Raw genomic sequence first — 135,794 nt, forward strand, 5'->3', positions numbered from 1 at the left:
TAGACTGCTATTATATTAAACCTTCATCTACTAAATTCAACAAATGTTTACCAAGCTTCTACTATGTGCAAGGCACAATAAGTGGCAAGATTCTATGAAGAATAAGGAGGAGCTATACACAATCTGAGGAAGTGAACATTAAGAAATGCAGATAAGGTGACCTCTGCGGCCACAGAGGACGAGAGCAGCCCCGTCTGGGCACGAGAGAAATTCCAAGGGATTTGGGAGTTCTGTGCCAGGAAGAGGACTGAGATCAAATATACATTCCTTATTGGGAACATCTGCCGGGGAGACTGAACTCTGATCTCGTCACAGAGTTATGGCCGTGGCAACCAAAGGAAGCTCCATCAAACCTGCCTCAGCATTCAATGCTGCCGAAGACGCCCAGAGCCTGCGGAAGGCCATGAAAGGGCTGGGCACTGATGAAGATGCCATTATCAGAGTCCTTGCCTACCGCAACACTGCCCAGCGCCAGGAAATCAGGACGGCCTACAAGACCACCATTGGCAGGGTAGGCCTACAAGACCATCTAACCCTAACCCTAACCTCTCCTGCTCCGCGGCTGACTTGCAGGCACTTGGCAGGCAACAAAGAAGCGATCTAGATTCCTGAAATGGTATTGCATTTTCAAAGACGGATCCTTTGTCTTGTTTAAAGATATTCTTGGAAAAAAAAAAAAAAACCAAAAAATAAACAAACAAAAAAAACACTTCACCACGTTTTTCCCACTATACTTATCCGCAAGTGATTTCGGAGAGCTCTATGAGTCACAGACCTCAAGGCCAAGCTTGTCCCCTTCCCACCCAAGTTCTCACAGGGCCTTGGTTGTCAGATGGACTCAACTATCACCCTTTGAGCATCAGGCAAGGCTGACCTTCCGGAGCTGCTTCCCTGGTCTTGATGGCTTCTTTTAGGCCACTATGGACAAAGACTTTCCAAAGTTACTAAAATGTTTAAATTCAGTTTGTATTAAATAGGCCATCCTAGGATTTAAGGTCTGTTTGGACTCTTCCACATGCATCTGCTTGTAGCATACACATTCACTCTTTTGATGCTCCTCAATGGAGGGGTGCCCCCTCAAATTCTAGAGTGGGGCTTTATGTGTTCGCATGTATGTTTGTATTCTAATAGTGATGCATTCAGATGTTGTTCACTTGCTGTGTTTTCCGCTTTCAGTTTGAATCCCACACTCTCAGGAACCATGTCTTTTATTACTATTTTCAATGACTCATTTACCAGAATCATTCCACTCAATCTTTCCACATCATTGCAAAACCACCTATGTGGTTATCAAGAACCTTTTTATTGAGGAAGTGTTATCAATGAGTGTCTCGAGATGGCAGAATACAGAAGTTCTATGTTAAGTATTTCTATCCGTGAGATACTTTTATAAACAGGTAAACTGAGGCTACTTCTCAAAGACAGTATTAAAGTGCTGGGTGGGGCCGGGCTGGCTCAGCTGTTCCCCAGAGCATCTGTGTGCAAACCTTGACTGGGCACCCCAGTAGGGAATGGGATTCCTGTGGTCAGAATTGCTCTATCTTCTGGACATTTTAAACTCTTCTCCATTCCCAAAGAAATTCAATGAACACAAATAGGCATGAACGTACCTGTGCTGTGTGAACTAGAGACCTAAATGGCATTGCTGTATGCATTCAGGATTGATAACCAGCTTCACAACTAAGCTCATCGGATGGTAGTTGGTTAAGATGCCCAACATTATAGAATGAGCACTATTTGTTCATTCATCCATCCATTCATTCAACATGTATGGCTATAACATAAAAATATGCATAGTAGATTGAAATGAAGTGTTGTGGAATCAGGTTCATGAGAAGCAGAGATCTGGGTTTGCATAGCAGCTCAGCTACTTATTGATCCATTAAGTCAATTGATCTTAAGAAGGTTCTTAAACTCTCTGACCTGTTCTAGGAGGAAATGTGAATAAATGTCTTTAGAATTTGGTCCTTTGTCCAAATAATTATATTTTAGGAACTGAGTCTTAAGAAATAATCATGAGTTATCACAAAGATACAACTAAATGCCTTGTGTGTATAACGGTAGAAAAATAGAAACAAATGACTGGTTAAAGAAGTTATATTGCACCTATATTTATATTTAGAAATCTCTGCAACTGTTATAAATATTGACTTGGAGATGTATTCAGGATATATTGTTAAGTTAGCGAATACGTTTAAGTCAGTGTCTACAAACATTTTGACCTCAAGACGCCTTTACACTCTTAAATTATTGAGGACTTTTTTGTTTTTATGAATTATATCTATGGATATTGAACATTTTAGAAAGTAAAACTGAGGACATTTAAAAGTATGTATTTGTTAACTTAGTAAAATTAACAATAAATGTATCACATGTTACTACAAATAAAAAAAAAGAAATGCAGATAGGATAAATATAACATGAGGCAGATTATAGTATAACCTTCAGAAATGATACAAAGTGCTGTAAAAATATCCAAGTAAAACAAAGTTTTTATCTTTCGAGAAACTCATTAGAACATTTGCTCTTTCATTTCCTATACCAACTTGCTAATATCTATCATTGTGTATTTTGGTGACCCTAAAATATACAATGATAGGTACTTTTAGAAAAGTACATGGAAATGATGGATTTCTTTTTTAAAAATGGAGATAATATATATATATACATTAAAATTTAAACAAATTCACAAGAACTATAACATTATAAATTTGACATAAATTTTAGAGAAGAAAAAAATCACCAAATGTCATCATAGCACAATTATTTTCATTTGTGTATTTTTCTTATTTTTTCCTACATATATGATTGTTAGATATCTGGACATATCAAAGACATGCAATTCTGGTACTTTAATATATGGCAAAGAGAATAGCTTATTCAGGGTGTGGGCATTAGAGCTTTGCAAAGTTCATTCAAACCATGGCTTGTGGGATAGACACGGTTCCTACTTCACCTACATAAGGCCAAGTTTTCTAAGCCGGAAAATTAGAAATAACAACAACAACGCAACAACAGCAAAGTAAGTCTATTACACAGTGTAGTCAAGAGGATTAAGTGAAACAATCTGTGGAAAGTGTTCAGCACAGCAGCTGCCACAAAACAAGGGCTCAAGAAATAGTAGCTCTTAAAAACCATTATCTTCCTCATATTACCTTCTGTCTCACTCAGTTTGTTTTCTCTCCTCCTAAAACACTGGATATTCTCATGATACTGACTTGGAATACCAGGAAACAGGCAGATAAACTCCAAAGGCACGAATATCAGCAGAGCACGTGGCCATCTTCCAAAAGTTAAGCACGAGCATTAAGGGACGCAGGCTCTCAAATCTGACAGCCCTGTCCTGATTCTGCTGCTGCTGCCGGAGCCAAGGTCATTGATGTGGGACAGTAACAGTAACTGCTTCCCTCCACCCAGGGGCATAAGGAGACGCAGGCACAGAGGCTTCTGTCTTCCCCCACTGGAGAAGGTGGTCTGCAATCACCAGGCAACGCAGGGAAACACTGTGCCGGCAGACAGCACCAGCGGGGAAGCCACAGCAATGCCAGAAGGAAGCAGGAGAGCCAGGGCTCTGAAAGCTAAACTGTCATTGGCACTAATGCCCACAACATAGGCCAGAATCTACTCACTAAACCTAAACAGAGTGACAACATGCTAGAATAAATGTACATAGCATCTAGACTCTCCTAGCATAATAATTAAAACATCCAGGATACAATAAAAAAAAAATCACCTGTCATGCCCCAAGCCAGGAAAACAATAATCTGAATGAGAAAACATACTCAACCAATGACAATACTTAGATTAACCAGGTGTTGGAATTATCTGATAAGAATTTTAAAGCAGTTATTGTAAAAGTGCTTCAAGAATAAAGTCTAAATTATCCTGAAACCAATAAAAGATTAGAAAATCTCAGCAAAAACAAACAAACAAAAAAATAGAAGTTATAAAAGAGAACCAAGCAGAAATGAAAGAACCAGAAAATACAATCATTGAAATAAAAAACTCCCTGGATGGTCTCAGTAATAGAGTGGAGATAGATGAGAGAGAATAGATTAAGTGAATTTGAAGACAGATCAATAAAATTTACTCAGTTTGAACAAGAGAGGAAGAAAAATAGGCCGGGGAAAATGGACAGAGCCCTGAGAATCTGTGGGAGAGTAACAATAAAATAATCTAACATTTGTGTTACTGGAGTCTCAGAAGGAGAGGAGGAAGAGTATGAGACTGAAAAAGTGTTCTAAGAAATAATGGTTGAAAATGCCCCAAATTTGATAATAGGTATGACATATCTATACTTAACTTCATACAGTTATGGTTAATATAACACTTCACATAAAAATGGAGAAAACTTGCAATCATATAGGTCCTTCAGTCTCTATATCCTCTCTGCTATAGTTGCCACATGTATCTACATGCATTATAAATTTCACAAAACAAGATTATAAATTTTTGCTTTAAACAGTCCCATATATGTTAAAGAAACTAAGAAGAAAAACTATTTTCTACTTATTCAGATATTTCCCATTTCAAATTTTCTGTAGTGCTTCGGAAAGATTTGAATTTCCACATGGTATCATTTCCTTTTAGCATTCACTTCTATGAGCATAGTTATAATAATAGCTGCTTTAAAAGCCTTTGTTTGCTAATTCCAACATCTGGGTCATCTTCCAGTGTGCAGCTAAACGAATTTCCCCACAGGCTAATTGATAAAAATAAAGAGTTAAGTTTCTATAGCATACTTTGAGTCACAAAAACATTACCACAAATCTAAAGAAAGACCCCAAACACTTCTAATATTAATTAAAATAAACGTGAGCTATATTCATTTAAGAAGGATTAATAAAAATATTTACCCAATTTTTGTTGAACTCCTGACAGTGGTTGTGGCTTAAGTCTAGGCACAAATGCTTGCAAAGAATTGTCATGAATGCCTCCTCCCACCATGCAAAGACCACACACTAGCAAGTAGGGCAGTAGCTGAGCATTTCATACTGCATTGTTAACTGTGCATTTGTACAATTACCTCCCACTTTCAAATTTTTTACTTTACGATAATTTGAACTAATTCATTTTCCACCCCAGCCCAGTGCCAGGGTGGCCGGAGCCCGTCCCGGCAGCTCAGGGCCCAGGGGGCCCCACCCTGGCCAGTGGCCGTCCCTTGGCAGGGCACCCACACCCGCTCACATCACACCTGTTCACACGGGACCGTGCACGCGCAGGTGCACCTGCTGGCGCCGCTCTGGGCCGGGGGAGGAACCTGCGCAGACCTGGGGAGGGGGAGGAACCCGCGCAGAGAACGTGCAGCTTCCACACACACAGGGGTCCCAGCTGGAAAGCGATTTTTTTTCCCCAACGTTATAAAACCATGTTGAATGAAAGGACATTATTCCAGGACCTGGTGTATTCTTCTAGAAAGCATGGGTATTTTTGTCTCAGCCGCCAATTAGTTTGGTTAGATTTGAACTGCACACTTTCTTTGCTGGCAGAATCAATCTTGGTTCATTCTTTGATCTTCAGCTGTTGTGTGTTCCCATGGTCCCAGGCATACATGGCCCAGGTGCCAACGACAAAGACGGAGCTAGCTTACACACAGAACTCGGCCTCCCCACCCTGCCCCAAAGTCCTTTCTGATATTTCCCCCTGGCGTCCCTGTCACTCTTCCCGCGAGAAAGGCTTTCGGTTTTCTACTGAAGTCCTGGCCAGCCTGCTTGATACTGATCTCGTTCTGCTCTCAGGATAAAAGCTGTCAAAAAAAAAAAAAAAAAAAAAAAAAAAAAGGGAAATCACCTTCAGCTGGTTCCTTCCTCTAAATTTTACGCCCTTCAAGAATCTACTTTGGTTCACTCTCTAGTATTGTTTTTTATTTTGTCCAGAATTAGAGTCATCCGTGGAAAGGTTGGGTTGAGACAGTTTTACAGGCCACAGTGAAAGCATGAACACCCTTGAGATTTTGATGAGACATTTTGTTAAAACTCAAAAACTAAATCTGGAAGTTTTTAAACACATTCATCCTTTCCAAATAAAAACCTGTTTTTGTTCTTGTTTGAACCAGAATCCATCTGGTTCTTTGGTGCTTCACAGTAAAATTTTCTTCATGTATATCCTGCACATTTCTTATTACATAAGGATCTAAATTTATCATATTAAAACCTATTGTGGCCGGGCACGGTGGCTCACGCCTGTAATCCTAGCACTCTGGGAGGCCGAGGCAGGCGGATTGCTCAAGGTCAGGAGTTCGAAACCAGCCTGAGCAAGAGCGAGACCCCGTCTCTACTATAAATAGAAAGAATTTAATTGGCCAACTAATATATATAGAAAAAATTAGCCAGGCATGGTGGTGCATGCCTGTAGTCCCAGCTACTCAGGAGGCTGAGGCAGGGGGATCGCTTCAGGAGTTTGAGGTTGCTGTGAGCTAGGCTGACGCCCGGGAACTCACTTTAACCTGGACAACAAAGCAAGACTCTGTCTCAAACAAACAAACAAACCTATTGTGCTTCATTTGCCTATATTTCCTTTTAATTAATTTGAACGTTTTTGGAGACTGAATTTTATGGAAGTCCTTTATGTAATGGGCTTTTTTTCCCCTCCTTGTTGCAAAATTAAAGTGCCCGTCTTAATGCTCAGCCTATGTACTTCACATTGGGTCAGCTAAGCTTGTCAACTGTCCAGTCCAGTTCCCACTCTGTTCTGTAGAGTCACTGCCTGTCTCTGATCTTAGGTTGGTTCTGTCTTTTTAGCTTAGAGTTAAAGCACTTGTAAGACTATGAAACATGCTCTGTTCTTGATAATTTCATACTCTGTTCAAATTTAATGTTAGTTGAACAGAAAAATGCATATATTCTTCTTCATAAAGGTGATCTCATTTTAAAAATTTTATTTAAGAAAATAAGAAATACTTTTAATCGTATTTATTATAAATAGTGGTAGCACCTGAGAAAAGCATTCACAAAGTATCTTATCATTTTATTGTGCTGCATAAGCCTAAAACAAAATCACTGCTTCCCCAAAGTTATAAGAGACCTAGAGCATACTAAAAATACTTTATTGTTATTACCAAACGCATGAAATGTACATTATACATGGAATATGCGGTACATCTTATGAAACACACAAAGCATTCATCAAGGTAAAAGGAAACACATAGCCACAGGATGGAAAGATGGCACACATTTTTTTAAAAAATGGAACATTCTCAAATATTATAGTAACTTTTCAACTTATCATAGATATTCTCCAACCTTTCTATTAAACAAAAGGAAACTAAACATTACGCACAGTTTGAAGAGATCAAATGCCAGATATTCTACAGAAGGAGAAAATATTAGCATCCTGGTATAATTTTTATTCCTGGCCCATTTTCTGCCCACTGGAAAAAACTGCACTGTTTTTCCTTCCCAAGAGGACACACAAAGAAATTCTTCCCATTATTAGGTCCAATCTTCAACACTGTTCTCATGATGGAGCGTTTGCCATGGCTGCAAAATGGGAAGGACAAATCCGCCCACTGTGGTGAGGAAGAAGACAAGACGGAAGTTACAGTGATGTACAGCCTGAGCCTGGGCCCATTTTATTAGTGCCATATTGCCTTCGCTGCTGTTACCATTAATTTGACATTATAAAACAGACCTAAGTCATTAGCTGCTGCCCTTAAAAAAGCTTATATCCTATAAGAGGCATCTAACAAATTTGTTTGAATTACATAGAAAATTGCCATTATTTTGAGCTTCCCTTTATCTACAGGTTTCCTTTACATTATTAAGAATAATTGAAAACTACCAGAATCTTGCTGTAATCACCAGTGTCCCTGCTATAAGTCTGTTTTAGTTAAAACTATAAGATCAAGTATTTGTCATGATTCTAAGACTAAACTTCTTTAGTCTCTTAGGAAAAGAAAGAACCCAATAGGGACTTACTTGGACTAAATTAGCCAGATTACATTATATCATTCTTATTAATTTTGGCCTCACAAGAGGTATGATTTAAGCTATTACATTTTTAGCATCATTATGAATATTGCTAGTAATATTTTCTCCGTTACATCTATAAAAGCTTCTTAAGGAGGAAATCTGTGAATTTACTAGGATATAGTCACATTGTGTTCAGAGACTGAGATCTAACATCACTGTCCTATTTTCCCTTGGAAATTCCTTAGCAAGATATCACATTGAACACAGGCTATTTTGTCTCACAATAAGCCCAACCAGAAAATGTTTGCTCCCGCACTGAAAACGGCAATATTTTCTTTTTTCACTTTCATTCCTGATAAGGCATAACTTGGAATCATATGTGTCTTAAAATATTAGAGTCACCACACTCCGCATGGTGAGGTGCACACACTGAGGAATGCAGAAAGTGAGACTAAAAGGGTCCCAGGTTCGTGTCTCCCACTTCAGATTCACCTTCAGGGACACACCCAGAAACTGGGAGGGCATGAGGGGCCCCCTATAGCCAGAATGTCATTGAGCCATCACTTTCTGGTCAAGCTTGTGTACTAGGATTTGTTACTGTTACTATAAATCTCAGGCATGTAATTGTTCTTCTTGTATACAGTAGGTGCATAAACCAGAGGTTTTGATGTACCACTGAAGTTTGGAAGAACAAATTCTTATCTTGGATCATTCGCCACATAAGTACTACTACTACTACTTACTAGTCACTCAATATCTTCTATTTTGTTATAAGCCAAGGCCAACACTTCTAGACTTGCGGTGACAAATATAACAACATGAAATACACTATTATAATCTAATAGCTATCATTTCATTAAATTTTTTTTTTTTTTTTTTGCTGAACATCTTTGAATTTCAAGTTATTCAACATTCAAGCTTTGGACTGAATACCAACATGACTATTTAAGTTGTTAAGGTAAGACTAGAAAAACACTGCTATTTGTTACATTTTAATAACCAAAGTATTCGATTACATTGTAGTAAGCTAGATAAATCTTACTCGTACTTCAAAAAATCCACACTGTGCTTCCCTAGGTAGAGGACAAGCATAAAACTGCCTGCCCTTGTTTTCACCATCCTTCCTCACGACGCGGAAAGTGCAGAGGCGGTTGTGTTTACTGCAGCGAGGACTGCCAGTATTGAAGGCACAGGGACCATCTGCCATATTAATTTGAAGCTCGCTGTAATGACAGGTCACAAAATAACTACAGCATAAGAGTGCTAAAGGGATCATTCACACCACCTCGCCCCCTCGTGTTAGAATTCCACTCACACGAAGAGATTATATCAAAAAGTGGACCATGGTCAACTTTAGGTAATTACACAAACTACTGTGTTTTTAATTCTTTGTTTTCCTGGGTAATTCTAATTTACTTCCAAAGCTATCTATGTACGCAAAACAAATAATTTAAATTTCTAAAGAATAAAAACAACCACACTGTACACCCAGTACATCAGATTTCTTAGTTTTCATCTGTAATATTAAGTTCTTGTTTTATCCAATATTACAGTGTGGCTAATTTTATTTCCTCTAAAATATTCTCAAGTCCAGCTGCCTCCCATCCCCCAAGGTAACTAGATCACAATCTTCTCTAATTATTTTCTCATCGGTAGCAAACTCTCAGCAATGGCTCTGACAAGGCCATAGAGATCACTCTTCCTACTGTCCACTTTAAAGACAATTTTCTATGCTTTTCTTTGATCAAGGCTACTATAATAGTTGCAATCATATTCCAGCAAGAAACAGGCTGCCTGGCAGGGCAGAAATGTGAATTCTGCAAAGCTAGTGGGGAAGCTTTATTCTCCCCCACAATTAGGATTGATAGTATTTGGAGGTTACCCCCATACATCGGGCAAAGGCTAGAAGCTGGCCTTACACTGTAGCTGTATAAGCAGAATTTTCTCTTTGAAAAGGAGCTTCATTATTATTTTTAATTTTCTATATTGTGAATATTTTATGCCTTTATGGGAGTTTAGTCTTTTAATACACCAGTTGAAGAGAAAAAGTGTTCACATTAATTAAAACCAGAAGTTCTTCCCTTTAATATGCCTAACTTTTAACTTTTTGATAAGAGTTTATTCTTTCTCATATTTTGCATAAATTTCTGAAGAAACAATATCACTCTTAAATAATTTTTAAAAATACTTAAAAATCAGAGGCATTTTCCCTCTTTTGTTTCCTAAATTATATTTTTCACATATTTGTTTCTATAATGATGCTTTAAGGCATCATATCTAATTGAAATATTCAGAGAAAGTGATGTTATTTGTGATGAAATTGGTTTAAACTCATTTCTACCACAGATGCTTAAATATATATTGCTTTAAAAATGTTTGCTGGGATGGACTCCAACACTCTGAGGGCAGTTTTTGAAGCTGTTCTTATAGCAGCCATTTGCAAAATGAAAGCAGCTGTAGGCATTGCTAAAGAAATCATTATAATTAAATATTTCACCACAACGATTTTGCTGGCACCTTTTTCAGGGAGGGGGGTAGTAGGTTACATTTTAGAATCATGGGTAATACCATTCAGAAATTGGAAAGCTAAGAGGCAACAGCCTTTTCTTTTCCACAGCACTCCATTCCACCAACCCCCTCCAAAAGAGGTGATATTAAAACTTTATCTTCAAAAGAATTTAAAGGAGAAATAAGGATTATTACTAGAAACAAATGGAATGATGCCTTCTTACTAAAGAATATGTACACATAAAAACAGTTTTATACATTATTTTAAAGGTGGCTGTCTTAGATAACAATTCTTTTCTAACCTACTTGCCCCCACCTAGGAAGCTCCAGGGTTCTAGGAAGAGGTTTAGATTCTCTTACTCTTAAAGCTTTACTGGGGAGGAGGACAAAGGTGAAAGGTGGGATTAAGGTGGAATGAAAAGGCCCAGTATGTTCCCTCTGGTTCATTTCATTGTTTCTTCTTTGGTGGAAGGTTAAAAAAAAAATAAAAATAGCCATATGCTATCTTATTCTTGGTATCTTATTCTCTTATGCTATCTTATTCTCAGAGTGTGGTCCATTGAGCAGAGCACTAGTATCACTTGCACTTAGAAATACAGAATTATCTGCCCCTACTCCAGAGTGTCCACAGAATCAGAATCTGCAAGTTAACGAGATTCCTGGGTGATTCATATGCACATTAAGTTGTGAAGCATTGAGCTGATGTAACCAAGATTCTGATGCCACCTGTGATCATATCAGCTCTAAATAGGCACAGCTCATCTTGATTTATGATAGAAAACATTACCCAGATTAATTAAATGTCCTAATTAATTGAGGACATCTTGGTCCCTTTTGTTTCAATCATTACTTTAAAAATTTCTAAAATGTAGCACAGCATTTTCGTAGGTGAATTTAGCACACAGAATAGTTTAATTTGATGATTAAAACCATCATTTTGAATATTAATACTGTTATAAATGGTCTATTAAAATAATAGATCAGGGCTTAGCAAATCTTTCCAGTTAACTCATAATGCATATTTTAGGTTTGCAAGTCTTATGGTCCAAGTTTGTAGCATAAAAAGCAGCCATAGAAAATATCTAAACAAATAGAAATAAAACTTTGTTTACACAAACAGGGCTGGATTTGGCCCTGCCATAGTTTGCTGATGTAGATGTCTTTAGAATCAAGAACAGGGCTTGAGGCATAACAGGTTCTCAATAAATACTTATTAATTAATAAATAAACCAAATTGTATAGTGATCAGATAAAAACTATCATCAAGAAGGAAGATAATATCAAGGCCTGTAATTTCAAAGTGAACATTATTTTTTCAATGATCAGTTTATCATAGTTTAACTTATTTTACAGATAGAGTGATTCATTATAAAAATACTACCTGAAATTTTTGTGAATTAACTGCATGCAGATTTTGTCACACAGGACTATTTCCAGGAACAAACAAACAGAAGTTAAATGACTTATCCTGGATGGTCCCAGGTAGTTCTGAAATTTTTAGGGATTGAAAATTCCAAAAAGTGACCCAGAAACAAGTACAAAGTGTCAATGCCAGCACTGGTGATTCAAGATAGACCTTCAGCACCCCTGATGGCAGCAGACATTAGAAAATATTAACGATTTTGTGAGCATCATTTCACTCTTCTATGTGAGCCTTTGCATCAACTCAGGAAATATTTCAACTGAAAACACACGCATTCTTTGAAAATGCATCACTTCGTTTTGCTCTGTGTTTACAATAATTGGATCAAAGACTGCAACTGTTTCTAGTCGTTATTCTTAACTGCTTAAAAATTGGTTCAATCATCTAATTTATAATCCAGTAGCTGGATGGAATTCACATATATTTAAAGACCAATCCAAAAATATGCCTCATCAACACTGCATGTATTATGTGGTAATGAGATCAGTAATTAAGAGAACAAAAGTCAAATTAATTGCCATATAATTATTAAAGAAAAAATAAACTGGCTATAAATTATGAGTGGACCACCTGCTTTAATAGTATTATGTTGTGAGCTTCTGCTAAGCATCTTGTCCACAAGATGAACACTATCGCTGCCAGACAAGGAGAAAAATGAAATAAATGACAGTAATTTGCAATTTATTCCTTGTAAAGTAGCTGGGTGCAGAAGGGCTGCTGAGTGAATTTATTTCATCACTTGACATTTATTCTGCTAGTTGATCCTGATTGATTGTGGAGTCTCAGTCCTGGTGTTCTTATATTCAATACATACACAGGCTGCAGCATCTCTAAGATGCTGTGCACAGTGATTAATCATATGATCCCATTACTAATGGCTTATGAAGAAATCATTTAAATTTAAGGTTACATTAATGTTTTTTTAAATCTCTAATTCATTAGTTAAATTGTCTGAGATTTTCTATAAAGCAGTAAGGGGATAAAAATATGCCAAGATATTTCATCTGGGTACAACGAATGCCACAAAGTGACACAATGATCACTTCTGTTCTTTCTACTTAAGCCACAGAACAGAAAGGCTGTTCAAAATTGACTTGCTCCCATACAATAGAATCGTAACTCAAACACTCTTAATTAAGTCCTTCATAAACTTCATCATGAGATGTGAATTAGGATTAAAGTGAAAAGGTGGTATGTTTATCCAAATAGTAAAAAGTTTGGCATTTATAATGTAATTCAAACATGAGTACATGGACAAAAGTAAAACTAGTTCTCATAAATGATTATAAATACAACATTAAAAAAAATCAGTCAAGGATTAACTAATGGTAAATTTAGAGTCAGAATAGGAAACTTGGAATAAATACATGTACTAAGTAAAAACGATCTCAGAATTGTTACAAAACAAGCTTTAAGGACTGGCAGAGGTTGGTCTACCAACCAGTGTGTTCACCAGATGGTTCCTCATCCCACTGCCCAGAGGAGGAATCTCCCCATCGGTAAAGGCAGAGTTAATTAGAGGACGAGCTAGCAATCAGAATTCCACCTGAGATTACTTTAGATCCCACCCAGAGAACAGTTATTTCTCTGCATCCACATCTGTGGGTTCAACCAACCTTGGATCTAAATTATTCTGGGGAAAAAAAAAATAACAATAGAAAATAATATAAATAAAAAGTACAGTATAACAACTACTGACATAGCATTTGTGTTGTATGAGGTAATATAAGTAATCTAGAGATGATTTGAAGTACACAGGAGGGTGTGTACAGGCTATATGCAAATACTACAGCATTTTACATTAGGGACTAGAGCATCTGCAGATTTGGTTAGTTCCATGACCCCCAGGAGCCAAGTTCCCACAGACACGAAGGGACAACTGTAACTTTCTCGGCTTGTCTCCTACTGGCAAGAAAAGACATACATGGTAAGAAGACCCTTTGTTCACATGTCAAAAATTCTTCACTTCATTTAAAAGCGCTAGATGTAAGGCATCTGCTTTATGAAGGGTGAAAAAAAGCAGCTCAGAAAAAGAAAATTTTGGAGAAATGCCACTCTGATAGAGGCAACAACATCAGCTTGTGATAGTTAGAAAGCCCAGTTAAAGGGAGGAGGAGGGGCAGATAAAGGGGAAAAGGAGGGTCAACAGAAATTGTTTCAGGAGCTGTCAATAATCATTAAGGAAAAGGGAAGATGACATTGTGTATTAAAATTTCTTCATCACAGGTGACAGCAACTGAGGGGCTTCTGGACATGTAGCTTATAGCTCCATAAAACTTACCTGCTCTGGCAGTATTCATTAATTGGAATTACAGCTTCTGAATTTCAGATACAAAAGCAGCAAGCATGCTCTTCAGGACTTTTTGGTTGAAATAAACCATCCCGTGTGGCTGTTTGAGATGCTGCCATGTTCTTTAGCAGAAAGGTCACTAAAAGGCATCTCGGATCACTCTCTTTAGAACACAGGATATTTACTACACTTTTATAAATGATAGTTTTCCTCCTAGAACTATCTTTCATTGGAAAGAAATATAAAAAAAAAATGCTAAAAGTGGTTACTGATAACCGCTATGAGTTTTTTAAGTATTTTGCTTTATATTTTCCAAATACTTTATATTTGAGCATGTATATTTTTGCCATCAGGAAAAAAAAAAAAACTTTTTATAGTTATAGGAAATTCTGTTTTTCATTTCCTTCCCTTCTGTAACATTATAAGCTAGAGAAGGTAAAAGAGGCAAATTATCATTACAGTCTTTCAGTGTTTGATTTACACTACCAAAATCAATTCAACTTCCTTAGATGATATTTCTTCCTTCTTGAAACTCAATGCAAACACCTTAAAGACCAATGTTAGAGGCATCATACCTTTTAGAAAATCCAGGGTTGCAACTTTTGAGATCTGGTGATGAGTAGTGGGTTGTTTTCAATTTTTTATGTGCTGGACTGAATAATTTAGACTCAGAGCAGACTGTAGGTGATGTGTTTACTTTGCTAGATAGTTGAGTTATATAGTTTGTTCTCTCCTTGGAGGGGTGCTGTGTATCACTAAAACAAACATGAGGAGGAGGAGGGTTTGGAAACTCCCCATCTAATATCTGGTTTTGGCTTTTTTTTCTTTCCAAAGTACTGGATTTATTGCTAAAATCAGTTAAGACAAGGGTTGTAGTTCCAAATGCAGTTTTCCTGTTGATCTTCACTTCTGTGTCTGGTTTTCCAAAGCTATTACAAGGGTACTTCACTAAGTTGTTAAAAGCAATAGGATTTTCTTCATTCTTGAGCATTGAATCTGCAAGGAGACATAAGTCATTCTGTAATATTCCTATAAATGGACTATTTGAAACATCTTTTTATTTGATTAAAAAATTTAGTTCACTTTATTATAGTGAACCAATATATATACAACTAATAATATTAAGTCAGCTTGAGCAAGTCAGAATTAGTCATCTTTTGTTAGGAAATGAAATATTTAAAATGCAAAATTTCAACAACTTATAGGGAGCCAAGATTTGTATTTGCTTTGTATTATGTTTAAGCATTTAAAGGTCATTCAGCTATCAGTTTTGCTAATATTAGGCAAAATATTAAAGCAGTGGTAATTAAGAGATGATATCCCATAAAGCATTAGGGCAGCAGTTAGAGGCCTATTTCTAGACTACCAGGAATGTGTCTGTGAACGACAAGATAAAGTGAAAGCCTTATATAAAATAAGTAAAGATAAATTACAAGGAAAGACTTACCATTTATTAAACACAATGTCTCAACAAAGTATCCTAGGATTTTGGAATCTGTACTATAAAATGTCCTATATTGTTGTTAAGATACATGTCTTGGCCGGGCATGGTGGCTCACACCGGTAATCCCAGCACTCTGGGCGGCCGAGGAGGTTGGATCACTCAAGGTCAGGAGTTTGAGACCAGCTTGAGCAAGAGCAAGACCCCATCTCTACTAAAAATAGAAACAAATTCATTGGCCAAAATAAAAATCTATAGAAAAAATTAGCTGGGCATGGTGGCGCATGCCTGTGGTCCCAGCTACTTGGGAGGCTGAGGCAGGAGGATTGCTTGAGCCCAGGAGTTTGAGGTTGCTGTGAGCTAAGCTGATGCCATGGCATTCTAGCCCGGGCAACAGAGTGAGACTCTGTCTCAAAAAAAAAAAAAAAAAAAAAAAAAAAAGATATACGTCTTTCATACTCAATATTAACCACGAAATAGTTAATGAGATGTGTAGAGGCATTTCAGAATGCTGAAATAAGCATGGTTTTCCATGTGCTCCGTGGGATAGAACTAGGAGGTGTAGTCCCTTCTGCTAGCAGCAAAGCTGTGCAAGGGGTGATGCCTGCCTTTCTGGCCCAGAGAAAAAAAACACAACATGACAGTGAGCACAATGTAGGGGTCCATAAGTCAACTATGAACTTTCTCTTCTCTAATTGAAGAAAGAAATAATGCTCCGAGAACACAATAGAAGCTGCAGCAATGAGATGGTTCTTAATCACAGGTTTCCTCTGAGGTTTTACATTCTCTAAACGCATGAAATCGTGACTATACAGAGTTATTTTGAAGGATTTCAGTGAAATCAGTACAATTGTCTGGGTAAAGATTTTAATAACAAGGGGTAGGAAGGATAAAGAAGAGAAAAAATTCAGCATTTTTCTATTCCACCTGCAAAGATATTCTTACAGAAATCCTTCCTTTCAATTTATGACACACTTGGACTGAATAACAAACTCGAAAGTTGCTGAAATCTGCATAAAACAAAGCTTTATTGAATAATTCATTAGAAACAGTAGAGAACAGATGTGATCATCTCTGTTTTTTGAGATACAAAGGCACATACTGTTTTAGCACAAGCATGTTTTCCCTCCTCGTTAAAAAAAAAAATTCAATAGAGAATATTAGCATGGTTTACCTGCAAAAGCTAGCAATTCCTTTAAACCTTTCAGAAAGAAAGCACTTAACTTAGTTATGGAATATCAAGATGGTACAAGATATATACCTTTGTATAATTAACCTTCTTAGAAATGTAACAAACTCAAATTCAAAATTCAGTCTTACCAACAGGCCTTGCAGTCAAGCAGGCATCGCATGACTTAGAAGACGGCTTATTTATTAGTGTACAGACCCCACAGGTCCACTGTTCTTCAGATTTCCGAGCCACAGTGTCCATAAGATGATCCACCCTGCTAGATGTCCAACTGATTATAGTATTTCTAGTTGGTAGCTTGCTATAAAATAATTTTAAAAAATCAGTCCTTAGCACTCTTATTGCCTTGTTCTGAAGCAACTTAGGTTGGAAACTATTACAGAACCATTAATACTCCAATGCTACCTGTTCATTACTGCTTAGAAGTTATAACTGTATCTTAAAATGTTTTTACTTGGACCCTACTGGTTGCTGTTAAAGTGAGATATAACAAAAGTTTTTATGTAGAGTCAAAGAATTGTGTTTTTTAAACTAAAAATATTTGACATAAAACTAGGAAGTATTTCTCAAATAATATTTTAAGTATTAAAAAAGCAAAACTAAAATGTCTTTATTCAACCGAATCAGGGGAAAAAATAGAGGAAGTTTACATTTACTTAATGTGCCTTTTAAAAAGGAAACTCTAGAAATTCTGGAATTTCTCTATAGTATCTACTAAGCACTATATCAGTTCATTGATCTACATTGATGAACAAAGATATTTATTCTTGTGTTATTTCCTTTCATGTAAAACTATTTCACGATAGATATGTAATTAATAGATTAGTAAGCAAACAATAAAACCAACCCTGATTTTTGGCCACAAATGTAAATCATTCCACCTGAAATTCTTTGTTGACCATTTACTGTCACACAGAGTGACTTGATAAAGCTCTGATACATACAGTCCTCCTCTCTAACGCTCAGCTGTATGTCTGTAGAGCACATCACGTGGTTAAACAATTGTGGCAGTATTGTGGATTCCTTTCATGATTCCAAACATTAATACTGAGAAAAGCACTTCCAGGTAAAGGCTATGTATCTTATGTTTCAGAACATGAGTTTTTTGACTTTCAAAGATAACCTTGTCTTCTGTAACATTGTGTCCCCTACCTAAAATTATACTAGTTTTTAAAGTCAGGCATATCCAGTAAAATAATAAATAAATAGCATAAGAAAATCTGAAAATAAGATACACCTCATTATGATTGTTTTATCTTTACTTACCTTGACTTTCAATGTCACTCAGTATTTCTTATTCCTATGGAATATCAGACCTTCTACAGAATTTATTTATTTGACCTAATCCCTGTCCTCTATTAAGTTATTTTGAAAGGCAGCATAATGCATTTATTCATAATTAAGCACAATTTAAATGACCTTCCAATTTCACTACTTTCATCTTCTTTTGTCCTACAGATTTCACTAATCATAAGGGGATGTCTATTGTTACACACGGGAGTTTGGAAGCATTCTTTCCTGACTGATCCATTTTCTCAATCACCCACTAATAAATTCTTTCCAATCTCCACCTGGATGTATATAACAGAAATCTCAAACTTAACATGTTGAGATAGGCTGAATTATGGCCTCCCAAAGATATCAGGCCATAATCCCAGGAACCTATAAATGTTACTTTATAAACAAAGAAGGCCTTTGCAGATGTAATTAGGATCTTGACATAGATTATCCTGGATTATCCAAGTAGTCCTTGACCCCAATCACAAGTGTCCTTAAAAAGAGAGGCAGAGGGAGATTTGACAACATGCAGACGGTGATGTCATCACAGAGACAGAGGCCGGAGTGAGGCAGCCACTCACAGGAATGGTGGCAGCCACCAGAGCTGGAAGAAGAAAGGAGGGGTTCTCCCCTAGAGCCTGCAGAGCGAGCACAGCCCTGTCCACACCTTAACTTTGGCCAATGAAACTGACTGTGAATTTCAGGCATCCATAACTTGAGCAAATAAACTTCTGTTGCTTTAAGCTCCCAAGTTTGAGGTAATGTGTCCCAGCAGTCACAGGAAACTGCAGAGGCATGCAGCTAAGGAAGCTTAACCTTCCAGGGCTTGGCGCATTCTCCTCTGCAGACCGGGGTGGGGAGCATGCAGAACGGAAACCGGAACTCTGGCCTCATTCTGGAGGGTCCGAGTACTGCCGGTGGTGGGCGGCCTGGGGTTCTGGACAAGGCCCGTGTGCTGCCAGCACAACCTCATATCTGCTCTGTGCCCGGAAACAGTGTGCCCTGGTGACGTCAAGGTGGACACTGTCTCTAACCTCGATAGCAAGGATCTGAACAAGAGAGACCTCACCATTCCTTGCTCAAGGACCATTATGACCAGGCTGCGCCACCCTAACCCTACCCAGGGGCAACCTGGTAGAGGTGGGGCACCTGAGGAGACCTCAGAGCTGGGCTTCTCAAAGGGCCTCAGGCCAGCAGCCTCAGCATCACGTGGGAACTTGGCAACATGCAGATTCTTAGCCCCCCCCTCCCTCCTACTGAATCAGAAACTCTGGGGCTGCAGCCACGCTGTGTTTTAACAAGACCTTCAGGAAATTCTGGTGCGAAGTTTGAGAACCACTCTCCTAAGGGCTTCCTCACAGACAAGAAATAATGCTTAGGCAAAATATTATAGGAGTAGTTAGAAATGTCTCACTATCGACAGCCAACTGTGAAGCTGAAAGACAATTTTCTAATATATCAATAAGAAAAGATGTGATCATATTGTTGGTGGTCATAGGAAAAGGCAATCAAGGAGTGTACAGCCCAAACAGGGGAGGACACAATGACACAGCTGTGTCAGGAAGTGAACTAATATCATCTTATTTTTCTGTGTTTATACTGTTTAAAAAATTATAATGTGTTGTGGTTTCTCACTCTAAATATTCATATTAGTAACCTAACTTTGTATTCATAATTTTTTATTCTTTTTCATAAAGAAGGCCCTCTGAACTGTGTAAGTTTCAGACCCTACCTCCACTTCCAAAAATATTCTAAATTTGACTTTTTTTTTTTTTTACTATCCCCATTCCCTTCTCCGTCACCATCATTTGCCACCTGAATTGCTGCTGAGAGGCCCTGATGCTGCTGCCTCACTCTGGTTCCACGACAGTCGCTTTTCCGGACAGCAGCCCGAATGACCCTCATGCAACACAAGCTGGTTCATGCCACCCGTGTGCTCAAAACCTCCCAGCAGCTTCCCTGCTCACTCAAAGCCAATACTCCCCCATGGCTGCCAGAGTGATCTTTTAAAATATAAATCAGTTATTTCACACCTGTTCAAAACCCTCCAGAGACTTCCCATTATACTCAGAACAGAATGGAAACTTCTTTCACAACCAAGCAGGCTCTGCATGCTCCTTGGTCCTTGTCCAAGCAGAGTGTCACCCTCTGTCCCTCATTCCTTCCACTCTGGTCAGTCCCACGTGCCTTCTTCACTCTTCCTTGACCAAGTCAGGGGCTTCATGTTTTCTGGGCTACCTTCTTTGGAAACTTTCCCCCAGCCCAGATTGTTACAAGTCAAGGGACTTACTGGCCCACGCTATCAAAGATGAGCCCTCCCTGTCACTATCCCTACTGTGGCTGGTGCTCTTGAGAGCACCAAGCACTACTGATCACTGTCTGATATCTTACACATATATGTACAGATAGGTTTTTCTAAAAAAACAAAACAAAACAAAGCAAAAAAACACACAAAAAAGAACTCCTTCCACTGGAATATATTATTCTGTAAGTGTTCCATAAACATGGGTCTAATGAACAAACTTTGCCCCCTACATATCTATTATATCTATTAAAACTGCCTTCTTGAAAATCACCTCTATTTCCCAGATGTCAAATACAATGGCATGCCTCTCCAGCCCGCCCTCTCTAACTCAGTTGAATTGAACTGTCTCCATCACTTCCCATCTTCACTCCTACAGCATCACTGATTTCATGGGCACCTTTTCTTTTGATCACCAAAGTTAAAGCAACAGCAAGACTCTCTACTGGACCTTCCTCCCTTTCCTCTGTGCCTTCTCTCAGCAAGTGCAAATGCTACTGTATTCAACCGTCATTTTGGATCACTCCAAGGTGGGGGATTGGGAGGAGGAGTGGAGCACAGGGTCTCTAAGGAGTCTGCACTTCTCAATGGAGACAAGTTACTAGCATGTGAAGCAACTGGTTTTTCTTTGTCCAGACAAAACGATAATTTTTTAAAATACCAATAAAAATGTTAGTAAGACTAAAAAAAAAAAGTTATGCAAATAAAGCAGCATTTAAAGAAAGTTTGAATAAAAACAAATTCCAAGCTGCTGCTTAACTTCTATTTCATTTGAGTCACTGACTATCTCATTCGGCCTACTTTGAATCCTATTCTCAGACCACCAATACTTCCTGAAAGACCTCTGCAATGTAGTTCTGCTCAAACCAGAAAGAATTTATTATCAGGAAGCTTGAGGTATTGAGGAGGCAGCTTAGACTTGCCTTTGCTCTTCCTATTCCATCTTCAGAGAGCCTAGGCAAGGTCACCTTCATGGGTTCCAGTTTCCAAGGGTCTGGTTCCTAGAGCTTTTGCATTAATTCTTTTGAGTTATCCCGATATTCTGTCTACATGACCTATAAATTCCCATTTTAGTTTATGATAATTTGAGTTTCTTTTATTGGAGTTTTAATCATTCCTTTCAAATTATGTTTTAAACATGGCAACTATATTGAGAGTAAATGATATGTTAAAAAAGAATAAAATAAAAAAAAATTAAAAAATAAACATGGCAACTATGCAATCAAACCCTCTTCCCAGAACAAGATTTTCCTACTGAGACTGACCCATCACAGGTTTTGTCATGTCTCCCAAGTGCCCTCTATTTGCTCCATGCCCTCAAAAATCTCTTCAGGCTCACACCTACTCTGAGGATTGGTTTGCAAAGAGCACTTAATTCTCACCGACTGGCAACCAATTGTCAGCACATTTCCAAACTATATAGTTTTTAGAGACCTGAGAATGTGTCTCCTTAAAGAACAAAAACATCCAAATACACAAGGTGTTTCCCCTATTCAATTTCCCATGTGCTGTTTCCTCTTCCAGGAAATCTGTGTCCTACTTCTTGTCTTTGATGAATTCCTATTTCCTTCTGCACTAAGCTAAAATGTCACCTCTTTCTGAAAGATTTCCTTGTCCTTCCTGGGCAAATGTGTTTCCTCCTCTATAATTCTATTGCCATTATTATAAACACATTCCTTTATAGCACTTCTATGTGTCTTAATTATCTATTGACTCATTTACTACCTACATTAGACCTTGTGCACTTTGAGGGGCTATATTCTATTTTGCCATATTCCTAGTACCTGGCATACAGTAGACCCTAATAAAGAAACTAAACAATAAATTTTAAAAAGTTAATTTATGAAAAGACTAATAAAAAAAGAAGTATGTCAAGTAGTTTCCCCTAAAGGAAACAATATTCACATACAAAAATGATGCTAGCTAGTATATAATTAAGAGCCAATAATAAATGCCATAGGCATTTAAGGTGGGGTGCGATTAATGAAAACTGGAAAATTTGGGGAAGACTTCATGAAGGAGTTAAGTAAGTTTTAGTGACTGAAGGAACATGGGGATTTAGCTCATTGCTATTGAGCTTTTCAGACTTCTTTAGCTTGAAATGACTTTAAAATGAGAAAACTTAGTAAACAAAAAAGTATTCAAATACTCATCAGAAAATAAATGGAATATATTAATCATAGACAAATCTAAGAGTAGAGCAAATAGTACTGGTTTCCAGCTTTTTTATTATGTAAACATTTATTTTGCACTGTATAATTGGTTTTCCAAATAAAGACTTAAACTGAATACCTATATATAAAACAGAATTAGGTTAGGAGGGAGGAGGGATTACAAAGCCCAGAACATTTTCAGTGTAATATAGTTTGAAATATGCTTAGATAATTAATTGTATGTATTGCATATATTAATATATCCACTTATAATATATATCTATATAAGGATAATTGGATATATGTGTCCCCCAAAACTCATGTTGAAATATGATCCCCAATGTTGGGGCCTAAAGGAACGTGTTTGGGTCATGGATTTGGATACCTCACGAATAGCCTGGTGCCTTCCTTGAGCAATGAGTTCTCACTCTATTATTAATACTTCCCATGAGAACTATTAAAAAGAGCCTTGCACCTCTCTTCTCTCTCTCACCATGTGACATGCCAGCTTCCTCCTTGCCTTCCACCATGAATGGATGCTTCCGGAAGCCCTCATCAGAACTAGATGTTGACACCATGCTTCTCGTAGACCCTGGAACCCTGAGCCAAATAAATCTCTTTTCTTTATAAATTACCCAGCCTCGGCCAGGCGTAGTGGCTCATGCCTGTAATCCCAGCACTCTGGGAGGCTGAGGTAGGAGGATGGCTTGAGGCCAGAAATTCAAGACCAGCATGGACAACATAATGAGACTCCATCTCTACAAAAAATTAAAAAAACAGCCGAGAGTGGAAGTACACCTGTAGTCCTAGCTACTCAGGAGGCAAGGCAGGAGGATCCGTTGATCCTAGGAGTTCAAGGTTACAGTAAGTTATGATCATGCCAGTGTACTCCTGCCTATGCATAAGAGCAAGACCCTATCTCTAAACAATTTTAAAAACAAGTAAATAAATCACCCAGCCTCAGGTATTCCTTTATAACAAGGCAAAAGACAGCATAGCATGGCCTCACCTAACTCATAGGTGACCCCAAGTCTCTTTGGGTAACCCTTGGGCTTTTAAAACCTAGTTTTGTAATTAACAATTACTAATACGATAAACAATACATTTATTTGATGATTATGTAACATAAGAAATGTTTTAAAATCTTAAAAGGCATCAATTCAAAGAAAATAAATACAGAACATTAACAATTTATTTAATAGAAAAATATACACTGAAGTTCTGTCAAATACTGTGTTAAATGCATTTGGTCAAATAAATGTACATTTATACTACAAAAATTGTTCTTGTTCATGAAAAATAAGAAAATCTTAAACCTATAAAATACATACAACTAATTATCTAAACATATTTCAGATCTCTATGATAGCACAATGGAGTAAAGAAGCTAAGAGGAAGGAGATATGGAGTGGTTTAGAGAGTAGTAGTTGAGAATAAGAAGTGATGCAGACAATGAAACACAGGGGCAGAAGGAATAAAAAGCAGCTCCAGATACGTTTATGAAGACATAAGCCAGGATCTCCAGTGCACGACAGCTCCGTCCTGCAGCCCCAGCTCTGCACAGACACCACAGCCCCTGCCTCCTCCCAGGGCTCCTGCACAGCCCAGTAGTGTCCTGCTTCTCTTCCCATTTCCAATCCTATCATTTTGTTTCCTTTGCTTACCTCTTTTCCTGCTACTCTAGTTATAGGTTTCCCTGAAGCTCAGACTTGGTTCATTTCTTTATTTTTTCTCAGTGAACTAAGAAGGTCTGAATGCTTCAACTAGCAACTGTGCTGAGAACCCTCCAGCTACCATCTCCCACTCTGGCCCCTGAGACATCTCTTCCTGGATATTCCACCGTTACTTCACTTATCTAACACTCAGTGTATCTTCACTATTCTGTCCCAACTTTCCCAGATCCATAATGGGAAAATGTCTATTATTTGGCTTAGAAGCTTTTTTTGCATTATCCTACATATCAATTCTGCCACAGTTCTTGTTGCTTTATTAAACATTTCAATTTACTTCTCCAGTGTCTTGACCCCAGGCCTAGGTAACCATGTCTTGCCCATTACTCTGCACCAGCTTCTTCACACGTGTTTTCAGTTCTTCATTTTCTATCCTAACTATGCTGGGATCAATTAGGAGTCCTAAAGATCTTAACCATTCCCAGAACTACTACTGATTCCTACTATTTGATCTCACCCTGCCCGTAAAACTAGCTTTGACTATTCAACAACTTGGAGCCTTCACTGGGTGTGGCCAGTATTTTCCTCATCCTTCCAACATGCCATGCTTATTAATCATTCAAACTTTGTGGCCATGCTCTTTTTTATCTAATTAAATAATGTTTGCTTTACCATTTACTTAACCAAAATTCTAATTTTTTAAAGTAAATTTCAAATGACACTTTACAAAGTCTTCCCAAGCTTCTTGCATATATAAACCTCTAATATCCCTAAACTCTTACAGCATTTCATGTGCTTCCTATTTGTACTGGTAATTTTGTCTTATAATCACATGTATTGCTATGCCACTACATTATACTGTTAATTTTTCTACCTGCTTTTCCCAAAGGACCTACAGCCTTTTAGCAGGGTAACTACTATATGTTGAGAAAAAGAACATAATCATATTTTTTGAGACTTGCTAGACATTGGATCTGAATTGACAGTAATTCCAGGAGATCCAAAACATCACTGGGGTCCATGAGTCAGGTCAAGTGATCAATGGAGTTTTAACTCAAGTTCATCTTATAGTGGGTCCCCAAACCTATGCTGTGGTCATTTCCCCAGTTCCAGAATGTATAATTAGAAGAGACAGAATCAGCAGATGGCACAATCACATCACATATGGGCTTATTAAGTAGCCTGTTGTTTTACCGACAAGACATAAATTCTGTAAGGAGATTTTGGTCATGTTTCATAACATTATTTCTAAATAAAGCAAAGACTTTTGGATAGCTGCATTTTTTTCCAATTATGGATATCTCCTGGTACTCACTTTACAAACTAGATTAAAGCTAAAGGCTAGATATTATCATCTGAGCTGGAGATTTTTCTACTGGAGAATGCAGAAGTGGTTCATAAATCATCTTTGGCTCTTCTGGATCTTTGATGGTGTTACTTAATACTATTTCCTTCCAAGGGTTCAAATACTTTTGAGTTATGTTCTCTTATGAATAACCTGACAGTTATTCAGTTATATTCTCTGATTATTAGCCTTTTAATAAGATAATTGGGGCAAATGGTATCTTGTTAAATCGGATATCTTACCAAATGTCAACATGTCGAGGATTTTCTTTTTGACAGTGAGGACAGAAATATGTCATTCTGTTATTTTCCCCGAAGCGACACACAGTTATTTTGCAGTGGCACTGACCACAGTTAGGACGCTTGTAAACCTTGTAGTGTTTAGAGATAGCAGATCCTGCTTTACGGCACTACAATAAATAAATAAATAAATAAATAGATTAAAATGCTATCTACAAAACAGTGTTGCTAAAGAGCCAAATAAAAATTCTTCAAAGTCATTTCTGAAAACAATCTGTTAAAAATTTACATATGTTTGAACATATGCCCATATAATCTTTTCTTTCATCTGAGAAAAAGGTAGTGACAAGACTCAGTAATATTTGTCAAATAAGATCTGTGTGAAATAATCGTCATTATTTTATAACTTATTAGTATTCAAAACTGTACTTTTTGCATAGCTTTGCCCTCTTATCTAAGTGAGATATAAAAAAGTTCTATATTTAAAATTGTCTTTTATGCTTTTAAGCTTTTTCTTTAATTAAATGTAATTGTGTGGTTATAAGAGATTAGCTTTAAATCTGATTATTTTTAGAACACTGAAGCTGCTCACTCAGTTTTACCAGCCAAAAAACTTATTTCTAGGGGACAACATTTAGCAAGAGCATCTGTGTCGACCTAAAGAAGGACAATTTTTCTTTTTTAACTTTAGAGATTCATGAAAAAAGAAAATAAACATTCAAATACCACCCTCGCAGAGAACATGTCCCATTTTGGTATGAGTTCTATTTTCAAAAGATATTTTGACATTTTTCTGTCAGTTTTATTCTATTCACATTTAATGCTTCTACAAAGAGAATATTTTGGGTGTCCATGAGCAGTGTAAAAATATAAAAGCCCAGAAATATGGCTCACTATGTAAGAGCTGAAAATTACACAAACAATTTATATTAATTTAAGCAAAGTACTGCAATACCCAGTTTATTCTGGGCAGAAAATGGGCAGTTTTCTATAGTCACCTTTCTCCGAAGAAGCAAACATATACGATTTAAAAATAGCTATAGTTACTCAAGGCAAATCTATAAAACAAGAGGTTCATTAATACTTTAGGCCAATTAATGAAAAATGCTATAATACCTGCCTTTCTGAACATAGTAAAAATAAGAATTTTGAATATAGAAAATGGACTTAGAGGAAAAACCTGAAATATTTATGGTACTTTGTTTAAAAAATAAAATATGTTTATTGAACTCCATACATGCATGTAGTGTGTGTGACTTTTAAAATTTACAAGCTAGTAAGTACTTACTTCATTCTTAAAACTGTCTTTGTGGTAGACAGAAAACTACTATTAATCCATTTTACAGACAAAGAAACTAAACTTAAATAAAGTTATCTAAATAATCTAAACCACACAAATAGTAAGTGGCAAAGCCTGATTGAACTAAGGTCTATTTATTCTAAACTATTACTATAAGTCTATCTCTCTAGACTTCCCATAATTTATAGAAGCAAAAATAGAAAAAGAGTGTGTAAAATTCTAACACTGCTGCTCCCCAACTTAGTATAAAGATAATTTAATATAATTATAGTTAGACAAGTTTGAACTGACCTAGGACCTAGAATTTCAAGATGTTAATTACACCCATAAAATGTCACTCTCCGTTATTGTACCTCTATACTCTCACCACTAGATGGCTATATACAGCTTTAACATGTTTTGGTGCAATTAAAAGGGAAACCATTGACATTTTACAAAGTTGAAAAATTTTGCTCTTACCCTGTAAAAGAGAATGCTGAAATCACGTATCATTTTCACAAGGTGATGGGTCTGTTCATCTGTTAACTGACAAACCTTAAAATGAAAAAACAACTCAGCTTAGTTTCATAATTTGTTCATTAATGTAAAAAAAAATACCACTTGCCAATTCTGTTAAAGATAACTGCAAATTGAATTAAAATACAGTTGACCCTTGAACAACATGGGTTTGAACTGTGAGGGTCCACTTAGACGTAGGTTTTCTTCCATCTCTGTTACCCTTGAGAGAGCAGGACCAGCCCCTCCTCTTCCTCAGCCTACTCAATGTGAAGATGATGAGGATGAAGACCTTTATGATGATCCACTTCCACTTGATGAATAGTAAATATACTTTTTCTTCCTTGTGATTTTCTTTTCGCTAGCTTATCTTATTGTAAGAATGCAGTATATGGCACCCATAAAAAATGTGTTAATCGACTGTATGTTATCAGTAAGGCTTTTAGTCAACAGTAGGCTATTAATAAATTTTTGGAGCATCAAAAGTTATATGTAGATTTCTAACTGTGCAGAGGTCAGTGCCCCAGCCTCCGAGTTGTTCAAGGGTCAGCTGTACATGCATAGCTTCTAGAACTCTATTCCTCATATATATTTTTTAGTCGCTAGTACTAGTGATAAAAATACCATTCCCATTTATACATTTTAATTGTAAATTCAAGGTCATATTGAACATTTAGTCTGTATCAGACATCTTCAAAGTCACAAAATTGCCTCCTATCAGACACCTTGAAAAGTCTTGCTGGATTTGAAAAAAAATTTAAAAGAAAAACATAAAACAGAATGAAAGAAGAGAGAGAGAAAAACACGCTCAGGAATAGATGACCATCAAGATCAGTATCAACTTTAAAGGTATATGAATTTATGTACAAGCATTAATATCAAAGTACTTATTAATACATGGAAGAACTCAGAAACAGACGTCACTGAAGAATTTCTTTGTGACAAAGTCTAGCATACATCTCAGTGTTACCCTTGCAGAATTATTATTTGTCACATGTGCTCTCAATGGTAATTCCAGAAGAAATCCTGTCTGATGTCTTACCCTTGATGTACGTGTATGAATATGTATATGTACAGTTGACTCTTGAACAACGTGGGTTTGAACTGCTTGGGTCCACTTGTACGTGGATTTTTTTTCAATCAAACAAGGACTGGAGATACAATATTCACAGGATGTGAAACTGCATACATAGAGGGCCAATTTTTTGTATAGGGGGTTCAAAAACAGACACCTTGTGCTTTTCAGAGATTACATTCTAACAGGAGGGGACAGATTTTAAACAGTAAGTAATAATAAGTGAGTATTATGTCTAAAAGTGATCAATGGTATGGAGGAAATAAAAAGCGAAGCAGGTTAAGGAAGACTGGGGATGGGCAGCGTGGAGCGGCAGGAGAAGATGCACACTGCAGTTTTAAGCAGGGTGATCGGAGTTGGACGTGCTGAGAAGTTGACGCGAAGCAAAGACAGGAGGAAGGACATCTGAAGCCTCAGGAGAATGCGTTACTACAAGGCAGACTTAAGAGCTCCACACTAGTCCCTTCACTGGACTAAAAAATAGACACAAAATTAAAAAAAATACTTATAACCTACTTTAACAGCTGGGTGGAGACCACTGTCAAAGAGAGCTTCATTTTTGATGATGTTCCCTACCCCGGGCAACACTCTCTGATCCATTAACACATCACATAGCATCCGACCTCTCTGCTTTTTAACTTCACTTTCTGCTCTTGAGAAACTAAATTTAGGTGAACATATATCTAATTCTTCCATCATTCTTATTCTCTGTTGGCTCTCCATTGAGTTTCTATAGAAAGAAATATAAAACACATTAATCATAAGTCTGGTTACAATTTCACCAAGTGTCACTTAAAATGAACTTTGGTATAAATATAAACACTTTGTCGTAATCAGGGTATGAGTTACATAGGCAAACAATGAAGATCTTAACACATTACATTATTTGAAGGCTCCTTTAAAATGAGTTTTCATTCATTCACTCATTTATTAGTACATGTGACATCCCCAAACAAGCTCTGCAGTTTTGCGGCTGAAGTACTTTCATTTTATTTTTTTACCTTAGTTCTACTGATGAGTCAAAGAAACAAATCAAATCTTTGGTAAGCTGTATTTCAAGAACAGGAGAAACTCCATTTCTATTTTCATACCCAAGTGGATTAATCATGACGGAGCCTTTCATTCCAAAATGAATCCTGAAACAAAATCAAACCCTTTTTTGAGTGGCAGAAACTATATCATGCGTTGAATATTTCCCTGTTACTTCACTTTTTTTGGATTATAAGCAAACAAATATTAATCAGGATAGGCACTATTAATGGGCAAAATTGGTAGCTAATATGATTATATATTTTTCTGTTATGGCTTTGTATTCTTACAAAGCTAGATGATATGACAGTCAGTTTTTTAACTCACAAATAACTTCTCAGGGAAATAATAAGACCTTGACAATAAAGCCCAAGAAAATATACCCCTGCCTCTTCTTTTCTTGTCAGATGAAGTATCTTTTATTCACATAACAGTCTAGCATCTCTTGGCATTTTCTCAGATTCAAAGGTTTGGGATGAGATAAGGCTAAATTTAAATTGCCTATAGTTTGTGTTTTTATAAATTCTACAAAGCCACTAATTCCTTATCAAATTCCTTATTTCTAGCCACAATGGATTGCAAATTTTTGCCTATGGCACAATAATATCTACAGTTTAAGATACTCTTTTCTTCACTCCTGCAGGAACAATTTTTTGCAAAATCTCGTGTATCCAAAAAAGAAGTAAAAGAAAAAGAGGGAGAGAGAGAATAAGTCAAAATAGTATTTTCTTCAATTCTTTCCGTTTTCTTTTACCTTTATGTGTATTGGGAAGAGGAGATTTATAAATATTTACAGTTAACTTTAAAGCCACAATACAGTGATGAAAAATTCATAACCTTTCAGATTTTATAGGATTGATTAGCATGTCCAGTCAAAGAAAAAAAAAAGGTTCTGTGAGACCAGTGATGAAGATCAAAAATGATTCTCAAGATGAAATACTGTGTTCTGTCTTTCAAATCCTTCTCCTTATAACTGTATTGAGTTAATAAATATGGCTCTTTTGGCAGCAAATGTTACTCTTCTGTGCTTCTAATTCCAAAGCACCATGTTATAGTATTGTACAAGGGTAACCAGTGTAACATTAAAAATGTGGGTTTTAAACTCTGTGTGCCCTACTATCAATCATAAATGCATTTTACATGCCCCATAGTTCTTGACAGGAAAAATGTGTGCCTGTAAGTACTCCATAATTTAGCTTATGGAGGTTCAACCCCAGTGAAAGGTGTACAACTGTCATGCCTAGAAGCCATTGTATCTAAAATCTTTTCAGCTGCATGGCTCATAAAGTGGATTCTAAATCACTTTCTATAATGAAACCACATTCACATCAAAAATCCCAAAGGTTAAGACCCGATTCAAATGCTGGAGTAGCCTCAATAAGAATCCTAAATCAAACAAGTATATACCTTTGTCTTATAAATTTATTCAATTTAGAGAAAAATGTGCATAAAAATAACTAGCTATTTTATTTTTATTAAATAGCTAAATATTATAATTTAGCTCCAATAAACCAAGAAATTTTGAGTATTTGTTAGGTACCTTTTATCTTAAATTACCAAAAATATATCATGAAAATTTTGGAGGCACAGTAAACATCTATTGTTATAACAATTGACATACTGATTTTTTTATAGAGCAAGACATAGGCCCATATTTACATTCAGGAAAGAGATTTCGAGTGTTTCACTTGCTTTTCAAGATTCCTTATAACTAGTTTAGAAAAATTTTATTAGATCCTTATTTCTATCTTGATCCTCCTTAAGGTCCTTCTAACTCCAATCCAGAAAGTTACCTGAGACCATTCACTATGCATAATGTAAGTCTGCCTGTCAACCATAGCTGCCTGGTCCCAGGGTGGGCATTAGGTCCAGCCTGGACTAGTCTCTGTTCCTTCCTCAGATCCCATGCCTTTGGTATGGCTGATTTAGGAATGGACTCCTGTCCCAAGCTGGATTCATCAGTATCAAAGCTGGATTCCTTAGTTCCCCTGATGAATATAAGGATTTAGGACACAGAGAGATCAGTTTTTAGTTAGTATTAAGAAATCAAATGCGGAAGCTGTCTACAGAAATGCTTCCCAACGTAGGTACCGGAGAAGCCAAGGGAGGCCTGTCTGCAGTCTAAAGTTCTAATATAGAGATTATGCCCAAACTAAAAATTGAATTAACAGTATGAAAATTCCTCTAGTTAGAAACAGCTTCCTAAAACAAATTAATAAATAAGCTCTGATCTTATCTTAAATATCAGCCACACTTTTCCTGGCTATCCTCAAAATTTAAAGATGTTGCTCTGTTGTATTCTGTCTTGTATAATTTCTGATGAGAAGTTTACTACATTTTTAAACTTTCCTTTGTATATAATGTTTCTTTTTCTGTGGTTGCTCCCAGCATTTTCTCTACATCTTTGGTTTTTAGCACATTTGCTAGGCATGTGTGAGGTATATTTGTTTTAATTTAAGGTTCTTTAAGTTTCCTGGATCATGCTTTGTTTAGAAAATTCTTAGTCACTTAACTCCAAAATGTCTCCTGTCCTGTTCTTTTTTTTTTCTTCTAGGATTCCAGTTACAGATACGTTAGAACATTTGATCTTGTTTCACAGCTTTATTAATACTGTACAATTCTTGGCCATGACTTCTTTAAAAATGTCTTCTGTTTGCCTTTGCTTTGTTGGTATTACAAAAAAAGTCTTTTGTTTTATTCCTCTCTCTTCTCTTCCTAGGACTCTAGATACTTCAGGTAATATTGTACCAAAACCAAATCTACACAAACTCTTCTAGAAAATCAGAAGGAAAAAATTCCCAACTCATGTGAAGGCCAGCATTACCCTGATACCAAAATTAGAAAAAGACACTAATAGGAAAATAAAACTCTCTCTCTCTAAATCCAGTATCTCTCATTAAGACAAATGTAAAAATCCTAAATATTAGCAAAGCATATTCAGCATCAGATAGAAAGGATAATACATCATGACAAAGTGAAGCATATCGTAGGAATGCAAAGCTCATTCAAAATTTGAAACTCAATCTGTATAATTCACCATATAAACAAATTAAATAAAGAAGCAATATATGACGATCTCAATTGATGTAGAAAAATACTTGAAAAAATTTAATATTCATTCATGATATATATTCTCAACAAATTAGGAATAAAAGAGAACCTTTTCAATTTAATAAAGGACATCTACCAAAAAAGTAACATGGAGAATAAGACAGAGCTATCTGCCCTCACTACTTCTAATCAATATCATACTGGTGTTCTTAGCCAGTGCAATAAGGCAGGAAAGAGAAATAAAAGGCATACAAATTTGAAAAGAAGGAATAAAACTGCTTCATTTTGCAGATAACATGATTGTCTACACAGAAAAGTAATACAGAAGTGAAAAAAAAAAGCTACTAGAACTAATAATTGAGTTTAACAAGGTTGTAGGATACCAGGTCAGTACACACACAAGAATTATATTCTAATATACTAGCAATGAACAATTAGAAATTCAAAAAAAGAAAGAATACCTTTTATAATAGCACAAAAATCCACTTAGTTAAAATATAAAATATGTCTGATTCTGAAAATTAAAAAATAATGATAAATAAATAAAAGACAACCTAAATATAGATATATACTGTGTTCATGGAGTGGAAGACAATATTGTTAACATCTGAACTATCACCTAGTTGATCTATAGATTCAACATAAGGCCAATCAAAACCCCAGAAAGTATTTTGTAGAAATCAACAAGCTGAGTCTAAAATGTGGAAAGGCAAAAGAACTAAAACAGGAAAAACAATAAAAAAAAATAAAGTCAGAGTAGTCATACTGCCTATTTTAAACTTACTTTAAAGCTACTTTAATCAAGACAATGTATTATTGATGAAAAGATAGACACATAGATCAAAGAACATGTAGAATTCAGAAATAGACCATACATATAATTTCCAACAAAGTTGCAAGGAAATTCAATGGAGAAAGAATAATTGCTTTAACAATGGTGCTGGAACAATTGGATATACACACGTAAAAAAAAGTGACCTTCAACTCTAGCCTTGCACTACGTACAAAAATTAAGTCAAAACGGATCATAATCTTAAACGTAAGAGCTAAGACAATAACACTTCCAGAAGAAAACAAAGAAGAAAATCATAATGAATTTGCACTAAGCAAACATTTCTTCAACCAGTCACAAAAAGTATGAACCATACAAGAAAAAATTGATAAATTAGAATTCATCAAAATTGAAAGTTTTTGATTGGATAAGCCACAGATTGGCAGAAAATACTTGTAAAACATGTATTGGATAAAGGGTTTTCATCTAGAATATAAAAAGAATAGTTGTGACTCAATAATATGAAAACATCCAATACAAAGGAAAAAGAAATTAATATATATACTCTACCCTATAAAATATACAAATGACAATTAACCAAGTCTGGTTGATAGGAAACATAAGTTAAAAATGAAGACTACATTTCTATCTCATGTTCACAGACCTGCATTCTCACAAAAAGATCACATTCTTTGACAGACTCATCCATACCCCAAAGCAACACAGGTTGAGAATGCATTTTTTGAACTTAATGTTACATTGTGAAAGGGGACACAGTTGATTTTAGGTCTCTGAGTGCAGAATCTAACACAGATCTGCCATTGATCTTGAATTGTTAAGTCTGATAGTTGTTAAGGCTGCAAGAAATTTAAAAGAAGGAAGTCACTGCATTTTTCCCTGGCCATATACTGAGATAAGTACTCTCCAGGAATGGTGCAAGTTCACGCAGTTTGAAGAAACCATTGCCCTTGTTTAGAACTTCATAGAATACTTATTGACAGCCCTATACTGAGAAATGACTCCCCCCTTAACAGTCTGAAGGAGAACACTTGATAAAAACCTCCCTCTCATCCCACATAAATAAATCTGCACCTAATACCAAAGATTCAATAACATACCAATGTTTTTAACTATTGTGCGTAGATTCCATTGTGTACTACTCTGTCCAGAGCTATGAGTTTTCAATCACATCAATCTACTATAGCAATAATGTAACCTGCAATATATCATTACTGCATGAACCAGTGGGCATATGCTGATGTTATCAATTCCAGACTAAGAAAAACCATGAAGTGACAATGTTGTCCAAGGACAGCAGCTGCTGACAATAAAGAGAGAACACCTCAAAGGAAAAGCAATTACATAAACCCTGAAGTACTCTAAACACGTGGTAGACGAGATGCAATAAATAACAATCATATAGTCATATCATCTCTTTGTGACCATTATTCACCTTCAGTTGGAAACATGGGGGCCAGAAACAGTTCTTTCTTTTAAGAAGGTGACAACTGTTCAATATCTTAAAGAAACACTAAAAAAGATTCAAGGAAGCAGTACCAATCTATACAGTTTGCAAAAGTGCAGGCTAAACTCAGAAAAGACAGACTGAGATTCAATAGACATATTAACTGATTTCCTTGCAAAAATAAAATATGTGATCATGCATGGAATTACATAAATTTTGACATCTTTATCATTAAGTCAACCAAGGTAGCAGATTGCTTGTCTTTCTTTGCCAATATATTAGCTACAAATTTCCATAGGAATTGTGAAATTCTGTAAGTTTTGAAATTCTGTAAGTTTCCAAATCTATTCAAGGCTTCAGAGAAAGAAGACAGAAAAATATTTTGAAAATCTACTGACACATTTAAATCAAATGAGGGCCTGTCACAAACACAAAGTAACTGATGTCACTGAATACAATAAACATTTAGTGAAAACAAGAGGGGAGACTAGCTGTGCAGGGAGTTTGGGGAATAGCAAAACAAAGATGTGTTGCTCTAATACATCTTGGGAAGCCCTGCTAGCCTATCAATTTTTTAAAGAGAAATAAATTGACTACCTCCAAGTAACCATGACATCACAATTTATTCTTCTGCTTGCTGCTTGCCATGATAGAATTGCAACCTCTTATATTAGAGCGCTCTTAAAAATAAAGTACTTCTACATGATTGGATGTGACAACTGGCAAACTCCAAGAAATGCCGCCTACACATCTCGAAACGCAGAGAGATAAGATGTACGAGTTTATCTTACCGGAAAGCTTTTTGCCCAAAGTACATAAAGAGCTCCTTCCCCAAAGTTTCCACGCCACTGTAAACATATCCATCAAACAATTTCAAGAAATTCTGGTTGGCATCTTTATTCAGTGCAGCGGCCTAGTAAAAAACATATACATACATGTAAATACAAGCATACAAATAGAAACTCTACACAAAATTATAATTTAATTCTTAAATGTATTTATATAACTTCATACTCAGGTGCACACCAATGAGAAGAATCGTCTCCAAGTCAAGTAATCAGCTGTTTATATACATTTGTCAAATTATTATGCAGTCATTTAAGAAGAGATGGCCCCCAAAAATTAAGTGAAAAGGTAATTGCCAATCAAAATGAGTTTCTCCCAGGACCATATAACTCTGTGCATATGAAAAGAACACACGGGAACACAACATGAATGTTTTAAAACTAGAAAGTGAACTAGATTCTTCCATTTCCAGAAGTATAACCAAGTTCCCTGAAAGAGTATTCAGATAAAAACAGCTAAAAATGATAGACATAATATGAAACCAAAATATATATATATTTAAATTTCTATACAATTAGGGAATACAAATATTTTTTGTTACATGGATGACTTATACAGTGGTGAAACCAGGGCTTTTAGTGTACCCATTGCTTGAATAGCGTGCATTGTACCTGACAGGTAATTTTTAATTCCCCAACCCCCTCCCACTGAAAACAAAACATTTTTAACTGCATTGATGAACTTTTAAGGAAGTAAATATCAATAATAACAAGAGGTCAAAAATGAAGTAAAAGTGGGAGAAAACCCTGTGAGGTAGGTAGGAAGAGCCCTGAAGCCAGCTTTTACCCTGAGGGTACTTACTGAACCTGAGGAATGACAACTTCAGTTTTCGTGACTTTGTGGGGATGTCAGGGATCAGAGATAAAGCTGGGGTCCCCTCAGTAGGGGAATCCAATTCAAGACCTGTCCTGCTCCAGGTATGTTAAGAATAAAAGAAAAATAAACTCATATTCCCTTTCCCCCATCAGCCTTGTAAAACCAAACAACAACTTACAAGGATTACAATATGTGCACTGAATACTATAAGAAAATCAAGGATCTTACAAACATGAATAAACATAAAATATAGGTTCTTCTGTGGATGAAGGAAAGGAATGACATTTGGTTTATATACCAGTAATGTTCTTTTTCTTAAAATGGGCATTATGTATACTGATGCTTCTGGTATTATTCATTATTTTTTACTCTTTAGGTATATTTTATAAATATTATTTAATTTGCACTAAAAATTTAAAACTTAGAAATACATAACAATTATATAAGATAAAATAGGTACATATAATTATATCTACACATTAACTGTTAAGCGAAGGTAATATCCTTATTTGCCTCTAACTTCTTTTTCCTCTGTCTCAAATGGGCCTAAGGATCCTCAGAAGATTCTGGATGAAATCTTGGTGGGTGTGTAGGAAATGGCAGGAGATAATTATAAAATAGCTTTAGGGCTGGTCTCGGTGGCTCACGCCTGTAATCCTAGCACTCTGGGAGGCCGAGGCGGGCGGATTGCTTGAGGTCAGGAATTCGAAACCACCCTGAGCAAGAGCGAGACCCCGTCTCTACTATAAATAGAAAGAAATTAATTGGCCAACTAATATATAGAGAAAAAATTAGCCGGGCATGGTGGTGCATGCCTGTAGTCCCAGCTACTCAGGAGGCTGAGGCAGCAGGATTGCTTGAGCCTAGGAGTGTGAGGTTGCTGTGAGCTAGGCTGATGTCATGGCACTCACTCTAGCCTGGGCAACAAAGTGAGACTCTGTCTCAAAAAAAAAAAAAAATAGCTTTAGATACAGGGCCTAGAAGCAAGTCACAACTTTTCCTCAATTTAAGGTGAAAGGATACTGTGGAAACTTTGGATTGAAAACTTTTGCTTTACAGACACGTGTCATTCTAAATGCTTATGATGGCGTGTCCACTCTGTTCTTTATTTTACTACATTGGTCCTTGTTAAAAGGCACAATTGTAGTACTTGGCTCAAAGAGATAATAGGGAGATAATAAAAGAAAAAAAAAAAGATTGAGACCAGACACTATTCTTTTACTAAACCTATTTGAGATTGAAATAGCTATAGCCAATGGCAGAATTTTCCAACGGCTTAAAGTTCAGGGAACTGGCTTTGCATCCCTCCTCTGCATAAGTACTGGAGAACCAATTACAGGCTGAGAATGATAAATAAATACACAAGAGTAATTAAAAATGATAGCAATCACTTCCAGTTCTGTAAAATCACAAAAGGACCTGTGGGAGATTCTGGTGTCAGGAGCTATAGGTACACATCCTCAGAACTTCAGCCTTTGATTTGTTTTCTTGGATGAACTCTAGTACCTATCAATTCTTATCATGCACTGGGGCAAGGCTAGCTTGAATACTCAGTAAGGGAAAAACATACTTACAAATCCGCCTTGTTTGTATAGGTAAATCTGTTAAGAGCCCTGAATTGGAAAGCACCAAGAGTCTTGATGCTTTTCTGCCTAACATGGGACTTTTTAGCCACTTATATACACTTCAGACCAAGTATAGATTACAACAGTAGGTTTTAAGGTAGGTTTCCATGACAACCAATCCATATGTGAAAAGTTCTTATAAACTAGCCAGGATACTTTTAATATGAGATGACATAGAAAGCAGATATGGATCTATTATGAGTAATCTTTGCCTCAATATAGATTAGGTTTTACATTTTTAGGATCTCAAATTTTTGTGTATTTTTTTTTTAGAACTAAGTCAATGCTTTTATTTTTTATTATTGATACAGAATATTTTACATATTTATGAGGTACATGTATTTATTATATGCATAGAACGTGTAATGATCAAGTCAGGATATTTGGGTTATCAATCACCTGAAGTATTTATCATTTCTATATGTTGGTAATATTTCAAGTCTTCTCTTCTAGCTACTTTGAAATGTATAATACATTGTCCCCTTACTATGCTATCAGATATTGGGGTTTATTCCTTCTATCTAACTGTATGTTTGTACCCCAAAACCAACCACTCATTATTCCCCCCTTGCCACCCACACTCCCTTCCCAGCCTCTGTTATCTGTCATTCTAGTCTCTATCTTCATGGGATCAACTTTTTTTGCTCCCACATGAGTAAGAACATGTGGTATCTGTCTTTCTGGGCCTGGCTTATTTTACTTAACAGAATGACCTCCAGTTCCATCCATGTTGCTGCAAACAACATTATTTCATTCTTTTTTATGGCCAAATAGTATTCCATAGTGCATATATACCACATGTGCTCAGCCATGCATCCGTCAGTGGACACAGGTTGATTCAGTATTTTTGCTATTGTGAACAGCGCTGCCATAAACATGAGTGCGGGCATCCCTTTGATATACAACTTTTTTTTCCTTTGGATAAATAAATATCCAGTTGTGAGACTGCTGGATCATATCGTATTAATAGTTCTATTTTTAATTTTTTGAGAAATCTCTATACTGTTTTCCATAGTAGTTGTACTAATTTACATTCCCAACAATTTAAGGGTTGCCTTTTCTCTGTATCCTCACTAGCATGTTATTTTTTGTCTTTTTGGTAATAGCCATTCTACCTGGGGTAAGATATCTCATTGTGGTTTTGCTTTGCATTTCTTTGATGATTAGTGATGTCGAGCATTTTTTAAAATGTATTTCTGTTGTCTATTGGTATGTCTTCTTTTGAGAAATGTCTTTATGCCTTTGGCCCACTTTTTTTTTTTTTTTTAATTTTTTAGAAACAGAGTCTTTCTCTGTTGCCCAGGCTGGAGTGCAGTGGTACAATCATAGCTCACTGTAACCTCAAATTCCTAGGTTTAAGTGATCCTGCTGCCTCAGCCTCACAGTTAGCTGCCTAGGCTGATGTCTTAAAGTGTTTTCCCTATGTTTTCTTCTAGTAGTTTTATAGTTGCAGGTCTTACATTTAAGTCTTTAATCCATCTTGCATTGATTTTCATATATGGTGAGAGGGCTCCAGTTTCATTCTTCTGCATATACAGATCCAATTTTCCAAGCACCATTTATTGGAGAGGGTGTCCTTTCCACAGTATATGTTCTTGGTACCTTAACTGAAAATCATTTGGGTATAAATATGTGGATTTATTTCTGGACACTCTATTCTATTTCATTGGTCAATATATCTGTTTTTATATCACTACCATGCTGTTTGGTTGATATAGCCTCCCAATATATTCTGAAGTCAGGTAACATGATTGCTTACAGCTTTGTTCTTTTTGCTCAGGATTGCTTTCGCTATTTGAGATCTTTTTAGTTCCATACAAATTTTAGGACTGTTTTTTTCCTAATTCTGTGAAAAATGACAGCAGTAATTTGATAGCAATTGCATTGAATCTGTAGATTGACTTGTGCAGTACAGTCCTTTTAACAATACTAATTCTTCTGATCTATGAGTATGGGATGTCTTTCCATTTGTTTGTGTCCTCCTCAATTACTTTCATCAGTGTTTTATAGTTTTCCTTGAAGAAATATTTCACTTCCTTGGTTAAATTTATTCCTAGGTAATTTATTTTATTTGTAGCTATTGTAAACAGTATTGCCTTCTTGCTCCCTTTCTCAGCTAGTTCATTATTTGTGTGTAGCAAGACTACTAATTTTTTTATGTTCATTTTATATTCTGAAACTTTACTAATTTATCACATCTAAAAGTTTTTTGGTGCAATCTAGAAGTAAGACCTAGGTTTTTCTAGATGTAAGATCATATTATCAGGAAAAGAGGAAAAATTTGACTTCCTCTTTTTCAATTTAGATGCCTTTTATTTCTTTCTTTTGCCTGACTGCTCTGGCTAGGACTTCCACTACTATGTTGATTAAGAGTGGAGAAATCTTGTTCCAGATTTTAGAGAAAAGGCTTTCAGCTTTTCCCCATTCACTATGATGTCAGCTGTGGGTTTGTCAGATATGGCCTTTATGATTTTGAGTTATGTTCTTTCTATTCCTAGTTTGCTGAGAGTTTTTATCAGGAAGCAATGCTGAATTTTATTAAATGCTTTTTCTGCATTGACATGATCATATGATTTTTGTCCTTCATTCTGTTGATATGATGTATTAACATACTGTTTATTGATTTACACATGTTGAACCATTTGAACCATCCTTGCACTTGATAATGGTATCTTATCTTTTTGATGTGCTGTTGGATTCAGTGTGCTAGTGTTCTGTTGAGGATATTTGTGTCTATGTTCACCAGAGATAGTGGCCTGTAGTATTCTTTCTTTTCTTATGTCCATTTCTAGTTTTGGTATCAGGGTAATGCTGGTCTTGTAGAATGAGAAAGAAAGTGTTCTCAACTCTTCAACATTCTGAAATAGTTTCAGGAGGATTAGTTTTAGTTCATTTTCATACATTTGCTAGAATTCAGCTATGAATCCATCCGGTCTTTGGCTTTTCTTTGTTGGGAGACTTTTTAATACTGATTCAATCTCACTACTTGTTATTGGTCTGCCACAATATTATGCAGAACTTACACTGGTAGATTTGGTTCTATGTATAGCTTACAGAGAGCTCAGCTGAAACATCCCCTATAACCAAAGCTAGGGGGTGGGTTTAAAATAAAAAAGTTTTTATCTCCAGGATTAATTCCTCAAGGCATGTAAGGCTGCCCTAGAGCAGGTATTTGTATCTGCAAGTCTATTGTGAACTATTAGAAGTTTTAGAAAGATCTTACCACAGAAAATTTGCCCTTTAGCAAAAAGAAGGTTTCTTTGGATGGCCCTTTAAAACTTTATGGTTACTGGGCCACTTATTAACAAGACAAAGTAGATTCCATTCCCTTGTAAATAAATTCTGTTGTGGATAGGAGGAGTCCCAAAATATAAAGGCCAATATACTCAAAATGCATGAGACCATATCTTCAGACAGCTGTCAATAAAATATGAAATATGTTGTCCTAGCTGATAGCCTCCAAGAGAACCTCAACCCAAATCCTTAAAGGTGTAATGCATGTCTTACTTGCTCTACTGATGTTTACCCTGGTCTCCGTAATTAAAACAACATACATTATGGTACCAAAAAAGAAAACTGAAACAATAGGAAATTAAAGGATCTACAAATGCTGAAAAAACATGTTGATGGCCTGATGAATGTAAATATTATAACAAAGATATTGGCAGAAGAGCAAGTGGAGAAATAATCACATGTAGATAAATAAATATTCACTTGTGGGAAGACATTGACCTGAAACTACCAAATGAGTGTAGCAGAAACTCTTCCAGCTATAGATGCTGTATGACCTTGGCTTGGATATGTTTAAGAACTACTTTTTTAATACCCAGTAAGATGTTTGGGAATTAAAATGAGATGTTAGTATAACCTCTTCCTTGCTCTCTTGTATGGTCTGTAATTCTCCCTGGTACTTGAGTTTTCTCACTTGGACAGAATAATCTTGAGGCTTTCTACCTGCCAAACTTAGTACAGTGTTTCCCAAACTATGGTCATAGTACTTACTACACTGATTTATTATCTGTCTCTGGCTTGTATTTCTCCCCTGTATATAAACTCCTTGGGGAAGGTAACTCATATTTAGCAATATCCTCGGGGGCTTTACATAATACCTGGGGTTCAGTAAATATTTGTGGAATTAAACAGAACTCTCCTTTCTTCCTTCCTGAGTGTGGCTTTAAGTATATAGTTTCACTGCCTCCCTACCCATCATCCCCATCCTGCCTTACCTTTCCCACAATTTTTCAGCGAACACTTCTACTCTACCATCTGTTTCCTCTCCTTTTAAAATTTATTACCCCCCCCTTGTCTCTTATTTTCTAATTATCTATAATGGAGTGAGATTTAAATATAGGAGGACCAAATTCTCATGATTACCAAATGTATGTAGAAGTAAAATACTATATTTATCAGAATTTCCCATAAAGTAAAAAGAAGTATAAGGGAAAGTTTAGGAAAGGATTGATGTATGTTTAGCAACCAGTACTAGAGTGTCTGGTTTTCATTTCACAATCTACTTGGCATTTAAATGCTTGCTTTAAAAAGATCTATTCCAATACAGTAGCCCCCCTTATTCTGTGGTTTTGCTTTTTTCAGGTTAAGTAACCCACAGGACAGTGTAAGTTATTTTGGGAGGGAAGGGGAGAGAGACTAACCACATTCACATAACTTTTATTACAGCATAATGTTAAAACTGCTGTTAATCTCTTGCTGTGCCCAATTTATAAATTAAACTATCATGGGTATGCATGCATAGGAAAAAACATAATATAGATAAGGTTTGGTATGGATAGCATTGTTTCTGGCATGCACTGGGGGTACTGGAATGTACCCCCTAAGGATAAGGGGGAGACTACTGTACTTCATTTTGGTTTTGAGGGAAATTACAAGATGTTTTTATTCAGTTGTCTATCATGCAGGTGCTTCACCTAAGTCAGCTGATTATTTCTTAAATAATCAGCTTCATAATATACTTGGAACAAAATAAAATTATCAACTTATGATTGGCCATCACAAGCACCTGCATATATTTTTCACTGTTCTTTTAAAATTCCATCTCAAGGGAAAATTCTGGTAAACCAGTAATGGTTTGTTGCACTTATTTTGAGAGCTACTATGTACAAACTAGGCACGGCTTTTGCAATAAACCTAAGATTTATAAGATATTCACTTGTCCTACTATAGAATGTAGGGTTATCACTTCTTTCTACAAGCTTTTGCTGCCCAAATTCAAAAATTAATTTCCACAAGCCTATTATCTTTGCTATAACCATACACAATAGTCTAATATATACTTGACTTTCTCACGTTGCCCCTTATAATCCTGTTACTGTGTTATTTGAACATTTCATCCTTTTTATTTTTCTGAAATAGAGATGAAAATCTCCTTTGCCACAATTTTAAGTATGATTGAGAAGGGTTCACCTTCCCATTTTCAAGTGGCTTAATAATATGAAATCTTCAAAACAACATATATTTTCAGAGACAGCACATGATTTATTGTGCTGATTACCATTTATCCTGACTATCCATGGGTGAACGAGGAGGATAAACTTTTCAGAGCAGAATAACACTTTTCTATAGATAAATGTTTCCTCACAGAGAAGAAAATACCGTATTTACTTTCATAGTCTCTCCTTCATTTTCTCCACATGCTTTTTCCCCCTAATACAACAACCCTTTTCTTAATCAGAGATCATTTATCTACCAGTCCCAATCATCAAAGAACTTAATTTTAAAATGGTTCCTAAGCACCAAAATAGAAGTGTTTGGGTCCATACATCCAAACATACTCTACAATTTTGTAAGAGCAGAACCTTTAAGCACTTAACCAGACACTAAATACTTTGTACCTTATTTGAAGGCAACAAATGACTACAAACCCTTCATAAAAATAGGGTGTTCCTCAGATAAATGGATCTGGTGAGAAAGCTCTGATCCAGGTAAAAAACAATTATCAGGATATTTAGTTTGCTAGACACTAAGCAATAGTTTTATATGTCCTTCAATTTAATTCTGACCAAATAAACTAAGATGTGAGAACAGGCATCTTGGGATGGGGAAGTAACAAAGGAATGAGAATTCAAAATCAAGATCAGATGTTCTTTTCTCTATAGCACACTGAATAATCTTGGATAAAAAGCTACAACGACCATGGAGAATCACCTCCTTTAGTTTCCTCATCTGTAGAATGCTACCTGTTCTCTGTTACAGCTTGTTTCATGATTTTGTATAATGTTAGATGTTGATAATAATGATCCTGAGTCATTAAAGAGAAATCATTATCTATATCCATTTAAGAAAGTAGGGAAGCATATAATGCATGTTCTATAAATTATTTAGAAAACTCCTTTGGATACTTAAAGGAATGAGCTTCATTTAGCTGGAAAAAGAATCTCTGTGGATTAGCTCATTCCTTTAAATAATGGCAATAAAACGAGCTATGATTTTTTTTCTAATCTTAAGAAGATAGGAAGAAAATTTTTATTATGAGGTTTCATTATTTTCATGTAGTAGGAATTTCCACATAACCTGTACAACAAAATACACACATACTCATAATGAAAGATTCTAAATGGAACTTATTTCTAAATCCTTAATCATTTTGCACTACTCAAAACTACTTTCTCTTCTCCAGCCATTCAACTTTATTAAAAGTCTACTCTGCTCGTGACACTGTGAAGTATATACAAAAATGAGTAAGAGTAGATAGCATACTCATACATGTATCAAATCTTAAGAAGTGATGACAATAATCAGATCATGTTTCAAATAAAATGAATGCTTATAAACTGTTTCATATCCTGTTTTGTGAAAGGAGATTGAAAACACATGCAGATTACATATGATTTCACTAAAATATTATATCCACCCAACAATTAAAATTGGAGGATTGACTCTTTGAAGCCCATTTTCCAGACATGTTCATTTACATTCCAATATTGTTTCTTACCATAAGATTCCACAGTCTCCAGCAGAGTTTTATGCAATTTGCTTACACAGTTGCATAATTTTATGCTGACAAGACAGTGGATCAAAACTCAGAGAAATAATATAGTGCATAAGTGACTAGCAGACACTGTGATCTTCTATAGCTAAGCTTTGTTTTTCAAAATGAGGATTAGTTGTCACAGGGAAACATACATTAAAGTGTGTTCTCCATGAACTTTACACTGGAACAAAGAGGAATGCTATATGATAAAGTAACTGGTTCATTATGGCAGTAGCTACTGAGGTAGGGTTTTTGGTTTGTTTTTTGCTACAATGATTATCTGAAGTTTAAATCTTTTATTTTAAATGCCCAACTAATTTTCCTTTAGCTCTCATTTGTAATTTTTTTTCATGTCTACCACATGGTAAAGAATATAGTATGCAGTTATTAAATTATTTTTAAATGGTGCCTTATGAAAACTAATCATCTCAAGCCAGTCGTAGAAACATTGAAATAACTTTAACTCTCTGGCATAAATGCCTAGGAAACATGGGATCATCTGCTACAGTAATGCTAAAGGTTTGTGATAACCTACCATGTTTTAATGAAATTTACTATGGATCCAACATCTCTCTAACATGCAAAAGATCATTCATGTTTACAAAAGGTTACTTTTATTTTCTTTTCTAGATCAAAGAAAATGAAGACAGAGCAAGTTATTTAGAAGTTTATCAACAGCCACAGAAAGATTATTCATTCCATAATGATTTTCAAATCCAATGTCCAGAGAACCAGATTCCTGATCCTAATCACAAAGACCTATTCCAATTTTAATATCTCTATAAAGGTATCAAACACAATAGCTTTAGATGCTGGAGTTTGTTTTTTGCATATGTGGAGTACAACTTATTGGGTACTGCTGCCAAGTTATGTTAATAATTGCCCAATCTTTAATGAGGCATTTATATTATCAGGCTGCACTCTTTTGCGCAACCTGAATATGGGAATGGAAGCTGTTAGAAGAGAATTAACAGAGTAGGTAAAAGAATTGACTACATTGAACAAAACTAAAAATGGTAGCAGACACAGCCAAAACCCTGAGATTGAACTTCTCTAGTTAATAAATAACCTCCACTACATGCTGAGTATTGTAGTGTTCCTACCATTGTATCAGCCACTACCCTGTTGAATCTTCTATTACACAGAGGAGCTATACTAAGCATGACTAAGAAGGCAGGCTCTGGAGTCTTAAAAGAAGAGAGCACACACACTGGTTCAGACCCTTACTAGTCATGTGATCGTAGGCAACTGATGTAAACTCACTCAGCCTCACATCCCTTGTCTGTAGAATAAGGTAAATCATTTATCACGGGGTTATTCTTTCTCATAGCTGAATGAGATGTAAAGGCACTTCATGCCTTGCCACCAGAGATAAGCATAGCAAACTTAAAAGGAAATGTTTATGCTATTTTGCCCAAATACTAATGAGATGATATAATTTATTTAAAACATTAGGTTGGATTTTCATAGCACGAGTCTTATCTCATTCATCTTTGTATCCCCAAGGAGCTAGCATAAAACCTAACACAAAATACATTATTGTTGAATACTACAAGTTACAATATCCATAAATATATTCATATCATATCCATTGCCACGCCCTAGTGCCTTTACTTCTGACACAATGATTCTTTTCCCTTGTCTTCAGCTCATCCACCAGAACTTGAGTCCAAATTCCTTACCTGGATTACTGTTGATGTCCCCTAACTCAGGGAGCAGTGTCTACTCTGGCTTTCCTTTTCAAGTAGAGGGATCTTTGCAAAGTGTAAATGAATGTTATCACACCCCAAAGACTCCTAGAATAAATAAAAAGTCCCTAATCTGGTTCACAAAGCTCTCCATGGTCTGCCTCATACACCCCAATCCAGATGTAATTCAAACCATCTCCCTTCAATCTCATTCTCCCTTTTCCAGCTGTATAGGTTTTCTTTATGCTATTATAATATTTAAAGAATGTCTGTATGATCTTCCCAACTAAAGTATCAGCTCCACAAGGGTGTTTGTTTTCACTCCCCAGGTGCCTTGAATATTCAAAATTTTGTTGAATGATTTTCATAAACATTAATATTCTTATGAAACTATCTAAAATATCACAGGGTATCAATGTGGTACCCTAAAATGATGTTGAGAAACACTATAATTAAAAAAAATAGGTACAGAGTACATACTGGCATAGCAAGTCAAAATAAGTAAAATTAAATGGCAATTGGAAGGAGATACAAAACTTACTCTTTTTTTTTTTTTTTTTTTGAGACAGAGTCTCGCTTTGTTGCCCAGGCTAGAGTGAGTGCCGTGGTGTCAGCCTAGCTCACAGCAACCTCAAACTCCTGGGCTCAAGCAATCCTTCTGCCAGAGCCTCCCGGGTAGCTGGGACTACAGGCATGCGCCACCATGCCCGGCTAATTTTTTTTATATATATATATCAGTTGGCCAATTAATTTCTTTCTATTTATAGTAGAGACGGGGTCTCGCTCAGGCTGGTTTTGAACTCCTGACCTTGAGCAATCCGCCCGCCTCGGCCTCCCAAGAGCTAGGATTACAGGCGTGAGCCACAGCGCCCGGCCTAAAACTTACTCTTTTTCCAAGTTTGAAATGTGCTTTCTCAGACTTAGAACTTTAATTCTTTCACATTGTAAGCATATGCTAATTTCATAGCAGGCAACTTTTTCTTCCAGGACTAAGGGCTAGAAGGAAGCTTTGCAGGAGAAATCGAAATACAGCCCAATATTGCATATATCCATGAAATACAATCCTCCACACATCTACAGGGCTTTTAAAGCATGATAGCTTAATCAGAATATTTTTAGCACAAGGTCTTACCAAAGCACTATCACACCACCTGCAATGAATGCGTGAGTGGCAAGAAGCTGTGCTACAACTTACGTTAAAAAGAAATAAATTCACTTAAGGGAACCAGAACTGGGTTCCACTGCCCCTTCATTATTAATAGATGGCAATATTAAGTTGAGTGGGAAGTTAGTGCTAAATTTTCTATGTGCAATTTTAGAATTATATATTGGTTGTGATATATTTACCACTTACAGAACATTAGGCAAGCAAGGTCCTAGAATTTTATGCTAAAAGCTTATCATCTTAAAAATGGGCAGGAAAAAACATATCAGAGGTTGCAGAGATTTGATGACGTCGACAGTGGAAAATGCAGCTCGTAGACATAAGAAATCACCTTTTGCTAAGTTATGAAGCAAGGTGACACGGAACAAAACACCTTCAGTGGATTCTCCCCTGGGCGTCTCGCTCAGGCGGTTACCAGCCCAGCGCGCCCGCAGTCCCGTCCCACGCATGCGCTCTAGGGAGCTTCTCCCTCCCAGAAAGTGAAGGTAAACTTTGGGAAAGGCGGGGCCCCAGGGGACCTGGACCAGAGCAAAGAGATGACACTCTGGACCTTGGAAACCTGATGGGGTCTTTATTCCACGTCCCCCCTGCTGGCACCATGGCCAGTTACAGGTAGCTCACCTGGGAAGAGGCCGCAGCGTGCGGCAGCGCGCGGCCCTCCAGGCTCGGCAGAGCGCTTCCCCGCACGCCGGTCACCGCCTGGCCCGGGAGCACCCGCGCCCGAATTTTCTCTCCATTCAGAGTACAACCCGGCCCTTCCACCATCTCCTCGGCCGGCACCGTGGCCCAGTCGCGGCAGGGCCTGCCGAGGACAGGTGCTGCAACTTAACCTCCGCGCGCGCACCGACGCCGCGGAGACCAACTTCAAATCTCGCGCGCGTCCCGCCCCGCCCGGCCCCGCCCACCTCGGGGGTGGGGCGGCCCCTGCGGCGCATGCGCTGTGGCTCTCCCCCGCCCCCGGTCCCTGGGGCTTGGTGTGGGATTGTTGACAAACCTGTGATCGTTGGGTAAGTGGAGCCCAGCAAAGTAGGCTGTTGTACTCAAAGAAATTACCATGTAGTTAGAGTTAGTGGCATTACAAAATGTAATAAAAGGAAGACAGATCTCTTGGTATGTATAAAGAAGGATATAGCTACTAGGGGAATGCATTGACGCAACAGGTCACTCAGAAGAGATGTAGTCTAGGACATGCTCAGAGAAGAGATGGGAGCTGAGGGTCTTTTCAGAAGCGGAGACCCTAGGCAAGTAGAAAGGGCAATTAAGGGAAGTCTAAGCAGGGAAGATATTTGATGTGTTGTATTTGAGACACAGTGATTAAAGCAGAGTGTCAGGCAGGGAAGTAATAGTAGATAACACTGGAAAAATTCCTGGGAACTATATTGTGGAGAACGTAGAATAAAAGAAAAATAGAATTCATTTTCCTGGGATAATAAATAGGCAGCTAATGAAACTTACGAGCAGGTATAGGGATCCCAAACCCACAAATTAACAAAACCTATGTTCTGAATCTGAAATCTAGAACTCCATTCAGGCCATAAACAGGAGCCCAGCCTGGAGTTTGGACCCCTTATTTGCTTATTCTCCATTAAGGAATAATGGATGGATCTCACAATTGCTGTGAGGTGAGTCGAGTTTCATGCACGATGCTGAGTTCATAACCCTTTGAAAAATCTAAAGTACCAAGTTTCTCTGTTTTCTCTAATAATAATCCCAGATACTTAGTGCTTCCAGGCACCTGGCAAACTGCAAATATTGACTCTCAATCCTCATAGTCACCCTTTGAGGTTGGAACTGTTATTGTTATCCTCACTTTACACATGAAAAAACGGAAGCACTTAGAGGTTCAGTTACTTGCTCAAGGTTACAGATTTGGGATTCAAGGAGGCAAGCCTTAGTTTTAGCTAAATGTTTTCAGCAACATCAATTATGTTACGCTGGCTCTGAACCAAATATTTTTAGCAACAACTTGAGAAAAGAAAACCTTTCAGTCAGCCTTATGTGGGAATTAAAGACAATCTAAAAGTCTTCCTTTAGCATAATATGTTTTGACATATTTTGGGTAATGAAACTTTGTTTATACCCTTCTTACAAAGTCTGTGGGCAGATTTTTAGCTGGAATGATAAAAATATAGCATGGGGGAAATTTCTTTAATTTTGGTGTTTTACATAAATTACCTGAATATAGTTAACAAGTACTGAGATAGCATCCATCTTCTCTCAACACCTTCTTAATTTGAGCTTTGAATCGAGGAAATCATCATTAGTGAGCATTATATGCAGGTGTTTTTGGTAGTATTTACTAAAGTGTCTCCAGTTTCTAAACATTAAGAGAAACTTTTACATTAGACTACCAGAAGAAGAATAAAATGCACAGCAACAGAATCCATTTTGACACTTTTATTGTTTGAAGCATATAAACAAATGTTGAGACTTTGCAAATCAGTTGGTTTTGTTACATTGTGAAGGCTGGAAATGCCTAGGTGACAGTTTTCTGCCTGCAAAGTCAAAATCTAAATTGCAAAATCAACCATGCCCTCTTGATACAGGAAACTTCTCTGACATGCCTAGCCTTTTCATGGTGTTGTGAAATCCATGATTGTGGTGTTTATTTTAATTCTAGCTTTGTTTTGCCAGATTCTCTTGGAAGGGATTTCTTTCTAATTTATTTTTCAACTTTAAACACATTAAGTAAAAGTAGCTTCTGAGCGTGAACCTTAATTTTGAAAAAAGAAAAATTTACCTGATTATTAAATACTCACAAAAGAACCAAAATAATCCTGTTCTGAAAAATTCTCTCCATGAAAGAAGGTAAGATAATTCATTTCTTTTCTATTTTGAAAAACAAAAGCTAATGATCTCCTGTGACTATCTTGGAACAACATTCTTCATCAATCTCAGCCACTGGAGAGTTTATTCAAGTTGAGGCATGAAATCCACCATTTACTCCAGCATTCAAAAGACAGTTATTGGACAATATGTTCCAGGAAGGGTGCTGAACCCATAAATACAGATGATGGTAGGAGATCTAAACAGCTCACAGACTAGTTCAAGGAAAAGAGGAATAAATACCAGGTCTCTAATAGAGGTAACTCTCAAAATGTTCAGAGCATACCTAGGAAGGGCCTCAGCTTCCCAGATGTCTAAGCTAGATTTTTAAGAGGAGTAAGTAAGAGTTCATCAGATGATGAATAGATGGGGCTTTCTAGGTGGATGGAGGAAAAAATATTTACAAAGCCATGAAGTGTGGGAGAACCTCATGTTCTGGGGAACTATAAGCATATTGGGAGGACAAAAGGATAGGAAGAGAGGGGCAGACAGAAAACTAGGCAAGACAGGGAAATAACCAGGAGAAATAAGCAAAGCCATATTATGAGAAATATGATATGCCATGAAATGTGCATATTATTTTAACATTAATGGGGAATGAATAAAGAATTCTACAAGGGGAGCCATATGATTGGATTAGCTTTCAAAATGATCGCTAGACTAGGACGAAGTGGTAGGTCTCAACCTTGGGCAGTTTTGCCCCTGGGGAGACATTTGGTCATAACTGGGGGAGGGGGATGTGCTCCTGGCACTGAGTGGGCGGAGGGTGGGGAGGCTGCTAGACGCCCTAGAATGCAGGGGACAAGCCACCACCGTAATAAGGAATGATCAAAGCCAACCATGTCCGCTGTGCTAAGGTTGAGAAACCTTGCTGTGGTAGACTGAATAACGGCCTCCCAAAAGTGTTCATGTCCTCACCCCTGGAACCTGTGAATGTGTTTCCTTAACCTAACAAAAAGGCCCCAGAGGCGTGATTATATTGCTGATTTTGAGATGGGGGAGATTATCCTCCATTGTGGGGTTGGGCCCAGTGTAACCACAAGGGGCCCCGTGAGAGGGAGACCAGAGAGTCAAAGACGGAAAAGCTGAAGTGAGGACAGAACAGAGTCAGTGAAGGAGGTGTGACCACGCTAGGCTGATGCCTATGAGGAGGAAGGAGCCACAGTCGAAGGAACGTTGGTGACCTCTAGCAGTGAGAAAGAGCAAGGAAACAGATCTCTACCCCCCAACACCCAGAAGGAACCAGCCCTGCTGAAATCTCGACTTCAGTCCTGTGAGACTGATTTTTGAGGTTTTGACCTTTAGAACAGTTAGAGAATAAGTCTGTATCATTGTGAGAGAATGAATTTGTGTTGTTGCCACTGACTTTGTGGTAATTCGTTATAGCATTAACAAGAAACTAATAGATCCGGCTTGAAGAATGGGTGAATTGGGAAAAATCTTGAGACTGGAAAACAGTAAGGAGGTTTATCAGGAAAGAGTAACGCTTGTTGCCAGGTGCTCGTCTGAGCAGGGGAGATACAACAGCGATTAAGCCAGAAACAGAATTCCTGCTCTCTTGAAGTTTATCGTCCAGTGATTTATGAGCGCTTGTCGTATTTTAGAAAATCGCCTCTTGTATAATGCTAATTTCCTTTCACAATCCATCGTATGTTAGCTGTTTTTTCTACCCTGAACAAAAATTTTTACTTTTTATTTATTCAAATTTATCAATGTAATTGTATATTATGATTTGCACTTTTCCCCAAATCCGAGCTCATCCCAATGTCATTTAAAATACCTTCTTATGCTTTTTTTCTCTGAACTTTATAGTTTTATTATGCTAGATTGATTATTGTGCCCAATTATCCACTTGCTTCCTCCCAGTGGTTCTGTAATATTAACACCATCCTTGACATATCTTCCTCTAGAGTAAGAGACTTCACCAAACCACTGTCAGGACAGGCCATTTGACTACCTTTGGTCAAATGAATGTGAGTTCTCTTACATGATCATAAACTTGTGAGTAAGAAATAAAACGTTTATTGTTGAAAGCCACTGAGACTTTGGGATGGTTTGTTATGCAGCATAACCTAGGGAAATTTGACTAAGACATTTATGTTTACATTGAGGTCTTTTATCTGTGATGGCATCTTTGTTATGTGTAAAGTTCACATTTATGTATAAGTCTGTTTGGTCCTTCTCTTCTGTTTCCTTGGTCTATTTGTTCCTCCCCCAGTTCTATACTATTTTTATTACTGTGATATTTTAATAATTCTTAATACCTTGGAAGGTGAGTTCTCACTTTTAGTTGCCCTTTGCAAAATTACATTAGCTTTCTATAAGTGTTTAAACGTTTAAGTTATATTTAGAATCAATGTTTTATATTCCTCCTGTAATTCTGCAGAGATGTTAATTATAAATACATTAAATTTGTAGATAAACTTGAGGGAAAAAATTAATAGCTTTACAATGTTAATACGTCTTCTTTCATTAAGGTCTCATTTGATTAACTTTAGAAATTTTATAAGTTTCTCTGCGAAGGTAGTATGCTTTCTTTATTGGCTTAATTTCTAGTTATTTCATGGTGTGGATTGATATTTTGAGTGACATATTATTTTCTATTATATTTTTAATTGGTTTCTACTGTGTAAGGCACTGGACTCCAGTGTGAAATGTGTACACCCAACTGGGGAAGAGAAAAAAATGTTAACACTTTTACTCTTCTATTAAGTTTTTTTTAATATTTTAATTTTGAGAGAAATAGTCCTGTCACCTCCCTAACAGAGGGGCTCGTTTGCTTGGCGGGCATCAGGCCAGCAGACATGGCCAAGGCAGTTATAGCAACGGAGTTTAATTACTTGGCACGAGTAAGGAGCACCCTGGGGATAGTTCCCAAAGCAGTGTGTCCCCAGACAAGGGGTTTGGGCTGGTTTTTATAGTCAGAGGGTAATGAAGTGTGATCTGCTAGGACCTTTCGATGGGGTGATGCCGGGAAATGTACTCCGACTGGGTCCCTCCGTGAGGTGCCACCAGGCCTCAATCTGATGGGATCCTGGATGCTGCTGTGTGGTGTCCACTTCATAATTCAGTTCCTGTTCCTCGGTCTAAGCACTTAGATTCTACCTGAGGTCGCATACTTGGTTCCTCTGGGCATGCTCTGCTTACGTGACCCTCAACCTGGGGGTCCAAGGCAACTGTAAAACAACTCATACCTTTTTTACATAAAAGTTGAGCCAGATTGGTCTGATGTGGTTAAAGTTCCTAGTGGATTAATGCATTAGTTCCATAATAATAAAAATAAATAATATTTATAAGGCACTGACTTTGTACTAGGTACTGTTTAAGTCAGGGGTCCTCAAACTTTTTAAGCAGGGGTCCAGTTCACTGTCCCTCAGACTGTTGGAGGGCCAGACTATAGTTTTAAAAAAAACTATGAACAAATTCCTATGCATACTGCACATATCTTATTTTGAAGTAAAAAAACAAACAGGCAAAAGCACCCTCATGTAGCCCGTGGACTGTAGTTTGAAGACACCTGGTTTAAGTGCTTTCCAGGTATTATCCACTTAATTCTCACAACATCCCAACTGGCAAGTAGTAGTATTCTCATTTTACAGATGAGAAAAACTGAGGCAGAGAGTGGTTATATAACTTGCATAAGTTTACAACCAAGATTTGAGTCCAGACAATCCTGCTCTTAGCCTCTATACTATGTTGTATGTGAAGTCCATAATTGCAGTTTATAAATAAATAAATTTTGGGCTCATGACAGGCTCATAAAATGAGTGGGGCTTGCTTTTTAAAGATAACTGTTTTGTTGTTTGTTTTATGTATTACCTTTAAAAGAAACTAATCTTTTGAGATTAGTGATGTAGAAAAATGCTATTAATTTTTAACGTTTGTCTTGTCTCTAGCAATTTCAGTTAACTCATTTATTAGATACACTAGTTTGGCCAGTCTCTTGGGTTTTCTGTGAGGATCATCTTAGTTTCATCTACAAATGATGATAGTCTTATCTTTCCCTTTCCAATTCTTATCATTGGTAATTATGTTCTTTCTCTTACGGGGTCTTCAGTACTGTATTCAACAGTAGTAGTGTTAGAGTAGGATACTAGGAGGCAGGGCTGAGACCAGATGCAGGGGTTTAAAGATTGAGTGCAGGTGTTAAAATAAACTCTAAGGCAGAAGTTAACTAGAGGGGCTGGCAACTGCAGACAAGAACCAGCCTCAACTGGCTAGTCAGCTGTCTCCGCCACCTTACGTGAACTTTTGCTAATTACAGTATCATTTACACTGTGGTTTTAAGGTTTGTCCACCCTTAAAATCACCACAACAATTCCAAGATAACCATATAAAGTATGAAAATGGGAGGAGACCCAATTCCCGAAATTACTACTCAAATTCTTAGAATAAGCCAACCCCTTGGCCTTAAATATTCTTCCCCTCAATCAGTGAGACTGTAAAAGATCTAAAACCACTTCCTCTCACTGCAGCTGCTCCCTTTCCAGGCAGCCCACTCTCCTTCCTAACAGTGCAATTTCACTTTCAATAAAAAGCTGTCATTTACTTGGCTTACATGGTGCATCCTAAAATTCTTTTCCCAAAGAACACGAAAAACTTAGAAAAACCTCCGTTGAGAGTCTGGTAGCAGTAGTGATAAAAAATATCTTTGTCTTGTTCAGTCCAAACTTTCTTCAGTAAGCACCATCTAGCTGAGTCTTTTAAGTATTTATACTTTTTGTGTGCTATAGAGTACAAATATAGACAAAACTATATTTTGTCTTTGTGTCTGGTTTCTAACGCAGAGCTCTAAAACCCTTGTGATTTCCTATGTGGTAAGGAGTGTCTTTTGTTATTCATAAGGCACCCTTTCCATCACACCTGAGTTTAAGCTAATGAGGTGACTGAAAGTGGAGAACCTAAATAGCCTCAGGATGGGACTGGTCACCAGAAAGACCAGATAATTAGAGGGTGGAACATTTAGCCCCATCCACCAACCTCTGGGAAGGGAATGGGGACTGGAGAGATTGGATACATGTCTGGGTTGGTGAATACATCCAGGTGCTGAGCTGGTAGTGCCAGGAGAGGATTTGGGGACCTCTGTGTAGCTGTTCCCTACCCCACCCCCCATACTTTGCCTTATGCATCTCCTCTATTTGGCTGTGCCTGAGTCATTTCCTTTATAATAACTAAGTAAATATAAGTAAACTGCCTTTCTGAGTTCTGTGAGGCTTTCTAGCAAATTATTGAACATTTGGAGGGGTCGTGGGAATTCTCAACTTATAGCTGCCATAAGAACAAGAGGCCTGGATTTGCATCTGGCATCTGGAGTTGGGGTTGGTTTTGTGAGATGGAGCCCTTAAACTGTGAAGTCGGCCCTAACTCTGGCAGTTAATGCTGGAATTGAATTGAGTTGTCCAACCCTTAGTTGGTGTCTGGAGAATCAGACAATTGGTTGTTGTGAAGGAAAAAAACAACCTCACACATTTGGTGTCAGAGTGTCCTGTGGGTAGAAACAGATCATAAGACAAGTTAGGAACTTTACATTTGCTTCCAGTTTTGGTGGTTTTTCTTTTGTTTTCTTCTTAGGAAAGTGTAACATTTGATTAAATGCTTTTTCTACTTCTGTTGAAATAATTCTTTTTCTCCTTTTAGTCTATGACTATAATGAATTACATTGATGAAGTTTCTTGTTTTATATTTACCAGTTTATTATAAAGGATACGGATGAAGAGATGTGTAAGGCGAGATGTAGGGGAGGGGTGGGGAGCTTCCGTGCCTCCCTGGGCGTGCCAGGAACCACCAGGGCTCTCCAGGAACCTCCTCGTGTTCGGCTGTCTGCAAGCTGGTGGGTGCACTGATGGAGTTTTGATCAGCAAACCATTCCGGCATTCCTGGGATAATCCTACCTATTCACACTGTATCGTTCTTAATACATTTATTGTGAATTTATTTGGCTAATATTTTATTTAGTATTTTCTCATCTGTGTTCATAAGTGAACTATTATTCTTTTTCATTTTTATTGTCCTTATCCAATTTTGATATCAAGGTACTAGGCTCTTAAAATGACTTGTGCACTCTCCTTTCTTTCTCTGGAAGAGGATTCTAAGATAAAGATCATCTACTTTTTTTTTTTTTTAAGAGACAAGGTCTCGCTATGTTGCTCAGTCTGGAGTGCAGTGGCTATTCACAGTTGAGATCACAGTTCACTGCACCCTCAAACTCCTGGCCTCAAGCAATCCTACCTCAGCTTCCTGAGTACCTGGGATTACAGGCTCCTGTAGCCATACCTGGCTTATTAACTGCTTTTTAAAATTTTACATATCAACCTTTAAAGGACTCTATTTCAACTAAGTATTAGGTATTTAATTAGCAAGGATGAAAAGGAGGGGTACCAAGGCTGTGTTATGGCATTTTCTAGGGGAAGCTGACTTAGTCAGTTAAATATTTTCCATAATTCATCATAAGATATGTGAACTTTAAAGCTTCACAGCAAAATTCTAAAATTTGTCATATTTGGCAGTTTTGGAAAGGATTAAAAACATTAGCACTTTGGTCTATTAGCCTCATTTAACACTGTCAATTTGGTTGCCAACCATTTTAGAAGACAGTTTCCCCCACAATTCCTGTCAGATTATTAATGCAAAGAATTAAAATAACTATGTCAACATAAGCTATATTTTGTTGGGCAAATTGTAAGACAAAAAGAGATCAGGTCCTAGAAGGCAATTACTATAAAAATTAAATTTCCGGTGAGGAGTACATTTGTTCCAGTAAGAAGATACCTCAGGCTAATTATTCTTTAAAAATCAGAATTTTCACTTGAGGCAGAGGCACAACTATTATCTGCCTTGATTGAGGCTGAATGTGGGGGGCGGGTTTAGTGAGAAGCTCCCTTAAAAAATAAAAGCTGAGAACGGAAATCTTACTGGCTTTCGGCTCAGCTCGGCTCTTGTCTCTGAAAGAGGCTGTCATTTTAGACCAAAGACCAAGAGAAAGAGGTTTGAGATCTTTTTACATGTAGATTCATTGTTGCTGTGCTCAGTGATTGCCAGCTTTGCATAAAGAGTAACGGGAAAACTCTTATGACATAAACAGCCTGTGTGCTAGGCCTGTGTCAGGGATAGCCAGGCATTTGGAGAGGGACAGGGTAGGAAGTGGCAGCTGACAGGGCTAGCAGAGACTAAGCTAAGTCCTTCTTGCTGCTATAATACAAAGAAGGAAAAGAGAGCACAGAAATGGTCTTGCGCCTAAAGTTTTTTAAAAAAACAGATATGCTTGAATTATACCTTTATATACCACATTGTCTACTCTGAGGACATGGCAAGCTCAGCTTGATTGTGTCGAGGCATGATTTGAAGCAAGATAACACTGGAATTGATAGCTGGTGAAATGACAGCAACAGATGGACCTTGCTAGCACGAAACAATCAGAGGTGTGCAAGGTTTGAGCAAAAATACTCAATCCTGAGCTTGACAGACCATATAGAAGAAGGTTATATCATTAATGAAAGGTCAGATATAAATATAGGGAGCTTGTTTAAGGCACTTGGGCATGCTCTGTCCATTTCAGTCACCTGGAAGATAACTTGTCAGCTGTATGTATATCCATCTCTACTCACACAATAGCGTAAGTAACAAAACTTAGGAAACAATTGAATCTAATCTGTTGTATTTAATGTCTTAATGAGAACACAAGTATAATATATTTAAATGGATTTATATTTCTAAGAGAACAGAGGGGTTCATTTCAGCAGCCAAATAAAAAAATCACTTCTTGCCCAAACTTTTAGTCGTCTACCAAAGTCAACAGAAACACTCAGATGTATGTAATTTGTAGATGTCTTGAAACCCATTCAATAACAAAAAACAGGAACAATATTTTGAAATTGTTCGTGTTATGCAGACAGGGTTCAGAGTTTATATGTTAAGCCTAAACAAGGATTCCTTGGTATTTCTGATCTAATTATTGTCCTGGACCCAGTTGAAACTAGTGATTAAACCACAATAGGCTCTATTTTCCATTTTTCATCACTTGGACTTGAAAGGTTTATCAGACCCAAACCTATTTAGCATTTAAAATTCTAGGCTTTTTGCTTACTTGCTAAATACTGACACCTGGGTTTTTTCCATTCCACTGGTTTCATTTGTAAAGCAATTGGAAAATGCTAAGGGGTGCGTGTGTGTGTGCACCTGTGTTGTGTATGTACACGCACATGTTTTATAGTCCTTCAGGGACAAGCACTCACCTTTAGGAAATACTCTAATTTAGATTAGCAAGACTGAGAAACACTGTATTCTTTTCATTTATTAACTCTTAACCGGGACATCCAGAGCCATATCCTAAATGCCGACTGAAATTACTGTCTGCCTTAGATGTGGAAGTCTGCTTCCGTAGACATTTATGTGACAGCTTGATTATAAATGGTTTTGATTAATTACTCAGCACACGCATGTTAGAACTTGCTTCTGAGGTTGAGTGCTAATGCGAAAGGGATTAGCACTGCATATTGGGAATTCAAAACTCTCCCTAAGAAATGGGTTAAGCATAACTTCAAGTCAGATAGAAAAGGCCGAGCCAGTTACAGAAACACATTTGCAGAGATTCTAGATATGAAAATAATTTTGTACAAATTTCACCTTGGGAATGTCTTTCAAACCGTGTAGGAAGTTGAATTGTTTCACAGACGGGCAGTCAGCAATCTTCCTCAGTATAGTCTGGACTTAATGTTTCATTTTAGAAAAAGTGGTGATATTTCAAAGAGGGAAAAACACTACTTGGACGATTTTTGATTACCAAAATGATGCATAATGGGGGAGAGTCCACACTGAGTTCTTTGCATGATAACATAGTAACTTTTAGAGTTTATTCTTTAGAGAAACTATTCTAGAAGAGTAGAAAATGTAAAAATGTAACTAAGGCAGAAGTTTGGATTTCCTAAAACTTCATCTTTTGATATTAGGGATTATGTTCAGCTGACTATAACAGAAACACAACTATGGTGGCTTAACCACATAGGGGTTCCTTTTTCTGATATATTAAGTCAGATATATAAAATGAAAACTTAATTTGAGTAAAATCATAATAAAAATGCAGCCTTTGAAGATTGCGGGATACTGCTAAAATAGTACTTAAAGAAAAATTCTAAAATTAGAAAAGAAAAAAGATTTAAGATTATTTAAATTATTTTATGTAATGAAATTAAGAAAATGAAATTAAAGACATAGTGAAGTCTTTTGGTAAGCTTTTGGCCTGAAAATATTAATTTCCTCCCTCCCTGTGATTCACAAATTATCCATGGATCTCTCACTTGCTGACGTATCTATTTAATGTTTCAGATTTGTACTGCTCATTCTGTAGTATTCTTTTCATAGCCATTAAAAATATCTCTTGATGGTCAGAACAAATAAATAATCTTCAGTGTTATATATGTATATACAAGTGTTAGCAAATATCTAGATATATGTACACATACATATATATTCATGTGTCTATATCTATGTGTATGCACATTCATGTGTATACACTGATAAATGATACTAATATAATGACTTTTTTCTTTTTTTTTTTTTTTTTTACCATTACAAGCGTGAAGCTTCAGCCTTTAAAAAACTGACCTTTTTTTCCTAGCTACTTTTGCTGCTATTAGAATAGTGTCACCAGGTTTCAGAGGAACATTGGTCACAGGCACCAAACTAATAGTCATTGTGTGTGTTTCCTCTGAAATTCAGACTTTTAACAGTGAAATTTTCTAAACATTAACAGCAAAAAGTGATATTTAACTAACTAGAATTAAATGGCATCAGATGCGTACTTTGCATTTAAACCTTATGTTTTAGAGCAAAGTTTAAGAAAACAAATGCCTATTGTCTAATTCAGGATCTTTAAAATTTTGAGCTTCTTTAACCCAGTTCAGATATTATTTATTGAATACACTATAAACCATCTTGACTCTTGCTTGATGCCAAAATATACCCTCCCCTCAATTATTTTAAAAATTGACCTCATTCTTTAGGGCTAGCACTTTTCAAATTGTGTTTGAAAATAGTATTCCAAGAAAAATGAATTTGTATGAAACATTGGGTTAAAGAAAGAAAAAGAAAAAGAATTTCCTTTATGTGGACTTCTAAGGGTCTCATTGTAGACCTTCAAGGGGGAAGTATGGAACACTGTTTCCCAAATCTATTTGATCATTGAAAATTGTTCTAAAAAACACACTCTGGAAATGCTATATTGAGTTCTTCAGCATTAGCCTTGTGATTACTTTATGGAGTTTGCTGAAAACCTGCCTAATTTTTAAAAAGCTCTTAATTTGCCCTTTTCCATATCTATCAGCTAAGACATTCTGTTGCTTTGGCTCCCCTCTATTTTCTTCTCATGCAGCTACATAGCATAGAGAGAAATTAAGGCTATGGAAAAAAGAGCGGTGGATCTTCTTACTGGGAGCTTGAAGCCACAACAGCACAGCTGGGTTTGAGTGATTAAGTGGTTGAGCAGGCAGGTTTAACTTCATACAGGCCAAGAAACTGCCAGAATCAGGGCTAGCGGTGAATGCCAGCTGTCAGGATGGGCTTTTCCAGGACGAAAGTCAAGGCAAGATGAGGTAGGGTTCAGGCTTAATCAGGTGAGGTCTGGAATTGCAGACAGGGTAGTCTCTTTCTTGGAGGACTTGGGTCTCAGTACCCCATTGTAGGGAAAACTGAGTCTTAATACTCTGCTGTGTACTTGATACAAATGCCTCTTTATTTTCTATCTCTATCTCAGATGTTTTTTCTCCTGTTAGGTCCAGGTAGAAGGTTTTTGGCTTTAAAAGATAAGTGTCTTTAAGGAAATTTGCCAGAGCAGGCAACACTGTCCCTTTTAGGTAGACTTTGGACTCAGAGTTACCTGTGGAATGAGTAAGTGTAGATCGAATCTTTCTTTGTCTTTTTCCTCCCAGGCAGCCTCCATTTAACGTAATCTTTACAATAAAAACTCTCCTTAGGGATTATCCAATCCCAATTAGGTTTCCAAGCCTCTTTTAAACTTAAAAACAATTCTGCCAATAACACATATAGGCACACCTGGCAGATCTCGTGGGTTCAGTTCCAGACCACTGTAATAAAGCCAATATTGCAATAAAGTGAGTCACATGGATATTTTGGTTTCCTAGTGCGTACAGAAGTTATGTTTACACTATATTGTAGTCTAGTAAGTGCACAATAGCATTGTGTCTGAAAAAGAATGTACATACCTTATTAAAAAATGCTTTATTGCCAAAACATGCTAATGATCATCTGCACCTTCAGTGAACTGTAATCTTTTTGCTGGTGGAGGCTTTTGCCTTGGTGTTGATGGCTGCTGACTGGTCAGGGTGGTTGTTGCCGAGATTGAAGTGGTGGTGCCAATTTCTTAAAATAAGACAGCAATGAAGGTTGCCACTCTCCTTTTCACAGAAGATGTTTGTGTAGCATGTGATGCTGTTTGATGGCACTTCACCCACAGTGGAGCTTCTTTTCAAATTGAAGTCAGTCCTCACAAATACTGCCACTGCTTTACCAGCTAAGTTTATACAACATTTAAAATCCTTTGTTGTCATTTTAACAGTGTTCACAGAATCTTAACCAGGAGTAGATTCCACCTCAAGAAACTACTTTCCTCGCTCATCCATAAGAAGCAACTCCTCATCCATTCAAGTTTTATCATAAGATTGCAGCAATTCAGTCTCATCTTAACACTCCACTTCTCACTCTAGTTCTCTTGCTATTGCCATCACATTTGCAGTTTCTTCCTCCACTGAAGTCTTGAGCTTCTCAAAATAATCTATGCAGGTTGGAATCAGCTTTTTCTAAACTTCTGTTAATGTTAATATTTTGACCTCCTCCCATGAATCATGAATGTTCTTCTTTTTTTTTCCAGTTTCCTTTTTCTTTTCTTTTCTTTCTTTTTCTTTTTCTTTTTTTTTTTTTTTTCTTTGAGATAGAGTCTTATTCTTTTGCCCTGGGTAGAATGCAGTGATGTCATGATAGCTCACTGCAACCTCCTACTCCTAGGCTCAAGCAATCCTCCTGCCTCAGCCTCCCAAGTAGCTGGGACTACAGGCACGTGCCACGATGCCCACTAATTTTTCTATTTTTAGTTAGTAGAGACAGGATCTCACTCTTGCTCAGTCTGGTCTCCAACTCCTGAGCTCAAGCAGTCCTCCTGTCTTGGCCTCCCAGAGTGCTAAGATTACAGGTGTGAGCCACTGTGCCCACCCATGAATGTTCTTAATTGCATTTAGAATGGTTAATCCTTTCATGAAGGTTTTTGGTTTATTTTGTTCTGATGCATTAGAGGAATTGCTGTCTATGGCAGTTATAGCTTGACAAAATGTATTTCTTAAATAATAAGACTCAGAGATCAAAACTACTCCTTGGGGTCGGGCGCTGTGGCTCACGCCTGTAATCCTAGCTCTTGGGAGGCCGAGGCAGGCGGATTGCTCAAGGTCAGGAGTTCAAAACCAGCCTGAGCAAGAGCGAGACCCCGTCTCTACTATAAATAGAAAGAAATTAATTGGCCAACTAATATATATAGAAAAAATGAGCCGGGCATGGTGGCACATGCCTGTAGTCCCAGCTACCCGGGAGGCTGAGGCAGGAGGATAGCTTGAGCACAGGAGTTTGAGGTTGCTGTGAGCTAGGCTGACGCCACGGCACTCACTCTAGCCTGGGAAACAAAGCGAGACTCTGTCTAAAAAAAAAAAAAAAAAAAAAAAAAAAACAAAAAAAAACTACTCCTTGATCCTTGCAGAATGGATGTTGTGTTAGCAGGCATGAAAACAACATGACTCTCCTTGGACATCTCCATCAGAGCTCTTGGGTGACCAGGTGCATTGTCAATGAGCAGTAATATTTTGAATGGAATATTTTGTTCTGAGCATATCCCAACAGTGTGTTTAAAATATTGAGCAAACCATGGTGTGAACAGATATGCTGTCATCCAGGCTTTGCTATTTCATTTATGGAGCACAGACAGAGTAGATATAGCTTAATTCTTGAGGGTTCCCGGAATTTTGGAATGATAAACTAGCATTGGCCTCAACTTAAAGTCACAAGCTTCAGTAACCCTTAACAAGAGAGTCAGCCTCACCTTTGAAGCTTTGAAGCAAGGCTTTAATTTCTCTCCAGCTAGGAAAGTTTGAGATGCCATCTTCTTCCAAAAGAAGCCTGTTTTCTTCTACATTGAAAATCCGTTGTTTCGTGTAGCCACCTTCATCAGTGATCTTAGCTAGATCTTCTGAATAATTTGCTGTGTAGCTTCTATATGAGCATTTGCTGCTTTACCTTGTACTTTTATGCTAAGGAGATAGCTTCTTTCCTTAAGCCTTATGAATAGTCTCTGCTAGCTTCCAACTTTTCTTCTGCAGCTTCCTCACCTCTCTCAGCCTTCATAGAATTGAAGAGAATTAGGGCCTTGCTCTGGATTATGCTTTGGTTTAAGGGAATATTATGACTGGTTTGATCTTCTATCCAGACCACTCAAACTTCCTCCATATCAGCAATAAGGTTGTTTTTATTTTCTTACCTTTCCTGTGTCCACTGGAGTAGCACTTTTAATTTCCTTCAAGAACTTTTCCTTTGCATTCACAACTTGGTTAATGATTTGGCACAAAAGGCCTAGCTTTCAGTCGCTCTCAGCTTTTGACATGACTTCCTCATTAAGCTTAATCATGTCTAGCTTCTGATTTAAAGTGAGAGATATGCAACTTGTGCTTCCACTTTAACACTTAGAGGTCATTGTCAGGTTGTTAATTGGCCTAATTTCAATATTATTATGTTTCAAGGAACAGGGAGGCCTGAGGAGATGGAGAGAGACAGGGAACGCTGGTCGATGGAGCAGTCAGAACAAACATGACATTTACTGATTAATTTTATCATTTTGTATGGTTATGATTCATGGCTCCAAAAACAATTACAACAGTAACATCAAAGATCACTGATCACAAACCACTGTGCCAGATATAATAACAATGAAAAAGTTAGAAATAATATAAGAATCACTAAAATGTGACACAGAAACATGATGTGAGTATATCCTGTTGGAAAAAAGGCGCCCATAGACTTGCTTGATGCTGGGTTGCCACCAACCTTCAATTTTTAAAAAGTGCAATATCTATGAAGTGCGATAAAGCAACGCGCAATAAAAGGAAGTATGTTTGTACTCTGCATGATATTATATTTGGCATTTAGCTATAGGAAACCCAATAAACAGGGGCTTAAACACAGAATTGGATCGTTTTTCTCATGTACACATTGTTGTGGAGACAGGTGAAATGAAAGGGAAAGGTACAGGTATAGCAGTCCAGGGCTGCAATAGCTGAAGCTCTGCAGAATCATGAAGGGTTCACACTCCCTCCATTTCCCTACTCCGCCGTCCTCAGTGTGTGGCCTTTGTGCTTGTTCTGGTCTGAATGTTTGTGTCCCCTCAAAATTCATACACTGAAACTTAATGCCCAATGTGATAGTATTAACCTGGAGGCTGGATTCGCTAGAAGCTCTGGCATAGCGGGATGGGGGAAGGGGGGACAGGGGCAAGATATGTAACCCTAACAATATTTGTACTCCCATAATATGAAGTAATAAAAAATAAATAAATTAAAAAAAAAAAAAGAGGTGAGGCCTTTGGAAGGTGATTGGGTCGTGAGGGCTCTGCCTTTACAAATGGGATTAGTGTCATAAAAGAGGCCTGGGGGAAGCTGTTTGCCTTTCTACCCTGTGAGAACACATGGAAGGTGCTATCTATGAGGTATAGTCCTCACCAGACACTGAATCTGCTTGTAATTGACCTTGGACTTCCCAGCCTCCAGAACTGTGAGCAATCAATTTCTGTTGTTTACAAATTGCCCAAGCGAAGGTGTTTTGTTACAGCAGCCCTAATGGCTTAAGACAGTGTTCATGTTGGCAAGATGGCCGCTGCCTCTCTAGGCACCCCCCCATTCCAGGCAGAATGAAAGGGGAAAAGTACACACCTTCTCACAAGACTTCGTCTTGTCTTGAGAAGGGCTGCTGTCCCTAGACATGTCTGTCTATTGGCCAGAACTGGGTGACATAGCTTTCCTTAGCTGCAAAGGAGTTTGTGGAAATGAATAAATTTACCTATGAAGCCAGGAACATTGATAATCACCTCCAGCAAATTGGAGTTCTGTGAATAAGGAAGAAGGGGAGGATAGATAGTAGCAAGGGACAAGAATTTTCTGCCATAAGTTTACTGTAGCCAATACAGAGAAACATCTCTCAATTCTTTTTGTTCCATTTGTTTATTTATTTACCCACCTCTTCTCCCTCTCTCTTCTGGGCAATACCTAATTTGAAAATGGAGCCTTTCTTGTCCTTACATCAGATAGTTAAAGCACTTTCTAAACTATGTCCTAAAGTTCTAGCCTTCTGATACAACTAACTTGCAGAAAATGTTTTTCCTATCCCTAAGATAGAACCTTTAAGAAAAAAAAAAAATGTAAACAAGTGTTTAGGGCAGATATTGGAAATGGTTTCTTGATAGACAGCCAGCGTTTTATTTGGGTCACAAAACAGGCCATTTTCTGTCTTCTCAAAGCCCCACACGACTCAAATCAGTGCCCTGTAACCCAGCGCGTGGAAACACACTCAGCCAACGCCACGGAGCAGCAGCGTCCCTCCTCCTAAATGCACGGCTTTTCGTTAATGGCTCTAGACACTGATTGCAGGGCCTGGTCCTGTTCATCATTGTCATAATCACCATGGATTATATGTTTGAGTGCCCACAGGGGGCATGGCACCGCACTCTGCATAATGTTGACTGTTCTATTTCTGCCTCCGAATCATGCGACGTTTTGTTCACACTGAGCTTATCTCTGATTGCAAGCAATACCGACCGTCCTCTGCTGTCAGGTACCTGGAATTCAAGCTTTTTATATTGCGGACATTCCCTGAAGGAATATGATGAAAAAGTGAAGCTACCATTTTTTAGCTAATTTTTTTGTAAGCATTAATGGATTTACTTCACATGCCTATTAGTAGGCACTACTATTTTCTTTACTATGTAGCTCAGCAATGATATCGCTGGGTTCAAGCTTTGCCAGAACCTTCAGGATTTGTAGGAAAAAGAGAGAGAGCTAATATTTACCAGTCCTGAGGAGAGCACTAAATGCTTCATATTTAATTCTCAAGTTATCCCTTTGAGGAATAATTAGTACACACATTTTATAAATGAAGCAGCTAAAAGAAATCAGATTTGTTGTCCAAAGTCACACAGCTAGTAAAAGATCAAAACTAAACTTGAACCTGGGTCCTAATTTAATTATCTTTTGACTATAGTATATTGTCCTCTAATAAATGTTATAATATTTTCACCAAGAGGTCAGAAAATCCAACCCTTATTGGTGAACTCACACGTTTTATTGATATCAGTTGTTTCTGTGCATTGGGAAGAACAAGTGTTTCTCAAGGTAAATGAAGGCACTTAAAAAGTCTAACAAAGCTCAAGAATAAGGTATTTTATTTTCTTTCAAGTATATTATGTACTATGTTCTTTGAATACAGTGTAACTGAAACCATGCTATATTCTTGTTCACTATGGTTTTTTCCCCTGAACATATTTATAACTGTTCTGCTTACTTACTTTATAAGTGAGTCCTCCATCATAATGATGGTTTTTCTAATAGTTTATTCTTACTCTTAACTCTTCTTTGTTTTAGTAGCAATTTCTAGCGTGATGCGATATTTGACACATGCTTTCTTACTTTTGTTCAAGTGCCTTTGTAATTTTCATACTCATTCACATCCAGCCTCATTCTCTGCTTACATTATTTCTGAGTACTACTAACTGCACATTTATTTCCTGAGGATGTTTTAGAATCCTCTGCCTCCCCTCTGTATTTTACATTTGCAGATGGCTTTTTTGGTAGCATGCTTATTTTCTCTAACTCTATATTTGTTAAAGCTTCGTCTACCTGCTCACTTAAATAAAGATTCATTAAGAACCTGAACATTTGCAAATTGTGATTGTTTTGTGAATATAATAAATTGTGCCTTCTATTTCATAGGTGCCACTATTTTCCTTATTTCTAATAATTCCATCCAAGATGATTTTCAACATTGCCATAAGTTTAGAATGAAATCTGGATTATCTTGTATGTGGTCCTTCCCTTTACAGAATTTAGTGTAAAGGAGCTATTCTTCCTTTTAACTATTCGTAGTAATGGAAAGCGTTTATGTTAGAAACTAAAGCCCAAATATGTTGCATTAATTCCTCCTGCTTCTTATCCCACACTCTCTGGCCTTTAACCCATATTTCCCACCTGGTGACACTTAATACACCTCATGTTTGTAGCTTTTCAAAGCTTTTCTCATCAGCCTCATTCCATCTTGACAGTCAGGCACTGGCTTTGGCAAGAACAAATATAATTATTTATTTATTTTGAGACAGTCTCGTTCTGTTGCCCAGGCTAGAGTACCGTGCCGTGGCGTCAGCCTAGCTCACAGGAACCTCAAACTCCTGGGCTCATGAGATCCTCCTGCCTCAGCCTCCTGAGTAGCTGCACGACAGGTGTGTAATTTTTTCTATTTTTAGTAGAGACCAGGTCTCGTTCTTATTCAGGCTGGTCTTGAACTCCAGGCCTCAAGTGGCTCTCTCACCTTGGCCTCCCAGAGTGCTAGGATTAGAGGCATGAGCCTCTGTACCTGGCTTTAATAATGTAATATTTTGGCGTATGTACTTCCCTATGCTTAGATGGTTAATAGAAAAAAATTTTCAGCTATGTAATATAATCTGATGGAGACTAAAATAAAATACGAAAAAAAATCTAAAAGTACTTTGGAAATAAGTAGATCAAGTGAAAGAAAGCAGATTTGCTTTAAAAAAAAGAAAACAAAACTAAATGTAAAGAAATAGTAAAACAACAACAACTGTCTATAAAATACATGGAAAGTAAACATCAGGTTCTTTGCATATTTTAAAATTACATAATCATAAGTTTTGCCCAATTGGAAGGAAGCCAGCACATATTAAAACTGTCAGCAATAAAGGACGGAGTAGGTACTGAATAGTGTGGCCTAGCACATTCAGCCTGCCCATTTCGTACTAATGGGTATGACAAGAATCCAGACACGCAAGTCTAATTTGGGCACAGAAGGCAGGGCTGGGAGTGAGGAAAACTATTGAATCAAAAGAGGACAAAAATAGAAGGGGCTCAGTTTGGATATACATATGTAAATCTGAATATGAGTATTTAAGATATTCTGGGGTAAAACAATCCCATTCCTTTTACCACTGATTCTGGTCACGAGAATGTAGTTAATAAAGCATGTTGTTGGAAACTACATTATCACAGGCTCTTCTTAGTAGTCAACATGGATGTAATTCATATACTAATTGGGGTTGCAGAGAGGATAGTTTATGAATCAAAACAGGTAAATAAATACAATCGATCTGTATTCCTTCAAAATTTTGGAAATCCTTGCCCTCACATTAGGAAGCTTTGTTCTCCTATTTTATGTCAATTTATTCAGTGATTTAAGCTTATTTATTTTGTATTATTTTTTCATCGATAGGACCACCTATTTGCATTTTTTATTCTCCTATATTTAAACACTTGATGAAAATTAAATTTCCTACTCTTTTCACAGATTGATTCTTGAAGCCCCTTTTTAGAATCTTCTAAAAAAAAAAAAAGAAGAAAAAAAATGAAGTCTCCCCAGTCTCCCCATAGATAAAGATTTTACATTTCAAATAGTGACTATGTGAGGGCTACCCACACTCTAAGGAAGAAATAGCCAGAGAAGTGGAGCCCCTGGTCAGAAATAGATCAATTGAATATCCATTTGTGCATAAATATTTCCCTTCAAAATAACTCTGGAAAGATTAGATTATTTTTGCTCTTTAGTATAAATTTTTTTAATCACCATGTTACTGGCCTTTCCCTCTTCCACAATCACAAGCTCTTCCGGTGGTTCTCCCAGTCATGACACCAGGTGAGGGCAAGGGAGAAAGATCCTCCAAAGCTGGCTTGAGGGGGAACACGTCAGACGTCATTCTGAGAGAAGTCACCACAGCACCCTCCATTCTCCTGGGGACGCCATCATCACTTGCCGTGGCCATAGGCGCTGGAATGTGTTTCGTTGAGCCTTTTCTTAATCTTTGCTTCATACATTGTCCAAGGGCTCCTGTCCTCAAACCCTGGGAGCCAGCTGTTTATGGCTCACTCGCTCACTGAGAGTTGTTTCGTGGGTTGAAAAAAATGTGGCCGGTAACAGTGGGTCCACCCATGCAGCCTGGGCGCTTCCTTCAGTGAGTGGATCTGTTAGGAGGAGCCCGGACTGTGTGGCTCCTTGGGGATCCAAAACCCTGCCTGGGGAAGAGGAGGACAATGAACAATGAATGAGTAGCATGAAAGCCTTGGGGATCTGCAGAGGTGGAGCGGGGCAGGGGATGGGAAGAGGTTAGTCAGCAAGAGGAGAAGGGGTTTTAGAGGGAAATGGGAAAATAATCAATACAGGTTTTTTTTATACCCTTTAGTTTTTACACAAAAGATTTTGGTGACACTGGGAATCACTGCCTGGGTAGATATCTAGCAGACGACTCTGGAGCAGAAATGATGTGAAAGGGACATTTGTTGGAATTAAAATAGAGGTTGGCAGCCTTTTTTCTGTAAAGGGTCAGATAGTAAATATCTTAGGCTTTGTAGGCCATCAGGCAAAATTAGGGTTTTTATATAACAAGAAAGAAAACAAATGTCCACAAATTTTTTTTTATTGATGAAATTCAAAATATAATCATGATAATTAAGTTCATTTTTTAAAAAAAATACAGGTCTACTAATGATAAGAACCAATTGCCCTTTTGGGGGATAACATTTTGCTTAAACTGGGGTTCAAAGTTAGTTTCCATTATTAGCAAAATCAATTATAAATCCATCTGTTGTTGTTGATCTATAATGAGATTTTATATATTTGTCTTTGAAAATATCTTTTCAGAGATAGATACTATCAAATACTGATATCAATATATGAGCATATGATTTTAACTGAGCATATTTACTGGTTGGAAGGCAAATAGAATTCTATCAGATTTTTTTCTTGATATTTGATTTTAGCCTGCCATTCTATTGCATATTATAATAGTAACTTCCAAATGAAAGTTAAGTGAAAGCTCCTCAGTTGCACAGTTAAGCAAATTTTGAAACATGGAGGGTTTTTATTTTTTATTGTTTTGGTTTTTGTTTTTGTGTTTTTCAGCTTGATTAAGGTCTAAAAAATGCAGCTGGAACAATAGTTTGAAATTGAAAAACATATCTACTAAAATCTGTGTGGAAATGGAGATCTTTTTTTTTTTGTTTTAACTTTTAACAGTACGTGATGTGTATAAAGAAGCTTTATATTACTAGGTTTCAAGCAGTGTTAATTGTCATAGAAATGACTTTGTTGCAATATAAGTTTTATATATAAGCACTCTTGCCTTTTTTAAAAAAAAGTAAAAAGGCCAATTTCCAGCCATGTTTAATAATGGTGGTTAAGGGCAGTTCTTCCAACCACTTAAAAATTAAAAAAACATCCTCAGCTTGTGGACTATACAGAAACAGGCAGTGGGCAAGATCTGTCCTGTGAGCCTTGTTTTGCCAACCTGTGAATTAGACAGATTCGGACTCTTTTGCTTGAATTCTGGCTATACCCATTCTTGACCGCTGTAAGATAGGGCAGACTACTGAACCTTTCTAAACCCTCTAAGAGAGGATTAGAGTTTCCCCTCATAGAATTGTAAGGATTAAATGAGGAGAGTGCATGTAATAATACAAACAATTAGTAAGCAGTATATTAAAATCCCACTATAATGCTATATAAATGGATCAAAATATTTAACAAGGTAGAATTAGCAGGCAGGGGGGTGCTGCTCTTCTCATAGTGGAGCTAATGAGTTGAGTTTGGGTCAGCTTGCTGAGTATGCCGAGCACCATGGCCTTCTGTCAGAATTCTAATTGAGAAATTTGAATGTGCTAGAGTTACTCTAAGTATTTTATTAATATCTCCATCGTATTTCTTTCTTTTTTATTCTTTGCAACCACCTTATGAGATAGATGTTACTACCATTGTATAGACAAGGAAGTCAAGGCTGCCACCCTTGAAGTTACCCCATTCATCTGCACAGACATCCATGCCAAACCGATCCGGCTTCACCAGTCCCGGCAGGTGCTGCCTGGGTAATCCCAGTGCTTCCTTCTTCCTAGTATCCATGGGTGGAGTATATAGCATGATTAATGGATTTTGCTATTCCTCAAAACTTGTAATAGCTTCTAAAGGTATTAAAGTCCTTACTATCTTTTTTATATTATGTGATTTCGTGCCTATCTCTTTACATATTAGATGGTCCTAAAAAGTCAGGAGTGTGTCATATTTGTTATGGCATATTCCAAGATGAACACTGAGTAGTCATGCAGAATAAAACTATTGAATTGACTAATGAATGATGATTGTTATAGAAACAAAATAGTATTTTATTCCTTACTAATTCCTTACCAATGACAAAGCTCTTCAGTAGTTTATTTCATTGTGCTCACTGTTTCATACTCTTTTTAATGTTATATTATTTATTTATAACCTAAAAGAAATCCTGTATAGAAGGAACACTTGAATTAACATGTGTTAATGTTCAGACCCCTAGTTTGCTATTAAAAAGCTATATGAATTTATAGAAAAATTTTACTTCTCTGTTCTTTTATTTTCCTTTTCTAAAATGTCATCTTTAAGGTCAAATTTGATTCTGATATTCTATTATAGTTTTTAAAATTCAAAATTTAGTTTTGATAATGGATTCTGTATTATATATCTATATTTTTTGAATAATAATTTTATAACATTTAAATTAGGACTAAAAATATCTCAACTCTACCTTTCTTTAGTACATAGACAATGACCCTTTATTTTTTGGTAGGAATACTTACAAAATATTTGGTATGTGATTATTAAGTTTTGCTATACTGTTTCTTTGAGTATGTTTTGCTATACCTCATCAGCAATCTAATTTGGTGCATGATTGAACTGCAGCTTTTTAAGTCATATACAAATTTCATCACCAATAAGACCAATGTCTACTGTGGTTTTGCAGTGAGGTACTCAGTAATCAACACTGAAAAGAACTTATTAGAGTCTGGCAGGAAGAACCAAGTCAATTTCTCTATCATCTCCTGGAATTTTGCTTTCTACAAGGGACCTCATAAACAAACTCTAAAGTGGCATGTATGTGCATTTTTCTTTTAATCAAAGTGTTAGGTTTAGTCTTGTTCTGTGTTCTCAGTTCTTGGTGTGCTCATGGCTGATGAAAGACCACACACGCAAAGTAAGGCAACATGAGGTGAAATTTATTGAGGGGGAGCAAGGTAGGATTATAGAGCAAGAGAAAGACATAGGTTTACAGAGCAAGATACATATGCCACAGATGATGACCAGATCCCCTGTGGTAGCAGAAAAGAGCAAAAGGAAGGGCCTTTTGCTGGTTATAGTCTGAATCTTGTTTTATAGTGGCCGGATTGGGACCTCCCTAGTGGCTCAGACATCACCATGGAGCCACTTAGATTGTACAGATGGGAGTTACGTGACCTGAGTCTTATTACACATGCGGGTGGATCTAGGTCACTTTCTGGACTCTGTGGTACCTACGCTGCTTGGCCCATGGGCTAGAGAGTCCTCTGCATTCTTTTGCAGTTGGCAGGCTGCACTGAGTTCTGATTGGTAGACTTGTAGGGTGCTCCCTCCTCCCCCAGGTATGGTAGTTGCTCGGGACAGAATTAAGGTGGGGCAGGACCAAGATGGGGGCCTGGGGCTCACTCTTGTCCTTCTTCTCAGGTGGGGCAATTGCACCAAACCAAAGCACCCACTTTTGTCCCTAGTAGACCTGAAATCCCTTGCTATCTACTTAAGAAAATAATGATTTTTATTATTATTCTGGGAATACATTTTATTACCAGAAATGGGATTATTATTGCTATGCACCTCAAACTCATGACATCTTCTTACCATAGTAACCAGTATGTGTAGACCGCTTTACAACTTCTCAGGCACATCTACTCTCACAAGGCAGGACTACGTCTGGCTCCTTTCTTCTTCTATCATGTCCCCAGCATCTTGTTCAGAGCCTGCATATATTGCCTGACTCAGCAAATATTCACTGACTCAGAAAACGAATGAAAGCATCATCATGCCTGATGCTCATGAACTTATTCCCATTAGACAGACAAGGAAAGAGAGAACCAAACGGATTAATTAAGAAATGTTTCACAAGGTCACAGAGATGATGAGCAATTGCACTAAGATTTAAACCAGATCTTTGACTTGAGAGCCATCATCTTTCCAATTACTCCAGGCTGTTGCTTCTATTAAATCTGTACACGGTTTTCGAGCTGACCTACCAAGTCACATTTCCGTCAGAAGATTTTGTTATGAATACTTCATACTTTATCTCTAGCACTTTTATGATATTTAGAACCATAAAACAGCCTTAAACTTCCTCAGCACAAAAGCACCAGAAAAGCTGATTGAGAAACCTGCCACAAATTTTAATGTGCATCTGTAAAGGATTAGGGTTCCCATAAACATTCCGGGGCACTCCCGAGAGAGTTTTGTGGAACACTGTTTCCCAGAGCTGCTCAGAAGTTTCATGAAGTTAGGGACATTTTTGTGCTGCTTAGGCAAGTATGTTATCTGCAGGCTCTGATTTCTAAAGTCCAAGGAAAGAAAATGCTGGTGATGGAAACTTCCTCTGGGGACGTCGTCTGTAGAAAACAAGCTCACTTATCACAAACAGGCCGTTTCTAAGAGGGCAACAGTTTTGTTGACTACATTTAAAGACAGAAACACACAGTTCCCAAATGCAATTTCAGTTTTCTGAAGCACGGTTTTATTCTCTTACAGAAATGCCTTGGTGATTATTTTTTGTTGTGTTGTTTTGCTTAGTGTCCCTCTTCAGTCAACATGAAAAAGAAAAGAACAAGCAACTGAATGATCCTCTGATGGCCTCGAGGCCGTGGATGGAGGATGTCTCCAAGTACAAGCAGGTACTCTAGGTAATACTGGTAACAATTGGACTTTTAAAATCAGGCTCAAACACTGACCCAGTCAGATGGATTCAGATTAAATGTTTTGTTTTTTTCCTAGAGAATGTCTATTTTCCACACGGATTTTAAGAAATCCCTTTAAAAGTGCTGAAATAAAACGTTAATTTCTTACATTATGATTTGGATTAAATTTACTTATAGCAGATAATTCTGGGTTCTATTATGTTTAGTATATAAATTTCTTTTCTTTTGACAAGTACTGTTTTTAAAATTACTGAATCTGTGCTTTCTAGACTTGTCTATTAGGCTTTAGGAGATATCTCTGTATTTCTGTCTCTATCTCTGTCTCTATCTCTATGTCTATATTTATATATCTACCTATCTATCTCTATCAATATCTATATGTAGAGAAAATAAAAATTTAGCACCAGGATCAGAAGTTACATCACTATATTAGAACATTTATATACTGTTCTGTCTACTTCGTATCTTTCATATATTCATTGTAGATGGGACATATATGCTTCAAATATGTGTAATTTCTTAGAAACTGTGCGACTTCCCTATCTTAATAAATTTATAAGTAACTTTGTACTATTTTAGCTATATCTGTAAAATTTATATACTAAACTTGAAAAAAAAACTTTTTAGGATATTCACTGCATGAAAATGAAGGTTAGGCTTAAATCTGGGCTTATTTTTCAGAAGGAGCATCCTGCTAGAGTATGAGCCTTCCCAGGGAGTACACTCTGTGTCATTCATGTCTGTAACCCCAGTTCTTAGCCTGACAACTGACCATCCATATTAAACACTCCATGAATTTTTGTTAACTAACTGAATGAAAGACAACGACATCATATGACGTGTCTGTCTAGGTACTGACACACATGGCCTGTTTTTGTATGCTCTGCAAGCTAAGAATGTTTTGTGCATTTTTTGAAGGGTCATAAAAATAACAAAGAAGAATATATGACAGAGACTATATGGCCTATGAAGCCTAAAATATTTACTATCTGACCCTTTACAGAAAAAAATGTTTTCAGACCCATTTTTATTCTTAAATAAACTCCTGTTTTTACATACTTTACACCCATTTGTGGAGTGAGGTCATAGGGGACATAGACTCTGTTAATTGTCTGTTCAAAATCCTTCTCCATCTTTCTTGTTAACAGAATCCCCATTGTGTCTGGTTTATAACTACTGCTAGGGATAAAACATGGTAGGTCAAAGCCAGTTTGGACAATTCCACTGGTCTTTACTATTTATTTGTCTGGAGTAGACATGTAGCTCAGTCCTGGAAGATGAAACATAATGACCAGGAAGATTTCTGAGAAGGATTTTACTCCTCTTTTAAAGGCAAGCATATAGAAAGGAATATACATGTCCATTCTTTCCTGCTTGGGACTTAGTTATGTGAGGATGTGTTTTGCATCTCTGGAAGTCATCTTTTGACCATGAAGAGAAGCCAAAAAGGTTCCTAGTGATGCTGACCTACCATTCTATCACTGTTGTGCTGGGACTGGCCCTGGAACCACCTACCTCCAGCTTTCTTGTAATATGATAAATAAAACGTCAGGTCTTTATGGTCCAGGCCATTGTTAATTCTGTATTCTGATACTTGCTGCTGAAATATCCTAACTGATTCATTCTGGTTTTAGATTGATTCTAACAAGGAGCTCAATCAAATTATCAGAAATTTTGTCTGAAATGAGGAGATGTCTCAAATGACTTGGAGTAATGAATGAAGTTGTATTATTACTTATATAGGGATTAATGTAACCCGATATTACATAATATGTAACCCCATATTATATAATGTAACCCGATATTACATAATTTTTATATACAAATTATATTTGTATATAAAATATACAAAGTTACTTATAAATTTATTAAGATATTGGAAAGCAGAGTGAATTCAACTATGAAAAATCTATTTAATTTTCTGATCTGATTAAGAAGTAAGTGCATGTGAATGTTTTTATGTGTTTGTGTATATGTTCTTGTGTTGTCAACCTTAAGTAACAAGATTCAGAATATATGATTATTTATTCGAGCACAGAGCTAGCTGCACTGGAAGCACAGATTCCAAAGAATACAAGTCAGCATTCTGAAGTGTAGAAGTTTGGGGCCATTTATATAGATGAGGTTGAGGGAAGCCTAACAGAATTTCAACGTCTTTCTATAATATATAAAGCTTAACACATGGTTACAATAATCTGATTGGTCAAGGTGGACTTTTTCTTTTGGGAAATGTATATTAACATTTGACACTGAAGATATGATAGTCATGGGGTCTTTTTTGCCATCTGGTCTTTGTTGGGTACAGGACAACAAAGGAGACAGTTCACCTATAACAAAGGTCAGTGATTAGAAGGGGAAGACGTCTGGTCTCTTGTCTCTTCTGGTCGTGTACAGAACAAGAACAAAGAGGAAGAGAGTTAATCTATAATCGAAGAAGCAGGAGTTGCAACTGTATTCTGTGTGACTCAGATGGCAGTCACATCTCTTTCAAGGTTTAAAGTGTTTTGGGGAGTACATCAGGCTTTTAAAACGTATTTATTTTCACAGTAGGAATGTAGACTGCATGCACTTCGCTTAATTAGATACCGTTCAGAATATATTAGACTAGGAAGTAAGGGAAATAATGCGTTTTACCTGTCAGTAATGACGTTACAAATCCATGCTCTAAAGTTTGCTCTTGAACCTCCACACTCCTCCCCCAATGCTTATTTCTGAATGGATAGAAATACAATATTATTGTGATATTATTTTACCTTATTTCTGTACTTTGACATCCTTGCATGATAAATTGCATTTTCACTGCTATCTTGGAAACTTTCCAGGGCTCCCAAGTGCAGAATAATGCTCTTTAGACTTCTGTTGGCTCTAGGTTAGCTATGTTAACTGTTGAAATCCTGCTAACAACTAACATTAATTTAGTCTGATTGGATATTTCCTGAAAGCTTTCAAATAACTTTATGATTGAGATTATGTTTTTTCAGTTGTGTGCATGTCTTACCTTTCTATATAGGGTACAAGTAGCACTTTAGATGGACATTCCATACAGTCATCCACCTGTGACTTGTTTTGCCTTCTACTGTTGGTTAGTTTACCTATGGAATTTCATGTCTTGTTCTATTTCTGTACATTTTAACTACCTGGCAGAGGGCTATAACTTCCTATGTCTGTGAAAAGACAGCTCCTTGCCTCCCACCAAGTTGGTTTCCTATTAATAGAAAACTTTTATCTAAAGAGGGAAAAGGGATACCTTTTATTTAATAAAATTCTGACATGTTCATAGTGCTTTACAGTATAAAATATATTCATATTTATTATCCTCATAGAAGCTTCATAATGTCAACAAGGTATTGCTTTTTGTATCCATTTCATATTTTAAAAACAGGGGCTCAGAAGGTTTAGGACATTTGCTCAGGTCACTCTCTTTTGAAGAGGCAGATTCTGGTCAGGTGAGGTGGTTCAAGTCTGTAATCCTAGCACTCTGGGGAGGCTGAGGCGGAAGGATCCCTTGAGCTCAGGTGTTTGAGACCAGCCTGAGCAACAGTGAGATCTGGTCTCTACTGAAAATACAAAAAAATTAGCCAGGCATGGTAGTGCATACCTGTAGTCCCAGCTACTTGGGAGACTGTGGCAGGAGGATCACTTGAGCCTAGGATGAGGTAGCTGTGATCTAGGCTGATACCACCATAGTACTCTACCCCTGGGGACAGAACAAGATTCTTGTCTCAAAAAAAAAAAAAAAGAAGGCAGATTCTGGCTCTAAACCCAAGTCTCCTGAACTCTAGTTCTCTCTCAGAAGTAGGACGTTTGAACTATTTTTTGGGTATTTCCACCATGTTTTTGAATGACTTTTGGAAATAAGTCATTTTTGAAATAGAATTTTTTGTCAGATGTGGCCAATTAGACTAGTTGACATCTGACATCTTCGCCGAAATCAATGAGCCTGTTTCAATTTTTTGTGTGTCAATTTGTTTTTTAAAAAAGTATAGGAAAAAATACTTACCACATATTGTGAATACATAGAAATATTTTGGAAATGTCTCAACAGTGTGAATACAATCAGTGTAATATATAACTACAAGTCTATTGGTATAATTTGTCAGATGTCAATGTCAATTGAAGATTATAATAAAAAGTCTAAACATATGAAGTTCCCTGGTTAATTTACCGTGCTATCTCTTTGGCTGCATTCTGAGCAGATGACAGGATTCTGTGTACCTGTCAGGCTTTATTGTGGCCCACACATGGGCAGCATTCATTCCAGTTTAATTAACCTCAAGATTCTAGTTTACGAAGCAGAGCGGGGCTCCCTAATTATTTTCATGAACTAGTGATCTTCTAAGTCATCAGAGGCCATGACTAAACCTCACACATAAATAAACTAGGGTGCTAGAAAATTTAATGAACTATTTTGTTTTTTTAAAAAAGCTCTCATGTTGTTTAATTTTTGTTGCATAGTGTTACAGTTAACTCTAGAAGTAACTCAGGGGCTATTTTTTTTTTCTTTTTGCACATCTATCAATCTCTCTTTATATATTTTTAGAATACATTAAAGAAACTATGCCCTAAGGTAATATTTTTCATCTTCATAATGTATGTGAAAAATTCTTCTTGTTTTATCCTCTAAGGATAGTTAAGACTGGGAGTTGAATTCACTGTTACCCACATGCTGGCCTTGACCGAGAAAGGCCCAGGATTATCTTCAGAATCAAGCCTTCATTATGGAGATAAAATGAAAGAGACTTTACCACTCTTTATATAATTAAATGCAATCATTATTATGAAAATTTTTCTGCACAGCTGTTAAGTTGGAAAAAAATTTATGCGTGATCAGTAATCCCTTTATATCTTTGACATGATTCATAGCTCCTCATGCATTCCCTAGCCTGAAAATGAAACAGAATTTGAAACCTTCCATAGGTAAATAGTGCTTATTTGTTGCTTTACTATCAATTCTGTGTCTTGTTTTTTAATTCAGCGAACCATTTAAGTGGCTAACATGCCATGTCTTGACAATTTATGCACTCAGTGACTCATAGGTAAAGGGTCAAGTGGCCAAGCAGGACATCAAATAGTCCACTGAAATTTAGTCACAAACTTTTAGACAACTGATGTAATAGCCTCCGATTGGGCCACTCTACTATAGGAACACATGTGTTAGACGGGAGATTATGCTGTGCTCCAAGTCTTTCCGTGGCTAGGGACCTGGGGTGATGTGTTACTGAACCTACTTGACCATATCTGACAGAAATTCTCCAATTATATTAATTGGTATTAAAGATGTGTTTTAATCTCCCTTGTCTAAATCTCAGATGGTTCTAACTTGGGCAAGGAAAACAGAGGTGCAATATATTGAGATCCTTAAAACCCCATGTATTAGTCCACACTCAGTCATCCCCAAAGGTCTGGGAATTTCCTTTTTCATCGTAAGTGGCTCTACTCCTTTAAGGCATCAGGATCAGGCTCCTGCTTACAACACTAGAGTCTTTGTTTATTCTGACCAAGTAGGATCCTAGTAGTCTGACTCTTTTAGTCCAAAAGGAACCATGGTGAATTAGCAACTACCAAAGATCCCTATTGGGAAAATTATTCTGATTGTCTTTGTGTCTCTGCTGCCACCAAGTTCAGATTCCCGTCAACTAACCAAGCCAATGTTTAATACCATAAGGAGAAGTTTGAGTGGGCACATGGAGTCTATAGTCTCTGGTAAGTATACCTCTATTGGTACACTGGGTTTGATCTATCCTTGTATTTCTTTTTCCCTTGTCTAGCCCTATTAGAACTCATTCTCACACATATTCTTCAGCTTCCTGCTAATATATGTATTGCCAAATCATGGATCTATTGGATATGAAACATAACTCTTGCGCTGTTAGACTGTTTGTTTCCCCAGGATAAGCTGAGATCTAACTCTTGTCATAGGTCTAGTGTATCAGGTGCAGTCAAGGCAGAGTTCAGGAAGGGCATTGTCATCTCTTTGGAAAGTGAAGATATTAAAGTGTCTGCAAACAGATCAGGGCTCGTTTCATCTGAGAGGGGAGAAAGAACTGTTTCTGCTGGTGAAGAGACATTCACTGGTCTTCCAGGATGCAGAATGGTCAGATTTATGTGAATCCACCAAAATATCCACAGTCAGGATTCTACTTTCTCTTGATAAATGCTCCCTCCAGCTGTGACATAAGATGCGGGGAAAGGTTTTGCCTTCAATTTATGTTGTGATTCAGCAAATTATAGGTGCCAACTCTGTCTGATTTCTGGCTATGTCAGTTTTGTGACTGCAAGAGATCGTGATAGATGTTCCCCAATCTTCTAACTATGTCTTGAGCTAAGAATTTAAAACCTAGTGTTTGTCTTTTATTTTTCTTTTCTTCAATCGCTTTAGTACAAATAAGAAGCAGCCAGAGCTCTGTTTTCCTTATTTTCTCCATGGTGGTTTATCCCCAGGGTCATTTGGTCCAAATCTTCCCTTCAACAGGCGCTTCAGTTCAAGGGACCGAAGGTGATAATATGAGTAACTCCATGTCATGGGTTATGGTTTTCCAGTTTTAAGTGGCATCAGGATCATCCTTGTTTCGCAAAATAGGTCTCACAATCACTTGCAAATTCCCATCTTTGGAGACTTTTACCTGCAACTAGTTTTAGTCCTACTGTATCAGTCAAAACTAGATGTAAAAAACAGGGTCTACCACTAATATTTTAAAGAGGAAGAGATTAAAGACAGAGAATTATGGGCTCACATTAGGGAATACTGGGAGGACAGATTCTAGTGGAGCTACCAGAAATGACTTCCTCGATCAAGGGTCACAGGGTACCTATTCCCCCGAAGCAATCACTGGGCTTGACAGTTCTTAAGATACAGGACCAGGGGCCCAGTATCAAGAGGCTGGTGCCACTACTGCCTCTGATACAACTCCATAAAAACAAAAGAAGCAAGGAAAATGACATTTAATGAATGAAGTAGTAAAATCTTCAAATTTCCATGCTCTTGTTAGGAAAACATGAAAAAGGACAAGAAAATGGTTTTGGCTTCACTTTCACTTTCCAAATCTCACTCAAGTGTATTTAATCTGAGGAACCTAAATTGCATCTAGAACCTTAGCTGCAATGGATAAACGTTGCTTATGATTTTCCCAAATCTCAATTAGAGATAGGTTGGAATCTAGGTGGAACAATGGAACAAACCAGTTGACAGTATTTAACATGGCCCGTCAGGGAGAACTGCCACACTTAGACTCAGGCACAGTCAAACCCATTCACAAATCTGTTGTTAATGAGAGTCATAAGCAATAAATATTTGGTTCATTTCTCATAATGTATATTTATTTATAAATCATACCTCATAAAACCATACAACGCATAACTCCGACTCCCCCAGACTGAAGTTTGTAATACTTATTTTGGTTTATTCTTTTGGTTTATTCTTAAATCATGAAAATAAATGCTATCCAGCTCATGGTAAAGTGAATTGGATATTTAATTTCATACTTAATGGCAATGTATTTTTCTTTTCTAATAAAGCCTTGTTATATTAAAGACAATCAATAATTGCGTATGGGCTGGGCGCGGTGGCTCACGCCTGTAATCCTAGCACTCTGGGAGGCCAAGGTGGGAGGACTGCTTGAGCTCAGGAGTTCCAGACCAGCCTGAGCAAGAGCTAGACCCCGTCTCTACTGTAAATAGAAAGAAATTAGCCAAATAACTAAAAATAGAAAAAAAAATTAGCCAGGCACGGTGACACGAGCCTGTAATCCCAGCTACTCGAGAGGCTGAGGTAGGAGGATCGCTTGAGCCCAGGAGTTTGAGGTTGCTGTGAGCTAGGCTGACACCACGGCACTCTAGCCTAGGCAACACAGTGAGACTCTGTCTCAAAAAAAAAATAATAATAATTGCATATGATTCATTAATATATTTGCATTTTAGGCACAGGAAGACCAAGCTGATTTTTTAACAGCATGGTATGGAAGATCCATCCAGTTCACCCCATAATAAGAAAGAGTCTTATCTTCTCACCGAGGCAATCGAGCCAACCTGAGTATACTGGCCATACAACATACTCTTGACTGCTAACTGTGGGATGGCTAATTTGGTATATTTGTTAATACAGGTTCTGATGTAAGGATATCTTCTTCTTCCTTTTCGTTGTTTTTATCAGCAACTATATTTTCCACTGAAGTAGAAATTCATAAGGAAAAAATGAAAAATATAACTGCAAGCTAATTGGCTTTGATGCTTTGGGGGATTCATTTTATTATGGAAGATTCAACTGAAAGATAAATGTACACACACAGCATGAAAAATATCGACCCCACGGAAACCACAGGAGAAAGTTCAATTGGCTTGCAAGGCTATCTGATTCAGAGGTGTACATACATAAACTAACTTTCATTGTGTTTGTTTTATTTATACTTGTTTATCTCTTCCAAGCAAAGACTTACTCATTATTTGAAAAAGAATTCAATGAAAGGGAGAAAAGGCTAAGATAAGAGAAGAAACTGTTTTTAAGAAGTGTTTTCCTGATACTTTACTTACGGTTTTCATTGCATACTAGATCATTGTGTTGAATTTTACATTTTAACTGGTGCTTGCAAATTTTATTATTTAATATATTAACTTCTTTAGTTCTTGCCTAAGAATACTTATTTCTCAAGCATTGATAAGAGAAGAGTCCCCTCTGTCTGGGTAATAAAGAAAATAAGGTGGCTACACATCAGAGTCAAGTTTTCCACTATTATCTGGACTGAGGGGTAGGAGTCGTTGACACTAAGAAAATCTTTTCAAGCCAAATCCCTCTAACTGCTTCCATAAGCCCATGCTGAAATCATGAATACCTATGGTTGGTCAGCGAAAATACATCTTCTCTTCTGACGGGGCATCTAGAAGTTTCATTCCGTTCCTCAAATCTCTATGAACAATGTAGATTAATCTTCAAACGAGATAACCTTAATAAAAATATGGTGCAAAGGTTTAAACATTATTTCACATGGTATTTTCTCATTTACTGACTATTTCCCACAATATCACAAAAGTACAACTCTGTGACCTCAACTGCAGATATAGAATATGACATATACAAAATGCCATTACAATGAAGCACAAAAGGAGTCTGATTTTTCTTGCAGTAGAATTTAGAGCCAAGAAGCAAATAACTATAAACTGTATTTCCAGTATGAAAGAGCTGGAGGACCAGTAGAGCTAAACTTTATAGTTTGCTTTTGAAAAATTACAATGAAATGTTTCAGCAAATTTCATGCAATGACTACATTAGGTGGCATATTTGAAAAGACTTACAAGTATCCAAAGGATATACTCATGTAAGCCTCTAATAAGTGTAAAGGGTACAGTAGAGCAGGAGAAAGAAATCACAGGCAATAATCAATCATAAAGAGATCCAAATGTTTTCAGGCAGAGTCCTCGAATGTCCTTCCTCAGTCAGAGAGGAGGTACTTTATCTTTGGATGTGAATTACGAAGATACATGTGACGTATTTGAGTGTCAGGGGAGCCCAAGCACAAGTTACTGGGGGATTTATATAATCCGCAATCACATAGGTAAAGCCAGGCTGTATGACAGGTCAAACCAGGTACAAACTATCAATCTGCGCCTTCTTTACAAACCCTATAAAAACATATAAACAAGCCCCCACTTCTAACATTGTGGAATTTACACTGTCCTGATCTGACTTCTGTCCTCAAACTCACTTACTCCCTGGACCCTTTGTTCCCCACCAACACTGGCTATCTGCCTAAGTATACTGATTTGGTAGAGAAAATAAGAAGATGGAAACATAAAACTTTATCGACACCTTTTCTTTCTGTGCCTTAGTCTGTGTTGCCATAACAAAATACCTGATACTGGTTAATTTATAACAATCAAAAATATATTGGCTTATGGTTCTGGAGTCTGGGAAGTCCAAGATGGAGAGACTGGCATCTGGTGTGGGCCTTGTTGCTGCATAAATTTCATGGCAGCAGGTAGACAGACAAGAGAGAGCAGGAGGGGCCAAACTCTCCCTTTTGTAACAGACCAGTCCTGCCCATGTGGGTGCAGCCCTGTGGCCTAATCACCTCTTACAGGCCCACCCCTTAAAACTGTTACAATGGCAATTAACACGTTAACTTCCATGTGAGTTGCATGTAACTCACTAGTTTTGAGTTCGTTTTTAACTACCTAGTTAAAACTAGTTAAATAGTATTTAACTCACTAGCTTTGAGCCCCAGGCATCATGAAGCATATGTAACTCACACTTCTCTTTATCTTAGGAACCCCTTGAACTATTTTTCAAGTTGCATATAATTCACGCACAGGAAACAATAAAAAACAACAAACTTTTCATTAAATTAGAAAGGATCATTTTGTTTTCAAACTTTGCATTCTATTTTCGTAATAAAACACCGTGGCCCCGAGTAAACATTTTTTTATTTCCTAGTGTGGCAGTCAGTGTGTTAAATTTCAGCCTAAGTTTTGGAGTGGACAAATATTCAAACCATAGCATTCTGCAAGATTGTTTTTTATATTACATTTGGTGGGTCATTTGTACGTTCAAATTCATAGGATGGGAATTTTGTGGTAAGGAATTTAAAATGAGTTACTTGGGAAGGAGGCAAGTGAATCATTGCTTTAAATTATTTTTAGATGTGGAATATTCCTCGTAAATTCATCAATTCTATATAGAAATCAGTTTATGGGTTAATGGGTTAATGTGAAGATTCTATATACATTTTCCATTTTTATATTTACCACTTTTGGAGAAAGCATATGAGATCTTATTCGTAATATTAGAACACTTAACCTTAGATGTAGACAGACTGTGCCACCATTTGCCACATTTCATGTGCGAATACATTTTATTAAAATGTCATTGCGATCATCAGGGTTAGAACAGGGTTTTCCTGTCATTACAACAGCCCTCAACACTTGCTGTGGCTTGGGTAGCTGATTCTCTCCCACTTGCCTTTCTTGCAAAGGATAATATGACTGAGTCTGTTGACCCAGGGCTTCAATTTTGAAATAGCCGAAATGAACCTCATTGGCTTTTTCAGCATGTTTAATGTCCTGATGAGGTTAATATCTCCCGAGTGTATTCTATAGAAATCAGTTTCTGGAATAAAGATTTTCTCATTTTAATCAGGATACATATAACAAAAATAACAAAACTGACATTTCTTAAGTACCCACCATGTACCAAGTTCTGTACTAAACAATTTACACGTATTGACTCATTTAATCCTTAATAATTTTTATGAGGCAAAAACTGGCATTATCCCCATTTTACAGATGTGGAAACTGAAACAGGACAAGGCTTAGTAATTTGCCCAAAAGGATGAACTGGTGTTTAAATAGGTATGTTAGTGAGAGGGTCCCAGAGTTAACGTAAAGTGAAATGGAACAAAGCAGGAGAAGCCATAAGGACAATAATCAAAAAAAGCATTCATTCACCATTGTTCTTCATACACATTTTCTCATAGAATATGCATTTTGGGTGACATCCATTACTACCAGGTATACCTGGGGAGATGCTTCATTAGTTTAGATTCTCTATGACTGTACTTCCAGGCCCAAGATCAGCTTGGAAGTTCCAGAGTCCTTTAGGAAACTAGAGTAAATAGGTCTGAAATTTTCCAGGGAGGGGTTTCAGGATATCCCATCACATTTACTTTAGAAATCCACAAAGAGTTGGGAACAAGCCAAAGGTTTCTCATTTAGTTCCTGCTGTTACCGAGGGTGTGTGTTCAACGAAGGTAGGAGGTTTTTTTTTTTTGTTTTGTTTTGTTTTTTTTTTTTTTGAGACAGAGTCTCGCTTTGTTGTCCAGGCTAGAGTGAGTGCCATGGCGTCAGCCTAGCTCACAGCAACCTCAGACTCCTGGGCTCGAGCGATCCTTCTGCCTCAGCCTCCCAAGTAGCTGGGACTACAGGCATGCACCACCATGCCCGGCTAATTTTTTATATATATATATCAGTTGGCCAATTAATTTCTTTCTATTTATAGTAGAGACGGGGTCTCGCTCTTGCTCAGGCTGGTTTTGAACTCCTGACCTCTAGCAATCCGCCCGCCTCGGCCTCCCAGAGAGCTAGGATTACAGGCGTGAGCCACCGCGCCCGGCCAGGTAGGAGGTTTTGTTTGTTTTATTCCCATCTATATCTCTGACAGTTATAATGCCTAGAATACAGTGGGCATGGAACAAAATTTGATGCGTAAGTGGATTAAATAGCCATCACGGATCAGAACCTGACTACATGCCAGATTTATTCTAAACCCTGAAGTTTAGGAGACGAGACTGGTGAGGGAGAATGGAAAGTGATTCCAAAGATCTGACTATGTGTCTCCCGGTCCCTCTTGTTTCTCACCCTTGTTCTTATTCTTATTTTAGAAAATTAAGATCCATGTCCTAGTGGAGTAGAAGAGGTCCTTCATTTGGTATCCAGTTTTCTATGGGGACAAGGAAAAGATTTTTATGCGGGAATTCAGTTAATGAATGCTTTTTGAAGGCTACTATGTGGTATTGTTGATAGAAGTTACTAAAGGTAACATTTCCAAAGCTATAAAATATACGTATTTATGTATTATATATAAATATGATATGTATATGTACTCATTGAACTGTCCCCACACTTTACGTATGGGGAAACTAGGGACACACAGCTAGCAGCTGGCTGAGCTGGGATTATGAACCTAATTAGCCATCCTTTAAAGCCAAGTTTTAGCAGGTAAACTATGATCCCTACTCCAACTTTAAATATTACCGTGTTTCCCCGAAAATAGGACAGGATCTTATATTTATCTTTCCTCAAGAAGACACCCTAGGGCTTATTTTCAGGGGATGTGTTATTTTTTTAAGTATGGTACAACAATCTACATTTCTTCAAATATAGTTAAGTCATCTTCTTCTGGAACATCATCATCACTCTCCAAGCCCCAAATTCCATCTTGAATTTCTTGCAATTCTATTTCCTTTAGAACCGTTGGCCAGGACCTGACAGGGGGAGCCGACCTTGTTGGTGGGGCTGTCCACACCTTTCCAGTCACCCCTGGGATAGTAGCTGTCACCATGGGGCAGATGAGAAGGGCTGCTCGTGTTCTTTACCACTGGGTGACAAAATGCATGGGTTGTGCAGATGGGCTGCGTAGCCACGCCCATCATGAGGTCTTATTTTGGGGATGGGGCTTCTGTTGCGCAAATGCTTAGAAATCCTGCTAGGGCTTATTTTATGGGTAGGTCTTATTTTCGGGGAAACACGGTAATAGAAATGGAAGACATCTAATTGCACAAACGCCTACCCAAAATTATAAATGTGATAAGTGCTGTGAAAGAACAGCAGAGGGTGTTGTGAGAGACTGTAATGGCGAGTGTCAGGGTAGGACTCTGAGTAAATGGCATTCAAGCCAGTACCTGATAGGAGAGTAGTGGCTAGCCCGGAAGGAGTCGGGGAGACATTCTTCTAGATAAAGGTAGCTACCCTATGTGCCTAGGCCAACGCAGGGCAGGCACAGCCTTACACTGTTTAAAGAACTGAAAGAAGAGCATCCTAATGTGAGCGCAGGAATTGGGAGCTGGGCAGGGAAAATGAACGTAGGACACCTGAAGTGCTTCGCAGTATTGATGATGAAAGTTACTAGAAGTAACTTTTCCAAAGCTACACAGTGCTCATTGCAGCTATCTCAATATTAAACAACATTAATATATTTATATATTTAGAAAATATTTGCTATAAGGACTACTGATTCAGCAAAATGTAAACTATTACGATTATTCATACATAATTCTACAGTAGAATTAATAAACTGATTCAGGTTTACTGTTTCATCTGTATTTTACAACATTGTGAATTAAAAGGCACACACAAAAAAGCCAGCATTTTAGTGAAATTCAGCAAAAACAATGGTTATATTGTCCTGTATAATGAAGAGCTAAGGCTAACAGTTTTGCACCGATAATGCATGTGTTTTGCAAAACCACCACCTAGAAAAAGAACGTAACTACCTTTAAGGTGCTTGATGTTTGTATCTCCTACAAACGAACTGTCTTTTGGAATCAGAAGTAAAATCCGTGGCCTATAGCGCTGTTTAAAAGCAGGCGCTGTTGCTCTAACAAAGAATGTGTATTTCTCTTCCTGGGCTGGTTGGAGATTGGCAGGAACGGCTGGAAAGACGCGGAACAGGCTCGCGGTGCGGCAGCGCTCCCAGGAGGGCAATGGCAGAATAGCAGGAGGAGGCGAGAAACCAGGTACCCTGATACACAGGCAAGGAGAGCCTGCAGAAAGCATGGAGGTGACAGGTTAGACAGCAAGAGAAATGGCATAATGCAGCGTCAGTTAATGATTCTGGTGGCTTTCAACAACTGCTGAGAATGTTACAAGTGGTTAGGGAAGGTGGTGGCCCATGTGAATGATCTTTTGATAACAGGGAAATCTTTGACTTGAAAGATTGGAATGTTCTTGCCTTTCAAGACACACTGGAATATTTAAATTCTGTGATGATAATGCATTAATGCCAGTTTTCTAAAACACTATATTATTGAATCGGCTGCCTGTCAAATTTGAGAATACAAAGGGAAATAAACCAATGAACGTAGCCTAGAATATGTGCTAGTGGATTCTATTGTTATGGTGAAAGCCTGTCCTATTGGTTATTTTACTACTGATAAATTTTGGATACAGCCAAAGTATCACTGGACTGTCAGGGAATTGTACAGGAGATTGTTCATTCACATTTTAAGGTAAGCTAAAAATGCATGGTCATCAAAATATGTGTGGAAAATATTATCAACCACTTACCTCTTCTTTTTCACTATGCACATGCAATTATTCTTTTAAATGGAGTTGGATAAGAGGTGCCACTGAAGTCCTGGAAATTCTGCAAATGTAAACCAGGAATGAGAAGGGTGTAGGGACGACTTTGGTTTAGCAATAAGAGGCGTTGAGTAGGGAGATTGTCAGGCCATGGCAGGGAGGTGTGAAGGTTGTGCCGGATTCTTCCTTGGCTCAGGATTTCCATTGGTTTTTGGTTTCCTGCCATTCACTGTGTTCAGGCAACTTGATTAGTGCACCTTGATAGCAATAGAACATGCCTTCCAGTTTTAGCTCCAAGCCTCTTGTTCAAAGTGTGAGTTAATATTAGTTCTAATATGATTCCTATAAAAGCTGTTAAAATAGTATCAGAACAAGTTTGTCTTTTTCACTTACAAGCCATATCAGAAATTGAATTCCTAGCTCCAAAGATGAATTGTTTTCATTTAAGTAGTTATGTAACTGTGCATAATATTGTAACTATTTAATAGCTCTAAAGACTAATATTTTATAAAACACATACCTCTATGCCAGGCATGAGGCACTATGTCGATAAAATAGACATGGTATTTTCCCTTTGCGGAGCCTAGAGGATTTATTACTTTTACAGCAGTCATTGATTTGGTTAATTTGTAGCTTGTGTTAGAATAAAAAGGAAAAAAATGGTTTAGAATGTTTAAAAAGGATTGGCTCTGGGTGGAGAGTTAGAAACTTGCACTTTGTCAGGCTACTGCAGGACGAGGAGCCCTGTGGTATTAATAATAACAACACCGAAGCCATAGTAGGTAGGTGTGTGGGTCATTACCGTGTGCCAGGCCTTGTACATAAACACGTGAATTATTCCATTTAACCCTTATGTTGTAGTCTGATGAAGTAGATTTCCTTTTTAATCTACATTTAATACTCAGGGGATTTGAGGCCAGGGTGCAATTAGCCCAATTGCCCAAAGTCCCACAACTAATAAGTGCATAGTTGATATTTCTCACCCATTAAAAAATAGACAGTGAGTGAGATGTGCAACGTTTGAGGGATGGTCACGCTTGATTGAGGCTCTGACTCAGGGGGAGGGCATGGGCAATATACGTAACCTTAACACTTGTACCTCCATAATATGCTAAAATAAATAAATAAATAAATATAAAAAAATAAAACATAGCACAGAAAAAAAAAATAAAACATTCCACAGGGACTCCGTGCCACCAAAAAATAAAATAAAATAAAAATAGACAATGAGAGATTTTCAGAAAGAAATAATTAAAACTATCAGGGCTTGAATACACACAAATAGATACTAGTAAAGCTGCAGAGATGCCAGTGATCGGCGTTCTACTTTGACTCAATAACTGTGACCCTCATTGCTCTCTGGGTGCTTTGTTTTATATGGCTGTTACAAACCACCAACTTTTTCCTGATAATGCTCCTTTCAGAAAGAAGTTTTCCAAGTATTATAATGATTAGACATGAACCTGAAAGGTTAAACTGTCTGTCAGGAACACTCTCTTGGTTTTCAAAAAAGAGGTCTTTTAAGCTGTTTGTACACAAATCATTCAGCCAAGAGCAAGACATCAGAAATTCCTAGCGGGAGGCAAATGGGAGGTCAGATTACTGCAGTCAGTGGGCACTCAATGAAAGGAAGCTTATAGAATGAAAAAAAAACCAGACACCAAAACCCAAAAAACAAAAAAGCAAGAAAGGCTTTGCCTCCTTTCTTTCATAATAAAACGCTGACACAACCTTAATTATGGTGTTACAAACAGTGCTATTGGACTACTGCTTCACCACATGGGACTGAAAACTATAAATATGTTAGATATTGGTTCTCAGGAAAGGAAAATACGGAATATATTCTTTGTACGAATCATATTTTTATGAGGCTGCTGAAGAGTAGCTGAGTGTTGAATCAAATCATGAATTCTCAAGGCCATCATAATCAGAGTAGGTAAAGTATATATTTGCTCAGGGAAACATCTGTTAAGGAATTTCTCTGGAGTCTCATCAGTAGTTGGCAAGCTTTACTGCTTTAGCTATGTTTTCATTATTGGCCTGTCTGCAGAATAGTTTATACCGGTTGTCCTTCTATCATTAATTCACCAGTAAAGAAATAACCTTTTTAATGGCTCGCCTTTGTTGATAACGCTCACAACAAAATTTAAATTAAAAGAGTCACCCAATGATTTATATTTTATTCAGTTGTGTTCTTGAATTTAATGTACATGCAAAGAGCTTTGAAAAGGATAAAAATAGTAAGTTTTGAAATAAATGTGAATCAACCATGCTATTTCCACGTGGAGTTCAGTTACTTGCAGAATATTACAGAAGCTATAGCTTTTCTTTATGCTTGGTGCACAGTGGCCATGCCATCACTTCTAATACTTCTCTGTGAAATTATCAAAATCAGGTAAATTATAGACACAGAAAAATCTTTTTTAGTCCAACTAGAGGCAGCTTCCAGCAAAATATACTTTCATCCAACTATCAAATTGATAATTAAAAATAAAGCATTTTCTGGGGAAAAAAGAAGAAAACTATTATAGAAAACCATTTTCTTTGACACAGTTGTCTCATAAGTATATGCTACTGATGGCATAAATAAAATATATCATAAGCTTTTTTTGGCATAGTTAACATTAAAACAAACTGACCAGCATCATCTTATTTTCATTCTAGATTTCCATTTGGTGTTTTCCATGTGTCATATAGCCAATAAAAAGCTATCTTGATAAATGCATTAACATATCATTGCATAATGTTTTATAGTTGCCTTGCAAGTGAATTATTTTTGGTATGGTACTTGCTAATATAGCAATCTGTATGTCCCATATGATTACTAATATGGAATAATAAAAGACTATAGCTTTTTCTAACATTTTCTCTGGTCAAACTATTGATATGACTTGGCCAAAAATAAGCATGAATAAGAATGAAAGTAATATTTTTGTTGTGTGCAAGATCAACAACCTGCAGTTGTTGATGCTATTATTGAGTTGCAGTAATTGTTTAGGTCATCAATCTCTGGCAAGAACCTTTCAGAGTGTTTGATGATATCGCAAGTCTCAAGCTGTGCTGCATTAAAAAATGATGAATCTCTGTCCAGGTAAAGCTTTGCCCTTTGGCTATCATAATGTATCCCCACTTTGTTTACAAATGGGCATTCATGATGCTAAATGGCAACAGGGTGCATGAGATTTTATAAATATGAAGTGTTGGCACCAGCTCATATAGAAACTTGCAGTTAAAAGTACAAGTGAAAGTTTAAGAAAAATAATAATACTTAATAATTACCTGTAAAATAAGTGATTTTGGTAAATTGAAATTATTGTGATCCAGGTATTTAAATAATTAAAAATTAAGAAAAATAACATGCTCTTCATAGAATAACAATTTTAATCTTTAATTTTCACGTAAAAAAAGTCTACATTTTTTACCTAAACATACATTTATAGCATCATACATAAATTTAATAATTTGTAAATTTCAAAGGAATCTCTTTTTCAGATTTGTTGTTAGATTCATGAAGCTATCAACCACGTTTTATGCAAGTTATTATAGTTTTTGGACAAGAGTCTTTTTGTTTTTTTTAGAGATAGGTTCTTACTCTATCACTCAGACTGGAGTACAGTGACACAAGTATAGCCTAACTCACAGCAGCCTCAAACTCCTGGGGTCAAAGGATCCTCCTGCCTCAGCCTTATGAGTAGCTGGGATTACAAACATGTGCTACCATGCCTGTCTAATTAAAAATTATTTTTTCTAGAAATGAGGTCTCAGTATATTGCCCAGGCTGGCCTTGAACTCATGGCCTCAAGCCATCTTCCCACCTTGGCTTCCTAAAGTGTTGGGATTACAGGTGAGAGCCACCACACCCAACTAAGAGTCTTTTATTTTTGCTAAGAAATTTGTTTTCTGAATACTGTATAACATGGAAATGACTTTCTTCTTTCTTTACCTCCTCTTTTACTGATTGGTTCATAAAGCAGCTATGTTACTCCTTTATACCCTTCCTTATTAATCAAAGGTGACATTTCACAGATATGCAGGAGGAAAATTATATAGTGATTGCTGTAACTCCCCCTTTTTTTTTACTTAAGTGTTGTGTCCTGCATCTGTGTTTTCAATAACAATAGTAGTTATATTAGTTCTGGCTCAATTATTATTCTTTATTCAATAAGTACAGTAAAAGCCTTATTTTTATCAGCAAAATTTTCAAATAAATAAAGAAGTATGGAAACAACATAATCATAATCACAAGAAAACACCACATAGCTTTTTCAAATCTTTATCAAATTGTTAATTTGAAGTATTCAGTTTTTTTCATGATATAAAATATTACAGAAAGAACTGTATGTAGTATACCTGACTCCTTTCCCTGCTGACCTCCTTTCCCTTCATTCTAACCCTCCTCATTAGAGTATTTATTAATTTCATGTATATATTATATTATTACTGTATAATTTATCCATAATGCAATGTAATGTTTTGTATATTTTTGGTGTTTATGAAAATTGCATGAAAATATGCATACCATTGTTTAACTTGCATTTATTTGTTCAGTATTCTATTTTTGAGTTTTCACCATGTTAATGCATATATCTCTGATCCATCTCTTTTAAGTGCTGTATGTTATGCTCTTGATGCAGTATACCACAGTTTATTATCCATTCTTTTCTTCGGATGAGCAATTAGGCCTGTGTCCAATATTTTGCTATTATAAACACCATGTGTTAATATCCCACCACCTGTCTGCTTTAGCACATGTGCTAGAAGATACATACCTGAAAGTCTGAATGCTGTGCACACCTACAGCTTTACCAGAATATTGCCATAGTGTCTTCCAGGGTATTTTTTAAAACTATGCTTTCAGCAATGTATACAAGTTCCCTCTTTTTCCACAACCTTATCAATGGTGCATACTAGAGAGAATATTTCCAATTCTTGTCAATCTGATGGATATGAAATGACATTTCACCATTGTTTTATTTTTAATTTTTCTATTGAGAAATGAGGTTGAGTATCTTTTCATACATTTATTAGCTGTTTGGTTTCATCACTTGATTGCCTGTTCATATGCTTTTTCCTTTTTTATTGTTTGCCTGTTTTCTTATTATTAATAATTAGTAGGAGTTCATTATTTGTTAATGTAACTAATTCCTTTTCTTGTTACATGAATTGCAAGTAGCTTCTCCAGTGGGTGACTGGTCTTTTTAGTTTTGTATGGTCTTGAGTTGAAGAGTTAAAAATTCCATGTATTCAAATTCATCAATCTTTTGTTTTTTGCATTTTTTTTTTTTTTGAGACAGAGTCTTGCTTTGTTGCCTAGGCTAGAGTGAGTGCCGTGGCATCAGCCTAGCTCACAGCAACCTCAAACTCCTGGGCTCAAACAATCCTTCTGCCTCAGCCTCCTGAGTAGCTGGGACTACAGGCATGCGCCACCATGCCCGGCTAATTTTTTCTATATATATTAGTTGGCCAATTAATTTCTTTCTATTTATAGTAGAGACGGGGGTCTCGCTCTTGCTCAGGTTGGTCTCGAACTCCTGAGCTCAAACCATCCGCCAGCCTCAGCCTCTCAGAGAGCTAGGATTACAGGCGTGAGCCACCGCGCCCGGCCTGTTGTATGCTTTTCGAATCATCTTTAAGTCATAAAGATATTCTATAATTTCTTTTAAAAGGTTTACAGATTAGATGTTTAATTCACTTAGAATGGATTGTAAGGTAGATTTCTAATTTTATTTGTATTAAGCATAAGATTTTAATTTTACTACATATTTTATTAAGTTCTCATAATAACGTTTATTAGAAAACATACTTTACACTTATTTGTCATGTCCCCTCTGTCATGCACCACGTTTTCCTCTCAATTTTATTACACTGGTCTAATTCATATCTGTATATTAAGGCTTGGTATCCGTTAAGACAAGACCATAGAGCCATGGCAAAGTCATGTAGTACCATTGTTCAAATTAGAAAGAGATTCTCTTTTTTCAAGATAGCCTTCTATTGTGTTCTTTCTTCTTTCCTCTTTTTTTAATTTTTTTATTATTTTTGTCTCAATTCTCTCCAATGTGAATTTTAGGATCAGACTGTAAAGCTTTTAAATAGTTCTGTGGAATTTTGCTTGTAATCAAATTGAAATTATGAATTAATTTGGAAAGAATGATATTTTCATAATATTGTAATACATCATCTATGAGTATGATTTATTTTCATCTATTTAGGTCCTTATTTATACTATTCAACATGTCACGGTAATTTCTGTTAGATTTTCCTAGTTATTAGAGTTGCATGGAGATTTTGTTTGGCTTTGATATTGGGCCAAACCAGCTATGTTGCATGGCCTCATCTTTGGTTTTAAAAAACAAAATAGCTTAAGGCAAATTCAGTATAATTTCTGGCATCCCTAAACTTGAGTATGATCAATAATTCTGTGATCCCAAAAGTTTCTTTCATATATAAACAGAGTTGCAACATCAATAAAACAAATAAGACATATCATTTGGATTAATAGCAAATATCTGAATATTCATTTTCACATATATGTAAATACTGCAGGTATTAACACAGAGCAAAAGTTCACATGTTCTTTTTGTGGTAAAATTCTGTATTGTTTTGTTATTCTTAATTATTACAAGAGTACAATGCTGTAGAAATTAATGATGACTGCAAAATATTAGTATCATGAATAAACTATTATAAGCTTTTAACTGTGTAGGAAAATAAGTTTGAGGATTAAATTAGAATTTGAAACTGAAATTAGAATATTAAGAGAGAGCATGTTAGCTATTTAAGAAAGAATATCAATGCCTTCGAACCAACAAAGGCTCATAGAATTTAAATAATATAAGGCAGAATGTTGGAAAGTGTATGATAATTTTAATCTTTGTACAATTGTTCAGTGTAAAGTATCCAAAAAAATTAAACAAAGGAACCTAAGAACTCTAATTTTTAGATGTTTAACTCCCTTTTTGCCATGAATTTTTCCCCTTAAACTACCATAATTGAAAATGAATATGTAGTTAATGGCATAGATGTACTGTGCAGTGGCTGTGTAAGCAACCTGGCAGCTGAAAGTACCGAGAAATGATTGTTCTTGCATTATGAAATAAAAAATAATTTTGACAACACACATTGAAAATAATAAAATTCATATTTTTATGAAGTTTCAGATTTATTCACCTTGTATTCTCAAAGTTCATCGTGGTAGTCATATTGGTTTTTGTCTTAATGAGGCAATATATTGATTTTCTCATTTGGGCACTTGGCCTTTGATCAAAATATGCATATGGTGCACCTCTATTAGGTCCTCTAATGAATGGACTGTTATGGTTAATATAATTTTATTTTTTTCAATTACATTTCTATTAGCTTTTTATTAGGATGGCATTGAGTCATATGTTGATCTTTTATCTGTCAAATTTAATTGGACATAGCCTATTATTTATCATGTATTAAAAATTCTAAAACTATAGTGTACTGAATTCAGTTTACTAATATTTTATTTAGAATTTCTCTATGTTCACAAAGTAGCTTTATCTAAAATATTTTCTATTTTTGTATTGCCTTTGTCTAGTTTGACTGTCAAGTTAATATTGGCCTAATAGTATTTGTGGAGGATCTTTCACTCTTTTTTGATTCCCGAAAACACTTGGTGTAAATTACAAATTATTTGTGGTTTTGAGGAGAACAAGGCAAAAATGTTGATGGCCTCAGTAATGGCTGTTTGCCAACAGTTAATGGCTGTTGTACATTCATTACCCTTTTCAATTTCATACAGAAAATATTGATATTTATCAGTTTCTAGAAAATTATCACTTTTATGTAGGTTTTCAAATATATTTCCATAAAGTTGCTCCTAGCATTCACTTACAGTTAAAAAAAATCTTACTATACCTGTAGTTATGTTCCCTTTTATTCCCAGTAATAATTTTGTCTATCTCTCCTTCTTTAATAAGTATTGCTGGAAAAAAATTTATTTTACTTCTCAAAAATCCTGATAATGGCTTTATTCACTGTTTTCAGTCAATGTATTCTCTTTGACATTGACTCTGTACAATTAGTTGAGATGTTTTATTGTAACAGTATTGAAACATTACACATATACTTACATATTATATTACATGTGCAAGGAGACATGAGATGGATCCTTGAAAAGAAGTTTGCAAATCCATTCTCAGTGGCTGATCCAGGGCTGGGACAGAGAAAATAAAGGATGAGCCTGGCGCATCGTGGATTTGGGGAAATCGACATCTTTCAAAATCTGAGTCCTGTCATCCAAAAGCATGGTTTGTAGTAGATCGATGGCATTAATGGCACCAACTCCTCACTCGTCCCTGTAGCCACACTCCATGTCATGTGACTCTGTGGCTTCTCTCCCGAGTTGGGGTGTAATTGACTGCCCACATAAATTGCATTTACTGGGAGGACTTGCTCCAGAAGATCAAATAGCACTTACACATTTCTGCTTTCCTTCTAGCTCAAAGCTTTCCCTTTGCCCTGAGGACACATTCAAGCTAGCCTGGTGAAGGCATTTATTTTTATTTAACATTCATTAGATTTATCTCTAAGTACTTGATGTGTTTTATGCTAGGTATGTTATTTTTAAAAATTCCATTCTCTATTGTTTGTTCCTGTTTTATAGAAATACAGTTGATGATTTCGCATTAACTTTGTTCATTTTGTACTTCTAATCTGAGGACTCTTCTTTTTCATCTCCTCTTCAGAAAATTTAATTAGATACGTGCCATTTCTTAACAGTCCATCTTTTGTGCCCTTTAGCTGTTCTCACATGTCTGTAACCTGTTTTTCTCTCTATGCTCCCAATCCGTGTGAATTTCAGTACGTGCTTTCAGTCCATAAAAATCTCTGTTTATAGGGAGTTTGCCTACCTAGTCTATTCAGATTTAAAGATTTCATTGATAATACTTTTTATTTTCAGGATTTTTGCCTATTCTTGTTTCAGTTATGCCAGTTTTTGATTCATAATTTCTTTACGTTTTCTATTTCTATCTACTCTTTTTTTTGGTTCTGCCTTCTTTTGATTAATAATGTATTGCTTTTACTTGAAAAATAATGCCCTTGTTTATTTATTTGAGTATGCTAAACACGCACACCCAATTTAACGCTGTTCCAGGTTCTGTGACGGACGGCTGTCTTCTTGCCACCCTGCAGGACCCCTCTCCACCCTTCTCTCCTGTCCTGTGCCCCACGACAGCTGACTGACCAGCTCCCTGCCCTCTGCTTCCTCTTGGGTTCACCGGAGGCAACAGAAGACCAGAGGGTGAGAGGAAAGTGAAATTGGCATATTTATTCCCCTGGCTTTGTCTCTGGTGGATCCCTGTGGGTTGATTGAAATTCCTCTCCCCAAATCCATAGCTCTTTCTAGGAAAGGCTCTCCCCACATTCTGAACGCAGGGGCTGGTTAAGCCATCCCTCCGGAGGTCTGGAAGACACTTTTTGGATTGCGTCATGAAGAGATGAGTCAGGACATCTCTAAGCTGTCCTTTCTGCTTGGCAGCCCCATCTCTGTCTCTTCTCCTGTGACAACCCTGCACATTTCAGGGTCTAGCTTAAATTCTATTTTCCTCTGAATTATTTTCCTCTTCTCATGGAGTCACAAGGTAGTCTATCTTAAATCGTGGAATCTAAGCCCTTTATTTGACAAACGGGGAAAAAGAGACTAAGGCAGTTTGATCAGGGTTACTAAATTTAATTAGTTTTATGTGGCATTTCATATTCTGTCCTGACTTTACTGACTTCTGACATTTAATTTCAGCACACTTCTTTTATACTATGATTGCATTGAATATTGCTTGTAATAACTGTTGATTAAGGCTTAGAAAATTTTTTGTATTGATTATGTTTTTTGATATAATGCAACTTCATAAATCTGAAAGGAAGGGCTGAAGTGTACTATATATTAAAAGCATTGGTAGTAACATTAATCCTCATTTGAGAATGTTAAAATAGTAGGGTGAATGGACATCATTCTCAAAATAAGTTTAAAGTGCTTTTGTAGATACAAGGTGTTAATAGATGTTATACCTGCATTGCATTGTTTTAGTTTGATACAATAATCTGGCATAAAGTACTGTAACATCCAATTTAAGAGGAAAAACTCAGGTAAAATATACTCCATCTCTAAAGACTTAGTTTACATTATTCATCACTAGCCTTTCTAAAATAATACATAACATGGCATAGTCTTTATGAAGACTAAAAAGATTAAAATGACTGAAAAATGAGCATTTTTTTTTTACATTAGGATGTATAAAGGTTTATGTCTAAGCATCTCGAAATGCTGACAAAGAAACTTCTTTTTGGCAAGAAAAAGTGCTGTATGGTAATTTTTACATTTTTAAAGAATGAGTAAGAAGTAAGAGCTTTAAAAATTTAAATCTCATCAGACTAGCATAGAAATTTAGAGCTCAAAGAGACCTTAGAAATAATCAAACCCAATCCCTTCACAAGTAATGAAACTGAATTCCAAGGAAGTTAACTAACTTCTCATAGAAAATACAGCAAATTAGCCAGAATCAGAACTACATCTGAGGTCTGCTGTTCCCTGTCAAGCATGGTTTCCAAGAAACGAGGCTGTCTCTCTCGACATCGTGTTTGCTGAGAATGTATTTTAAAGAATATGAGATGGTTATTTTTACTACAAGACTCATTCTGCAGGAAAGTTTATGGACCCTTTGCTTAATTTGCAGGATGGAATAGAGTGTCTGGAAATCTCTACTTCATCATTCTTAAAGGCTGAATGAACTCTTTTAGAGCTGCCACTTACTGGAGGTGAAAGGAAGGAGAATTATTAACTGAACACTTAGGCATTTCCCCCACTTTTTACTTTAGTGATAATAACCCCTTTCTCTCACTCTGTCATTTGACTGTCATCACCCGCCTACGCAGAATGTTTCATCCTGAGAGGGCTTAGTCATTCAATAAGGTTTTGTCAAGCATTTGCTACTGGAGGACCAAGCAGATTCGATGGAGAGCTCCACGGCATTCTTGCAGCACACGCCTCACAGTAAAAGAACCTTGACATGTTCTTCAAAACGCATTTGCTGCAAACACGACGTGTGGGGACACAGAGTAATCAATAGGGTCAAAAGGCGCAAAGATCTTAAGTGAGACTAGAAGAGTATTGATTAGTTGGGCAAAGTGAAAGCCATTGATGGCTTCAGTGATTTGAAGAGTGAAGTGAAAATCTGGAATGACTTCTGAGGAAATGACAGAGTCAGCATTGAGTACCTGGCAGAGGATAGACGCTGAAGCTAGAAGGCAGTTGGTGGTTTTGCAAGAATTAAAGTGGCCTAGGGTTTGGAGGTGCCACCAAAGAAGAGCAGCTTGAATGGCCATAAGAAAGTGAGTGATCTGGATGGACTGATGTGGTCCATTTTGAAGTTTGGATTTTAGAGATGATGAAGTGCAAGGGGTGTATGAGTCAGGGTTCTCCAGAGTAACAAAAACAACAGGGTATCTGTCTGTCTGTCTGTCTGTCTATCTATCTATCTATCTATCTATCTATCTATCTATCTATCTATCTATCTGATATCTAGAGAGACAAGGGGCAGAGAGAGAGGCTGACTGTGTGCTGTGGACTGAATCGTGTCCACCCCCATCCCCTCATCCCCAATTCAGATGTTGAAGCCCTAACCCCCGTGTGATGGTACTGTAGATGGGGCCTTTGGGAGGTAATTATATTTAGACAAAATCATGAGGGTGAGGCCCCCACAATGAGAATAGTGCTCTTATTGGAAGAAATATCAGAGAACTTGCTCTCTCTTTCTGTCCTCCCTGTGAGGATTCAGTGAGAAGGTGGCATCTGCAAGCCAGGAAGAGAGCCCTCACCGAGAACTGAACTCCGTTAAAACCTTGATCTTGGACTTTACAGCCTCTAGAACTATGAAAAAGCAAACTTCTGTTGTTTAAGCCACCAAGTCTCTGGTGTTTTTAGTGGAAGCCTTATGAGAGTAAGGTACATGTGCACACATGTGTTCACACACACACACACACACACACACACAGATTAAGGAATTGGTTTCTGTGACTGTAGGCTCTTGCAAGTCTGAAATCTGTTAGGACAGGCTAGGTGCTGGAAACTAAGGTGATAATTGATGTTGCAATCTTGAGTTTGAAATCTATAGGACAGGGAGGTGGGCTAGAAACTCAGGAGGGATTTGATGCTGCAGTCTTGAGGCAGAATCCTGGGATGGGTTATAGAAATGAAGACAAAATACCTGCCTTTGGAGTTGAGGACAAGCATGTGCAGAAGTAGGCTACTGGTTAATTCATGCATAAAGTCACCTATTTGGTGCTGGCACTAGGTATGTGATGTAACTAATATTCTTAGTATACATTCAGAATCTTTTTGCAGTTTATCTCTTTGATAGCCCAAATGTAAAATAAAGATTGCATAAGCTGGTGATATTTTCAATGTGTCTTCAGCTTAGTAGCTTTGCTATCATTTTACATTTGCAATTTTAATATTTACTATTTTAACATAACTTTTTCGTGTGGCCTGACAGTAGATTCTTTTCTTGAAAACACATTTATTACTGCCATTACTACTATTTATTTCAACTGTATTGAGTGGGTAGGAAATTATATCATTGTGTTACATGTGGTTAGCTTCTTGTTCCAATTATCTACTTCTTATTTTAAAGAAGATTTGGCTTTATTATCTATATCACAAAATCTAAAAGACAAAAGCAACACACAGATGGATACGCAGAGGGTGCCCCTGCTTTGAATTTGCAAACTCATAGATACAGCATATGCATTTATTTTCAGCTTGAACATAATTAAGCTCAGTGGAAACCATTCATTTGTATCATATTATAGTAACTGTTCTAGATTTAAATACAAAAAGACTGCTAGATCTGATCCCAGGTTTACAATAGCCTTACTTTAGAAAAATATAATAGTTAATCCAAGAGGAATACTGACATAAAAACTGAGTGTGTAAATCTTAGCTATAACAAAAATATAAAGTTTAATTGTTTTTAGAGCACTTAAAAATGCAGTATTACTATTAAAATGGTGGCACTTTTATACAGCATATGTTTTTTGGTGTGTGATTAGTTTTTTTATTCTTTTGCTTCCTATGCTCAGAATAATTTGAAGGGTCCTCCCCTCCCCCATTTACTATCAGATCTTTTTAAAATTTTTTTTTAATTTTCAAATATTAAGAGGGTACAAATGTTTTTGTTACATGGGTAGCTTTTATAATGCTTAAGTATTAGTGTATGTTTTAATAAAATATAAACCTTCAACCAAGAAACAGTACCTTCCCATCATCTCTATACTTGAAACAATTCAGTTAGCCTTCATACAACAGACACTTTTCACTTTATAGATTGTCTTGTAAATACTGGTTTAAAAGTTCATAGAATCAGAATATTTGTTTTAGACATGCCTACTGAATATTACTTCATAAGCTAACACTTTTACTCAAAGAAAAAGAAAAAGAAATAATTGTTCAAAGACTGGTCTTAAATGGACTTTAAAAAATACTTTATTTTATTTATTTATTTTTAATTTCAAAGTAAATGGACTTTAAGGGGAAGCAACTGCACTTGAATGTCTATTGCAGCGCAATTCATAATTGCAAAGATGTGGAATCAACCAGGTGTCCATCAATTCATGAGTGGATTAATAAAATATGGTGTATATATATATACCATGGAATACTATTCAGCCACAAAGAAGGATTATTTTAATGCCTTTTGCAACAATTTGGATGGAACTGCAGACCATTATCCTTAGTGAAATATCTAAAGAATGGAAAAACAATACCACGTGCACTCACTATTAAGTTGGAACTAACCAATGAACACACATGTGCACAGAGGGAAGTAAATCCCAACAGAAATCAAGCAGGGGGGGGAGGGGGAGGGGAGTGATGAAAACCTACCTGTCAGGTACAGTGAACACTATCTGGGTGTCAGGCACACTTATAACTGTGTCTCAAGCATTATAGAAGTGATTCATGTAACCTAAAATGTTTGTACTGTCATAATACTTTGAAATAAAAAAATTCATCAAACCATAAAAAATAAATAAAAAGAATCAAGAGGGAATTCCATATCATCACATCTCTTTACATGCAGCATGTTTAACCTCCACTCTCTGTGAGTTCCAATGCATGAAGTGAAAGAAATGAAGATATAGGCTGAACAGAAGCACATTTTGACTATTTCCCATTCATTCCCCCTTTATTACCTAGCTCTTTGGATTACATTAAGCATATTGCTTGCACCTATACACAGCACTTTAGAAAGAATTACACTCCTTTCCCCTGCTGGTCATACTTTAATAGTGCTATTAATGAGTTAGTCTTCTGGTACTTTGAATGTATTTTAAAAGGCTTATATGCTGTATTTATTGCAAATCTTCTGGTACATTAAAAAAAAAGTGTATGTGAATGCCTTTAAAACCTTCCTTTGAAATTCTCTCCTCTCCATCAAGTAAATGATGAAATTAGCAGATCAATATGTTACATAAGTTACTAGTCCCCAGAGCCACGTGTTAATGAATGACTAATTCAAGCCCGGAAGCTTCTTGTCACTGGATACTGTAACTCTCTAAATTCAGATTCATCTCAATCGCTTTCTGATAGCGTATTTTCCCTTTTGTAAAACTTATTTTTGATAGATAAACAAATGTAGATCAAGATGGATAAAGAAACACTAGAAACCCGGCTTCACTTTCTTTTCATGTACAGCTTAGCATTTTGAAAGCATTTGCCACCTTTACCTCTGTGCCCCTTGTCAACATTTGGAGACAGCGAGTATGCACTGTCATTTCTTTTACTTAATAAGTGTACTTGTGAGTATTTCAACATCTTCTCATCAAGCAAGTGTAAATGTTAAGAGCGGCTCTGCTGCTTCAAGTCACTGCTGAGTGGCGACGAGTTGCAGGATTTATCTGGGTGAAAATACCAAAGAGCGTGTAGATGTTGTGGATAATTCTGCTAATGTTTTCTTTAAGAAAACATTCAAAGTTAGAAGTACAAGTTCTGACATTTGATTTACTTGTGTTTCAAAGTTATTTGTGAAGCAGCAGTAACCACGTTTTATTTGCTCTTCACTTTACAACACGTCCTGCTCCGTTATGAACAAAAAGTACCAACTGCCTATTCAGAGTTTAAAAAGTCATTTCTCATTTCATGATCTTGATGTGAGGGTGTTTTAAAAGATTTTGTGATATTTATTCAAATTATGAATAGAGATGTATTAATTGACTATGCATTGACCCAATCAACTCCTGTCTTTTAAAATAGACCCAAGGCATGATAAATTATCCTTCATTGCTCTTTCGTTGTATTCTTTTTTTGTGCACATGGCCATCAAAGTGGTAGACCTAAGCAATGAAAAAGAGTTAGCTAGGAGTATATAGGTACTGCTAGAGCCAAAACCTCAAAGTTCCTTGAGGACTAGAGTTATATCTTCAATTCAACTCAACAAAATACTTATTGAACTATGATACATGCTAAGGAGAAGTGCGCTGACCTATGAGAGTATAGAATAGCTAAACTTTAAGGGGATTAGGGAAAGCTTCTCTGAGGAATTTACAGACTTTAAACGAGTAATCACAAGAGTGATGACTGCTATGGAGTCCTGCCATGGTAATGCTGGGAAAAATAATTTAACCTAGTCAAGAGAGTCAGAGACTGCCACGTGAAGAAACTGATATTTAAATTGAGACCTGGGGATTAGTAGAATGTAACAAAGGAAGGGAGAAAGGGAAGAGTGGAGCACTGGAATATCAGTATCTTCTAGCATGGCAGGAATGTCGAGAGGGAGAAGGAGAGAGGCTGAGAGTGAGCCTGGAGAGAGGTATGTGCAAGGCCCTGTGAATCAGGTTAGGATTTTTAACTTTATCATAGATTCATCGGGGCCCCTTTTCTAAATTTTAAGTTTGTAAATAACATGATCAGATTTGTAGTTTTAAAACCTCCCTCTGGCCATAGGAGCTAAGGATTGGATTACAGTCCAGTGTTGGAAGAAGAAATAGGAAGCTGTGGCAGTATCCCAAGAAGGCCCTGACGTGGGCAGGATGCTGTCAGTGTATAAGAAGTGGAACCAGTCCCTTCAAGATGTATTTGGGAGGTAAAATATTTATTAAATTCCTTTTATGTTGAAGGCACTATGCTAAATTCTGAATATACTACAATGTATGATGCAATGGCTGGCACATAGGTACTCAAATATTTTTATTTCTTTTGTTTTTTATATATTTATTTTGGGGGGAGATGGGGTCTCACTATGTTGCCCAGGCTGGTCTCAAGCTCCTGGGCTCAAGCAATCCTCCCGTCTCAGTCTCCCGAGTAACTTGAATTACAGGTGCGCCTCACCCTGCCCAGATCAAATATTTTTGAATTAATTAATTAGTGTTTGAGAGGCAGAGTAGCAAGAGACAAAGACGTGGGCCAAATCAGGGAAGTTTTATATAGATGTCACTCCAGTGTCTTCAACAAGGGTACTCTGACACTGGCACGTCAGTATTTTATTTGGAAGATATCTGACTGGAAGTTGAATTGGAGGGAGGGAGATAGGATTTTGACAGGAACAGAGGTAAGGAGGCCATTGGAAGTAGCTCAGGTAAAAGAAGATGGGACGTGAACTAGTACAGCGGGAGGAGATGCAGAAAGGAAGAAACACACTTTCTGGGAAATAGTTGGGAGACAAAATTAGAAGTGATGCTTGAGTGAGGCAGGGAACGAAAAGAAAAGAGTCATATATGACTCACCAGTTTCTAACATCAAGGACTGAAAACGGTAAACGTGAGTCTAGGCACAGCGTGAGCTTTCCAGAACTGCTTATTGATGACGGACATAAAACTACAGCCCGGAATATCCTGCCAATTTAAACCCAAGTATAATCCTGCTTTGATTTTTCCCTGATTTTTCCCCATGATGAGCTAAAGTTTTAATCTGTATTTAAACCATTAATGATAATTGACTCACTGTCAGTTTTTCCTGATGCTTTCACATAAGGGGGGATCCCAGAAAAATAATTTCTTGGAAGACGATTTGTTATTAGGGTATGGATTTTTTTTGTAGTCAATACATTTTCTCTCCTATGTGAATTGTTCACTTCTCTGAATATTGGAAAAAATGGCTACTAAATAGTTGTTTATTTTTGTAAGAACAGTTTTCAGACAAACTATTTATTGACATTGATCAAATTACAATGAAAACTGCACAAGAGCTCTTCCCACAGTGCTATTATTCTCACATGGTCACCACCCCAGCGAAATTACATTCTGGGTAAAAAGAAAGAAATACATGGAACATTTACTCCAGAGACCAACGACAATTACAAAATAACTCCCAAATCCCAGACTTTGTGCCATGGAATACAACTCATGTCCTTTGGGGGTTCGAGTACTTTGCCTGTCATTGCTAAATGCAGTTTGTCACATATTTTGTGACCCATCACACTTTGAAGTCACAATTTTTTACTTTATTTTTGAAAATAGATGTTTAACTTCATAAAACATAACAGATAGCATCAGTATTCACATCAAGAAAGAACTGCAAGCAGAAGACTCAATCATGGGAAAGAAATACCCTTCGGAGAAATGGTTTATGTTTCTTTTCCCATTCTATTCCCTCCAAATATCACATATTTTCAGCTCTGTTTCACCCCTGCTGTAACTTTTGCAAAGCTTGACTCACTGTTTCTCTAATATACGTTGTTGGTTTTGATTACATATTTGATTAATTTATGTAATAATTAGCTAGAATTTTAGAAAAAGACTTAGAATTAAAACATATAAATGTTTATATTAAACAAAGAGGAGAGAATTAGGAGAAAAACATTTTTTACACTGACTTTTTTTTTTAAGTACAAAAAGAAGAAAAGCATTTTTGACCTGTCAGCTGGGCCAGCCATGTTAATTGCTCTGAGTGACCTGTGGTCCCTGCAGTCTAATTACACCAGCCTCTGAATTTGCTTAAACAACAGCAACAGAGCTCGGGAAAAGTTTGAGTGACTTGACTTGCTGTCTTTTACAGAGAAGTTAAAAGTGATATTTAAGAAATCATTATGCTAAACAGAAGCCATTTGCTCAAGTAAACTGCTGGGAATATCTTGCTTCCTAGCAGGGCTTTCAAAGACAATAACAACATCTAACTCTTCTTGATCCAAGCAGATGTAAAAAGCAAAAACACACTCTGGCTTATTACCCAGTCATGACTTTTTTTTTTTCCTATGAGAGCCATAGATGAAACATAAAAACTTCCAGACAATCCACCACTGTTAGAGTTTGTCTCTATGTGAGAATAGAATCAGGTCCTAGGACTTGATAGAACATTCTCTTTCCTACAGCTTTTAAAAGTCGAAGTATTAGCAATGTGCCAAGTGTTGCAGGAGAGTGTTTTCCCAGGAGGATTTTCACATTTTCTTTGTGAGTCCAATGGCCCATTTCAACATTTCAGGTGTGCAAGTTGACCCTCTTCAAGTGAGAGGCTCCTAAAATACAAAACGGATGTCCTCTCTTTCTGATCTCCTACTACTATTAGCAGGAAATTTGTCAACTTCCTATCCCAAGGCTCACTTGTCCTCAAGCAGTCAGTCTTGCTTACTATTGTTTCATGAGATTAAAAAGAAAAGAGAAAAGGAATCTCTATCCTCTGGGGCCTCACTCTCAGTACAGCTGTCCATCTTCCTGCTGCTGCCAGAACCTAGGGGTCTGATGTGGATCCTGTAGCAAATGAGACTTATGCACACGCTGAAATTAACACTCCGGCATCTGGGGGAGCATCCTTCTACCGAAGGCCTGGCTGTGGGTAGTCAGTGGGGAAGGAGTTGCCTCTTTCCCGGTGTTAATTTGCAGATACTGTCCCTCCATGCCAAACAGACTGGAGTGCCCAGCGTTTACTTTTTATGGAACTGTAATTTGATTTTTTTTTTTTCCTGCACTCCTTTGGAACTGTAATTTGAGATGTTCATGAGAACAATGTAGGGGCAGAAAGGGGGTAATCCCTTCTCTCCCCATCATGAAGGTCAAGGAGGATATCCTTATAACAAAAAGACATGTTATCAAGAGGAAAGCATAACAAACTTATTTGATCATATATTTTTATTTTGAGACAAAGTCTCACTCTGTCACCCTGGGTAAAGTGCAGTGGTGTGATCATAGCTCACTGCAGCCTTGAACTCCTGGCTCAAGTGATCCTCCTGCCTCAACCTCCTGAGTAGCTGGGGCTACAGGAACGTACTATAAAGCCTGGCTAATTTTTATATTTATTTTTAGTAGAGATGGGGGGTCTCACTCTTGCTCAGGCTGGTCTCGAACTACTGAGCTCAGGTGATCTGCCCACCTTGGCCTCCCAGAGTGCTAGGATTACAGGCATGAGCCACTGCACTGGCCCCTTGATCACATAACATAGGAGCCTTCAGAATGGAGACCCAAGGACACAAAAGAAGCTATCTGATTTTATGCTGAGGTTGGATGAAGCAGGGACAGCAATGTACAAATGGGATTGGACAAAAATGGTGTGATTTAATAGTAATAGACTGAGTGGGGAAGCTCAGCAAGGCCTCCATCCAAATTCCTCTTGGCCTCTCTATGCGACATTTCGTCCTTCTTGGTGCAGGGCAGGACCCTCTCTGGAATGAGGGTCATATAAGCTATGATCAAAAAGGTGTTCTGGTATCTATGACCCACCCACCAATAGAGGAGGAATTCTAGTTTCTATGTTTTGCCTTGGGGTGATTGAAGGATGAGAGACAGACGGGCAGGAGTTGGTCAGAAAGAAACTTTGCTTCTGAGGTAGCTTTCAAGGCCTTCACTTTGGGGTATCATTTTGAGCCCCAAAGACAACAGCTTTCTGAGCTGAAAATCTGCAGCCTGGCCGTCTGAGTTGGGGCCAGAGTAGATACACTGCAGACCTGGAAAGCTGGCCTCCGGTAACTACCCCGTCTAGGTTCAGGGGCCAGTGTGCTTGCATGACTCTTTCTGATTCTCATAGGAATTTTGTCTTAAGACACTGTTGCCCTTCCCTTTCCCTGTTGTGTCTTTACCACTAGGTCTTGGTCAACGCATTCTCTGTTCATCTCAACTTGCATAAAAGCTCTTTGGGAGATGTTGAGTTTCTATCTTTTCCCTTCCAGAAGGCCTTGGGATCTTATTCAAATCTAAATATCCCTTTCCCAGTAAACTTCAAGCTTTAGTTATTAACACTTTCTTTGAAAGAATAAAGATCTCCCTTGTCAGGTGCATAGCTATAACTTTGCAGGTAGCAGGTTGTTGAAAAACCCTCTACCAGGACCTGTATCTGCACCATATCTGTGTCCTGAGAACCCATCCCTATCTCTATTTTTACCTCTATCACTGCCTTTTTTTTTTAATCCCCATCTTTTCTCTACCTCTGTTTACATCTCTCCAAATAACATATTCTTTACTCTTTCCTTATGTGGCTCTGATTACTGAAATTTACTAGCAGTTATTTCATGAATAAGTAAATAAATCAGCATACCTGACTTTCAATGCTGATTTGGTTTGGAATTCATGTAATGGCTGGAAAAGAAATAGGGAAAGAAACAAAGGCTGCGTGAGGAAAGCTACAGGGCTTCATCAACAGTGGTTGGAGCTGTTGAGAAAAGGCAGACAGCAAGGATGACTCCGTGCGTAACCACCTGATTGATTTAAAGAGTGCTTGTGGAATCAGTGTTATTGGGGGAGTCAAAATACATGAGCTATTTTGTAGGGAAAAGCATAAATTTAGTTTTAGCGTTATTGAACTGGAGACTACAATCTGACATCTGAAGATATCAGAGCGGGAACTGGCATCATACCAACAGAATCTTCAGAACCGGAAGTGACTGCAGTGAACCTGGATGTGGTTGCCGCCTGGCAGTGTACCAAAAGCTTGGCACTTGTCCACGGGGCCGCATCAGAAGAACAAGCGCAAGCGGTTGAGGAGAAGGAAAGAGGAATGGATTATTTTGCCAGCAGAGGAGGAAAATGGCAGACTATCATCTCAAAAATCCAAGTTCCTGTACACAAACAGAAATACAGAACATTTAAAGGGAGGGCCCTCAGTTCTAGGGTATTGTTTTTAATGACTCTAATTGTTCCGCCTCTGCCATGACCTGCCCCTCCCTGGGAGGCCCACTCAGACCTCCACCACCAGGTGCTGGGCCTGGGATGGAGCGGACAGGTCGGCTGAGCTGCCTCCTGTAACACAGAACATCCTGCCCCTCCTGACCACCTGCCTGAGGCAGGGACGACGGCCTCAGTTTCCAAAGAGTAGGGGGAGTTTCAAACAGACAGAAAACGTCTTTGGCCATTTTTTTTTTTCTAGGCCATTCCCACTCCAATTTTACACTGTAAAATCTATGGGAGGAGGGTGACCACTCTGTTACAGTGGTATCTGTGCCAGTGTTCACACACGGTAGAATCCATCCTTGATTCCCACTTAAAAGAATTACAGTCAGTGAAAAATAAAGTTCTTCCTCTATTAAAATAGATGTATGCTAGAGAATATCAAGACATTTCTTAAATATTTGACATGAAAAAACACGAAGAGTGTTTTCTGAGCCTTGGTGAGGTCTACCTGCTCTAAAATATGCGGGAATGACATTTACCATATAACTTCATAATCCTGGCCCAGGACCAAACCCTAAAAAAATAGGAGGAGAAGGAAAATTCACTGAGGCTCTTACAAACAGGAAACCTAATATGCATTCTATCTACACCTGTTCTCTTTTGAATGACTTTTCTTCTTTTTAAAAAGATTTATCTCCAGTCATATGCTTGCATTTTCATAGCCAATTAGGATAGAGAATTATAGAAAGAAATGGATAAGGGGTAAGGGCCAGGAGTTTTATATGTAGACCTGCTTGATGGATTTTAAGAGCAAAACAGAATTTTGGGAGGCATACCTAACAAAAATCCATAACCCTTTGTGATTCAATTATAAATAAAAGACTTCCTCCACTTCCCCTTTTCTTGACAGTCTTATGACAAAGCTTTATTAATCATGTCCCAAGAGAGACCGTTAGGGAAAGGGTCTTTTTATACATACAGCATGGTATAAAACCAGGCAGCTAGAGATAGGAAAAGCAGTCAATACGGCCTGCAGCTTCCAATTGTCAGCTCAATAAACTTTTTCTTTTCTCAGTTATTGATGTGGGTGAACTAATTGACACCATTTTCAAGTTATCTGCAGAATTCTTTTTTTAACCATTTAAGATAAAAGAAAAACAAAGCTGTAGTTCAAAACCTGTAAAATTCTGTAAGAGAACACATTCCCATAAACCCTAACATGTCAATGTCTATTTTCCGTAAGTACAAAATTTAAATTTAGCATCATTTCTTCCCGGCTGACCTGTGTGTTAGAATCTATCTAGTCACAAACTCCCATTTCGCAGATAAGGAACCAGGAGGCCAAAGATGTTAAATGACTTCCCTGCAGGCATCCAGCTAATTAGCACGGCATCAGATTCTGGGATGGAGAGCTTTACAACTAATCCAATCAAAACTAAAGAAAATATTTTATTGCCAAGTTAAGGCAGGCCTTTAATTCTTTATTTAACGTGCTTTGTATGAGGGAGAAGTGAAACAATGGTGAATGCAGTGTATTTCCATGGACTTTTAAATATTTTCTTACTTAAAAATTACTTCCAGTCAGATCACCAAGCTGAAGTGAACGGGCAATATTTTTGAGGTTCACGCAAGTTCATTGTGTTGACCAGAAATCATGTGACTACTGTATTCAAGCTTTGGCAGAAACGACCAGGAAAAAAAAAGTCCCTGAGTAGTCAGAGATGCCCCTTCTTCACTCCCTCAATCAGAGCTTTAAAAGTGGAAGTATCAGGGAATTATTAATAACACTTGGCTTAGTATTCTTCTGACTTCTCTGGCCCTCGCCGCTGGGTACTGCGTTATCTTAGACGTCAGTGCCCTTAAGATTTTCTGGCCCGGTGGGTTAGGAACGTTTAGATTACTTTTGGCTAAGTATCCGTGTTAATTTCTTTCCCCCCCCAACATTTTATGGACTGGAAACCCCCTCTGATTTTTTCATTTTATGAATTTGGAAAAAAAATCAGATTTTTAGATTTAAAAAGATATTATTATCCAACACATTGCTGGCAATTTCTGCAAGTTCACCTATAAAGGAGACTAATGTTTATAATAGCAGAACAAGATGTAGCTATTTTATATTAAATTTTGCCCCTTTCCCCTGATTTTAATGTGCTGTTTTCTGTAGAGATGAGAACCAATTATTTCTCTCCCTCAAATTTCTCATTAATGAATAATGTGTTTATGTGTAAAAGCACAACACTAAGATTGCAATTATAGGCTGCATTTTTTAAAATCTCCATATAGTGCTTTAGAAATTCCAAAGATTGGAAAAATAGGGTTGAGGTATATATATCTATATAAATATATTTACAGAACAAGTCCCCGAATAATAAAATTGTAAAAGGTAAACTATAATCAGCTCAATGGCCACTAAACTGTCTGGGACTTATTCCTCTGCTAGTATTAATTGGTTGAGCGTAGCACCCTCTAAGATGGGATTGACTTTGACTTCTGGAGATGGCCTGTTGCTCAGGTGGGTGAAGTTGCTGTCACAGTGCACCTGTGACTTTAAAGTCCTCCGACCAATTTAGCTCAATGGGTTAGAGTAGGATAACTGTGAACTCAAGGTTGTGATCATTCCCTGCTTGTAAAGAGCAAAACTGCTTCACAACCACTGACAGGAGCCCTTTCTCCAGGCATGGATTAACTGCTGCTCTTCATTAGTCGTGATGGAAAGTGGCAAATGCAAGCCCAGCATTTCTGCCACAGAGTAAACTGAAAGCTCAGAGATCAAAGGTGTATCACATAGCCTGGTGGTCAAGTGTGCTGGCTTGGAGCTTCATCAGCCTGAGTTAAAATCACAGCTCAGCCTCTTATTATCTGTGTAACCTTGTAGGAGCTATTCGACCATGTGAACAGGTCAAAAAATATATTTAACTCATCAGTTTGTTGGGAGATTTAATGTGCCTGGCGAATAAGATTGAATAAACATTAGATACTTTTATTCATTATTCCATTTTTTTTGTATACATATGGATGGTTTCATGCCTACTATTCCAGTAAAATGGCCAACATTTATTCTTCTGTTAAAACCATTCTTGAAGCACGTCAGCTGTCGCCCCACACATACAATTTGCATTATTCATTGCATTGTTAAATCATTTTTTTGAAGTGTTCTTTATCTGTTCTCTCCACAGTACTTAATAGGATTGATTTTCATCACTGTAAATTCTCTTTGTATAGATTGTCTATAAACTCTAAATGAGTGATGAGCACCCTTTTAAATTTTTTTTTATTTTGAAATAATTTTAGACTTACAGAAAAATTGCAAATTGTGCAAAGCTCTCATATTCTCACCTAGCTTCCTCTAATGTTAGCAATTTATATAACCATTGTACAATTATCAAAAACCAAGACATTAACATTGATATCATATTTTTAAACAACAGATCTCATTAGGATCTTACCAGTATTTCCCCTAATTTTTTTCAATTCCAGAATTTAATCCAGGATCCTACATTTCATTCAGTTGTGATATTTCCTTAGTCTCCTCTAATCTGTGACAGATTGTCATTGTCTCCTTGTCTTTCATGACCTTCACCCTTTGGATGAGAACTAGTCAGTTATTCTGTGCAATATCTCTCAATTTGGATGTATCTCATGTTTTCTCATGACTAGATATTTTTTACGTATTTTTACCAAAAACAACACAGGAGTGACCTTGGGTTCTTCTCAGGGGTACATGACCTGGATGTCTTATTGCTGGTGATATTAATCATGATAACATAAAGAGAATACTATCTCCTGGGCTTCTCCACTATGAAGTTGCTATTTTCTCTTCACAATTTATCAATATTTGGAGGAAGACTCTTTGAGACAATGGTAATACCTGGTTTCTCTCCAGATTCTCACCCACAGATTTTTAGCATTTATTAGTGGATCTAGGCTCCAACAATTATTACCATTATTTTGCCTAATGTGATTTTGTATTTCTCCCACTTTTCCTATATTTATTAATTGATATTTTTCTGTGAAGAAGAGTCATCTTTTCTCACCATGTATTTATTTACTCAATTATGTATTTGTATCGGTATGGCTCATGAATATTTATTATATTCTATGCACAATAATCTGATACTGTCTTCTATTTGTTCCTCAAATTGTTTCTCCTTTGGCCATTTGGAGCTCCTCTGAGTGTCTCTTCCTTTTGACGGGTCTCCATACTTTTTTTGAGCACTTCCTTACTTCTGACACCAGAAGATGGCCAGGCTACTCTTGTGTTTTTCCCTGTCCAGTTATGGAATTTGCCATTTCTCCAAGGAGTCCTGATTCCTTTTATTTGAGAATGGTACTTAGAAGCCAAGATCTGGATGCTAAGTGTTGAAGAATGTTTTTCTTTTTTAAATAAGTGCTAATTTAGAATAAATAAAAATTTATAAAACAAATTTCTCCCCTCAAAATAAAAATAACTTTAGGTAGTACCATAGGATAACACATCATCTTATGATATATATTACCTATGTGATCGATTAGTGTACATGAGAAAATTCACATTGGTTTCAATTAAAAATTAAAGGTTAAAATTTGTATACTTTTATGAAGCAACAGAAATCTCATCTTTTATCCTGAAATTAAGTTTTTGTGTTTTATGCAGGAGGCAGGTGAGCTGCAGTTTGCACATTACTATCCCAGATCTTGCTGTTGGGGTAGACTAGACTCATTAAGAGAATTGATGAAATATTAGGCCATTAAATATAAAATGTCCGATTTGTAATCAAAACTTTAGTTTATTAAATCTCAAACAAGAAGCAGTACAATTAATCAAAGCATGAGCCTAAACTTCAACACCGTTTTGCCATCTTAATGGTAGCTTGTTTATGTCAGCAGCAAAGAAGCCTGGAGAGCAAGTGGCAATGAAATCACAAAAGGCGTTTTCCACAGCTCCTTGAGACTTGAATATTTTTCCTTTCAAGATGTGGTCCAAAGCCTGGAAGAAGTGGTAGTCAGTCGGTGCAAAGTCTGGTGAATGCGGTGGATGACAGAGAATTTCCAAGTCCAGCGTCTGTAGTTGGAACAGCGTTGTTTTGGTTTTAATGATTATCTTAGCTAATATAATAATATGTGAAAATATAAAGATTTAAATAAAATGATTTATGAAAAATGATCCTTGAACTTCAATGTCAATTGCAATTATGTAAATTTTTTCAATAAAATTGAGCTAATTAATTTCTCTTCTCCTGAATTAATAAATGTTTTCAAAAAAGTAATCAAAAGTTGTTGATTTTTATATTTTTAACTTTAGGTTTAAAACCACTGTTTATTGAGGAGTAGCATTTGGAAACCACAACTAGGGTGATAGGTGTTGAGAAATTTTGGAAAGATTTTTAAAAGGGTAAGAAATTCTGTTTCCAAGTTTTAAATAAGGACATAAGAGTTTAAAAATGGTGATATATTATTTTCAGCAAAAAAAAAAAAAAAGAATAGTGATGGAAGCTTTATTTTTTTATACATGCTATTTTAAAAATAACCAGTTACTCTGACACTTGTTGAGATGTCATCTTTTTTTTGAAAAAGTTGATTAAACGTGATTTATTTTTTTCAAAAGGCTTTGCTTGGTGTCTTACTACTGGTATTTATTTATTATTACCAAAATTATTGCAAATTTGGAACATTATTTTTCTGTAAAAGCAAAGCAGGCAACTTATTTTAAGCTCTTCAAAAGTTATAAATTCAATAAATATATACTAAAAGAGTGAACGATTCAATCAACAAGTAATGGGGATAATTGTTGAGGCTTTGTGTGATACAAAATTGCAAAATAGTTTTATGGTTTGTCTCCATCTTATTACAAAATTTTATGATTCATCTATAAATTAGATGTCTTAAAAAATAATCACATGGATGACATCTTGAAAACATCAGGTTAAAAATAGTTGATTGCAATTGCTTTCTTTTGAATTGAAAGAATAAATTCTTTCAATGAATAAATTTTACCTGTTGTGCTTGTCTGTGTAAGATTACCCTCGAATCCTGTTAAAATTCCAGGTAAAGAAGTCAACTCATTAGTGATTAACTTACATGGTTTTCCCTCTAAAACATTATTTTACTGAAGAAGTAATTGCCATTGAGATATATCTTTTTGGATAGTTCTTTTTATGATTCACAAAGAATGTGATTCATGAATTTCAAGGTTAACATACAATATACTCTGGTCAAGAAATGTTACAAACATTAACATTTTGATCCAATTTCCACATTATGAAAAGCATTCTAAAATTTGTTTTTGTAAAATTCCTTACACACTTTCTATATACCTTCCAACACTATTTGGATGCATTTTAATTTACTGCTGTGTTGTGTCTGTGAATCATCCCAGCCATATTACTATTACAGGAAGAACATGTCCTCTCAAATCTGACAATAATATAATAAGATGGAGAGTGACCAGTACAATGAAAAATAGATTTCTGTACCAGTGCTAACTGACCAAATAGTAGCAGCTGGAATTTCTCTGCTAAAGACAATTTGAACACCACATCCAGGATTAGTGGAATGGTGCTCTGCAGTCATGGTGTAATGTCACGAAGTTTAATTAAAAATCATTAGTAATTAGTATTTCAATAAATAAGAGTAGTTAAAAATCTATTAATTATGGAGGGGTGGTTAGCATTATCAGTATGTCAGCATAATGGCTCAATTTTATCATTAAACAAACCATTTGATCATGTGCTGGTTGCAATCTAGTTATATTCTCTGGTTCTAATCTCTCATTTTATTGTTTGTATCGATAACAGAGAAACTCTTTTGCAGCATCTACAGCTCTACTTATTTTTTGGGGTGTAAGTAGTAATGGTGGAAATAGTCACCATGTGTCAGGAAGAAGTTTGAAGAATAGCACAGTGAAATTACCATACAGCCATGCAGCATAACAAAATATTGGCAGGGAGTAGTGGCTCACACTTGTAATCCCAGCGCTTTGGGAGACTGAGGCGAGAGGATCACTTGAGCCCAGGCATTCCAGGTTACAGAGCTATGATGGTGCTACTGCACTCCAGTCTGGGTGACAGGATGAGATCCTGTCTCTAAAAACAAACAAAAAATAATGAACCCCCAAAGCCTTTGTTTTCTCATTTTTTTTCTTTCTTGGTCTTTCCCAGAGATGTTGAAGTTCGGATGGGCTGACTTCACAACAGACCCTTGAAAACCATGTCTGATGAATATGTGCTCCTTTATACTCACACAGTGAGTAGGTGTGGGTAGGAGCCCAGTCTGTCAGCTACTGTCTGGCATTATGAGCAAAATCAGTATGATCTCATGAAACTATTAATTAATAGCCAAAGGAAAGGGAAGACAAACGACCACTATAAGAACATAAATAAAATAAATATAAAGTATGATAAGTTTTATAAAGAAAACATACAGAAAGATGTAAACCTTCATGTAAGTAATCAACATTTTAACTCTTTTATTTGGTCTTATATTTCATATTTCATTAGCATGTTATTAATATTTGTGTGCCATGATATGAGTGATAGCTATCTCTTAAAGATAAAAGTTCCTAATGCTATTCAAGTTATAAACAGTGAGAGAAAGGTTCTAGAACAGTGTTTTTGTGAATTTCTAGCAAATATAGTCTGGATAAAGACATACACTTCACTTTAAAGTCATATATGATTGTATTGCAAGATGTGTGTTGTCACTGATTTTTATTTTTATCTCATTAATATGGCTGAGACAGTTAATTCTCAAGAGGTATTACCTGTTGTCAAATTATATTTTGTTTAAGTGACATAAAAATGTATATAAATTTTCAAATGCATATATAATGAATATAAAGTAAGTAAAACATTGAGAAGTAAAACCATAAGGGCTAACATTTCTCTTGGAGTAGAATCCATTGACACTGAGCTATACCTTCACAGTTCTTTACTTCCTAGAAATAATGAAGTACAATAGTTTTCACTTGATAATTTTTTGAAATATAATAACTTAAACTCATTTCAGTTCTTTATCTGAAGTTAAGTTGGTGTTAATTAGTATTAAGGTTTTAAAAAAACTTAATTAGTTGTAGTCAAGGAAGTCTCTTATTGATGCCATGTTTGAATAGGAAATTTACATCAACTACCTTAGTTGAAATAAAGAATAAAAGAAATCACTGTACTTTTGTATACAAGATGTGTCTTACCCTCTTTTACTTATTTTTGGTTTTTAGTTATGATAGAATACATCTGAAATGATGGAATAAGTGAAGATACTAAATATGGTGAAAAATAAAGTTGTCAAACTTCAAAAGAATATAGATTACTACAGATAAAAGAATATAGATTACTATAGACAATGCGATTATAACTGGGAAACATAAATTAGACCTTCTCAACTGGCGCTTTAGGTCAATAAACCATTTTAAGAGCTTTCAAAGCTTTAACTCTTGGAAGCTTTTAAGATGCTGTGAATCTGAAAATGTATGTTTTAACAATGACCTGAGAGCATTGGTGCAGATTTAGAAGAATGATTCTTAGAGATGGATGATGTCTTAAAATTGTGTGGCAATACTCTATGAGCACATCCTCATACATTTTTAAAGTCACTGATATAAAATACCGAGCTGTCATGGTGGGCTGTTTTAAATAACAAAACACAACAGACAAGATAAGCCTTGCTCTGAACTTAAGAATTTTTCTAATTCTGAGATGGATAAAAATAACTAATTTCTCAGCAGAAATCCAGGCAAAAAATTAAGTCCTTGATATCTTTTTAACATGGACAAAAGAGAAACTCTAAAAATGACTTTAAATTGGTATTTACAGTCGGATAGCTGAATGTACAAAATCTCACTTGAGAATCTGGGACCTTACCAGTATGATTGCTTGCATTCGGAGATTGAACAAACTGAGATTATAATGCACCCCAAATTTCAAGACTGTTTAAACAGAAATAGTCAAAATATCACCGATTTTCAGTAAGTTTGAATAAGAATTCTTGGGAGATATTAAATCATGCCTTCCGGAGTGATTCAAAGAATTGGAACTATGCATGATACAAAACAATCTCAAGTTTTACACTGTGATTGGGATTCATGGAAGCTAAAAACTCATCTTCTTTCTCCTTTGCTTAAAACCTAATGGTCTTGGTCCAAATCTCCAAACTTGGCCCTCTCCTCTTCAGTGTTTCCTCATGCAGTTTCCATCTCAGCTGTACACTCACTGACTCTCAAATTCATTAATTGGATTGATACACCTATAAACCATGTTTCCCTGAAAATAAGACAGGGTCTTATATTTATTTTTTCTCAAGAAGACACCCTAGGGCTTATTTTCAGGGGATGTGTTTTTTGTTTTTTTTTTAAGTACAGTACAACAATCTACATTTATTCAAATATAGTTAAGTCGTCTTCTTCTGGAACATCATCATAACTCTCCAAACCCCGAATTCCATCCTGAATTTCTTGCGACCCTATTTCCTTTAGAACCATTGGCCCCAGTCTCTCATGTGGAGCAATAGAGCTCTCAAGGGGCAGATGAGAAGGGCTGCTCATCTTCTTTACCGCTCTGCGAGGAAATGCATGGGTTGTGCAGATGCGCTGCGTAGCCACGCCCATCACTAGGTCTTATTTTTGGGGTAGGGCTTATATTGTGCAAATGCTTAGAAATCCTGCTAGGGCTTATTTTATGGGTAGGTTTTATTTTTGGGGAAACACGGTAGCATGTTTCCAGGAACTGATAAAAGCTTAGCTATGATATTTGCCCTGTATAGCTGAAGTTCCTTTCTCTCTTCATTTGTGACTCATTGAAGACCTTGAGCTGAACTCTGTCTCTCAGTATCTCCCCTCATGATCATCCTTGTCTCATAGTCCACTTGGAGAGTCTCTCCTGTTCTAACCAGGGACACTGTCTCACACATGATTTGATATTCTCCCTCTAGCTCCCTGCACCTTCAGATGGAATTCAGAGATTGCTTCATCATCTTATCTGCACTCTTATGTTTTAAATTAAGTTTTGATCTTGGAATTTCCCCCTATGGTTAACAACTTGATAAATTTCTGACACTTGGGTCATAGGCTAATTAAGAATTCTGACATTTCCCATTGTCATTTTTGGACATTTATTTACCAGATTTTTTTTCCTACACTTACTCTATTTGTGTTCACCTACAAGGTGGAAAAGTTTGAAGAGGGGCAAGGCTAAGCTAACGGTTGCTGGAAGACAGTTTTTTCCCAAGGAGGCTATATGGGTAGGCATTAGTGGTGAATTCAACAAAATCCTCTTTTCTGACCCTCAGGCACATGAATTGTTAGCACGTTAGAATGAATCTAGTTTTCAAAAGCAGATTCACATTAACCAAACTCCTGACACTGAAGTCAAAAAACTAGAAGGCAAATGTGTTAACTTAGTTTGAGAAGCAGAGTCATCCTGGTGAACTGGAATTCTTATGATAATTGGCGTAACTCATTCATTCTTTTTCAATTGACTGAAACCAAATCATGATTAAAATTTTTCTTGGTGAGAACAAAGAGAGGAAATTACATGACAAAATTTTTAATGGATGAGGCTAAGACAGCCCCATTCCACTATCCCCACAGACGTTCCCTGAGCAATGTGGGCTGACTGTGATGTCTGAGTCAGTCGGTGTTCTGATGTAGGCAGGAAAGTAATTTATTGATAGGCTATTGGTTATTGACTCATGAGATCACAGGAAGGGCAGGGAGCCAGGATCAGAAAATAAGCAGGAATGAAGTAAGGCTGTTCCAAAGCCACACTGGGGAACTCAGTGGCAGGACACCTCTGCCCATGGTCACAGCTGGCCTGGGCCACTGGAGCCACCGGCGCACCTCCCACAGGGCAGCACCTTGAACTCGGTGAGCTGCCGCAGCTCTGTGGCTTCTGCTTCTCAGCACTTTTAGCTGCGGGTTCCAGCTTTCGTGGGTACATCAGATTGGCTGGGCCTCTTCCAAGGCACACACAGTGTGGAGATCCCAGTCATGGAATCAGATAGATATTGGGTAGCCAAAAAATAAAAGTGGCAAATGTTCATTAGAACTCCTTATGGCAAAGATAAGTATCCTCTTCCCCAGAGAGTAGTAGGACAAGAACTGGAGACATCTGCTTCTATGATAGTCCAGATGTTACTGACAGACTGGCCTACTAAGTTCCAACTCCATCACTGTCTCACGGTGGCAGGAAAAGAATGAAAAGGGCTTAGTACACTGGTTGGTATGGGGTAGGCGCCCAATAAAAAGAGTTATTATTGTAGTGTCCAGGTGCCCAATCCCCATTCAAATTCACACATCCCTCTTTGCATTAGTTCAGTCCTAGAAGTTGAGCAGATGATCGCGAGTAGTTCTGCTGTCAGCCTTATAAAGGATCAATATAATTTCACATGAGAAAATGCCTGGCATATTACATAGCACAAATTAGGAATTCAATAAGTATACACTTTATTTCCTTTTTTCCTGGACTTTTCAGCTTTTGTAGCCAACTGTTTTAAAATATTAATTGATTTGGGCCAGGCACAGTGGCTCACGCCTGTAATCCTAGCACTTTAGGAGGCTGAGACAGGAGGATGTCCAGGAGTTCGAGACCAGCCAAGCAAGAGCCAGCAGTTCGAGACAAGCTGACCCTGTCTCTGCCAAAAACAGAAAAATTAGCTGGTTGGCATGGCACATACCTGTAATCCCCACTACTCTGGGGACTGAGGCAGGAGGATCGCTTGAGCCCACGAGTTTGAGGTTATGGTGAGCTATGATGATGCCACTGCACTCTCTACCCCAGGGTGACAAAAGTGAGACTCTGTCTCAAAAAAAAGAAAAAATTAATTGACTTATAATTTTGTTCAGCATCACAAATGCTTTCCTTAATCTCATATACTCAATCATATTCAATGATTCAGGCCCTGTAATGGGGTCATAGGCAGAGCAGCAAATGAGAGACATACCCTATTATACCAGTGCAGGGTAAGTTTTAGTTGTAATGATATTTTTTTTAAAGTTTCAAATTTAGAGCAAGAAACCTATCCTGTTCCTCATTCTTAAATATAAACAGCTCCTTCCTATCAGGAAAAGCAAAAAATCTCTGCAATTTTCTTATAAAGCATATAAAATTTATTACATGTCTATTCTGTTCTAAAACAGAATAGGCACTTTCATCTATATGCGCCTATAATGGTTTTAGAACTGTATTATCTAATTTGATTCTCAAAACAGCCCTGCGAGATCAGAGTTATTTATTATGACCGTTGAAGATTAAAAAAAAAAAAAAAGGAGGGTAATTTTATTTCATTTTAAACCTGGTTAAAGTAAAAGACCATCTCCTAGTTCTTTGTTTTTCATTGACGAACAGATAGCATGTGGATCTAAGCTTGGCATCAAAATCCAAGATTTACCCATAAAGGAAGAGGAGAGCTCCTACCCCATCTTTGTTAAAACTGAAAGAAGTGTCACTTTTGTCACTTTTTAGTGTAGTGTCTATTCATTCTCAGGCAGGCAGCATGACATATTGGTTGAGAAAACACACACTGGAGCCAGACCTCCTGGGTTCAAATCCTAGTTCTATCGCTTATCAGCTGTGGAACCTTGGGAAGGTCACTGCATCTTCCTGTGCCTTAGTTTCCCCATCAGAGAAATAGGGGAGGGGGTGGATAACAACAATGACTCCCTGATAAGGCTGCTGAGTGAATTAGATATTTTTGGGTTTTTATTTTATTTTTATTTTGTTTTTTAATGGGAAGAGCACATTCATCTATTGTTTTGTTTTTATAACAACATGAATTTTTTATACCACATTTTCAGTAATATGTCTTACAAGATGCACTCTATAAGATAAGTATTTCCATATCCACCGTAACATAATGTTTGTATAAATATTTTTAATTAACTAATTAATTAAAATAAAAGTATAAATTAAATTTGTAGAGACCAAAATGCAGCTTTAACCTAGCTCAGCCGCTGTGCTAGGATGTGGGAAAAACAGCTTGCGAGGAGACCAGGGTTGAGCCAGAAGCCCCTTGTCATGCCCTGTCCCTTAGCTTTCTTTAGACTGTTGGTCTCCTTAGACTGCTGAGATCTTACGAGTCCTGACGGTGCCTTCTACTTGAGGAACATCCCCTTCCCACCCAAACTAGGCCAGGGAAAGGCCGGGCTTAGAAAGGCCTCCTCCACCCTGCCAGGCATTCTGGTCTCCCTGCTTCCCTTGGTTTCTTCCTCCTGCAGCGAGAAGCGGAGAGACCCAGAAAAGCAGCGTCAGGACGTGCGTCCAGGGGAAATGGGACACAGAAGGCTGCTGGGACGCCCTTCCGTCTGGGTTTTAAGGTCAAATGAGCAAAGCAGTTATGAAGGCTCCTGTGTGGGAGAAAGATGGGAGAAAATGGATTGGGAGACGCACAATTTCTAGAGAAAAATAGGTTTTCGCCTAATGTGTCCTGTATGTTTGTCAGAAACTCAGTAAGGGCGAGTGACAGCAGCCTCAGTAAGTGGCTCATGGAAGGACGTACCTGCAGCTGTGTGCAGCCGGGCATCCTTCTCCCGGCCCCCAACTACCCCCCACCCCCAGCGGTTCTTCTCTCACTTTCTGTGCCAATAAGAGCTATGGAAACGGCATCTTAGTTGCTCAGTATTACTTTACAGTTTTATGATATCCAAGTATTTGCTGTTTAGTTTTATTTTTCACCACTATTTATGTATTTAATACTTGTACCCGCCTTTTCCTATTTATTTTACCGTGGCTTAAGTTCTCATTTGAACTCCTTTTATAGAGCAACTTCCCTTGTGTTTTTCACACATTTCAAAGCATGTTTAAAATGGACTTTCTTATTGTATTTAAAACTTTTCATTTCTGCTTTTAGTCTTTATTGTTTTCCTTTGTTACTTTTAGGTTTTACTTTTTGTAGCAGGATAATCTATTGAAAATTTAAAATATAGCATTTCAGCAACATATTGAGGACATATATATTTTTTTAAAAAATGATATAAGCCAAGCAGGGGGCCGGGCACGGTGGCTCACGCCTGTAATCCTAGCACTCTGGGAGGCCGAGGCGGGCTGATTGCTCAAGGTCAGGAGTTCAAAACCAGCCTGAGCAAGAGCGAGACCCCGTTTCTACTATAAATAGAAAGAAATTAATTGGCCAACTAATATATATAGGAAAAATTAGCCAGGTATGGTGGCGCATGCCTGTAGTCCCAGCTACTCGGGAGGCTGAGGCAGCAGGATTGCTTGAGCCCAGGAGTTTGAGGTTGCTGTGAGCTAGGCTGACGCCAAGGCACTCACTCTAGCCTGGGCAACAAATCGAGACTCTGTCTCAAAAAAAAAACAACAAAAAACAAAAAACTAGACAGAGAATAACTCCTGGGAAAGGTAGCCTGGCCTATATTTTCCCAAGGCTAGCGTCTGCTTAGCCATTTAGTCTGAATTTGGTGGTGTTGCTAAGGATCTTGGCTTTGGGTCTTGCTTCTGAGTCATGGAGCTTTCTCTGACATACCCTGAGGCAGACCATGAAAGAAACAGACAGGATGACTCCTTTGTATTTCAGCAGAGTGAAAGGAGTAAAGCAGCTATCTCCCTGGGAGGCTTCCTGAAGATTTGCGTAAGTGAGATTGCAGGTTCCCCATGGCAGAAATCTGAGTCCACTGGGACTCAGGGCCTCCACGGTGGTCCTGGGGGAGCACTGCTCCGGGAGTGTGGGGAGAGGTCGATCGTGCAGTGTTGGCTGGTCCTAGGATGCAAATTACTCTACCATGTCTGGTCAGCGCAGGGCTTTGTGCCAGAGGAAGACGGAAGACCTGCTCTGATCTGGGAATTATGTGACAGCCTCAGCGGAAAAGAGAAGGTGGAATTGAACGTCACTGTAGCATTGTGCAGCCTCGGAAGCCAAGCCATGGCAAACATGGTTTGAGAGAGGCCAGGGCTCCTCTTCGGTTGAGCAGTGGAGGGTTAGTGAATGTTGCTCTAGCCTGGATTAGCCCCCCCACCGCCCTTTTTTTTTTTTGAGACAGAGTCTCACTCTGTTGCCCAGGCTAGAGTGAGTGCCGTGGCATCAGCCTAGCTCACAGCAACTTCAGACTCCTGGACTCAAGCAATCCTCCTGCCTCAGCCTCCCGAGTCGTTAGGACTACAGGCATGCATCACCATGCCCGGCTAATTTTTTCTATATTTTTAGTTGGCCAATTAATTTCTTTCTATTTTTAGTAGAGATGGGGATCTCGCTCTTGCTCAGGCTGGTTTTGCACTTCTGACCTTGAGCAATCCTCCTGTCTTGGCCTCCCAGAGTGCTAGGATTACAGGCGTGAGCCACTGTACCTGGCCTGAATTAGACCCTTGAGGACATGAATAATCGTAGTGATGAGAAAGGAGCACCTACCATAATTAATAATGGGTTTCTGGCCAGTTGATGTGCATGGGCCGAGAGCTCTTTCTGATTATACTCAATAAAATAAAAACGTGGCAGCACTTAGAGCATGCCTGGTGGAGCGATTCATGCTGGGTCCACATTCATTTCCTTCGCTCTAATACTTTACTTGCTTTGTGATAAATCTCATGTATTAGAGCTCACGGTGTAAGTCTCATATATGCCAGTGAGACCTTATTATGCTTTTATCTTTAAATTGTAAAACAATTATTTATAATTTTTCCAAGTCACAGTGGATTGCCTGAGTGGGCACCAGATCCAAGCTAGGCCACTTGGTTCCTCCCCAAGAATCTATCAGTAGGAATGACAGATAGTTCTATAGATTCATGCATGAGTCTATAACATAAAACCTGAGAGCTATCAGTAGGCATTTTTTCTGTCATGTTGCCTATGGAAGTGTAAAGACGCTCGTCTGTGCAGAGAGAGAAAGTGAGGCATGCACAAGAGTTGCTGGGATGAGAGGCAGAGACATCCTGATGGCTCCTTTGTATCCATGAAGTCCCCAAGGAATAGGAGTCTCTCCCTTATAAAACTTATTTTTCATCTGAAGCTCACATAAATGGCCTTTATAACATCATGAAAAGAATATAAACCAGTACATTTCTTATTACATTTGTGAATGCAATTTGAATTGATGATTAAAGTAGTTTGTGACAGAGTCAGAACATCCGATGGCCTTTGCAGGATAGAGCACAGAAATAAATCAGCTAGATTTAGATAAATTTTAGCTAGACTAGTGCTGTGGACCGAATCTTTGTGTCCCCTCCAAATTCGTTTGTTGAAGTCCTAATCCTCAGTGTGATGGTATTTGGAGGTGGGGCCTTTTGGAGGTAATTAGTTCCTAAGGGTGGAGCCCTCATAAATGCAATTAGTGCCCTTATAAGAAGAGACATGAGAGATGATCTTTCTCTTGGCCATGTGAAGATATAGATGTATCCATCTTCAACCCCAGGAAGGGGGTCCTTACCAGGAACCAGATCTGCTGGTACTTTGATCTAAGGCTCCCTAGCCTCCGGAATGTGCGAAATAAATTTCTGTTCATCAAGCCACCCAGTTTCTGGTGCTTGTGTTACTAAATATATTATAGTAGCTTGGACTGATTAAGATAATGAAATATACTTTAAAAGGGGATAAATATGAAGTAGTGTGTTGATGTCTAGACATCACTCGAGTAAGTGCAGGATGATGAGATGAGGCATTGCAACACCTGTGAAAGCTGTTTCTGGTACTTTTACTCACAGTACATGCAAGTGGCCGTCAGGGTACTGTGGCTTTCAAAAGGGCTAATGTGCTTGAAGTCTGCATTAAAAGAAGATAAAGCACCTAAACAAGAGATGTGATAATTTTACTGAGCGTTTTTCAAAATGCAGTTCTCAGGCCACTTTCATTAAAAAATGCAGATTACTATGCTTCATACCAAATCCTATTGCTTCAGCTTCTCTGCACACATCTTATAATTATTTGAATTTTTAACAAATTCCAGAAGTAATTTTTATACACTCTGCAAATTGAAGTTTGAGAACAACTGCTTTACCTTTAGTGGGAACAAATCAAATGCATCGTATTGAGATGATTCAGATGGATACACCATACTAGAAACACAAGCAGTTAGAAAGTAAATATCTGCAATTAGAATAGTAAAAAACTTAAAATCAAGTCATATGAAGACTACTTTAAGGAATTAAATTTGCTTAGTAGTTAGGCTAAACTAGTATTTTTTGCATGATTCATTTTACCAGGCACTGAACTAACCTCTTTAAGTGGTTATTTCCTTTAATCTTCAGAAAAACTAAATGAACTACATGCTATGATTTTACTCATTTTACAGAGGAGGAAACAGCCACTTAAGAAGAGAAGATGTAGCAAGTGGAAACAATGTTTTTGAGTCAAAGCCTGTATTTCATCTTTATTCATCCTCAACATCTTACATAGTATATTTAGCCAGTAAATGTCCAATAAGTGCTTCTTAGATTAACAAATAAATAAATCACAAATATGTAAGTTATTTTGTGTGTTTTTTTTGATGGGAAGGGGATTAGTGGAAAAATTGTGAAAAAGACAACAAAAACAGCAATATACATTTTAAAGCCCCTAAACTTTATAATTAAAATGGGTGTTTAGATCTTTCTCCAAAATGATTACAATAAAGTCTAGGCAATATTTTCTCCTTAAGGAGACAGAGACATTCTCTATTAGATATAAGATGGTATCTTAAAGGCACACCTATAAGAGCTTGAGTCATAGATCCACTATTTACTGCTCTTATGATTTTGGGAAAATTACTTAATCACTTGGTTTCAGCATTGCTATCTGTAAAATGGGGAAAATAATATGGAAATACAGAACTAGATCATATACGAAGTTACCTGGTATACATACATGTACATTCTTTTCTTGTTTTAATAGAGAAGCTCTTCTAAAAGAAAAAGGATGAAGTGGGATGAAATCTATGGTTGACTTGCTGTGCCAATGCTTTTGAACAATTAGAGTGCTGAAAACTTGAGCAATTAAGAGTTTTGAACAATTAGATGCCTGTGGACAAGTTTGCTCTACTGTGGTGACCATGGTAGGTCAAATATATTACAACTGTACCCAAATCTGCAAGGACACTGCCATTCACTGCTACCTTGGCTGAGATGTAAATAGTTCCACTGTGACAAAGACAAAGGTGAGGCAATCTGCATCTGAAACAGGCCAATCAAATACCAAAAAGTCGATAAGAAGTACTTTTTAGTAGAATACATAGAAAACACTAATCTTAGAACCCTAGTAATGAGCTTTCAGATTGGAAAAATAAAAAGTGTTGACTCAGCTCAATCTAAAAGGGAGGAAGAAGTATCAGGATCATTTATTAAAGAGATAATAAAGCAAACAGAAGAGTCAAGAGACTGCAAACCAATACATTTCTCTGGTGGCTATGTTGGTTTTCATTTACTTCTTATTCCTAATCAACATCACAGAGAGCAATAGAGGTGCCACATATAACAAAGCAAAAAAAAAAAAAAAAAAAGAAATTTAGGAACTTGAGAGAAAAAGGAAAAGAGATGATTTGTCATAAAATATAGGACTTTGGAGAAATATGCAGAAAAACACAGATTAAATTCTGAAGGAAAAAAAGAAAAAAATAGTGGAAATTTCTCAGCAGATTTGTGAGAGCTGGAAAAATAATGTTCAGAGTATAAATTTTCTATGAGCCAAAACTACTTTTCCCCATCCAAGACACCCCACTGAAGACATTGTCTAAATGCTACCCAAAAGACTACATATAAGAAAAAGAAGGATTAAGCTTTCCTTGGCATTGCTAGACCTAAATATCAATTATCACTCAAAATCTTTATCTCAAGATAAGTATGAAGTAAAAATAATTAACTGATGTTGCAAAGGTGCTATATAAAAAAGACATCAACTTTTAAACCCTGAGAAATGAATCTTGGGTTTCTCAGGTATCACAGTAGAGTGTTAAATCTGTGAAATCCTCTGAGAGCCAAAATAATTTATGTCTCACTTATCTTTACTCTTAGAAGAATGTGATGTTCCTTAAGGACAGAATTATGAAAAATTAAACTTGTATACACAATGGAGAGACTTATGGCTAAACAATTTTATTAAAAATAAGGCATAAAACCATAATAAATAACTTCTTAGATTGATACTATTAGCTCCAATGCAGGTACAGTGTGACATTTGGTAAGATTTTTGATGTGGTATATTTAAAATTTTTATTCCATTTATCATACATCTTTTTTCCATGGACAGTATATCAAATAGCAAAGTTGCATGAATGATAGAGTATTTTCTTCTCTAAGCTAGTGGAAGTCTTAAAGGTGGAACAAATCCCATAGCTACCAGTATATCTGGTTATAAAATTTTCAGTGACTACATCTATTTATTTTTTAAAAAACCCTACAGATTTAGATGAATCAAATTGACAGCAGCATGTTAACCCTTATGTTATTTTTGATTACATTAGCAATGTCTGGTAGTAAAGCTCTATTCTGACATACCTCCATGAAGCAAAGAATAGAATAAATTAGGATTCAATATTAAATAATTTAGGATCACTAAATTCTTGGGACCTGTAGCCTTTATATATCTAAAAAGCACAATATGTTTTTAAAGAAAAGGGTATTCTTTCTGACATGTTTTCCCAACTATAAACTTATATAATGGAAATAATGAATTTAGACTATAGGCACTGTTATCCCTCAATATTAAGACAAAAAATAGTCTATAAATATTATGCCTCAATTTTAGAGCATATTAAGAATATTAGACAAAATTGAATGAGAAGCTTAAAAGTCACTTTGGCCATTTAAAACAAGCTAACAGTCTATGGGCCAAAACTCATCCACTATTTGTTTTTATAAATAAAATTTTATTGGCACACAGTCATGCTTATTTGTCAACATATTTTCTATGGTTGCTTTCATGCCAAGTGGCAGAGTTCAGTAGCTGTGGCAGAGACTACATGGCTTGCAAAGCAGAAAATATTTACTATACTCTATTTATAATATATTTGCCAACTCCTGATCTAAAACATCCTGGGAAATAATTTTTACTTTACAACAATTCTTAAGCTATGGAAACCTCAAAACTCAAGATTAGAGCCAATCATATCCTTTTAGCCGATGCCTATTGTTCCATTTGTGGTAGTTATATGGAAAACTTTAAATTTTTTCCTCCAAGAAAACTTTTTTTTGATTCAAAAGTTATAAATTTTGTGAAAAATTGGAGACAAGAAAAAGTTAGAAGATTGTCTAATGGCTCTTAATCTGGATCGTCTTCAAAGCGTCCATAACCTACTCAAATATGCAAAATGTTATCGGTTTGTATGTCTGAGCATAGTTCTTGTGTGAAGGTCTGCGGCTTTCCGAGAGTGTAATGATAAAGGCTCAAATGATTTTCTTACTAGTTCATGATTCAGAAAATTTAAGAATAATTGACCTAGACAAATCTTAATCTTTAAAGATGAGGCTTATGAGGCCAAGAAGCTTAAATGACTTTTTTCCCAAGCTGTACAACTTGAAGTAAAAGCCAGAACTTCATGCTCCCAATTCAGTGGTTGTGTCCATGTTCCTTGCCAGTTTTCCAAAACACAATCGTGACATAAAAATCAGAAAAGTTAAATACATATGGAATGAAATACGTTAAGCAGTTGCACCATGGCAGAAGTGAGACTGAGATGCCGGGCCTGGATTCTTCTCTTCAAGTTGCTGGTGGTGCGTGTGGCATTAACCTAGCACGGTGCACAGTTTGGCATGAAGCAGTTAGAGTTTGTTGGCCTGAAGTCACTGTCAAATGTGAAATTCAAAGACACAGCTGGAAGACTCGGTTGTCCCCAATCCTAAGGCCTCCCTAACATCTCAGATCTAGAGATGGCGTAGTCCGACTTTGGCTCACTTTTTTCCCACTCTCACCCTGGGCCAGCTCCTCTTGGGTTTCTGAAAGGGAAAAAACAAAAGCAAGAGGGAAAATTCCCCTTTACTTAACTGGCTGAAGTTGCAATTGTCTTATTCGTTGGCTTTTACTGCGTTATACGCCTTGAACACAGACACCAGACTGAGCATCCCGCGAATGAAAAGTTCACTTTTGTGTAGCTCCCCTAGGTGTTGGTGTTTGCGTGCAAGATTTGCTCACCAGTTCTACCTGACCTGCCGATGATGGTTAATTTTATGTGTCAACTTTACTGGGCCACAGGGTGCCCTGATGTTTGGACAAAGATCATTCTAGGTGCTTCAGACAGAGTGTTTTTGGATGAGATTAGCATTTAAATTGGTAGACTGAGTGAAACAGATCACCCTGCCTAATTAGGCCTCCTTCAGTCAGTCAAAGTCCTGACTAGAACAAAAAGCCTGACTGTCCCTCGAGTGAAAGAGAATTCCTCCAGCCTGACTGCCTTTGAACTGGGACATCAGATTCTTCCCACCTTCAGACTTGAACTGTAATCTTGGCTCATTATGGGTCTTGAGTCTGCTGGTCTTCAGCCTGGAACTACACCATCCGCTCTCCCGGGCTGACAGTCTGCGGACTTCTCTGCAGATCTTGGGACTTGTCAGCCCATGGGATCTGATTCCTTATAATAAATTCCTCTCTCATGTCTCCCCTCCTTCATGTTGATTCTGTTTCTCTGGAGAACCCTGGGTAGTACCTCCCATGCACCACAGTCCTGTCAGAGCGGTGACTCCTAATTGCACCCACCATTCACGGCCAGGTCTAGGTTACCTGTGCATCTGGCTTATGCACTTCTCAGAAACTGAGACAAATCATCCACCTTTGCCGAGACATTGTCCTGTGTCCACTGGGTGTGTCCGTAGAATAGAATGGGGGGGTGATGGCAGCCACAGTAAAAATGACATTAGGATAGTTTTTGATGCTTCCCCAGAAGCCTCAAAGAGAGATGATTGGATCTATCTTTTCAGAGTTCCTTTAAGATATTGAATATTTAGTATATTTTGTCATCAGCTTTGGGCCTATGCCACAATTATGGGACATGCTGGTACGTATGAGTTCACAATGTGTGTGTTCCTATTTTGTCATGCCATTATTAATGGCTGTAATGTTGGTTCTAATTTTTTCTATTAGCATCAAGGTTTGTACCTCTGTGTGGACATGAATTGTTTTTTTCCACCTAGGATAATGTGAAGGAGAATTGCTGGGTCATTGGGTATAAAAATTTGAAGTTTTAATATATATTGACAAATTGTCCTCAAAACTGAATATTCCCTAATTTATTTTCCCAAATCTTCAAAAGACATAAAAATATGCTTAAACACACTATGAATAGGAATATGCAACCAAAGAAACAATGAAATACCTTTTAATATCCATTATATTGATAAATGTGAATGTTTTTTTTTTTTTTTTTTTTGAGACAGAGTCTCACTGTCACCCTGGGTAGAATGCAGTAGTGTCATCATAGCTCACTGTAAACTCAAACTCCTGGACTCAAGTGATCCTCTTGCCTCAGCCTCTGGAGTAGCAGGGACTATAGGTGCATGCCATGATGCCCAGCTAATTTTTCTATTTTTAGTAGTGACGAGGTCTTACTCTTGCTCAGGTTGGCCTCAAACTCCTGACCTCAAGCCATCTCCTGTCTCCGCCTCCCAGAGTGCTAGGATTACAGGCATGAATCACTGTGACCAGCCAATGTGAACTTTTACACACTTCTGATGGAAAAGAAGAGGAATGAGATTTAGGCAGTTTTTACTTCTGCCATTTTTTTCTTCCAAATGTTCATTATAAAAAATATCAAAATATAGAAAAATGAAAACATAATCATAAAAAACAACGGTATACATACTCACACATACATACACACACATCTGAACCATTTGCAGATATCATGACTATTCCTAAATGTATACATCTTAGCTAGCATATATTACTAAGTAGCACGCATCTCCTAAGAACAAAAACATTCTTCTATTAAATACATAAATACAATATCATTAGCATATTCACTAAAACTAACAATTTTCTAATATTGTCATTATTCAATCCACAGCCAAATTTCTCTACTTGTCCCCTAAAATACCTCTATATAGTTTTTTGTTTTTCTAAACCAGAAACTGATCAAAGCTTATGTGTTGAATTTGATTGTCATGATTCCTTAAATTCTTTTAAATCTTGACTGTGCAATACTGAAGCCACTAGTTCACTTGTTGTATATTTTTTATTTCTTAAAATATATGAAGCGAAAATGGCAAAATATTGAGATTTGGGAAATGACTTTGGAATAGAAGAGTGGACTCTGTCCCTAGCTGCCAGTGTCTTAACTGAAGAAAAGCATAAAATGCAATCATTAAAGTTTCTGAAAATTATCCTGAGGGCATTCGGCAAATGAAGAAGCACTCATTCATGAAATTCTACTAAATCTCAGTAAGAACAGTGAGAGTCTATAGCATTAAACCAGGACCTGCTCCCTCCCTGCCTCAGTATCTGTCTCAAGGAAACTACTCTAAGACATCTAATCCAGGTGGGTTAGAGGACAGAGGACAGAGCCTTCCATGGTCCCCAGCCGCCTGCTCAGGGCTATAGATTCACCTGGGAGGGGCAAGCTGCTATTTCTCATCCCCCTCTGCCCCGTGCAGTCCCCAGTGCTACTGAAGCTCTGTTCTAGGTGGATGCAACTGAGTGGAATGCATCTGTTCTTTACTCAGGCCACACTTACCAGATGAAAGTTCTACCCCAAGCAGAGAATACTGGGTCCTGATCCCTCCCACTCTAGCTTTTATAAAATGGTGCTTTCATTCTGGGAGAGGCACACCAAGAAGACTGAGGGTCACCACCCCACCACTAGTGGCAGGTAGAACTGAGATGTCATGTTGGGAGAAGTGGAGAGCTATCCTACCCTTGGCTACTGTGGATTGGCAGAGATTCTGCCCAGGTGAGAGAGATACATCAGAGAAACAGGCCTGGGGACAAAAGTGTTCAAAGTTTAACTGAGAGGATTGACATTATTTAGAACAGTGCTTAGAGAGTTCCATGCCTAAGCATGTTGCCAAAAGCAATGGAGATTTTAGTGGACAGCAATTAAGAGGGCACTCCTAGCTCTATGATATAAAAAGCAACACATAAAACAGTGTCTGGAAGACTGTGCATGGCCAAAGCTGTATCCTCTCAAGAGTGCCTGGAGCAGTAAAATCCAAGCTTCTGGTCTCTGTCTAAACATGAGGCAAAAATGTAAACCTCATACGCTATCCAATGGTAAAGGGTAATACTGTAACTGGCCAGGAAGATTAAACATAATCTTTGACAAATAATTGGCTTATGTTGACCTAGGCATGATCCCCAAGTGGCTAGGCTAAAAGATTAAAAATAAGAAAAAATATCTGAGTAAGGACATTAGAGGCTGAATAATGTGGGAGAAATGGAAATAGTCACTAACAAATAAATAAAATCCAACTTCCTAGGATTGAGGGATCAATTTCACAGATATTAATAAGATATATTATCTAAAATGTCCTGTTTTTAACAAAGTATTATCAGATATACAAATAAATAGGAAGGATGATCAATAAAAATGAAGGAAAACACACACAAGGCAATAGACACTGCATTTGAAGGGCCCAAGGTGTTGGACTTAGCAGGCAAACACTTTAGGGCCCCCATTTTATAAATATTCTCAGAGAACTGAAGGAGATCAGGTCTGAAGAACTAAAGAAAGGTATTGTGACAGTGTTTTATCAAATAGAGAATATCAATAAAGAATATCAATAAAAAAGGACCAAATGAAAATTCTGGAGTTCAAATATATAATGAACATATTAAACTGGCAGAAGAAAAAATAAGTACACATGTAAATGTATCAAAAGGTTTTGCAGTCTGAGCAACAGAGAGAGAAAACAATGAAAAAAATAAACTGAGCTTCAGACAAATGTGAGACACTGATAATTGTACCAATATATGCATTCTGAGAATAGATGAAGAAGAAGGAAAAAAAGGGCAAGGCAGAAAAATTATTTGAAGAATCATAGATGTAAGTATTTCTAATTTGATGAAAGCCATTAATTTATACATCTAAGAAGCAAACTCCAAATATGATAAACACCAAGAGATTAACACCCAGATACATCACAATTAATACACTGATGTCAAGACAAAGAGAAAAATCTTAAGAGATAAAAAAAAAAAAAATTCAATGGAACC

The 135,794-nt window shown here is 37.2% G+C and overlaps 1 protein-coding gene and 1 long non-coding RNA gene across 2 annotated transcripts; one reads left to right on the forward strand and one right to left on the reverse strand.

Moving 5' to 3' along the window:
• Nucleotides 1–6,851: 6,851 nt before the first annotated feature.
• Nucleotides 6,852–48,946, reverse strand: NEIL3 (nei like DNA glycosylase 3). Its single transcript, XM_012770729.3, has 10 exons — nucleotides 48,685–48,946; nucleotides 35,727–35,848; nucleotides 29,620–29,754; nucleotides 29,135–29,348; nucleotides 27,508–27,582; nucleotides 25,752–25,918; nucleotides 16,893–17,062; nucleotides 14,707–15,127; nucleotides 8,959–9,133; nucleotides 6,852–7,507 (listed from the first exon to the last, which is right to left on the reverse strand). The coding sequence occupies exons 1-10, from the start codon at nucleotides 48,826–48,828 to the stop codon at nucleotides 7,325–7,327; spliced, it is 1,806 nt and encodes a 601-aa protein (XP_012626183.1). The 5' UTR covers nucleotides 48,829–48,946; the 3' UTR covers nucleotides 6,852–7,324.
• Nucleotides 48,947–49,012: 66 nt separating this feature from the next.
• Nucleotides 49,013–115,992, forward strand: LOC105874669 (uncharacterized). The gene is made up of 5 exons (XR_012923273.1): nucleotides 49,013–49,070; nucleotides 49,583–49,685; nucleotides 74,812–74,921; nucleotides 105,685–105,823; nucleotides 115,638–115,992. It is a non-coding gene; the product is annotated as an uncharacterized LOC105874669 (long non-coding RNA).
• The last annotated feature ends 19,802 nt before the right edge of the window (nucleotides 115,993–135,794 follow it).

Source organism: Microcebus murinus, chromosome 15, assembly GCF_040939455.1.
Source record: "Microcebus murinus isolate Inina chromosome 15, M.murinus_Inina_mat1.0, whole genome shotgun sequence".
In the NCBI taxonomy this organism is placed as follows: domain Eukaryota; kingdom Metazoa; phylum Chordata; class Mammalia; order Primates; family Cheirogaleidae; genus Microcebus; species Microcebus murinus.

Excerpts from the sequence above, each read along its gene's own strand:
- NEIL3 (XM_012770729.3), bottom strand. The coding sequence starts at position 48,828 with ATGGTGGAAGGGCCGGGTTGTACTCTGAATGGAGAGAAAATTCGGGCG. Across the intron at positions 29,755-35,726 it reads TTTGGGCAAAAAGCTTTCCG|GATTCATTTTGGAATGAAAG; the intron begins GTAAGATAAACT and ends ATTTTGTTTCAG. Across the intron at positions 7,508-8,958 it reads CACAGTGTGGATTTTTTGAA|TGGGCGGATTTGTCCTTCCC; the intron begins GTACGAGTAAGA and ends TCCTCACCACAG.